Source organism: Rhinoraja longicauda, chromosome 25 (assembly GCF_053455715.1).
Source record: "Rhinoraja longicauda isolate Sanriku21f chromosome 25, sRhiLon1.1, whole genome shotgun sequence".
NCBI classification, from domain to species: domain Eukaryota; kingdom Metazoa; phylum Chordata; class Chondrichthyes; order Rajiformes; family Arhynchobatidae; genus Rhinoraja; species Rhinoraja longicauda.
This window is the reverse complement of record NC_135977.1, coordinates 30,700,586-30,822,481: the sequence shown is the minus strand read 5'-3', so window position 1 is coordinate 30,822,481 and position 121,896 is coordinate 30,700,586. Positions and strand designations below refer to the sequence as shown.

The 121,896-nt window shown below is 43.2% G+C and overlaps 2 protein-coding genes across 4 annotated transcripts; one reads left to right on the top strand and one right to left on the bottom strand.

Moving 5' to 3' along the window:
* Positions 1-11,472: 11,472 nt before the first annotated feature.
* Positions 11,473-58,618, bottom strand: rnft2 (ring finger protein, transmembrane 2). 3 transcript variants are annotated; one of them, XM_078421749.1, is made up of 11 exons: positions 58,394-58,618; positions 58,103-58,184; positions 56,723-57,014; positions 50,943-51,421; positions 45,565-45,641; positions 43,264-43,364; positions 35,282-35,435; positions 17,054-17,203; positions 16,362-16,427; positions 14,121-14,222; positions 11,473-12,445 (listed from the first exon to the last, which is right to left on the bottom strand). In XM_078421749.1, exons 4-11 carry the CDS (start codon positions 51,328-51,330, stop codon positions 12,311-12,313), a joined length of 1,173 nt encoding a protein of 390 aa, XP_078277875.1. In that variant the 5' UTR covers positions 51,331-51,421; positions 56,723-57,014; positions 58,103-58,184; positions 58,394-58,618; the 3' UTR covers positions 11,473-12,310. The 3 variants fall into 3 exon arrangements, with proteins under 3 accessions (XP_078277875.1, XP_078277874.1, XP_078277873.1); XM_078421748.1 differs by lacking the exon at positions 56,723-57,014 and having other exon boundaries at positions 58,309-58,618; XM_078421747.1 differs by lacking the exon at positions 56,723-57,014.
* Positions 58,619-59,065: 447 nt separating this feature from the next.
* spring1 (SREBF pathway regulator in golgi 1) lies at positions 59,066-83,870 on the top strand. The gene is made up of 5 exons (XM_078421750.1): positions 59,066-59,270; positions 78,556-78,712; positions 78,938-79,089; positions 80,862-80,975; positions 82,406-83,870. The coding sequence occupies exons 1-5, from the start codon at positions 59,160-59,162 to the stop codon at positions 82,487-82,489; spliced, it is 618 nt and encodes a 205-aa protein (XP_078277876.1). The 5' UTR covers positions 59,066-59,159; the 3' UTR covers positions 82,490-83,870.
* The last annotated feature ends 38,026 nt before the right edge of the window (positions 83,871-121,896 follow it).

Sequence of the window (121,896 nt, the reverse complement as noted above, 5' to 3'; positions counted from 1 at the left end):
GATATGCTTGCCTTTATAAATCAGAGCATCGAGTATAGAAGTTGGGATGTAATGTTAAAATTGTACAGGGCATTGGTGAGGCCGAATCTGGAGTATGGTGTGCAGTTCGGGTCGCCAAATTATAGGAAGGATGTCGACAAAATGGAGAGGGTACAGAGGAGATTTACTAGAATGTTGCCTGGGTTTCAGCACTTAGGCTACAGAGAGAGGTTGAACAGGTTGGATCTTTATTCTTTGGAGCGTAGAAGGTTGAGGGGGGACTTGATAGAGGTTTTTAAAATTTTGAGAGGGACGGACAGAGTTGACGTGGGTAGGCTTTTCCCTTTGAGAGTGGGGAAGATTCCAACAAGGGGACATAGCTTCAGAATTGAGGGACAAAGGTTTAGGGGTAACATGAGGGGGAACTTCTTTACTCAGAGGGTGGTGGCTGTATGGAATGGGCTTCCGGTGGAAGTGGTGGAGGCAGGCTCGATTTTATTATTTAAGAGTAAATTGGATAGGTATATGGATAGGAGGGGATTAGAGGGTTTTGGTCTGAGTGCAGGTAGATGAGACTAGGTCAGGGAGAATGGTCGGCGTGGACTGGTAGGGCCGGACAGGCCTGTTTCCATGCTGTAGTTGTTATATGGTTATATGGTTATATGGAGAGCGAAGCTTTAACCAAAACGGAAAGCATAATGGCTACTTTTCCCCCACACAGTTTGAGTAATTTGTTACCCATGACAAATGTTCTTCACTTCTGGTGAGCATACATGAATGAGGTTGCTTTAAATGAAAGTGTTTTATTATACGCCTTCGCTTGCTTTGCGGGATCACTCACAGAGTTGGCAAACATTGGGCATTCTTGGAAAGACCTCGGATGTACATGGCATCTTGTAGAGTCTCTTTCCAACCACTCATGCTGCCTGACCCGCAGAGTTACTCCAGCACGCTGTGTCTTTTTCTGCAGCAAATGCACTCCAGTTACCCATTTGCCTAAACACTTGTTAAACCACCGTCGTGTATTCCAATCTAGCATTGAACAAAAAAAATGGTTTACAGGTCGCGCGTTTTAATCAAAATTGTTACAGAAAGTGAGTTGCAATGTTGGTATTGGGAATGTATTTTCCCTCTTCATTGCAGAAGGTCTGGGTGATAATGACATTTCCATTGTAAAGATTCACGGAGTTTTGGTAGTTATGCAGATCGCTATAAGGATAGGAAACATGCAACGCTGCAAATTTTGATTTGGCGTAGTTGAGAAACGTCTTTCGCGATTCATAACTGTTGGTTGAAATGAAGCAACAACAGTCTGAAACAGGAGTCCACCGGCAAAGACATCACAGAGGAGGCACTGGAACTGCAGATGCTGGAATCTTGAGTAAAACACAAAGTGCCGGAGTAACTCAGCGGCCGGGCAGCATCTCTGGGGAGGAATGGACTGGCGAAGTTTCGGGTCGGAGCCCTTCCATTGAGTTACTCCAGCACTCTTTGTTTTACACAAGACGTTCTAACACTCCAATGCAATAACATATGCGTCAAATAGAAATAGAATATACATTTTCTGTATCATAGAGTGGAATAAAACCTTGTAGATTATCAGTGTTTAGGTGGTTTCTCGGCAGCTTCATAACATCCCAAACCCTGAATGCGTTATTGTAAATGGCATAAGTTTTAAGTTTTAAAATTTGTTAAGGTAATATCTCTGCAAGAGTTCTTGGGATACCGAGTTGTTGTCCGCTTCCCTGACTCGGTCAGGAAGATAAGGTTCAACCACATAAAGAACCTGACAAAGAGTCACTGAGGGAGGCCGAGCAGGTAGCGCCCTGTTACCTTCTCAACCCCGCGCCCACCTTGCTCCGCCTCTTCCCCCCCCACCCCCCCCCCCACCCCCTCACACCCCCCCCCCCTCACACCCCCTTCCCAATAACTCCATCTATCACCTGCACGTTCGTTAAATAGTTTAATGTTATTTGCTCTCTTGGCTGCCAATCGATAGGACTAGTTAACGTTTTGTGACGGCTTACTGTCTAAAGAGAAACATAGAAAAATAGGTGCAGCGGTTGGCCATTCGACCCTTCGAGCCAGCACCGCCATGTGTCTGCCTTCTCCCATTATCCCTTGATTCCACTAGGCCCTAGAGCTCTATCTAACTCTCTTTTATATCCATCCAGTGAATTGGCCTCCACTGTCTTCAGTAGCAGAGAATTCCACAAATTCACAACTCTTTGGGTGAAAAAGCTTCTCACCTCAGTTTTAAATGATTTTTATTCTTAGACTGTGGCCCCTGGTTCTGGACTCCCCCAACATTGGGAACATTTTTCCTGCATCTAGCTTGTCCAGTCCTTTTATAATTGTATACGTCTCTATAAGATCTCCTCACATCCTTCTAAACTCCAAGGAATACAAGCCCAGTCTTTCCAATCTTTCCTCATATGACAGTCCCATTATCCCAGGGATTATCCCTCATGAACCTACGCTGCACTGCCTCAATAGCAAGGGCGTCCTTCCTCAAATTAGGAGACCAAAACTGCACACAATACTCCAGATGTGGTCTCACCAGGGCTCTATACAACTGCAGAAGGACCTCTTTGCTCCTATACTCAAATCGTCTCATCATGAAGGCCAACATGCCATTAGCTTTCTTCACTGCCTGCTGTACCTGCACGCTTACCTTCAGACTGGTGCACAAGGACACCCAGGTCTCGCTGCACTTCCCCTTTTCCTAATCTGACACCATTGAGATAATAATCTGCCTCCTTATTTTTGCCACCAAAGTGGATAACCTCACATTTATCTACATTATACTGCATCTGCCATGCATCTGCCCATTCACTCAACCTGTCTAAGTCACCCTGCAACCTCCTAACATCCTCTTTGCAGTTCACACTGCCACCCAGCTTTGTGTCATCTGCAAACTTGCTAGTGTTACTTCTAATTCCATCATCCAAATCATTAATATATATTGTAAATAGTTGCAGCCCCAGCACTGAGCCTTGCGGCACTCCACTCACCACTGCCTGCCATTCTGAAAAGGACCTGTTTATTTCTACTCTTTGCTTCCTATCTGCCAACCATTTATCCTTTGATTCCTTTAGCCATAAGAACTAAATCTAACTCTCTCTTGAAAACATCCAGTAAATTCGCCTCCACTGCCTCCTGTGGCAGAAAATTCCACAGATCCACAACTCTCTGGGTGAAAAGGTTTTTCCTCATCTCAGTCCTAAATGGCCTACCCCTTAATCTTAAACTGTGACCCCTGGTTCTGGACTCCCTCAACATTGGGAACATTTTTCCTGCATCTAGCATGTCCAATCCTTTAAGAATTTTATATGTTTCTATAAGATCCCCTCTCATCCCTCTAAATTCCAGTGAATACAAGCCCAGTCGACCCATTCGTTCATCATATGTCAGTCCCACCATCCCTGGAATTAACCAGGTGAACCTAGGCTGCACTTCCTCAATAGCAATCATGTCCTTCCTCAAATTAAGAGACCAAAATTGTACTCGATACTCCAGGTTCGGTCTCACCAGGACCCTGTACAACTGCAGTAGGACCTCCTTGCCCCTAAACTCAAATCCTGTCGCAATGAAGGCCAGCATGCCTTTAGTTTTCTTCACCGCCTGCTGTACCTGCATGCTTACTTTCAGTGACTGATATACAAGCACACCCAGGTCTTGTTGCACCTCCCCTTTTCCTAATCTGACACCATTCAGATAATGTGTCAGAAGGAACTGCAGATGCTGGTTTAAACCGAAGATAGACACAAAAAGCTGGAGTAACTCAGCGGGACAGGCAATATCTCTGGAGAGAAGGAATGGGTGACGTTTCGGGCCGAGACCCTTCTTCAGACTGGTTAGGGATAAGGGAAATGAGAGATATAGACGGTGATGTGGAGAGATAAAGAACAATGAATGAAAGATATGCAAAAAAGTAACAATGATGAAGGAAATAGGCCATTGTAAGCTTTTTGTAGGGTGAAAATAAGAAGCTGATGTGACTTGGGTGAGGAAGGGATAGAGAGAAAGGGAATGCCAGGGCTACCTGAAGTGAGAGAAATCAATATTCATACCACTGGGCTGTAAGCTGCCCAAGCGAAATATGAGATGCTGTTCCTCCAATTTGCATTTAACCTCATTCCGACAATGGAGGAGACCGAGGGCAGAAAGGTCTGTGTAGGGATGGGAGGGAGAATGAAAGTGTCCAGCAACTGGGATAGATTCAGATAATAATCTGCCTTCCTGTTCTTGCCACCGAAGTGGATAATTTCACACATGCATCTGCCCACTCACCCAACCTATCCAAGTCACCCTGCAGCCTTATAGCATCCTCCTCGCAGCTCACACTACCACCCAGCTTTGTGTCATCCGCAAATTTGGAGATGTTACATTTAATTCCCTCATCTAAATCGTTAATATATATATTGTAAATTACTAGGGTCCCAGCACTCCACTAGACACTGCCTGCCATTCTGAAAAGGACCCATTAATTCCTACTCTTTGCTTCCTGTCGGCCAACTAGTTCTCTATCTATGTCAATACCCTACCCCCATACACTCTGATTTTGCACACTAATCTCTTGTGTGGGACCTTGTGTAAGATTTGAGAAGTTTTCCCTCATTCTGAAATCAACACAAAAACAAAGAGCTGCAGTTTGGACATTTTAAACGGGAGACTGGGGCTGATAGCGGAGAAAGGCTGCAGTCAGTTTACCAAAGGATGTCACAATCTGTGGGTCCTAAAATGGCCGCAGGACCTCGTGACCAGCCACAAAAGGTAAAAAACCTTACAACCCAGTCTCTAGGTTTCTGCAAAGCCACGGCCAGAACAAAGGATGGGTATTGGCCATGCAGAAATCTACGAAACCAGGTCGGAGTCCAGACACTGGGGCGCTGACATCAGCATACTCACAATGCCCCAAGCCGACCTAAACAGTTCATCTCAGTGAGGGGGCACAATAGCCCATAGAAAACTACCTGGTAGGTGATGGGAAACCAGTTAACACCCATCACCTCACAATGAAATCCCAATTTACACCGTCTGGCCATCCCCGGTATCCCCGAACATAAGCGCAGATCAGAAGAAAACCTCATACATATCTTTTTGAACAAAGAGATTCCAAGATCTGGCGGGAGATAGGACGGGTCAGAAACAGTATAACTGGCCACTACTTTTGGGTGAAAAAGTTAAGTCAACTCGAGAAGAAAACCTGCAGGGAACGCAAGCAGGCAAGTCAAGAAGACGGACACAGTCAAGAAGCGCAGAGAAAACCGGGTTCGAAGTCAACTGAAGTCAAGAAGAAAGTCGGAAAGAAGAACGGATGCAAGAGAGAGGAACAGGCACGCAACTCGAGAAGAAATACTGCAAAACGAACAGCCAGTAACCCCAGTAATAGCCCCATGGTGAGCATGTACTCCAAATCCTACATATCCTGGACATAGTTTAGTGGAGAGGGGAGGGTGGTTGTTAATAAACGTTGGGTGTGTATTAAAATATGTGTTGGTCAAGGTTGCGATGCGTCGTACGTTCCCCATCTTACAGTCGTGTATGTGTCTTGCAGAACTGTGTTTAAGAATTCATAAGTAAAAAGGGTATTCGTGTATATGTTTTGTGGAACTGTGTGTTTCAAGAATGTGCGTTTTGTGATTAATAAATCAAAGGTATTCATGTATTCGGTATGTGTATTATAGATATGTCTTATAGAACTGTATAAATATTCATGGACAATAGTCCCAAGTGCTGAATAAAAGCCTTTTCATTTAAACCCTGGTTTTGAAATCTGGTCTGGTTGAATTTTTTCTGCACTATAAGAGCTCCTGCATCTAAGCCCAGTGTCTAGAACCGTAAGGGGTGAGTGGGTCGAACCACTCACGGGGAACCAGTGTGCACGGCCTGGTCAAGGGATCAGAGCAAGGCACGGGGACCTTGGGTCGGGCGAAAGCTCGGCGCAGAAACCCCTTACTCTTGTCAAAGGCTTTTTGAAAGTCCAGATACACCACATCCACTGGCTCTCCCTTATCCATTCTACTTGTTACATCCTCAAAAAATTCCAGAAGATTAGTTAAGCATGATTTCCCCTTCATTAATCCATGCTGACTTTGACCGATCGTGTCACTGCTTTCTAAAACACTGCTATAACATCTTTAATAATTGACTCCAGCATCTTCCCCACTACCTATGTAAGGCTAACTGGTCCATAATTCCCCGTTTTCTCTCTCCCTCCTTTCTTAAAAAAGTGGAGTTACATTGGTTAACCTCCAGTCCACAGGAACTGATCCAGAGTCTATAGAACATTGGAAAATTATCACCAATGCATCCACGATTTCTAGGGCCACCTCCTTGAGTACTCTGGGATGCAGACCATCAGGCCCTGGGGATTTATCTGCCTTCGGTCCCAACAGTTTACCTAACACCATTTCCTGCCTAATGTGGATTCTCTTCAGCTCCTCCCTCCCACTAGATCCTTGGTCCCCTAGTATTTCTGGGACAGAACATGTTGATCATGTACTATAAGAAAATAACTGCAGATGCTGGTACAAATCGAAGATGTTTATTCACAAAATGCTGGAGTAACTCAGCAGATCAGGCAGCATCTCAGGAGAGAAGGATTGGGTGACGTTTCGGGTCGAGACCCTTCTTCAGACTGTACGATCATGTACGATAATTTCCCTTGTATAAAAATTAATGAACGCATTTCAACAATGTGTTTAGCATATTCTCGTGATGCAAAGGCACGGGATAATAGTTTGAAGAGAACTTCTGACCGAAACATCGCATTTATACTTCCTTCACAGATGCTGCCTGACCAGCTGAGTTCCTCCAGGACTTATGTTTATTTTTTTTACCAAGGATTACAGCATATGCCGTCTCTTGTGTCTGTACACGACGTATTATGCCTTATGTCTTGTGTTAATACATATAAGAATGATTATATTACATTTATTACATAAACACTAAGGGGCCACAGTTTGAGAATAAGGGGTAGGCCATTTAGAACGGAGATGAGGAAGAACTTTTTCAGTCAGAGAGTGGTGAAGGTGTGGAATTCTCTGCCTCAGAAGGCAGTGGAGGCCAGTTCGTTGGATGCTTTCAAGAGAGAGCTGGATAGAGCTCTTAAGGATAGCGGAGTGAGGGGGTATGGGGAGAAGGCAGGAACGGGGTACTGATTGATAGTGATCAGCCATGATCGCATTGAATGGCGGTGCTGGCTCGAAGGGCTGAATGGCCTACTCCTGCACCTATTGTCTATTGTCTATTGTCTTAATATACTTGTGTGATTGTGTTTTGGAGAATGTGCAACGTCATTATGTGTTGGCAAAGTAATTCTGGACTACCCTGTTTAGCAAACGCAAACTCCGTGGTTATCGACATTAGGGTTATTTGTGTAGGAAGGAACTGCAAGTGATGGTTTATACCGAAGATAGGCACAAAATGCTGGAGTAACTCAGTGGGACAGGCAGCATCTCTGGAGAGAAGGAATGGGTGACGTTTCAGGTCGAGACCCTCCTTTAGATTATTTATTATATTTAGATGTGATTGAGTTAGAGGTTTGGGGTATTTTACTGACGCCGTCGTAGTTGTGGACAGAATTTAAAACGTAAAAAAATAACGTGTTTCTTCTCGGCCCAAGCCCATCCTTCGCTTTGAACAAAAGAAGGTCTTTCCTCTCAACCATCAACAATACAAGAAATGATAGCCGGCCATAAAGATATATTTATCCTGTTGGCAGTATCTATTCGCTCTTTATACAACGTACTCCATCTAACTATGTTTCTCAAATGCGTCATGTGGGCCATTCGGTCACGTGTGTGACCAAAAAGTGAAAAATTGCGCAATCCATCTCTTCTAATTCTGAAAACATTACAGGTATATTGTTTTGTACTGTATATATGACTTATATTTGTCGACGTTTGTCAAGTGAAATGTTTATATGTTATGCTGACAATGTTTCATTAGGGTAAGAGGTCAAATATGACTGGACACGTGTGTTAAGAATAAGGGGTAGGCCATTTAGAACGGAGATGAGGAAGAACTTTTTCAGTCAGAGAGTGGTGAAGGTGTGGAATTCTCTGCCTCAGAAGGCAGTGGAGGCCAGTTCGTTGGGTGCTTTCAAGAGAGAGCTGGATAGAGCTCTTAAGGATAGCGGAGTGAGGGGGTATAGGGAGAAGGCAGGAACGGGGTACTGATTGAGAGTGATCAGCCATGATCGCATTGAATGGCGGTGCTGGCTCGAAGGGCTGAATGGCCTACTCCTGCACCTATTGTCTATTGTCTATTGTCTATTGTGACCTCACATGGTCACGCAGGTGACCAGTCACATTTGAACTCTTACCCTAAAAAAAATTCAGTCTGAAGAAGGGTCTTGACCCGAAACGTCACCCATTCCTTCTCTCCAGAGATGCTGCCTGACCCGCTGAGTTACTCCAGCACTTTGTGTCTACCATGTGCCGTTCTTCTCGCTTGCCTGTTTAAGATGTCACGTCCACATGTGTGAAGCCTTGTCCTGTGAGTATACACGTTCAAGACTGGACCTGGACTGCCCAAACCCCCAATTTCGCCTCGTTTTTACAATCAGAGAGGGAGAGAGCGAGAGAGATCATTCACCCAGAAAGAGTTTAATTCCGAGGACGAGTTTGGAAAAGGAAGACAATTCCTTTACTCCTGAGATATCTAAACTGGGGGAATGAGTACGGACAATAAAAACTGTATAAGTAATTACAAGGAGCTGCAGGCGCTGGTTTACAAAGAAGGAGACAACGTGCAGGAGTAATTCAGCGGGTCAACAAGCATATCTGGAGAACATAGTAGATAGGCGACGTTTCAGGGCCCTTCACACATAAAAAAATGTTCGCAAACGCTGCGAGATGGAACTGGGAGAAACGGGAGACAAAGAAAGCAAAGGTGGACCTATTCCCGAAACTTGGGATGAATTGATTCATTGCCGATCACCACTTCACAAAGTCGTTTTTGTAATCGATTGATCGCTATTCTAAAGTTTGTTAAGGTGGGACATGAATCCCTCAATGTAGCAATTCGTCCTTTCAATAATCCTTTAAAACACGCAAATTATTAATTGAAAAATGTGTCCAGCCAGTGATAATCGCCAATTGAACTGAAATACACTGGGCTGAAAAACGCGAGGCGAACTTAGACACATGTTCATTGGAACTGTGAGGGAACTTTCATCGTTTGATTTCACACTTGGTTAGTTTTGACAACAGGGTTCTGTAGAGAATGCGACAAATTTGCAGGTATAAATTCCTAATGCAGCTCAGGGGAAAACAATTAGCCATCTGCCCCCAACATCTTTCGGAGGATATATTTATTTCCATCCTGTAATTTAAATGTCGTGGTTCTTCAAGAAAAGAGGAAAACCTTTATTTAAAAAAATATTGGTAGGATACACATTAAACAACAATTTTAAGACTTCAAGTAGCAAATGTGCGGTAGAAAGTATTTTCTGAAACTTTTGCCATATTTCATCTGTAACTACAAATTAGTCCGGGAATCCAATTCCAAGACTACAGAATATAAAAGCAAGTGGAATATATTGAACCAAGATCATACCTTTCATTGGATGTCTGGAAACCCGGAGGAACAACTATTTTAATAATAGGTCCAGCACCTAAACAGTTAAGAATTACCTTCCAACACAAGCTGAACACGGGGGCAGAGATGATGTAAATCCCTCGGAACGCCATGTGACACTTGGAAGCAGCTTTAATTAATAATAGAGCTCCTAACGACGGACGCACTGACTTTTGAGGTTTTCGGTAGTTGCAGTCGGTTAGCAATGTGTCAGCAAGCAGGCGATATGGACAGGACGGTGTGTTTATGCGCCTCAAGCCGGCCGGACGAACGCTGCTCTGAAGTGCAGGAGGTCGCCAGAAGGTTGAGGATAATCGGGGACCATTTGCAAGAAAGGGCACAGAGGAAAGCGGCCGACAGGAACGGGACCTGTACAAACGTCAGCAACAGGCACCTTTACACCATCTGTACGCTCGTCCATGTCACAGCGCTCCTCATACTCATCAGAAATAAACACCTGTAGGAAGTTTGACACCTGGGATCTGGACTTCAACAGGTAAGAGGAGCCGACGGGGTTTTCAATCGTCCAGTGTTATGATTAAACACAATCAAACCAGGGTACTTAATCTTCTCGGTTAAATGAATTTATCACTTTTGGTCGGAGATGCTGAATCTGTATTTTAAATACTAACGTTCGTGAAATGATCTTTCCGCTTGGAATGGGACGTTTAAAACTAGAATTGAGTTCATATTTAAAAAAATGAAAAGATCTATGGCATTTCTACAGCTTTGACACCACTCTGTTTGATCCTTTTAATTGAAAGACAGATGTTTAAATCCAAAGATCTAGCTTTATTTTAAACGCCTCTTTAACCAACTTTTGCTCCACCGGACTCTGGCACCGAGTCACACTGAGGGAGGTCTTGGTGGAGGTGATCTCAGCTGGACAGTTGAGGGGATGATACAGTTGGCCTGGCCAACGCCAACTCTGAGCTGATGGTGAAAATAAGCCAGGTTTCCTTTTGATCCGGAGCCAGTCGGCGCAGCTGCACGTGTGTGTATGTGTTCCGACGATACAATGGGTCTTAGTTGGATTGTTTCCCACCGGCTACCAACTCATATTAACTGGGTCCACTTGGGGTGTACAGAGTGCCAGTGGAACACACACTAACCGGGTCCACTTGGGCTGTACAGTGTGCCAGGGGAACTCACACTAACTGGGTCCACTTGGGCTGTACAGTGTGCCAGTGGAACTCACACTAACCGGGTGCACCAGGGCTGTACAGTGTGCCAGTGGAACTCACACTAACCGGGTACACCAGGGCTGTAGTGTGCCAGTGGAACTCACACTAACTGGGTCCACTTGGACTGTAGTGTGCCACTGGGACTCACACTAACTGGGTCCACGTGCCCTGTACAGTGTACCAGTGGAACTCACACCAACTGGGTCTATTTTGCGCTGTAGTGTACCAGTGGAACTCACACTAACTGGGTCCACTTGCCCTGTAGAGTGTGCCAGTGGAACTCGCGCTGCACTTGTTGCCTCCCAAGGAGAGGAAGAGAGAATTAAGGAGAGTGGAGGCGATGGGTGAAATTGAACATTTGTGTTCTGGGATACTTACTGATTAACTCGTTTTGTTTGCGACCAACGTGTTCGGTTTAACGTTCAAGCATTCCTGCAACATGTGTCCTAGAACTCAATATATAACCAGGGTCTGCTTCTCGCTACCGTCCCCCTTCTCTCCCAAGTGGAGCGGGTCAATGGAGCAGTGGGCTTCCATCAATAACTTCAGATATTACTTGCACTTTGTGAACTTCCTTTAATTTATTTCAAGCAGCTTCCAAATATTGGGTTCGCGCGCTTCGTTGAAAGAAATGTTGCGTGATATTACCGAGGCCGCAATGGTTACAGAAAAAAAACTTCATCAATCTTGCGACAGAAACATTTATTCAATATAGTAAACAATATCGAAATGATTTCTCCCCCCCCCCCCCCTCCTATTTTGCAGGTGACAGGTGGCGTGTCTGTCATTCAATGGACGCAATAAAGGTCGGGGCTTTGCTGTGGACTGAAACGCAACCCATACCCGGACTGAACAAACCCGGAGATGCGGAGGAGTGGGACCGAAGAAGACATTTGCACCGCCGGACATTGATCAGAGCAAATTTTAAAAAAATGCATGTTTTAAAAATATGGAGTGCAACATTTGTTACCACGATTTTATACCAGTTGAATAGAGTCGTTGATTCTACTGCATGCAACTGTAAGTGTACAAGAGTTTCTAAGAAGTTGTTCTTTACTGTAAATACACGTGAACAATGTTGGTCATGTTTTTAGGCTGTTGTTTCATAGAATGGTTGAAAATGCATTTGAACCTTTAAATAAATGTTTAATAACCAGCAAAGTGCTCCAAGATCTTTTAAATGATCACAAACGTGATTTAAGTGAAAAACGGATACTTAAGTAGGATTACCTTCAACAAACTACAGCACCCAAAATGGGCACCAAAAGAACACGTTTAAAGGGATATTCAATTGTAAAGTGAAGGGTAATATTGAAATGCGCGAAGAAATATTGTCATTGGTTCTTTAGAATTATTGTTTAAACCATAAATGTAGAAAGCAGCGAATGACGAGTTTTCTATGCATCGATTTGAAGATGTTGGAAGCTGGCTGTTCGCTTAATGTTAAGCTCCATTTCAGCGATCGCGCCGGCAAATCCACGCATCTCCCCAGGGCCGCTGAAGATTTCAGTTTACTCCGCAGCGAGCAGCGAGCGCTGACCATCGATGCCACCCGGGATTCAGTACACCTGGAAGTGAGCCGAGGTGGTCCCGTCCTTCCAACAGCGCACAGTCTCAGTGACAGAGGCTCGACACAATGGACAGCTCCTCTCCCGGTCAAACCACAGGCAGGCGCACTCGTCGCAGAAGACGTGCTATGGCGTTTGGGCAGCGAGGAGGGGAAGAGAGAGAGAGAGAGAGAGAGGGAGGGAGAGAGAGAGAGAGAGAGAGAGAGAGGGAGGGAGAGGGAGGGAGAGAGCGAGAGAGCGCACAGAAAATGAGCAACATTCCCAAAAATGAAAAGCAGCCGGCGATGTACCACTAACCCAACATAAAGTCCCCTAATCGAAGGTATTTATTCACAAAATGCTGGAGTAACTCAGCAGGTCAGGCAGCATCTCGGGAGAGAAGGAATGGGTGACGTTTCGGGTCGAGACCCTTCTTCATTCTGAAGAAGGGTCTCGACCCGAAACGTCACCCATTCCTTCTCTCCCGAGATGCTGCCTGACCTGAAGGGTCTCGACCCGAAACGTCACCCATTCCTTCTCTCCCGAGATGCTGCCTGACCTGCTGAGTTACTCCAGCATTTTGTGAATAAATACCTTCGATTTGTACCAGCATCTGTAGTTATCTTCTTATATCATATAAAGTCCCCTAACCCAGACCACAAGAAGTCCTCATTGTTGGTCTCCCAACTCTCTTTGCAGCAAATACATTTGTTTTAGAGGGCCTTTGGGGTGGGTGGAGTAAGATCTCTGGTCTCTGCCCAAATTTCACCCATTGAGGTAGCAGGTGATTAATAATTCTGGTGTTCCTTCGCTCTACAATTACAACCCAGACACTACGCTTTTTAATCAGGTTGCCCTGGATACAGGTGATCACAGATCCACCTGTAACCCAGGCTTACAGTGCGTTTCTACGCTAGACCAACACACTGCACTTTTAAACCACATTTCGCCTCCTGCCGAACGGTCGCATCTTCCAAAACATCATGGTACTGGGAAAAGCAAGCCCTTTTAGGACCGAGATGAGAAAGTTTTTTTTCACACAGATTGGTGAATCTGTGGAATTCTCTGCCACAGAAGGTAGTCGAGGCCAGTTCATTGGCTATATTTAAGAGGGAGTTAGATGTGGCCCTTGTGGCTAAAGGGATCAGGGGGTATGGAGAGAAGGCAGGTACGGGATACTGAGTTGGATGATCAGCCATGATCATATTGAATGGCGGTGCAGGCTCGAAGGGCCGAATGGCCTACTCCTGCACCTATTTTCTATGTTTCTTCCCATCACCAAAATAGGCAGACGCTGGCAACATTCAACGGGCCAGCCGACGTCCATGGAGACAAAAGTAGTACCATTTTTTTTCAGGTCGATAAATCTGATGCAAGATCACGGGCCTGAGGTGTTTCTGTCCCCAGCGCGCCCCTGCCCCACCGAGTGTTGCTGACTAACCCGGGCAGTTCTACATCGCTGGAGGAAGGGCTCTATCACGATATCCCCCCCCCCCCCCCCGTCTGGCTCCACCATCTCCAAAATCACTGACTGAAAACTTTGAGAAACATGAGACGAACGCCTCAAATGTAACGCGGCGATCATTGATGGGGATCTCACTAAAAAAAAGGGGGCTATTATCCAGCGACCTCGCCCGCTTTTAATGTTCATCTGGACCGCTTACCTTGATTAACACCGTCAGGTTTTGCCGGGGAAACTGGAGATCGCCGCCAGACATGCAGATTATCAAGGGGAGGGTTGGCTGGCGTGTGTGTGTGTGAACGCAAAACACGCACAAACCCCTTTCTCTCAGAGCCTTGCTCTTATCTTACTCTCGCCTACCTGGCAAACCAGCATCACAGCTTCTCGAAATTCTGCCTGGCAGATCGGGCAGATATCCCCAGCCTCGCTGCACTGCTGGCTCGTCGCTCGCACACCGCAGCTCTGGCACGACAGAGATCATTGCAATGAGATGCACAGTTTTAACATCGCTCACCCCCCCCCCCCCACCCACCCCAATAAAGAGAAAACACATCCAGCTCGCGTCAACACCGAGCCTTTAATATGTAAAACGTTCAGATCCCAGGTCTCCCGTATAGCCTCTGGCGGCTAATGATTGACAATGTATTTGGGCGGCTGGTGACATGAACACAAAAATGTCAGCTCAATGGTTAAAGTTAGGAAATAATATATATTATAAAATCTAACGAGGTGCGCTGACATGAGGCTGATTGTGCTGCTGTGTCGCCCAGGAGAACCTTGCCTGATTTGGGAGACAGCGCTAAGTATGCAACCTGACTAGAATAGAATTCACACTCAAAACCATAACGTCGCCGCCCCTCTGGAGTTTGCAGGGAGGAACTGCAGATGTTGGTTTCAACCTCCTCTGGAGTTGCAGATGACATCAGTAGCTGTAAAACTAACGCGGCTCCTCGCCTGACATCAATTATGCTGTAAAGTCCCTTACTTATTTGCAATGAAAGATATTTTGACTTGATACATTTTTTCCCCTTGCCTTCCCACTTGAAATGTATTTTCTCCTCCTTCATTATGTCTCGACCACATGAACGAGTCCTTGTGAAGGCGGAACGGCGAGCGACTTGCTCGCGGGCATTTGGCCAATTCCATTTATCATCCCTCTGTAATCGCTCGGAGGTGTTGGAGGCAACTGCTTCACACGAGTGGCTCTCTGGGATGCTTCTGTGGGCATCAAGAGTCGATCACATAGAGACTGGGTGGTTGGTCTGCGATCAGTCCCGGTACAGATTGCATTTCGCAGCAGAGGATGGTGAGAGCAGAGAGGCGAGACCCTTCGGCCCAAAGGTTTCCCTTCGAAGATAAGACATAAAAAGCTGGAGTAACTCAGCGGGTCAGAAAACATCTCTGGAGAAAACGACGAGATGGCGTTTCGGGTGGAGACGCTTCTTCCAACTCCAGAGATGCAGTCTGACCAGCGGAGTTCCTCCAGCTTTTTGTGTTTATCGTCGCTTTAAACCAGCATCTGCAGTTCCTTCCCACACACCAGGTTTCCTTTCCTCGAGGATATTCGTCTACAGCTGGGGTTTTAACAACAATCTGTCAGCTTTCATTGCCATTGTTGCGTTGCCAGCTTCGCAAATTACCAGATTTACGGAATTCACTTTCATAATGAGATTTTAGCTCCGGAACCCTTGTGTTTCCATTTCAATCCTCAACCCACTTGTATCCACACTTGCCAGACTTGTATCCATTTGGTCCAAATGGGGAGCAGCATAATTGATCACAAAACCAGGAGGACACATTTTACAGACACAAATAGCCGGAGTAACTCAGCAGCTCAGACAGCATGTCTGGAGAAAAGGAATGGGTGATGTTTCGTGTCGAAACCCTCCATCAGGAAATATTTTATGCTGCCTTGGTTCAACTCATTTCTCTAGAGCCCTTCCCTGTGCCTAATCAGTGACCACCACAGCTCTCCCTGCACCCATTCATTGACCATCAGAGCCCTGTCTGTGCCCATTCACTTCCATCAGAGCCCTGCCTGTGCCCATTCATTGACCATCAGATCCCTGCCCGTGCCCATTCATTTCCAACAGAGCTCTTTTTGCAACCATTCATTGACCATCAGATCCCAGTCTGTGCCCATTCACTTCCATCAGATCCCTGTCTGTATCCATTCACTTCCATCAGATCCCTGCCCGTGTCCATTCACTTCCATCAGATCCCTCCCTGTGCCCATTCACTTCCATCAGATCCCTTTGTGCCCATTCACTTCCATCAGAGCTCTGCAACCATTCATTGACGAGAATCCTGCCTGCACCGTCTGTTTCCATCAAACCTCTGTAAAACACGGAATAATTCTAACAAAATATCTTCCAAAATCCTAATATAATTTAGAATGCATAAAAAATCTATTTTTCTTTATTTCATCACCTGTGGGCACTACTGGCTCTTTGGCGATGGATAGCAACAGTCGAGCGTGCTGACATGTCTGTGTTAGTCTGACCACCAGTTGTGCAGTGAAAGCACAGTGAAGTGCCCTTGCATATTCCCATCCAAACTGTAAAAAAATGCCCGTGGAAAATATTGCCAAAATAAATGTACCTGTGATTTACACAAGATCTTCAAGGCCTTTCGCAAACCACCGATTCGACCACAGACATCCAAGAGCTGCAGTATGTCATAAAGAGAGAATATGTTACAGGTCAAAGCAAGAATGTTGGATAAACTGTCGAAACAGTACACATAAAGTGATATGCTATCCAGTTTCATTATTTAAAGCAACATCACACAGGCAAATATATTTCACTGATGCTGGCTTATACCGAAGAGAGACACAAAGTGCTGGAGCAACTCAACGGGACAGGCAGCATCACTGGAGACAAAGGATGGGTGACGTTTTGGGTCTGAAGAAGGGTCCCAACCAAAAATGTCTCCCATCCTTTCTCTCCAGAAATGCTGCCCGACCCGTTGAGTTACACCAGCATTTTTTTATCCATCTTCAGCACAAAGTATGCGTTCTCGGAAAAAGCACTAAAACGTAAGTTTTGCAAATTGTACTTTTGTTCTTAAGTTTTGCGGTCACTTAGTGAAACTAGCTGTTGTCATTATTTCAGCAGAACAATTAATAGGCCCGAAACTTCAGAATACTTAAAAGCTTATAAATCAACTCTTAATTGATTCCATGTGTTATTGCCATAGTAGAACATATCCAAATCAATAAATCTTTTGTTAGCACAAGACTAAAAGGGATAACTTTTTAGTAAGCCGTCTTCAGTTTATTTTCAATTATTCACCTTGCAAAGACTATACAGAACAATGAGGGTGCCTTCCAATAAGTAACTATTAGTCGATTCTTCTTCCATGATGCACTTGTACCACAGCTGGATCGGAATCATGGACCTCAGTAACTGGCTCACTTCCTCTATCAGAAGGTACAGAGATCCCTGCAAAAACAGTTTTAAAATACAATTCTACATCAAATTAGACAAATTTACCTTTATTATTCAAGCAATGCTACACTTATATTCCACAAAGTGGAACACCTGCTGTGTATATGCACTGTTGTTTCCAGTAATTATACTTTGCTCTGTAAATTACATTCAATTTAAAATGGAAAGCAAGAACAAATAGGTGTATTACTTCTTGCCTTTCTTTTCGACATATAAACCATGAAGATGCTTTTGACCAATGATCATTTAGAAGGTCTAATGTCAATTAATCAGTCATAGTTTGGTGACCCATAGGTCTGCCCAAGATGACCCAGCACCAATTACATCACAGCAATTTCTCTAATCTAATACATTCATTTAATCTGTTCCCATCCTCCTCTTTTACTAGACACAATCTTTCACACAAAGGGTGGTGGGTGTATGGAACAAGTTGCCAGAGGGGGGAGTCGAGTCGGGGACTATCTCGACATTTAAGAAACAGTTAGACAGGTACATGGATAGGACAAGGTTTGGAGGTATATGGGCCAAATATGGGCAGGTGGGACACGTTGGCCGGTGTGGTCAAGTTGGGTGGAAGGTCCTGTTTCCACGCTGTATCACTCTATGACAATTATCTTCTTAACTCCACTGTTTGTCTAGATTACACAACATAACCAACAATACCCTGCTGAAAAAAATGTCTTCAGTATATGCCCATGCCTGGCTATTACTAATTACAGCTGAAATTGAGTCTATTAAGTCTGTTTGCCACTATATCAAGTGACTGCTGGAAAACAGGTCCAACTTTGAGTGCCTGGGGATGATAACTAGTTCAGAATTGCTGGTCCCCTTTTCCTTACTCACAATTTTTTCACCTTTATTCTTAAATGCCACAAGGGTACAGCTTCACAGTCAATCACCGGGTGGATTTGACGAGGTAGTGTGGCAGCATCCCTTCCCTCGGATGTCGCTCTGATCTCTATCACTGGCAGAGGCCAGGAGAGGACAACCCTCAGCATCATTGGTAACAGCCGGGTCCAGTTAGCTGACATCAGATTAGCCCACCTGAACCGTGTCTGCCTACTCCATATAAACCCCAGGCATTCCAGCCAGGAGGGGAGGAATGGGATTTACGAAAGACTAAGCCTCTGGGATAAACCCAAGGCCACCAGCGGAACAGCGTGGTCAAGACTGGGTTGCCGGGAACAAGCCCTGCACTGCCAGCACCTCTACTGAGGCCGGGGCAAGCCTGAGTACACACACACACACACACACACACACACGCAGAATCTGAGCCGCCAGGCTAATCCAGAGACCACCAGCCCTGCCTCTCCAAGCCCCACAGCTGAGCGGCAAGGATGAGTCTGGGACTGCCAGCACCTCCTCTCGAGGCAAGGGTGAACACCAGCAAGAAGCCTGAAATTGCCAAGCCTCCTCCTTGAGCTGCTGGGAAAAGCCCGAGATCGCCAGAGCCCCAGCAGGTGTGCCACGACGACAAGGGCCAGAGCCCCAATGTGGTCCTGGTCTTTCTTGTCTCTGTAAATAAAACATATCACGCGAGTTCACCCTACTGCCAGCATCAGTATTGTCACTGCCATCGTCCCTGACACCACAGTAGGCATCCTTTATGTGAGCCCAGAACATTGAATCATATCGCCCTTCGCTTCGTAAACACATACGCGCACTTTTCAGTTAGGATTACTAAACTGTAATCAGGACAAAAAAACCTTCAGTCGATTCCTTAACCAGTTATTGGCATCCCTGCTGTCACACAGGTTGGAGTTAATCGAGCAAGAACAACAGATCAAACCTGGCTTTTCCTCGACTGTAAATATCTTACAACACATGGTGCTTTCAATCTACGGAGGCATCTCGAAAAGTATGCTTTAATTTTTTTCTTCAAACTTCAGATAACAAAGGATCTGCATTTTTAATAGGTGTGATGTTATTTAGCATTTCAATTGCAAATTATGATTATAAATTAATCATATTTGTTTAATACCGATATTTATTTATTCTTATTGTATGCAGATCAGTCAGAAGTATTCCATCGCAATGTTTATTCTACAATAATAAAAAAAGATTGTCACCCAACATCAGAAGCATGCCCTGCACTGGATTAGTGCGACAATTTGTATTTGAAAGACCAGTCAAACTTTTCTCTGTGACATTTCCTATCTGGTACTATGCCATGGAGAACCATGCTCTCAGCTCTTAACTTCAGGAAAACCAGTTGAGTCAGGTTGGTCTGAATTCAAGTGTATCCATTCATGAAATAAAAAATCTAATTACAAGACTGTGCCGACGAGAATATTTTGTTTTACTTGGATAATATTTAAAATTATGAAAATAAAGAGCCACTTCAGGTTCGAGTCAGAGTGATACAGTGTGAAAACAGGCCCTTCAGCCCAACTCGTCCACACCAGCCAACATGTTCCAGCTACACAAGTCTCACCTGCCAGCATTTGGTCCATATCCCTCTAAACCTATCCTATCCATGCACCTGTCTATCTGTTTCTTAAATGTCTGGAATGTGAGGATCTTAAATGCCTCAACTCCCTCCTATGTCAGCTTGTTCCATACACCCACCACCCTTTGTGTGAAAAAGTTACCCCTCAGATTCCTATTAAATCTTTTTCCCTTCACCTTTAGGTTAGAAAGAAACAAAATTATTTTACAATACTGAACTATTAAACTGTTCTAGTTGTTCGACTAGTGATTAAAGTGAGGGACTACTATATTTGACAAAGGCACAAGTCATTTAACACAAGTTTAATCTGTAGTTGTCTTTAATTCTATTTCATAATTTCACAACTTTATTAACACATGCCTGTAAAAGTAAAAAGAATGAAAACAAAACTACAGTTAATTAATTATTTGAGGCCAATATGAGGAAGAGAAAAACTGCAAACACCTGGACCTGGATGAAACCTATTACAAACACAAAGCAAACTTGTTGAAGTCAGAAAAGAAACATAAATATTACCCTGACAAGGGATCCCAGATAGAAAGTTAATGTCTTGCATCGCTGGGAATCAGACACGTTGTCTCTCGACACTTGCTTGCCGTACTCTCGGCAGTACAATTGATTGCTCACTTCCTCTAATGCCTTTCCTATGATCTATCCCGAGTGAACAACAAGCCTGCATTCAGAGTGTCTTTCATGTTTACAGGACACCAGAAGTGCTTCAGCCACTGAAGTATTTTTTGACGTAGTCTCTGTTGGAATGGAAACACATTGGCCACCGTATGCAAGATCCCTCAAATCAAATATATTAAATTACCAGATTTTTTAAAAAACAATGTAGTTTAAGAAAAATGTATGGAACAAACCGTTTCATATATTAGGAGAAGACCACTGCTTTTCCCCCCAAATGTTTCTATTTTGGAGGGCCGCGGAGCATTAGCCCAAATTAGTTCAAATCTCTAGATTGGGATTTGAACCCATGACTTTGCAAATCAGATACGAGAGTGCACCATTTAGACGACTCTGACAGACTGACATCACATTCCTTTGGTTCTGTCCTTATCTGCCAGAAGACAAATGACTACGAATGTTTTGCCATTGAATGACATGCCCCAAAGGCTGCAATCTTGGTCCCATCATATTAATCACTTATATGCTACCTTTCAGTAGCGATTTTCTCAAACAAAGGAACAAATCCTTTTATATTCTGGTGACACTCGATTATGCCCGACTCGGCCAACGAACAAGGCAGGTTAGCAGGAAGTCTTGAAAGAGCTTAAGTTTTCTTTAGCTCAATGTCAGCTAAAAACAAATACACACTTGCATCCTTCCTCTGTCTCTCTGTGCCTTAAATACATTATTCTGACATCTCAAAAATTGATTTTGTGGATACATGTGCCACAAGCCTTCTCCCCCCCCCTCACCTGACAGTTCCAGATCTCTTTCCTCAAAGATCCTTTAGAACTAATATTTTTGTTATTCCATTTTTCAAAACTCTCTGAAAGCTTACTTGACTCTGTAGTTTTATTTCCCAAAAAAACTAACAACTCCTTGGCAGGTACACAGCTATGGAAGCAGCCCAAAAGAGAACAGATGTTTTTGAATTTTCAGGCACTGACGATTTGTTCTGTTGAGAGACTGGCACTTTTAAATTTTTTATCTCGCCGATTGGCAAATTGACATTCTAATTCATTTATTCTCCAAACCTGGAGATAGGGGTTAAGTTTTCCTCATCTGACTGATCGAAAGGTTGCGACTGAAATATTTTCAGGTATAAATACAAACTGCACCAAGCGCAGCTGCAACACAACAGTTGGCATGGAAACCATGGGTCCTTGCAAAGATAGCATGATGTCATTGCAACAGGAATAAAAATTCACCTGCCTGCGGTCCATAGACCACGAGTCAAATCTGACATCGCCACATTCACGTGTCATCCTTTTCCCCCTTGCCTGGTGTTGGAGGACAGACTCTATACTGTAACAGCCAATAAAACCGCACAGATATCTCATGGGACTCGGGGGATGAGATCATTTTACAAGCTGTCACTCTAATCTTTTGTGCTTTGAACAATTATAATCATTCATAGCTTTGGCATTTTGTGATCTCATATCTCTGGGGAATTGGGTGATGTCAGTTCTGCAGCAAGCAGCCAGGGCAGTTTTCATTTCTGGTCCTTGTAGCTGACAGCTTCGGACAAATATATGACCACTATTGTTTTAGATCTAATATTCTCATTAGCCAGTAGAGCCACCAGTGCTGGCAACATTTTGGACAATGAGACTTCGAAAAAGAAAGCAATTACAGAACCACTAAGCAATACCTTGCACAAAACAGGACTAAAACAATAATTACTAAAACCTTGCTGGTTACATAAGGCAAGGTTTGTTGACATGCCCCAAATGACTCATTCTATTTCCAGATGAGGTGTTTAATTCAGACATCACAAATGTGGGAAAAAACAACAGTAGCAGTTCTATTTAAAATTAATGTTGTTACAATTAGTCGTGCATCCTTAAGCTTGGATTGGAGTGAGAGGAGGGTGGTGGGGGGAGGGATGGTGGAGGGTGCAGAAACGGCCTGGTTTCCTCAGTTCTGATCACGATCCAGTGACCCCTGCTGGATAGCCTGAGCGGGTGACAGGTGCAGGAAGGATTCAGCTTGGTTGTGATGGGTCTGCCAATTTAGTTGGTTGGCACTCACCGACCAGACTCAGCCATGAAGAATGGCCGTTTGGGCAAAGGACAAGCAGCCTGCCAGCACCCCAATATAATTAACCAGCCTTGGAGGGGAGGGATAAAGCCGAGGGGAAAGTGGACAAAGAATTTAAAAATGTGATTTTCTTCAATTGGTAATTTAATGGGAATTGTAATTATTGCATTGAATTTGCAATACAGATATATTTTGGCCAAGGCTATTTTTTATGCCTGGCACAAGCCATGTCAGCATTTTCTTCCACCCTCTTTCCTTCAGTACTTATCTAGTTACCTCTTAAATACATCATGCTCTCCTAAAATTAAATTTGAAACTTTTTTTTGGTTTCATAAGTAAATTGGGCTGCAGCAATCTTTGTGCCCATTGGTGCAAAGGAACTAAAATTAACTTGGACTATACAATTAAAATTGGAGTACTCCTGATAAATGGTTAGATCTCCAAAGACAACAGCTCTTGAAAGCAAAATCCCTCAATGATGTAATCAGCACTTCCAGTTTAAATAAATATGCAGAAAAATAAAGTGAGCATTAGTTAATGGTTTTCAACAAATTTAACAATTAAAAGTGGTGACAATCCTCTCTGGATACGTTAGTAACCTTTTCACAGTCGATCAAGTGCGTGGGAGTTTCGCTCCCATTACACAATGGAAACTGTCCTCTCACGTACTGGTAAAAGCCTGTGGCCGAGTCCAAAAGGTGGACCTGGTTGCAAAAGTGGTGGGTGTTGGTTGTTTACCTTTGGTCCCAATAGGTGCTTGCTGCAGGAGTCCCCCAGTAAACCTATTTCTGGAGAAAAGTGTAGGATCCATCAGACTGTAGCACTATATTTGTTATACTGTAGGGGTTCCATCAATGTTATAATTTTTCAGAACCAGTGCTTTAAGGTTACAAGTCATTTCACTGCATGTGAAGGGAATGCTTTGCATCAATTAGTGTCCCATGCTGAATTATTTAAATGCCACATTTAAAGACTTTCTGCGGTTGTGTACAATTGAGGACAGCAAATTGGCAAACTGTTTTATATCTGTCCTAAGTTTTATTTCCATTGCAATGACAGGACAAGTATAAGCATCATGCAGTATTCAAAGATGCAAAGCTTCAACAGTTTACTTATTCATGTAACTTAATTGGGAAGAGATCGTTAATTTAAATTCATTGGCAATTGTGCATATTTTGAACATCAAAGAATAATGAACATGAATTAAGGCATGTAATAACAAAGAAATGCAGATTCTGATTCATACTCAAAAGTATTTTTTCTTCAGACTGATTGTAGGGCAAGAGAAGAGAGCTGTAAAAGCAAGATGTGAGATAGATTTGAAGAGTTGTGGATTTTAAAGCCAGCTGGAGGAAAGCACAGACTCAGCGACCGTTTTGCTGAACAGTTGCGCTTGGCCCGCCAAAGCTCACCGGTTGCTCACCATTTTAACTCCCCTTCCCATTCCCACACTGACCTTTCTGCCTCGGTCTCCTCCATTGTCAGAGTGAGGCTAAACGCAAATTGGAGGAACAGCATCTCATAGCTCACTTGGGCAGCTTACAACCCAGTGGTATGAATATTGATTTATCTCACTTCGAAAGGTAGCCCTCTCTCTCTCTCTCTATCCCTCCCCACCCAAGTCACACTAGCTTCTCATTTTCACCCAACAGACAGTTGTCTATTGTCTATTCAGAACCAGGGGCCACAGTTTAAGAATAAGGGGTAGGCCATTTAGAACGGAGATGAGGAAAAGCTTTTACTGTCAGAGAGTTGTAAATCTGTGGAATTCTCTGCCTCAGAAGGCAGTGGAGGCCAATTCTCTGAATGCTTTCAGGAGAGAGCTAGATAGAGCTCTTAAGGGAAGTGGAGTCAGGGGGTATGGGGAGAAGGCAGGAACGGGGTACTGATTGAGAATGATCTGCCATGATCACATTGAATGGTGGTGCTGGCTCGAAGGGCCGAATGGCCTACTCCTGCACCTATTGTCTATTATCAATGGCCTGTTTCCTTTATCATAGTTACTTTTTTGCATATCTTTCATTCATTGTTCTTTATCTCTCTACATCATCGTCTATATCTCTCGTTTCCCTAACTAGTCTGAAGAAAGGTCTCGACACGAAATGTTACCCATTCCTTCTCTCCAGAGATGCTGCCTGTCCCGCTGAGTTACTCCAGTGTCTTGTGTCTATCTTCGGTTTAAACCAGCATCTGCAGTTCCTTCCCCCACACTGATCTTTCTGTCCTGGGCCTTCTCCATTGCCAGAGTGAGGGCACATGTAAAACGGAGGAACAGCACCTCATATTTCGCTTGGGTACCTTACAACCAAATGGCATGCACATCGAATTCTCCAATTTTAACCCCTTGCTAACCTCTCCTCCACAACCTTCTCTTTTGCCCCTGCCCTTCCCTCCCCGTGACCCTCCTGGACTGCCATTTATTTCTCCCCTTCTTCAAACTTGTCTCACACCTTCCTTTCCTATCTGCCCATCAACCCCCCTCCTTTCCTATCTGCCCATCAACCCCCCCTCCTATGTCGACTCTCTGTTATTCCTACCTCTCCCTTTTTCCAACTTTCTTCTCCCTCCCCTACAACCAGTCTGAAGAAGGGCCTCGACCCGAAACAGCACCTATCCACGTTCTCCAGAGATGCTGCTTGACCCGCTGAGTTACTCCAACACTTCGCATCCTCTTTTGAATTAAGGCATAATAAGGCAAAAGGAAGGGGAATAAAGATGATCGCAGTGCACAGCCATTCCAAAGGTTTAAAATAAAATTAAAGTACAATGGAATTGTTGATTTCTCTTTGACGGGTGATAAAAATTGTGTGATTCTAAATTTCTACCTGACATATAAACTGTGCCTAGGCATGAGAACGATGACAGATGCAGTGTATGAATATAAACCAAAAAATAACAATCAAACCACGTATTTAATAAAACAAATTAAAAATAATAAAAGAATGCGAACTAGGCAAACTTTGAGTTTGGACAATTACAACTTCTAATGCAGCTTATTTTTCACTGTTGTTTTAAATACAGGCTCTTTCCTTTTGCACATTGATATCTACTTATCGCACGTGTTACTCTATTGCAGCTTCTGATCAGCTCAACCACTTACCCCCACTTTCTGACCCCCTCAGACCTACCAGACCAGGTTGCTCCCTCCCTCATCTACTTTCCCTTAAATTCCAGAACCTCTGACAACTAGTCATAGAGTTGAACAGCACGGAAGTTGGACATGTTCTATTGTGCTGCTGCAAGTAAGAATTTCATTGTTCTATCTGGGACATGACAACAAAACACTCTGGAACAGGCCCTTTGCCTCAGCTTGCTCATGCTGACCAAGATGCCTATCTATACTATCCACCTGCCCTCATTTGGCCCATCCTTCTAAACATTTCTTTCCCATGTACCTGTACAAATGTCTTTTAAATATTGTTATAGTACCAGCCTCTACTACCTGTTCTGGCAGCTCATCCCGTATACCCACCACCATCTGTGTGAAAAAGTTGCCCCTCAGGTTCCTATGAAATATTTCACCATTCACCACAAAGCTATATTCTTTGGTTCTTGATTTCCCCAAGGGTAAAATACTCTGATTTACCCAATCTATTGCCCTCATGATCTTATACACCTCTAAAAGATTATACCTCAGTTTCCCGTGCTCCAATGAATAAAGTCCTGGTCTGCCCAGCCTATCCCCATAGCTCAGGCCCTCAAGTCCTGGTAACAGAAGAGATCCCAATAGTCCAAAAATCTGAATCCCTGCCCCCTGCACCAATTCCTCAGCCCTATCTTCCTGTTCTAACCTTCATATTTCCTTGCACCAGCAGTAACCTGGAGTATAAGAAAATAACTGCAGATGCTGGTACAAATCGAAGGTATTTATTCACAAAATGCTGGAGTAACTCAGCAGGTCAGGCAGCATCTCAGGAGAGAAGGAATAGGTGACGTTTCAGGTCAAGACCCTTCTTCAGACTGAAGACAGGTCAGTCTGAAGAAGGGTCACCGAAACGTCACCCATTCCTTCTCTCCTGAGATGCTGCCTGACCTGCTGAGTTACTCCAGCATTTTGTGAATAAATACTTTCAAGCAGTAACCTGGAGATCAACACCCTGGAGGTCCGTTTTTTAATCTTCCGCCTAACCTCCTATATTCATTCTGCAGGACCACATCCCAGTTCGTACCCATGTCATTTGCGCCAATGTGCACAACGACTTCTGGCTACTCACCTTCTCCCTTGAGAATGTCATGTAGCCTCTCTGAGACATCCTGGACCGTGGCACCAGAGAGGCAACACACCATCCTGCAATCGTGATTGGTGCCACAGAATTTCCCGCCTGCCCCCCTGATTAACGAGTCTCCTACCACTATGGCTCTGCCTGACATTACCCTTCCCCACTGTGCCTCAGAGCCAGGCTGAGTACCACAGACCTGACTGCCAATGCCACTCACCCCTGGAGGGTCAACCCCCTCAACAGCACCCAAAAGGATTTAGATTTTTAGATTTAGAGAGAGAGATTTAGAGAGAGAGATTTAGAGAGAGAGAGATACAGCGCGGAAACAGGCCCTTCGGCCCATCGAGTCCGCGCCGCCCAGCGATCCCCGCACATTAACACTATCTTACACACACTAGGGACAATTTTTACATTTACCCAGTCAATTAACCTACATACCTGTACGTCTTTGGAGTGTGGGAGGAAACCGAAGATCTCGGAGAAAACCCAGGCAGGTCACAGGGAGAACGTACAAACTCCGTACAGACAGCACCCATAGTCGGGATCGAACCCGAGTCTCCGGCGCTGCATTCGCTGTAAGGCAGCAACTCTACCGCTGCACCAACGTGCCGCCCTTTTAACAGGACACACCTGTTTTAAAGGGGAATGGCCACAGGGATCACCTGCACTCTCTGTCTGCACCCTGTCCTCGGTTACCAACCTACTCTCTGTCATCATCATCATCGGCAGTCACACATAGCGAGTACAACTGTCCTCGATAGGACGCCTGTGCGTGACTTTGTTTAACGTGGGGAGACTGGTGCACAGACAGCCACCACACGGTCCTTGACAGATCTGGGTCAGGATCCAGTGGCATGGAGTCCAAGACGACCGGGGATCCTTTTCTGCTGCAGCCTTCATCCGTCTTCCCAGCCATTATGACGCTCCACTGAAGTCAGCCATCATCCTCCCTCCGCTTGTTCCACCGTTGAGGTCTTGGTTGGATTGCTCTTTGTCAGGGACCTCCCCCTCGACCTTACCGTCATGGGTGACCCTACCAGGAGCGTAGCTCCAGATGGCATCGCTCTCAGGATCTCACAAGCTTCTCCACCACAACAAGGTGCCAATCCATGGAGAAGCCTACTCTCCGTACCTTAAGCATGACCACTTCACTATAACTCCTATCAATGCAGCTCTCGTTCTCCCAGACATTCCACGGCTCCACCAGTCACAGCTTCAGTTCCCCAGCCTGGTCTGTAAGGAAGTGCACCTGGACACAATTCCCAGTAGTGCAGCCATCAGGGATACCAGCATTTCCCAGACTTCCCACATTCTGCAGGGATGATCATTGCATCATTCTGCCTGCCATTACTACTGCACTAGAAACAAGAGGAAAGAAAAAAGAGACCAGCCACACACAAGAAACAGCACATTACCATTACTCCCTTTTCTCCTCAGCTCAGCTTTTGCTCAGTCTTTTGGCTGAAGCCTCACACTTACCCTCCCACACAGCACATCCCCTCAACCCTGACACTTTCCATCCTCTCTCCCAACATGCCTGCTCCCAATCGGCCCCTCTTGGTTCTTGGTCCTCTGAAATATTCCAAATGGAATTTAAACTGGATGTGAACTGGAAACTGAAACTGCTACACATTGCCTTTAAAAAAAATTGGCTGCTCAATTAGCAAATTTTGATCACTCCGGCTGCTGTTTGAAATCGCTCTCTAGTGCTCTGACACAGAAACAAACTGACTCAACCAAGCCAATGGCCGCTTTTTTCAAGAACAAGTAGCGGCACGGTAGCGCAGCGGTAGAGTTGCTGCTTTACAGCGAATGCAGCGCCGGAGACTCAGGTTCGATCCTGACTACGGGTGCTGCACTGTAAGGAGTTTGTACGTTCTCCCCGTGACCTGCGTGGGTTTTCTCCGAGATCTTCGGTTTCCTCCCACACTCCAAAGACGTACAGGTATGTAGGTTAATTGGCTGGGATATAAATGTAAAAATTGTCCCTAGTGGGTGTAGGATAATGTTAATGTACGGGGATCGTTGGGCGGCACGGACTTGGTGGGCCGAAAAGGCCTGTTTCCGGCTGTATATATATGATATGATATGATAAGTTTGTTCGTTCACTAATTTATCTATTCTCCATGGCACCTGGTGACACTACATAAAGCAGCAACGGTTCTGTTCTGAACTAATAGAACTACTCACTGTTTTGTTCAGTTTAGATTTAGGTTGGTTTAGTTTATTGTCATGTGTCCCGAAGTACAGTGAAAAGCTTTTGTTGCTGCTATCCAGTCAGCAATACAAGATTACAATTGAGCCATTCACAGTGCACAGATACATGATAAGGGGATAAAGGTTTATTGCAAGATAAAGCTCGTAAACGCCAATCACCGATAGTCAGAGGGTCACCAATGAGGTAGGTAGTAGTTCAGGACTGCTCTATTGTAACGGTAGAATGGTTGAGTTGCCTGATAACAGTTGGGAAGAAACTGTCCCTGAATCTGGAGGTGTGCGTTTTCACATTGCTATACTTTTTGCCCGATGGGAGGGGGGAGGAGTGGCCAAGGTGTGACTCGTCCTTGATTATACTGCTGGCCTTGCCGACGCAGCGCGAGGTACAAATGGAGTGAATGGAAGGGAGGTTAGTTTTTGATGGTCTGGGCATTCCATGATGTGGTCGATGATGAACATAAACTTCATAGACCCCCCGGGCATCTTCTCTACTGCAAACTGTCTTCTTAAGCCCTTCAGCTCCGTCTCCTCCACTTTTAACCCCAATTACATCAAGAATTTGATGGACGTTATTAAATTGCTCACATCGTGAATGACTGCTCACGGAGGCTTTTCCCTGGTGGCATCAAGGCCATCCACCCAGCAGATGCTGCCCTGGCCTGGATGTCTACCCTTGACCTACAACTTTAGGCTGTGCACACCATACGCAAGAAGAAGCAGCTTAAATTGCTGAGACCAAGATCATCCAGCTTGTTAACCCTGACACTTTCCATCCTTCCTCCAAAATAAACAACGGCACTTCCAGCCTTACTAATTGCTATCTCATGTCCAATGCCTTTTCCTCTTCATTGTCTTTGAACACTCAGAACCCTCCAATTAAATTCCCACCCTTGCTACAATACCAAACTGGCTCTAATCAAGATCACAAATCCTACTCTGTAATACTTTGATAAAGATAACTTCCTTTTTTGTTCTAAGAAAATAACTGCAGATGCTGGTACAAATCGAAGGTATTTATTCACAAAATGCTGGGGTAACTCAGCAGGTCAGGCAGCATCTCAGGAGGGAAGGAATGGGTGACGTTTCGGGTCGAGACCCTTCTTCAGACTGATGTCAGGGGGGCGGGACAAAGGAAGGATATAGGTGGAGACAGGAAGATAGAGGGAGAACTGGGAAGGGGGAGGGGAAGAGAGGGACAGAGGAACTATCTAAAGTTGGAGAAGTTAATGTTCATACCGCTGGGCTGCAAGCTACCCAGGCGAAATATGAGGTGCTGTTCCTCCAATTTGCGGTGGGCCTCACTATGGCACTGGAGGAGGCCCATGACAGAAAGGTCAGACTGGGAGTGGGAGTTGAAGTGCTCAGCCATCGGGAGATCAGGTTGGTTAAGGCGGACTGAGCGAAGGTGTTGAACGAAAATGATCGCCAAGCCTGCGTTTGGTTTTGCCGATGTAAATAAGTTGACATCTAAAGCAGCGGATGCAATAGATGAGGTTGGAGGAGGTGCAGGTGAACCTCTGTCTCACCGGGAAAGACTGTTTGGGTCCTTGGATGGAGTTGAGGGGGGAGGTAAAGGGACAGGTGTTGCATCTCCTGCGGTTGCAGGGGAAAGTGCCCGGGGATGGGGTGGTTTGGGTAGGAAGGGATGAGTGGACCAGGGAGTTACAGAGGGAGCGGTCTCTGCGGAACGCAGAAAGGGGAGGGGATGGGAAGATGTGGCCAGTGTTCTTGTCATTGAGGATTATGGCTAGATTACACCACCCTCATCTAACACCTATCCCTTCCGGTTCAATTGAATGCAAGTACATTCACATTGTTCCATTCATATCCACCCACCATGGACCCTGAATCATCAGCAATGGCTTCTTTTTACTTTGGTTTAGAGATACAGCATGGAAACAGGCCCTTCGGCCCACCGAGTACGGCAAACTAGCAATCCTCACACACTCACATTATCCTACACACACTGGGGACAATTTACTATTATCATAAGCCAACTAGCCTAAAAAACATGTAGGTCTTTGGAGTGTGGGAGGAAACCGGAGATGCCAGAGAAAACCCACACGGTCACAGGGGAACATGTACAAACATTGACCCGTAGTCAGGATTAAACCCGGGTCTCTGTAAGGCAGCAACTCTATTGCCTTCCACACACATGCTGGTAATTCTGGAGTTCCCCAAGGATCTATCCTTTGCCTCCTCATATTTCTTATTCATAAGCTGGTTCTCAATGATGCAATCTTCCAACAAAGTAAAAGTTCTGAACTGACCGCAACTAGCTCCAGCAGATCATTAACATCCACTCCACTGTCTTTAAAGCGTCGAAGAAGTTGACATTCAATGTATTCCAATTAAATATTATTAACTGAACAATCTCCATTTCCTTGTCACTATATCCCTATATCTTGGTAATCAAGAAGTCTACTAACCACACTTTACCCTGCATCAGTTCCCATTCACTCATTGTTCCTGCTTCTGCAGATGTGTTCTGCTTAGCAACGTTCCCTCGTTAAAATTCTCAACCTTGTTTCATATCCCCCCCAGGTGTCACCCTTCATTATCCTTGTTAACACCGTCAGCCTCTTTGCCTTCGAGATATCAATGCTCCTCTAACTTTAGATAACTGGCAGAAGAGTATTGCGAAGATTGATACGAGGTGCAAAGCCAATCAGCTCAACCAGCCAGTGTGAAGATTTTTTTTTCTCACATGACAGCACATAACAATTTCTCAAATGACATCATAACAGTTGCTATCAGTATCCGACTGGAAGTTCCATTTCCAGCTTAGATCGGTGTGAATTCCCCGTTTACAATATTTACATGCTGCATATTTTTATTGATTCTTCAATAACCCAATGTGCATATGGTACAAGCCAGAGCCTGGTAGCTGTTCATTATTGTACCTTGCTCAGTAATATCACAAACATTTTATCCTCTTTTATGTCTCACTTAGGATCCTCAGGTATTTATTTCACAAAATGCTGGAATATTTCACAAAAAAGATTTTACAAAAATCTTTCTCCTGAGACGCTGCCTGACCTGCTGAGTTACTCCAGCATTTTGTGAAATAAATACCTTCGATTTGTACCAGCATCTGCAGTTATTTTCTTACACTTAGGATCCTCAAATATCCCCAATTTATTCCTCGTCAGTCGTGCCAAAGAAAGTTTGTCAGCAGGAAAACTATTGCTTTCAGGACCCACTCTCCTGATCAACTTAGATTCCAAATTTAACCAAAACTTAAGAAAGATAGGAACAAAGTGAAGGGAATGTGGAAAATGACCTTTGTTGGAAAGAGTCAATATCAAAGTTAATTAATCCCTAGAGCCCTACTTTATCCACTATCTGCAAAGTCACACTATTGATCTTTGGTAACTTAATTGCCTATATGTTTTCACTAATTCTCATCACATTCATCTGCCTTCTTTTTTCTTTAATCTTCGCTTCAAGAACATTATCTAAGTTGGTTAGCAGATAAAAAAAAGTGGATGCTGTGCCTTCCTTTAATAAAAAGGATTTGCCTTATGTTCTGCCATAAAATGCATTAACCTCTAAATAATCGGAGGTCAAATTGGTAACTTACTTAAAATATGACTATTTATGAAGGCATGAATCTGTAGCTATCACCACAAAATCTTTCAACCCAGAACACACTGAAGGAACAGGAATAACAGCATCTTATGGTAATATGACATGAAAAGATCTTTCAATCGAAATAATGACATCATACTTCACAGTCTGAAGTGCAGAAACCACCTCCACTGGCCTTCTAAGGCGATTCAGTAACTGCTCAGAAAACAAGAGTCAGTGGTGCTGGCATTGGTTTAAGTGACCCAAATTTAAGGGTGCTGTCTGAGCAAGATTTATAGCAATTTAACCACTCATTCTGACAATCTGACAAGGGCAAGATCTGCACAAGGGGAGCTCAATTTATCTTCAGCAGTGGCTAACTTGTTCATTAATCTGATGTTTTCTCCCTGCACTTTAATCTGCCTAATAACGAAAAGGTTAACAAAACTGAGGAAACCATCCAGAACTTATTCTTTGTCATGTTTACTTAATTGAACATTATCTATAGAGCCATATTGTACATAGGTTGATGTCAATCAATATTTAGACCTTACTTAATCCATTTTACATTCATACACTCTGTAATAGTACATTTGCACATAAATATGTCTTGCAAAAAAATGTTTTTTTGGGATACGTTTTTATGTTATTGATAAAAGAGTGCCTGTGGTCTTTTTGTCACCCATTTTGAGGATAGCACGAAGAAACATGCCACATCTTCTACCTTGGATCATTGCAGATCAGAGAAGCCATGGATGATGAGGGATATGGGTAGGGATGGTCAAACAGCATCACAAAGACAGCCAGAAAAAATCACAAGAAATTAAATGGCGCATGGGAACAGATGGACCCTGGAGTGCCTGTCCACAGATTTTTTTTTACGGTAGCAGAACAAGGTGGTTAACAAGGTGTACCATAAAAAGGACACTTTATTTTATTAGCTAAGGCACAGAATACAAGAGCAGGACTCAAGCTTGCACTCAAGTGTGTAGGAGAAGATGTACGAAGATGATGTGAGGTCTGAAAAAGATCGGATGAGCTAGGTTGATTCCCTTTGTAACAGGGGAAACCAATGTGAGACTTAGTTGGGGTATATAAAATTATGTGGACTAGATAATTAGGAAGGGTCCATTTCTCCTGGCAGAGGGAGGACGAAGAAGAGGGCTTAGAATGATGACACAAGGAACTCCAGATGCTGGAATCTTGCACACAACACAAAGTTTTGGAGTAACTCAACAGGTCGGACAGCATCTCTGGAGGACATGGATAAGCGACGATTTGTGTCAGGACCCCTCAGGAAGGGTCCCAACCTGAAACATCCCCTATCCATGTTCTCCAGAGATGCTGCCTGACCTGCTGAGTTACTCCAGCACTTTGTGTTCTAGGCTTAGAGTGAACACAATTGATGGAAGGATTTAGAGAGAAATCAGAGTAAGAAACCTTGATCACATTTAAACTGTACCATGGCGTTTGGGGTTACGGGAGTTGGTGCTACAAGGTTGACATAGGTTAGATTGGGTTTTTCCGATTGTTACGGAGACAATGGGTATCCTTTCATGTCATAAGTTTTCCTTGACTAACAATAAATTAGTAGGAATTTCAGGTTCATAGAACACTGAAGTACAGATTGCATTTGTCAAGCTGTAATCATTTAAAAAAGCTACACCATGCACATAATATACAGGCAAGCCACAAATATTGATTAGTGCATCAAAAGAAGACAAGCAAATAGGTCATTTCGAATTATAATCCTGATAAGTGATTGTACAATCCACTGGCACCAAACTCAAAAGAATGTGATAGTTAATCTTTCCAGTGAGTTTAAAACCAGGCATCTAAATATTGCAAAATGCCTTGAAGTGCACGGTAAAGCAGTATTGATCCAGATTTGCACAACATCACTGCACATTTGCCTGAAGCAGCTCCAGGCAACATATGTGATACAAAAGATTTTACACAACTGAATTTGGCAGAGAGTGGTGATGCTGGTGGAAATGAATTTGGGGTTGGATGGGGAGAAGATGATTGGGGGGGGGGGATGGGGAAACACCTTCTTTAAAAAGATTATGAGTTTGCAAGGGAAGAGGGGTTGGTGGTGTAGGTTATAAACAGTGAGGGCACCCACTTGGAAGGAGACCTTGACAGTGGCCAATGTACCTATGTCCCGGTAACTAACATTCGAGTAGACATCAAACCTCCCATTAAGTGAGCCATGCTCCAGAGTGACATCAAAGAAGCGATTTACACCTCTGCACATCATAACAGGGTGGAGCTGGGTCATACCGCAGCAAGTGAGCCAGTACAGCACTTGGCAAAGCATTGGACCAGGTTTAGCAATCACATTTTTAAAAATATAGAGTCATAGAGTGATACAGCGTGGAAACAGGCCCTTCGGCCGAACTTGCCCACACCGGACAACATGTCCCACCCACACTAGTCCCACCTTTGGTCCATATCCCTCCAAACCTGTCCTATCCATGTACCTGTCTAACTGTTTCTTAAATGTTGGGATAGTCCCAGCCTCAACTACCTCTTCCGGCAGCTCTTTCCATACATCTACCACCTTTTGTGTGAAAAAGTTGCCCTTGAGATTCCTATTAAATCGTTTCCCCTTCACCTTAAACCTATGTCCTCTGGTCCTTGATTCCTGTACTCTGGGCAAGGGATTCTGTGCATCTACCTGATCTATAAAGATAATATTGCAAGGTGAGCAATTATTGGCCACTATTTTGCTGAGCTCGTGAGACATTCCTCTGCCCATTTAACATAATACAAACTTTTGTTTAATTCAAACTTTGGAAATGAGAGCATTAAGAATGGGATTACATTTGTGTTAGATTAAAGCATCATTGATAAAATAAAATAAAATCCTTGCATGGGAATGAACAGGAAGTTGGAACAACATACCCTTGTCTTGAAAGCCAAGATAATTCTGGGCAGAATAAGGACCAAACACTTGAAACCAATTGTGATGTATTTCAGGACAAAGTCCGTGATTCCTGCAATCCAAAGTAAATCAAAGAAATCCATGCTTTCCACACCAGTCTTCAGAAATATCAAACTGGAAAGAAAAACAGAGCACATGGACACATATAAAATATCTGAATTATGTTCCAAAATACGATTATAAACAATCGTGCAGATAATTTAGCAATAAAAGGCATAAATCACAAGTAAACGCATAGAACTTATAAGGTACATCAATTTCGCAATTATGGTTTGAGTAAATAATGGAAATCAAGAGAGAAGTTAGGTAAAGCAGCATATTTTTAATGTAACGTAGCAACCACAATCTGCCACCCAGAAGATGTTTCAGCAGGGAAATCCCCCTGATAACTACTGTACTGTTACTGACATGATATGTATCACCGGATGAGAGCACATCCGATGATTCTGGGGATTCCCAATTCAATTTTGAATATAGAGGCACAAGAGAGTCTCTCGAGGGTCATCTCGACCCAAAACGTTGACTGTCTATTTCCCTCCACAGAAACTACCTGACCTGCTTTCACGCAGCTACTATCCTTTGTTTTGGCTACATTTTGGTTATGCAGTTTTCAAACATTTACAAATATATTATAGAGGAGGAATGATATTCTCTGTACATGAAAATAAGGCAGTAACTTAAAAAAGCACAGCGAGAAAGAATTAAAACAGAATTTCTATATTTAAAATTGATTAATGAGGTAAGATTATTCAATATTTGGTCTTCCTGACCTATGTTGGTACATACTGTATTAAATTTGAAGCCATACTCCTTTAAATTCACATTTATTCTCATGTTTCTCATTTAGAATATCAATGCTCCCTTTCTCTCCAGGCAAAGGCTTTCATTCATAATGCCAAGCTGCCTCCAACCACAATTACAGATGATATTTTCATCACTTACGATGACTCGCATCTCTTTTCTCTCCAGGCCATCTATCCTTACTTGTCTTGTCTCTACTAATTGTCTTGTCTCTACTACTCATAAAATCTCCTTTGGATTATATTCCTATCAATCCAAGAGCAACCACTGTAATTCCAGCGATGGCCTTCTTTCTATCTGTGTACCCTGGAGAAGATCAGAGATGCTCTAAGTTTTCTCCGTGATTTTCTTACCTAAATGTTGCCTCTTCGCAGAAATGACTTAAGGTTTTACAACTCCATCCACGTCATTCTAGCTCACCTCTGCAACCCTTTGTACTGCCAGGATGTCTGCCTGATATTGCCCTGGATGAACCACTGCTTCCTACAACTGAAGCCTGCAAACTTTGCCTCCTTACCACCATTCCACTACCCTCTCTAGTGACTTGGTTCAAAGTGCCTGTTTCAGTCCTGTATGACTATGTCTCACATACAAAAAATGAATCAGAATGAGTGACCTTGTTTTTGACCTTAGTTGACACCTCAAAGTCCCAAACCTACTTCCCACCAGAATATTTGTCTTTCTACTTCAACCCTTCTATTTCTTTTTAACCATAGACTGGATTAACTGCCTTTGATTACATGCTAACCTGTGACAAATCTTATTCACCAGTTATTCCTCTTCACTTAGGCTCTGTAAACCTCAACATAAATACATTTTATTTCAAAGTGGTCCTGAACTTAATACACTTGCTCTGCAACTACCCCAGAACTTAATTCCCCTCCTCTAATGCTATGAATATTGTGGTCCAGCCCATCGGAAAGAACTTGATTCTTTCTCTTCAACATTCATGTACCCCATTATCTCTTCAACATTCATGTACCCCATTATCCCTTCAAATCTGCTTACTGGCAGAACCTTCAGCTGACATGGCCTTACTCCTTAGGAAGCCCTCGTCTATAAACAGTTTCCATCCTTTACTTTTCGTTTCCCAGTACTAATGTGTTTGACCATGATTTTGGTGACTATCCTGGATTTGGCCTTTGTTCATGTCACTGTGAAATGCCGAAGGATGACAAACGGTAAAGTTCATAAACAGAATATACGAGCAAAGGAGTATTAACGGTGATAATATTTGGGCTTCAATTGTAAGATTTCTTGTCCTTGACATATCTTCCAATTTCAGAATCCTGCATTTAAAAAAAAACTTGTTTTTAAATCTCTGGTACTGGATCACAGTTATAAAAGAAATGTCGCATGCTGGGTGTTCACCAAACTGAAAGGTCTGAAGGTTGATACGTCACCTGGACCAGATGGACCTACACCCCAGGGTTTTGAAAGAGGTGCTTTAGAGATTGTGGAGGCATTAGTAGTGATCTTTCAAGAATCACTAGAGTCAGAAGTGGTCCTAGAGGACTGGGAAATTGCAAATGTTACTCCACTGACCGAGAAGGGAGCGAGGCAAAAGAGGGGAAACTATAAGCTGGTTGGCCCGGCTTCAGTGGTTGGTAACGTTTTAGGGTCCATTATTAAGGATGGGGTTTCTAAGTACTTAGAGCACATGATAAAATAGACACAAAAAGCTGGAGTAACTCTCCAGGCAGCACCCTCCAAGTCCAAGGCTTAGCTATGGGCACCCTCATGGCCCTCAGCTTTGCCTGCCTCTTTGTAGGGTACGTTGAACAATCCCTGTTCCAGGCATTCACTGGCCCTATCCCCGAACACTATCTCCGTTACATTGATGACTGCATCGGTGCTACCTCCTGCACCCATGCAGAACTCATGGACCATCAACTTCACCACCAATTCTCATCTTGCACTTAAATTTACTTGGACCATCTCAGACACCTTCCTCCCCTTTCTTGATCTCACAGTCTCCATCACAGGAGATAGACCATTGACTGACATCTATTGCAAACCCACTGACTCCCACAACTATCTAGACCACACTTCTTCCCACCCTGCTTCCTGCAAAGACACTATCCCCTACTCCCAATTCCTCCGTCTACACCGCATCTGCACCCAAGATGAGGTGTTCCATACTAGAACATCCGAGATGTCCTCATTCTTTAGGGAACGGGCGTTCCCCTCTCCCATCAGAGATGAGGCCCTCACTCGTGTCTCCTCGGTACCCTGCAGCTCCGCCCTTGCTCCCCCTCCTTCTTGACAGCATCAGAGACAGAGTCCCCCTAGTCCTCACCATCCACCCCATCAGCCGTCGCATACAACACATAATCCTCCAAAATTTCTGCCACCTCCAACGGGATCCCACCACTAGCCACATTTTCCCATCTCCACCCCTTTCCGCCTTATGCAGAGACCGTTCCCTCCGCAACTCCCTGGTTAACTCATCCCTTCCCACCCTAACCACCCCCTCCCCAGGTACCTTCCCCTGCAACCGCAGAAGATGCAACACCTGTCGCTGTACCTCCTCCCTCAACTCTGTCCAGGGACCACGACAGACCTTTCAGGTAAGGCAGAGGTTCACTTGCACCTCCTCCAACCTCATCTACTGCATCCATTGTTCAAGATGTGGACTCTTCCAACCTCATCTACTGTATCCATTGTTCAAGATGTGGACTCTTATCATCGGCAAGACCAAACGCAGACTGGGCGATCATTTCACAGAACACTTTCGCTCCACCCACGTGAACCAACCCGATTGCTGGACACTTTAATTCTCCTTCCCATTCCTACACAGACCTTTCTGTCCTCGGTCTCCTCCATTGTCAGAGTGAGGCTAAATGCAAATTGGAAGAACCGCATTTCATATTTTGCTTGGGCAGCTTACAGCCCAGTGGTATGAATACTGATTTCTCTCACTTCAGGTAGCCCCAGCATTCCCTCTCTTTCTATCCCTCTCCCGCCCAAGTCACACTAGCTTCTCATTTTCACCCTACAAACAGCCTACAATGGCCTGTTTCCTTTATCATGGTTACTTTTTTGCATGTCTTTCATTCATTGCTCTTTATCTCTCCTCATCACCGTCTATATCTCTCATTTCCCTTATCCCTAACCAGTCTGAAGAAGGGTCTTGACCAGAAACGTCACCCATTCCTTCTCTCCAGAGATGCTGCCTGTCCCGCTGAGTTACTCCAGCTTTTTGTGTCTATCTTCGGTTTAAACCAGCATCTGCAGTTCCTTCTTACACATGATAAATAGGCTGGTCAGCATGGTTTTGTGAAGGGGTGATCTTGCCTGATAAAGCTGTTGGAATTCTTTCAGTAAATAGCAGGATAGACAAAGGAGAGTTGGTGGATGTTGGTTACTTGGATTTTCAGTAGGCCTTTGATAAGATGTTGCACAAGAGGCTGTTAAACATAATGAGAGCTCATGGTATTAGAGGGAGGATACTCGCATGTATAGGAGATTGGCTGAATGGTGAAAGGCAAACGGTAGGAATAAAAAGAGCTTTTTCTGTTTGGCTGCCATTGCCTAGCGGTGTTCCGCAGGGATCAGTGATGGGTCCGCTACTTTTCATGTTATATATCAATGAGTGGGATGAGGGAATTGATGGCTTTGTGGCCATGTTTGCAGATGATACAAAGATAGATGAAGGGGCAGGCAGTGTAAAGAAAGCAGGGAGTCTGCAGAAGGACTTGGACAGGTTGGGAGAGCGGACAAAGAAGTGGCAGATGGAATGCATGGTCATGCACTATGGCAATAGGAATAAAGGCGTAGACTATTCTCTAAATGGGGAGAGGATTTAGAATTTAGAGATGTCAGGACTTGGGAATGCTGGTGCAGGATTCCCAAAAGGTTAATTTGCAGGTTAAATCGGTAGGAAGGAAGGGAAATGCAATGTTGGCATTCATTTGGACTAGAATATAAAAGCAGGGATGTCATGTTTAGACTTTATAGGGCACTGGCCAGACTGCATTTGAAGTATTATGAGTAGTTTTGAACCCTATATCTGAAGATGTGCTGGCCTTGGATAGAGTCCTTAGGAGGTTTATGAGAATGGTCAGAGGAATAATTGGGTTAATGTAAGATGTCCATTTGATGGCTCTGGGCCTATATTCGGTGGAGTTTTGAAGGATGAGGGAAGATCTCCTTGAAACTTACCGAATAATGAAAGGCCTGGATAGAGTGAATGTGGAGAGTTTCGTTCCACTAGTGGGAGAGTCTAGGACCAGAGGGAACACTCAGAATAAAAGAACATACCTTCAGAAAGGAGATCAGGAAGAATTTATTTAGCCAGACAGTGGTGAATCTGTGGAATTCACTGCCACAGACAGCAGTGGGGAAAAAATCTTTGGGTATTTTTAAAGCAGATTGCTAGGTTCTTGATTAGTAAGGGTGTCAAAGATTATGGGGAGAAGGCAAGAGAATGGGGTTGAGAGAGGAAAGACAGATCTGCCATGAATGGCGGAATAGACACGATGGACCGAAAGCCCTAATGCTGCTCCTATTAATTATTTTAAAATGTGAAATGTTTTCTTGACAGTCAGTAAGGCTATTCAAAAATCGTAATATAAATTGGGTCTGTATTTAGCTATTACATAGAGTTGTTAAAAAAGAGTGATGAATCAAATAATAAACAAAATCAAATACTCACATTGCATGAGAGATTCAGTTTAACACAACACTTGGCTCAACTAATGTTCAAAAATCTTACTGTACAAATGAAACCTATAAAGAAACCAACGTTAACACAAAATGACAACTTGTAAGCCATGCAGGGGTGAAATAAAGACCAAAATAATTCCATGACAACATAATTAAAAGGAATTAACAAAAGTTTGTACTGTAATTAATACACATCATTGACATAGAGGAATGTAATATTCACATAATTAAGCAGCTTTCACATTATATTTTTTATACCCTAAATATTTGTACGGGTATTGTCATTATTAAAAGCCAAGGGATATACATTATAGGAAATTAGTTTTCCCACATGCATATAGTACTCATACCTAAGATAGACACAAAATGCTGGAGTAACTCAGCGGGACAGGCAGCATCTCTGGAGAGTAGGAATGGGTGACGTTTCGGGTCGAGACCCTTCTTCAGAAGGGTCTCGACTCGAAAAGTCACCCATTCCTTCTCTCCCGAGATATTGCCTGTCCCGCTGAGTTACTCCAGCATTTTGTGTCTATCTTCGGTGTAAACCAGCATCTGCAGTTCCTTCCTACACATTTCGTGGCGCTCATGCCTAGCTTTCTTGGGCAGACATGTTCATAGTCATGCTGAGAAAACTCTAGCAAATCTGTAAACATGGAAAAATAGACTCTCTAAATAGTACCATTTCTCATACCAGGTATCCTCTAACTATAAATTCCAAATCTTGGTGATTTTTTTTGCACCGGTCTCGTCTCAGCTCCGACCACTGATCTACATTCACTTCAAGCTCCTGGTTTGGAGCTACATTCACTTCAAGCTACGTTCACTTCAAGCTCAAGCTACGTTCACTTCAAGCTCCTACACAACAACCAGTTGTACTTCATAGTTGCTTGCCACAATTTTGTGCAAATAAAATTTCCAATCGTGTTAAACAAAAAATGTGCGATTCTCTTCTCGCCACACCTGGACAAAAGATGGCTCCTAAAACAAAGGAAAGTGATGGAAAATTGCTCAGTATTTTTGCCTGCAATTGTAGAACAAAGGCAGCCATTTAATTAATTGCTGTAGAACTAGCTCTGAAACAGCTGTCTAATTTCACAGAACCACGGAATGAGTACAGCACAGAAGGAGGCCATTTGGCCCTTTGTGTTTGCATCAGCTCTCTGTGAGAACAACCTATGATCCCCACCTTCCTACCCTTTCTCCACGCCTTGCAAAATTTTCCTCTCTATACAATTCCCCCTGGAAGACTACAATTGAACCTGTTTGCCTGCACTCGGATTACAGTCTGAAGGGTCTCGACCCCAAACGTCACCCATTCCTTCTCTCCGGAGATGCTGCCTGTCCCACTGAATTACTCCAGCACTTTGTGTCAACCTTCAGATTACAACTATACATTGTGTAATATTTTTCTTCATGTCACTCTTAATTCTCCACCCCTTGACTTTATATCAGTCATGTCTCGTCCTCCGCTGGCCCATCAAAGGAAATAATGCTCCTGTTATCTGCTAAAATTACATGCTGTATACTGTGCAATTAATCCAAGTCATTAATTGATGGTAAATAGAACAGTGGCCCCAACTTAAATACTGGCAACAATACTGGTACGTAGGTCTCTCCACTACAAAATCAACCATTCATCGCTGTTGCCGGCTTTCTATGGCTTAGCCCATTTCACACCACCTAATCCCGCAGGGTTTTATTTTATGACAAATCTATCTAATATCAGTGGTTTGTCTATATTAATGATACTTTTTCAAGTACCAATTCAATTTACCTGGATTAAATATTAAGTTTCCCCCCACAGTTATTATGCCAAGGTATGCCAACCGGTTAAAGTCGCCAGGTTTATCCCGCTCCTTAATATTAAACAATAATGCAGTATTTCCAATCCTCTAGTACTCTTTCGTGCAAGGAGATTTGGGAGTATTTCCACTGTTGCTCCTTTAGTAATGCATTGCAACTTGATGGGATAACTTTTCTACATCCATCATTGTTCTACATTTTAGAACTGCTGCTTTATCTATCTTTTCTATCCAATGAATTAGGCGTTTGATAAGTGGATAAAGAATGACTGAATGCCGATCAATGCTCTCCTGTCTCTGTTTGCAGTGAAGCAGAATGCAAAATGCACACAAAGCATTGACACCTCAGTTAGCATTAAGCTTAGTAACAGATTACTTTGGGAAAATGTACCCACCATTCATATATTAACCGGTGTCTACATGACTGAACATGGCCTTGTATGTTATGAAGCTCTATCAAGTATAATTGAATAATAATAAGCAAAGTTCATCCTTTCAAAGGATCAAATCATGGACAATAAATACCAAGTCGACAAATACACTGCAACTTTTTGAAAATTAATTTTGAAAAAAGAAAACCTCTCAATAACAAATAGGATTCCAGTGAGTTTCAAAATTACACATTTAAATAAATATCATTTAAAGGAAAATATTATGCTTAAACATCTTACCTCTTATAGAGTTCTTGGGTGCTGAAAGTATAATACAAAAACACCGTGTTCCCTATAAGGAACACTAATATCCACAGGGCTGTAAGAACTGATCTTTTTTCCTGTTGGAATAAAAAACACGAACATTAAAAACATTGATGTATAAGAAAACAACTGCAGATGCTGGTACAAATCGAAGGTATTTATTCACAAAATGCTGGAGTAACTCAGCAGGTCAGGCAGCAACTCAGGAGAGAAGGAATGGGTGACGTTTCGGGTCGAGACCCTTCTTCAGACTTCTTCAGTCTTTACACTGCGATTTTAAACAGAATCATCATCAAAAATGATATGCTATTAAGCAGAGGTGGCTTTGTCAAGGATGTAGGATGAATTTAATGCTAGAGCAGGGAGTACAAAACAGGGTTTAGACAGGAAAGATAAGACACGAGGACTAGGTGACTGCAGTTATATTTACCAAATATTTGAGTCAAGGAAGTAAGGACAGGAGAGGCCCAAGAGGGAGGAGTGATGAGTCGGAAGGTGCGGAGGAAATTTAGGATTAGAGGAGATTGACAAAATAGGCTGAATAATGTAACAAAGGAATTTAGATACTAGACGAGACAATAAACTTATTCATTCATTCATTCATCTCTGGGGCAGATGCAGGTGGCAATGGCTTAAGTGTGTGAAAATAAAACACGATTTATAGAATATTCAAAGAACAACTGAATACAATTTTGTTTTAAATGCCTCATAAGTGGAGTAACAGTCAATTGTTCCTTTTAACATAATTAGTCAGGTCTCTAGATTAATTGGAAAGTGCAATACCAGACGAGTGTAACATGGCAAATGCATTGAAGGACATTCAATTTTATATACGCAAAATTACTTGAGCAGAATTAAAATACAGTGACCTCACTCAGGCCTCAAATGTGAGAAAAAAATCAGAATTGATTTATGATTTATGAAAAATCAGAATTGATTTCAACGTGGAAAGCAAGATTGCTTCACTGTAAAATGTGCCGTAATCTTTATTTTAATACATCAACACAAAGCAATGTTATCGTGTTTCACCCCTTTTTCTAAAATCAGAATGACAAAGGAAAACTGTATTTTCTTGAATGTTTCATGTGATTTGTTTGTGATACTGTCAATTGTTAAAGGATTCATCACTCGGTTAAAATAACGAGAAAGGTTCTCAATTAATAAATCAGTGAGGAATTAACGGAAAACAACACTGTGAAATGATCAATCTTCTTCCTCTGCAAAATGTTAGAAGTAGGAACTCTAAACAGAATGTGAACTGTAATAACCTGTGTGATGAGATACAGAGCCTGCCTGTGCCAAATTAGTCGATCTCATGCAGCGTGGCTCTGGGGAGCTACAAATGAGAGGCAAAATAGGCAAGGTTCCCACTCTTGATAGCTATCCAGTGGTCCTGCTGAAAACTGCTTGTGTGGATGTGATTGAGGACAGAGTGGACTCAATTGTTGCGCTTTCCAAAAGATGAACAGCTTGTCAAGACTTGCTTTCTTGGCTCAGATGAGGAGTGCAGCGTGGGTAAGCTGCTAAAAGGAAGCCGTCCTAAACACGATCTTACCCCAGGCAAAATAAAGTGTCAAAACCTAGCTGCAGTCAAGTAATGAATAAACATAGAAAATAGGTGCAGGAGGAGGCCATTTGGCCCTTCAAGCCACACTGTGGCAATCTGATAATACAATGGCAGTCTGTTAATAAATCATTAAAAAGTTAAAAGTTGAACCTAATCTATTTTTTTCAAACATGCTCAGTGGTAAGTTGATTCATTTGCAGCATATCTCACTGTACTCTATTTATATAATGTCACACAATTAAGGAATTTGTCTGAGGAACCCTAAAGTTCAGAACAGCAGGGCAGATATTTATAACTTTACAACCACTTCCTCAACATCACTGATTCAAAAGGTCCAAAGAATGAATGGAGAACAAGTCAAGTTATGTTGTTCTACAACAGCAGAACAACACCGCAGAAAAGGCAAATAGTGAAAAAATAAAAGGAATTGGAAAGTGCTTTTCGGGAGGTGGGGGGGGGGGGGGGGGGGGTGGGGTGGGGTGGGAGGGGGGGATGGGGTGGGAGGGGGGGATGGGGTGGGAGGGGGGGGGATGGGGTGGGGGGGGGATGGGGTGGGAGGGGGGGATGGGGTGGGAGGGGGGGGATGGGGTGGGAGGGGGGGATGGGGTGGGAGGGGGGGATGGGGTGGGAGGGGGGGAGGAATTTTAAAACTAAATCTGTCCTATTGAAGGGTGTAAAAATAAAAATACTATTAAGGATGAAATACTTACTCTCAAAGAAACTTGGTGCTTCACTGTTAAATTTGCATAAGCAAAAGTACTAGCCATTCCAATGCATACAGCAATCCCTGTATTAAATGCAAACAAAAACAGTTGTATGTGGTTTCAAAAGATAATATGTTTCAGGATATTATTTCTCCCCAGTTTTCCAACTTTTCACAATTACCCAAAGACGTACAGGTATGTAGGTTAATTGGCTGGGTAAATGTAAAAATTGTCCCTAGTGGGTGTAGGATAGTGTTAATATACGGGGATCGCTGGGCGGCACGGACTTGGAGGGCCGAAAAGGCCTGTTTCCGGCTGTATCTGAAATATGAAATAAATAAATATGAAAATACCCGAATTGACTTATAAAACCCAGCTCCATTGTCATCATCCCAAGTCTCATACAAATTAGAATCAGTTACTTATCCACTGAATTCAGATATTCTGAGCAATGGTCGAGCCTCAGGTGTACCCTTGGCAATATATTTTCAATAGCAAAATGAATACGCCTTTTAATCAGGATAGTTGTCGATTACCTATAAGTGGTATCACAGGGGACATTCCCAAACATAGCTGCAAGGAGATGATGATATTGAACTGCCAGAACCAGTTTCTGATGTGATAGTTGCTCAATTGATTATTGAATAATACACAACATGACAAATATTGACAGATCCCTGATGTTTAAATTACATATTTTTGCATATCTGTGCAGCTTCTAATTAAAAGTGAATAAAGCTAGTTTGAAAGGCAGTTTCATTTCAATAATCATAAACAAAGCAGCCCTGATGTAAAGAATGGAAATATTCAATGGGTCACACAATAACCACCGAACAAATAAAGTTAACTCTTCAAGTCAATAATTTTCCATCACAATTGGTCAATATAGTATTTTAAATGCTATTTTAAAAGCATGCTGAAACTTATTGGAAACTTGTTGAAATGGTAAACTCAGGTAATATAAATGTCACACATTCATCGTGAAGAAGTGTTTATTCCTTGGTTCCATTTTGTCAATTGCTAAGTGGGACCAGATATTATGTGAACTTTGTAGACATTTGGTAAGATTACAGCTAGAATACTGTGTACAGTTCTGGTCATTATACTATGGAGAGGAGAGGGTATGGAGGAGATTCACCAGACAGAAATTGAGTTTTTTTACTAACAAGAGACTGGATGGGCTGGGTTTGTTTCCTTGGAGTGGAGGAGGCAGAGGGATGACATTATAGAGGGACGCAAAATTATGAGGGGCATGAATATGACAGACAGTAGGAAACATGACCCCTTAATAGATATATCAGGAACTGGACTGCATAGTTTTAGGATAAAAGGTTTAGAGAGGATGCAAGGAAGATCTTAATTACATAGACCTTGGTTGGAATCTAGAGCCAGGTACTCTCACTAGATGTCCAGACAAGCACTTGATACACCAAGGAACAGAAGACTATGAGCCAAGAGCTGGGAAATATATGAAGGCATGCATGAACACGGTGTGTTGAAGAGACCAGTTTAATTTAGTTTAGTTTAGAGATACAGTGCGGAAACAGGCCTTTCGGTCCACCAAGTCCGCACCAACCAGCCATCCCATCACACTAACACTATCCTACACACACCAAGGAAAATTTACACTTATACCGAGCCAATTAACCTACAAACCTGTACGTCTTTGGAGTGTGGGAGGAAACTGAAGATCTCGGAGAAAATCCACGCAGGTCACAGGAGAACATACAAACCGCGTACAGACAGCATCCATAGTCAGGCTCGAACCTGGGTCTATGGCGCTGCAAGCGCTGTAGGGAAGCAACTCTACCGCTGCGCCACCTTGCTGCCCTGCATTATAGACAATAGGTGCAGGAGGAGGCCATTCGGCCCTTTGAGCCAGCACCACCATTCAATGTGATCATGGCTGATCATTCTCAATCAGTACCCCGTTCCTGCCTTCTCCCCATACCCTCTGACTCCGCTATCCACTATAAAAGGCCTGTAATTATCAGAGTGTCACCCACTGTAAACCTCAGGCCATTGAAGCAGAACTAATCAAAAGGGTGAGATTTGAGATATAAAAGGACCATGTTTTGATTTGTAGGAATATTGTGATGTATTCTACTCATCTGCAGCTCATAGTTCCATGGCGACCTGCTAGCTCTACAGTAGTATAAGAAAATAACTGCAGATGCTGGTACAAATCGAAGGTATTTATTCACAAAATGCTGGAGTAACCCAGCAGGTCAGGCAGCATCTCGGGAGAGAAGGAATGGGTGACCCTTCTTCAGACTGATGTCAGGGGAGCGGGACAAAGGAAGGATATAGGTGGAGACAGGAAGATAGATGGAGATCTGGGAAGGAGGAGGGGACGAGAGGGACAGAGGAACTATCTAAAGTTGGAGAAGTCGATGTTCATACCACTGGGCTGCAAGCTGCCCAGGCGAAATATGAGGTGCTGTTCCTCCAATTTCCGGTGGGCCTCACTATGGTACTGGAGGAGGCCCATGACAGAAAGGTCAGACTGGGAATGGGGGGGGAGTTGAAGTGCTCGGCCACCGGGAGATCAGTTTGGTCAATGCGGACTGAGAGCAGGTGTTGAGCGAAGCGATCGCCAAGCCTGCGCTTGGTTTCGCCGATGTAAATAAGTTGACATCTAGAGCAGCGGATGCAATAGATGAGGTTGGAGGAGGTGGAGGTGAACCTTTGTCTCACCTGGAAAGACTGTTTGGGTCCTTGGATGGAGTTGAGGGGGGAGGTAAAGGGACGATGGAGTTGAGGGGGGAGGTAAAGGGCCTTCTCACCTTCCACCCCACCAGCCCAAGGACGGAATCCCCCTCGTTCTCACCTTCCAACCCACCAGCCAGCGGATCCAACAAATCATCCGCCAACATTTCCGTCACCTATAACGGGACCCCCCCACTGGCCATATCTTCCCATCCCCTCCCCTCTCTGCGTTCCGCAGAGACCGTTCCCTCCGTAACTCCCTGGTCCACTCGTCCCTTCCTACCCAAACCACCCCAACCCCGGGCACTTTCCCCTGCAACCGCACGAGATGCAACACCTGTCCCTTTACCTCCCCCCTCAACTCCATCCAAGGACCCAAACAGTCTTTCCAGGTGAGACAAAGGTTCACCTGCACCTCCTCCAACCTCATCTATTGCACCCGCTGCTCTAGATGTCAACTTGTTTGCATCGGCAAAACCAAGCGCAGTCTCGGCGATCGCTTCGCTCAACATCTGCGCTTGACCAAACTGATCTCCCGGTGGCCGAGCACTTCAACTCCCCCCCCCCATTCCCAGTCTGACCTTTCTGTCATGGGCCTCCTCCAGTGCCTTAGTGAGGCCCACCGGAAATTGGAGGAACAAAACCTCATATTTCGCCTGGGCACCTTGCAGCCCAGTGGTATGAACATCGACTTCTCCAACTTTAGATAGTTCCTCTGTCCCTCTCTTCCCCTCCCCCTTCCCAGTTCTCCCTCTATCTTCCTGTCTCCACCTATATCCTTCCTTTGTCCCACCCCCCTGACATCAGTCTGAAGAAGGGTCTCGACCCGAAACGTCACGCATTCCTTCTCTCCCGAGATGCTGCCTGACCTGCTGAGTTACTCCAGCATTTTGTGAATAAATGTTAGCTCTACAGTGGTGAATTTGATTCTCATTTCTGAATTTTGCAATGGAAATGCAGAAGCCAGAGATATGCCCAGTGGCATAGTATCAATGTTCTGAGTCACAGGACTGGATGTACTTTGCATCGGTGTCCTTAATGTTATCCCAGCTGTAGCTGACCCAAGTTGCATAACCCCGTTGAAATTAAAGGCACCTTTGCCCATAAGAAAATATTACATTAATCTTGTTATATTTAATCTTAATTCATTTTCAGGACTATAAGTGATTCATAAAATTACATTTATTCGCATTTAAATCTAGTTGAATTGTTTCAAAATGTTTATGAATATCAGACATTTAAAAATAGTTATTGGTTTTTGGCAGCAGAGGGTTGTCAAAAGGGGAAGAGATAGTGGACATGGTAGAAGACCTTTCCCTTGGTGGACTGCCTAAAACAAAAGGGCACAGATAACGTGAGAGGTAGGATCCTTAGAGGGGATCCGAGGGGGAATTTTTTCCACACAAAGAGTGGTAGTAATCTGGAAAGTGCTCTCAAAGGACACAATGGAAGTGTTCTCACGTCATTTAAGATGACAAACACTTGAATCATCAAGGCATTGAAGTCTATGGACCAAGAGCAGGCAAAATGGCCTATAATAGATACGTAGAATGGTTAGCGTGGGTCAGGTGGTCTAAAGGGTCTGTTTCTATGCTGCATGACTAAAAAAAAAGCCTTTAAGGTAACATTTCAGGAAAAAATGACAGTGGCTCCCTTCCTATCTGCTTCACTTTGCTTTCATGATCAGAGGATTAATTAGTTTATCCCCTGTTCTTAGACCAGCTCAATTCAAGTAGGTGGGCACCATGATGAGGTCAGAGGGTTAGAGGCGCTGTGGAGAAATCCAATAACAACCGGAAAACATGATCAAACAGATAACTGGACAGGTGTAGGACAGCACAGTGGTGAAGCGGGTAGAATTGCTGCCTCACAGCTCCAATGATCTCAGTTCAATCCTAACCTCTACTTTTGTGAAGAGTTCCTCCTGTGTTCTCCCTGTGACTGTCTTTTCTCCAGATGCTCTGGTTTCCTCCCACATCTCAAAGACTTGTGGGTTGATAAGCCACTGTAAATTGCCTCTAGTGTTACTGTGGTAGAATCTGGGGGAGAGGTGATGAGAATGTGGGGAGAATGAAACTGGATTAACATTGGATAAGCATAAGTGGGAACGATGGTTGTATCCATGAAATGGGACGAGAGGGTTGTTTAATGTAATTCGATTCTGTCTAGATATCTTCCTTCAGAAGGTTTAATATCATCCCGGTTTTCTCCTGAATCTCTGGTTTCCTCCCACACTCCAAAGACGTACAGGTTTGAAGGTTAATTGGCTTGGTATAAATGCAAAAATTGTGCAGGACAGTGTTAATGTGCAAGGATCGCTGGTCAGTGCGGACTCGGTGGGTCGAAGGGCCTGTTTCCACGCTGTATCTCTAAACTAAACTAAAACAGACTGTTAAAATAAAAGTGTTTGATGCGCTTTGTAGAACTTAAGCAAATCAATGTTCTGCTGCTGGTCTACTAGCTGGAATAACAGGGTTGCAAATGGAATCAGAGCAGATATATCATAGACCCGATTGCTTGATGTAAACACAGAAGCTTCGAAGTACTCATTCTGGCAATCCGAAGACTAACTGCAAAAATTGCCATGGTGTAATTAATAATCAGTAAAATCACAGAATTTGTAGCTCAGCAAACTGTTCTGAACGGAAGTTTGAAAAACATTAAAATACCCATACCAAGCTTATGCTGAAAGCAAACTTTTGCCAGTAATATCAAGATAAAAGGAAGCCCCTTCTGAAGCCATGCAATGGCAGATTTGAGCTCAGACAGTGCTGGGGCCGGCGTTCCAGGCTCATCACTGCCATCTTCCACATTGCCATGGCGATCGCCAGAAACATGTAACAGGGAGGACCGGTGGTGGCTGTGGTGATAATGGTGATGCCTGTGGCGGTGATGGTACTGCATGTTCTCTGTGCGAATGGCTCCTTCCTCCTGCGGGGTCATCTGAATAAACACGTCTCCAGCTCCAACTGAGGCACCGAGTGAAGACCCCAACACTAGACCAGATTGGAATGTAGCTGCACTTATTGGCCCTGCCTGAAGACCAGTCAAACCAGAAAACATCTGCTGAGGTGATGGGCTTTCAGGTGCGAGCCCTTCAAAAACACCATTCTCATCCACGCTGGTCTCTGAACCAACTGTCTGACTCCTTAATCTGCAAAAGAGAAAATAAAACAAGTTCAGAAAATACTCTGGAGTTTAAAAACTGGACCATACAAGCATAACATTGTTGGATATATCATCTGCCAAAGTTAATTTACTTTTGCAATTCACATTGATTAAAAATTTAACAGTAGAATTACCAACATAAGTGTAGCCTTTGGCAGTCTACATGCAATTATGTAGGAGGGCAGAGGCATCAGTCAATGAACAAAAATGAACGTCTACAAAGCCATTTTGCTGTCTGTTCTGAAGTGTGCATGTGAAACCAGCCTAGAAATCGGACCCAGTTCATATCATATCATATCATATACATACAGCCGGAAACAGGCCTTTTTTCGGCCCTCCAAGTCCGTGCCGCCCAGTGATCCCCGTACATTAACACTATCCTACACCCACTAGGGACAATTTTTTTACATTTACCCAGCCAATTAACCTACATACCTGTACGTCTTTGGAGTGTGGGAGGAAACCGAAGATCTCGGAGTAAACCCACGCAGGTCACGGGGAGAACGTACAAACTCCTTACAGTGCAGCACCCGTAGTCAGGATCGAACCTGAGTCTCCGGCGCTGCATTCGCTGTAAAGCAGCAACTCTACCGCTGCGCTACCGTACCGTTACTCACTTTCTTTTTAAATGAGCAAATTACACATACAGATTTACCCAGGGTAGATTGAGTTAGCTTTTATAGAAAGTCAGTCAGAGGCCTTGCTTGGTGATTCAACTTAACACATCGGAAATTTTCCAGAGATTTATCCGATGATGTTACCAAATGCCACTGTTGCCTGCATAGATGCCAGAAATTCGAGGTTTTGGGGAAACCTACAACCTTCATTGATGAACCACCTGGAGCACGTTCAGTATGTCCGCTCCCATCATATGCCAGCTTGTTTCTCATGGTCAGCATTATGGAAATTATTCACTGGAGCTCTCTTCAGTAAATGTAGCCTCAATGCGCAAATCAGTTCTGAGCTGCACGGTATCATCACTAACCCTTGATAAGGTCACAAGGTCATAAGGAATAGGAGCGGAATTAGGCCATTCGGCCCATTAAGTCTACTCCACCATTCAATCATGGCTGATCTATCTCTCCCTCCTAACCCCATTCGCCTGCCTTCTACCCATAACCTCTGACACCTGTACTAATCAAGAATCTATCTATCTCTGCTTTAAAAATATCCACTGACTTGGCCTCTAGAGCCTTCTGTGGCCAAGAATGCCTCTGACTAAAGAAATTTCTCCTCATCTCCTTCCTAAAAGAATGTCCTTTAATTCTGAGGCGATGACCTCTCATTTTTGACTCTCTCACTAATAGAAACATTCTCTCCATATCCACTCTATCCAAGCCTTTCGCTATTCTGTATGTTTCAATGAGCTTCCCCCCTCATTCTTCTAAACTCCAGCGAGTACAGGCCCAGTGCCGACAAACACTCATCATAGGTTGACCTACTCATTCCTGGGATCATTCTTGTAAACCTCCTCTGGACCCGGTCCAGAGCCAGCACATCCTTCCTCAAATATGGTGCCCAAAATTGCTCACAATATTCCAAATGCGACCTTACCAGTGCCTTATACATTACATTCCTGTTTTTGTCGACAAGTCCTCTTGAAATAAATACTAACATTGAGTTTGCTTTCTTTACTTCCGATTCGACTTGCAGATTAACATTTTGGGAATCCTGTACCAGCACCCCCAAGTCCCTTTGCACCTCTGATTTCTGGATTCTCACTCCATTTAGAAAATAGTCTATGCCTTTATTCCTACTAACAAATTGCATGACTCCACACTTTGCTGCACTATATTTCATTTGCCACTTTTCTGCCCACTCTCCCAACCTGTCCAAGTCCTTCTGCAGAGTCCCTGCTTTCTCTACACTACCTGCCCCTCCACCTATTTTTGTACCATCGTTATATAACTGAAGAAACTCTTATATTATTGGCTAGCTTACTTTCATATTTCATCTTTTCTCCCCGTATTTTCTTTTTAGTTACCCTCTGTTGTTCTTTAAAAGCTTCCCAATCCTCTGGCTTCCCACTAATCTGCTATGTTATACGCCTTCTCTTTTAGCTTTATACTGTCCGTGACTTCCCTTATCAGCCACGGTCACCTTTTTCTCCCCCTAGAATCTTCTTCCTCTTTGAAAAAATCCTACATCTTCCAGATCATTCCCAGAAATTCCTGCCATTGCAGTTCCACCGTCATCCCTGCTAGGGTCCCTTTCCCATCAATTTTGGCCAGCTCCTCCCTCATGAGGAATGAGTAGGTACTGACATGGATAGAAAATTGGTTGACAGACAGAAAGCAAAGAGTGGGGATAAATGGGTCCCTTTCAGAATGGCAGGCAGTGACTAGTGGGGTACCGCAAGGCTCGGTGCTGGGACCCCAGCTATTTACAATATACATTAATGACTTGGATGAAGGGATTAAAAGTACCATTAGCAAATTTGCAGATGATACAAAGCTGGGTGGTAGTGTGAACTGTGAGGAAGATGCTATGAGGTTGCAGGCTGACTTGGACAGGTTGTGTGAGTGGACGGATGCATGGCAGATGCAGTTTAATGTGGATAAGTGTGAGGTTATCCACTTTGGTGGTAAGAATAGGAAGTCAGAGTATTATCTGAATGGTGTCAAGTTAGGAACAGGGGACGTACAACGAGATCTGGGTGTCCTAGTGCATCAGTCACTGAAAGGAAGCATGCAGGTACAGCAGGCAGTGAAGAAAGCCAATGGAATGTTGGCCTTCATAACAAGAGGAGTTAAGTATAGGAGCAAAGAGATCCTTCTGCAGTTGTACAGGGCCCTAGTGAGACCGCAGCTGGAGTACTGTGTGCAGTTTTGGTCTCCAAATTTGAGGAAGGATATTCTTGCTATTGAGGGCGTGCAGCGTAGGTTTACTCGGTTAATTCCCGGAATGTCGGGACTATCATATGTTGAAAGACTGGAGCGACTAGGCTTGTATACACTGGAATTTAGAAGGATGAGAGGAGATCTTATCGAAACGTATAAGATTATTAAGGGGTTGGACACGTTAGAGGCATAAAACATGTTCCCAATGTTGGGGGAGTCCAGAACTAGGGGCCACAGTTTAAGAATAAGGGGTAGGCCATTTAGAACTGAGATGAGGAAAAACTTTTTCAGTCACAGAGTTGTGAATCTGTGGAATTCTCAGCCTCAGAAGGCAGTGGAGGCCAATTCTCTGAATGCATTCAAGAGAGAGCTAGGTAGAACTCTTAAGGATAGCGGAGTCAGGGGGTATGGGGAGAAGGCAGGAACGGGGTACTGATTGGGAATGATCAGCCATGATCACATTGAATGGCGGTGCTGGCTCGAAGGGCCGAATGGCCTCCTCCTGCACCTATTGTCATGCCTCTGTAGTCCCCTCTGCTCAGCTGCAATACTGACACATCCAATTTCACCTCCTCCCTCTCAAATTGCAGATTAAAACTTATCATGTTGTGCTCGCTACATCCTAACGGTTCCTTTACCTTGAGTTCCCTTATCAAATCCGGTTCATTACATAATACTAAATACAAAATTGCCTTTTCCCTGATGGGCTCCACTATAAGCTGCTCTAAGAATCCATCTCGGAGGCACTCTACAAAATCCCTTTCTTGGGGTCCAATACCAACCTGATTTTCCCAGTCTACCTATATATTGAAATCTCCTATGACCACCCTTTTTGCCTTTTTTACATGCCAATTTTATCTCCTGATGCAACTTGTACCCTATATCCTGGCTATTGTTTGGGGGTCTGTAAATAACTCCCATTACGATCTTTTTACCCTTATAATTTCTCAGCTCTATCCCCAATGACTCTACACCTTCTGATCCTATGACACCCCTCACTAAGGACTAAATTTCATTCCTAACCAGAGCTATCCCACCCCCTCTGCTCACCTTCCTGTCATTCCGATATGACATATATCCTGGAACACAAGCTGGAATATTTAACTCCCAGCTCCGTTCCTCTTGCAGCCACATCTTTAATTCCCACATCATACCTATCAATCTCTCACTGTGCTACAAGCTCATCCACTTTGTTTGGTATACTATGCACATTCAAATACAACACCTTTAATTCAGTATTCACCTCCCTTCTCACACCGGTCATGCTTTTACCCGACCTTATCCCTTATCCCTTCTTGAACTGACCGTCCCATTAATTTGGGAGACTTCTGTAACATTTCCTGCACTCTCTTTCCCTTTAACTCCACCCTTATACTTCCAATTTGCTGACCCCCCACACTATTTAGTTTAAAGCTCTATCTACAGTCCTCGTTATAAGGTTTGCCAGGACTCTGGTTCCAGTCAGGCGGAGTCCGACCCGTCTGAACAGTTCCCTTCTTCCCGAATACTGTTGCCAATGTCCCACAAATTCAAACACTTCTTTCACACCAGTCTTATAAACCAGGAAACAACTTGCCATGGCTTTGTGTTATCCATGACAGAGAAAGTGATCAAGCCATGATGGTTGGTCAGATGCACAGGAGCATGCCATACCTACTCCCCCTTCATTTTTCTCCTTCACCATGCAGTCTTCCCAGCCATTTTGCTGTGTGTGGCACAGGGAGAGTTCTTTAACAGTGGATTTCTTCCTGGCGAACTGTACACAATGTTGATGAGATTGTTGCAAGCTCTTCATGCTGTGCTCAATGGGAACCAGGCACAGCTCCTTTCAATATGTGACTGTACAAAATTCCAGGGAGCTGCTTCAAAAATATTCCAGCTGAATTTCCCTTTGTTTTCACACCTTAGCTTTCTATATCTCTGTGTTTCCCACTGAGCCCTGACTCTCATTCTGAAGGGCTTCGACCCGAAACGTCACCCATTCCTTCTTTCCGGAGATGTTGTCTGTCCCACTAAGTTACTCCAGCATTTTGTGTCTATCTTCGGTGTAAACCAGCATCTGCAGTTCCTTCCAACTACATCCTTCACTAAATTTATTTTAGGAAATCAGAATGGGTGTTAGCACTTTACACAGCCCATGCTTCGCACACCAAAGGAGGGTGACATCCAATTTCTTGGCAACCATGTAGGAAAGCTGAACCAGTTTCACATAGGCTGTCAGAGGAAGCTGATAAGTAAGCGATGGCGTGCGAAAGTCCTTAATACTTATGCTAAAACACAGGTAGGTTTAAATACTGATCAGATGGGTGACTGACAAAGGAGATCTTCAAAGACAGGTCATAAAGAACAGTAAGCCTTCCCGCCGATGGCAAAATAAACATTTCAAGGGTTTATTTGGTTAGCCTTGAAGCATTTCAATACATGCCAGAGAACTGGGAGAATCTTACTCTTGATCTTTCCACCTGTCGATGTGAATGTAGAGCTTATGAACCAAGGTAGAACAGAAGCGAAAGCAATGATAATCTCACAACTGCAGCCCGTCCTTCGATAATCATGCAACTCAAAGCAGAATCTCCTTTGCAATGCGCCGCGTGCAGTTCAAAGCACAAATTGTCCTGAGCAGCCTTCCACGTGGTCACAGAATCCAAACCAACCTGTGATACCATGGTCACCTTTGAGCTCAACAGACGAAGGATCGCATAAATAATGCATATGTACAAATATGGCAGTATTCAGAAACTATAGGATAATTGGTGGAGGAAATAAACAAATGCAAACCATTACAAATCTTAAATCTCTGAAGTTGTATCTTAGACACAAAATGTTCATGTAAAATACAGGGAATTAATTTTTTTAAAGGCTCATCATTAAAGAGAGAAAATAGATTTTTTTTTGGATAAAACACTTGTGGATCTGCTGTGATCTTTCTCAACGATTAAAATGACACAGAAATCCCAAATTAATCAAATGACAACAGCTAATAAACAGGTAGGTTACTGAAGAATCAATTTTTCCCCATTGTAAAATAATTAAAGCTAACTACTCACATTTGCAATATATAAATGTATTAAATTCATTAAATATTTTTAAAGATGTGATTGACAAGTATGATACTTGGAGGTACCACAAAATGCTGGAGCAACTCAGTTGGTCAGGCAGCATCTCAGTAGAGAAGGAATGGGTGACGTTTTGGGTTGAGACCCTTCAGACTGATGTCAGGGGGGCGGGACAAAGAAAGGATATAGGTGGAGACAGGAAGGCAATGGGAGAACTGGGAAGGGGGAGGGGAAGAGAAGCTATCTAAAGTTAGAGAAGTCAATGTTCATACCGCTGGGCTATAAGCTGCCCAAGCGAAATATGAGGTGCTGTTCCTCCAATTTGCAGTGGGCCTCACTAAGACACTGGAGGAGGCCCATGATAGAAAGGTCAGACTGGGAGTGGGAGGCAGAGTTGAAGTGCTCAGCCACCGGGAGATCAGGTTGGTTAAGGCGGACTGAGCGAAGGTGTTGAGCCAAACGATCGCCAAGCCTGCGTTTGGTCTCGATGTAGAGAAGTTGGCATCTGGAACAGCAGATACAATAGATGAGGCTGGAGGAGGTGCAGGTGAATCTCTGCCTCACCTGGAAAGACTGTTTGGGTCCTTGGATGGAGTTGATGGGGGAGGTAAAGGGACAGGTGTTACATCTCCTGAGGTTGCAGGGGAAAGTGCCTGGGGAAGGGGTGGTTTGGGTAGGAAGGGACGAGTGGACCAGGGAGTTACGGAGGGAATGGTCTTGGCCTACCCCACCACTTCTTTCTAATCAAATAACTGTAGAGATTTGCCTTACCTCTCTGGTGGAACATTATCTGTATTACTACTATGCCTTCTTTGCATCTTCTTCCAGTCCGTCGTAAATTGGAACAACAAATCTAGATGCAACGAAAATTTGTAACACAGATGTTAAAGCAACATGTTATAGTCAAATCAACATTTTGTATAAAACGAGCAGTACATTGAACAGCTCTGGAAATTACACTTCACAAATAGCATTACATTGAATCTTTTCTCATCTGTCTGAGATCATGTATCATGTTGGAATAAAGCATCAATTTGGAGACAGTAATATTCTGATTATTACGTTTTTTCAGCATGAGTGGAAACGCCCAGTTCAACTGTTAATATTCAGTGGCGATGGGTTTGGGGTTATTGTACTATAAAGAGGGTGTTGCATTTGCACGGTTTGTCACAGAGTTTAAAGTTGAGTAGCCCCTGGTCCAGGGAGCATCTCTGCCCCCATGACATGCATCCCCTGCAGCAGCAGCAGCTGGCTGACTGACAGCCTTTGTTGTCTGCCCTTTGACCGTTCCCATGCCCGGCGTGTGACGTCAACGCGCCTGACGTGTGGGCGGGCGGTCGGGATCGGCAGCTGGTTCCATCAATCAGCGCAGGGGATGTGCAGCGGCGTGGGGGAGGTTTGGCCAATCGCAGAGAGGCGCTGGGGGAGGGGCGGGACTTCCTGCGGCGTGCGAACGGTTGGTTTTGCTGCCAGAGTCGGGGGCGCGCAGTGAGCGGGAGAGTCGGGGGCGCGCGGTGAGCGGGAGAGTCGGGGGCGCGCAGTGAGCGGAGTCGGGGGCGCGCATTGGGCGGGCGGAGTCGGGGGCGCGCCGTAAGCGGGAGGCCAGGGTGAGTCGGGGGCGCGCATTGGGCGGGCGGAGACGGGGGCGCGCAGTGAGGGGCGGAGTCGGGGGCGCGCAGTGAGGGGCGGAGTCGGGGGCGCGCAGTGAGGGGCGGAGTCGGGGGCGCGCAGTGAGGGGGTCGGCCGACTATCGTGCATCGTTGACCGGGCACGGGACGGGATGTGTTGGGGCCGGTAGCAGCGCTTTGTCTCGGGCATTGGCTGCCTGATGGTGCACTGCATCTCTATGGTGTGGCGCAAGGTGCTGAGGAAACGCTGGGTCCTCGCCCTGGTCTTCGGTCTCTCGCTCGTCTATTTCTTGCGGAGCACTTTGAGACAGGTGAGGCCAGTGCACCCGACACCCCCCAATACACCCAGTGACTGGCGAGGCCACTGTACCTCCCTCCCCAATGTGTCTAGAACAGCTGAGGCCATTATACTTTCCTTCCTTCCCCACCCACCCAGAGTCAGGTGAAGCTGCTGTACCTCTCCCATCTATACAGAGACAGCTGAGGCCACTATAACTCCCCAATGTGTCCAGAGACATGTGAGGCCACTGCACCTTACACCTCATGTGACAAGTGGCAGGTGAGACCACTGAACCTCCCTCCCCATCCACACAGTGACAGGTGATCCCCCCCCCCCCCCCATCATATATCCAGAGAGGTGAGGCTACTGTTCCTCCCTTACACATATATCTAGAGAGAAGTGAGGCCACTGTACCTTCCCTACCTGGTTTAACCAGCCCGTCATCTTTCACCCCATCTGAGCTGCAAGTGGTCACAAGTTTCCAACTTTCCCCACCTCCATCCTTTTGGGTTGTTCCTCCCAGATACTGATCATTAAACCTTGTTAGTTTCCTTTGGACCTAATTTTTTTAAATTTAGGGCTTCAGTTTATGGAAGATAAGAATCAACTGGTACTGAAATATTTTTCGAAGTAGTACTAATGATGACATGAAAATATAACTTTTTGTTGATCTGGCTTACAACTGCTATCTGGGATGTACACTTGGAATCTCAGCATGATTCCTTTATCTATTCCAGGAAGCTGAGATGTTGAAGGTCCTAGACAAACTAACAGGGCTAAAGGCTGCTAAGTCCCTTCATGGTCTGCATCTTAGGATCTCAAAGGAAGTGGCTGTGAACCACCTGGAGTCTGGAGAGGTTGCATAGGAGGGAGAGAAAACAGCAGTTAGTTCGCTTAACAACTATCTGGGAAATTGCGAAAATCCATTATCGAGGAGGTAAAAACAGGGCATTTTAAAGTATAAGCCAATCAAGGAGTTTTATCAGAGGGAAATTGTGTTTGACAATTTGCTAGCGGTCTTTGTAATTTGTTAAAAACAAATTGTGGGTGAATTGTGGTTGAAGGATGAGAGCATAGGATTGATGACATGCATGAGGGAATGACCAACAGAAAACAGTCATAAGGTCATAAGTAAGAGGAGTAGAATTAGGCCCTTTGGCACATCAAGTCTACTCTGTTGAATTCTCCAGGAATCTTCCAGGATTCTCCAGGAAGGTTTAGTGAGCATGAAGTTGGCAGATGGAATATAATGTGGAAAATCTGAGACTATATACTTTGGGAGGAAGAATCAAAAAACAAATTATTAATTAAATGGTGTGAGACAACAAAATATTGTGTTGCACAGGGATCTGGGTGTGCTTGTACATGAAACACAAAAAGCAGGCAAGTTTAGCAATAAAGGGGAGACACAGAATCTGCAGATACTGGAAACCTGAGCAAAAAAACAAGCTGGTGGAACTCAGTGGCTCAGGCAATATCCTTGGAGGGAATGGATAAACAATGTTTTCGGTTGGACACTTCAGACTATTGGTATGACGGGGCGGGGGGGGGGGGGGGGGGGGGTGAGAGAGAAAGCTTGAAGAGAAAGGTGGGGGTGGGGAAAAGCCTGGCAAATAATAGCATCAACATCACTGGCCAGGCTTTTCTCTACAGTCTTCCTCGCCTCTCCCTTACCCCCTCCCAGCTCCATCATCCGAAACGTCGCTTGGCCTTTCTTTCCATGGATGATGCCTGACACTGCTGAGTATCACCAGCCTTTTTGTTTTATTAGGTACAGCGAGTAATTTGGACGCCTAACAGAATGGTGGCGTCATTGCACAGATATTAGAATTCAAAAGTCATATTGTTGTCATGCACCTTTTCCGCATGCTGCTGAGACCATTTTTGGAGTAAAGTCCACCTCCAATTTTCCGGCATCCTTGGTTTCAGAGCCTTGCAGGACTCTCTGTTTTAGTGGACCAACAGAGGAAACGGCTTCAGAGAGGAGTCCAACAGAACTGGAACGGTTCGCCTAGGCAACTGTGGAGCTGGGATATCGGTCCATAAAGTTATCCTCGGTGGTTGGCTATGGGAACAGATTTGCCAGCTCTGGCCGGGCCAGAGTTCTAGACCCTCGGCCGCTGGAATAAATCCGATTCATTGATCGGTGGGGAAGTCCCAATGAAGTCGAGATTGTCCGCCTCAGCCGGCCCAGCTGCCACATTTTAGGAGGGACTTCCACTGGGGGGGATCTCTGAGAAAGTTCTGTAGGTTGATTTGAGGGATGAATGAGTTGCTGTCTGAAGTAAGGTTTTGATCAGCTTGGGCCTATAACTCATTTGTGTATTGAAGAATTAAAGGTCGTCTTATTGACACACAGTGTAATGGGATCGAGAGGATTGGTCCTCGGGGAATGATATTCCCATCCTGGGGTATTTAGAACTAGTGAGCATGATTTCAGAAGATGAGATTACCCATTTCAGCTAGAGGTGAGTAGGAGACTTCTCTGAGGATTGTGAATCTTTGGAATTCTTTACACCAAGAGGCAGTTTATGAGAGAGTCTTGGGGTGTGAGAGAAGGAAGAGCGGTGCTGTGACCAACTTGGATCTGCCCTGCCCTGAATACAGAGCGTGCTCGATCTGCTGTAAAAGGCTTACTGCTGCACGTGTTTGTTATGTTCTTATGCAATTTTTCATTGACAACTGGTTTTCCTATCTCCCAGAGCTTATTATAAAATGATGGTTTTCACATTCACATGAAATGCTGCCTGCAAATGTCATGAATGTTTCTTGTGGTTTTCATGATACAGTTGAGTGCTATCTTCTAAATTGTTGGAGGCCAATCTTGTCTTGTACAGCATAGCTTTCATATAAATTTTAAGGATTAATAACATTGCTGATAACTTGAATTCAGTGAATCCTATCTCATCATAGATTCCAACAATCTCAGGTGCAGTGGAGTAGAATGGGTTTCGAGTACTCCCGGTGGCGTGAGAGGGAGCACAGAGGCCTGAAGATAAAAGTTTAGCCATTTAGAACTGAGACAGTAAGACTTTCTTCACTCAGACAATTGTGGACCATTGAACTTCTATGGCTATTGAAAACTGTGAATGGTTATTTTTTAAAATGTATTTTAGAGTCAGATATTTTGGAAGATATTGGATTTGAGGGATAAATGAGAAAACATGAAGTGTGCGAGGATTAACCTTGATCTTAATGAGGCTGCCGTCTTGAAAGGCTGAATGGCCCACTACTATTCCTGCTGTGCTTGACAAAATACATTCACGATACCGTGGACACATTGTGCAAAAAGGGAGAGAAAGAGAGTTGGAGTGTGTGCAATATCTTGGAGTCCAGGTTCATGGCTCACTAAAGTTCAAGTAGATTGGATGGTAAAGAAGGCATGGTATGCTTCACTTACTTGCTAGTGGCATTGAATATAAGAGTCGGGAAATCGTGATGCAGCTCAATAGGGTTTTGGTTAGGTCACATTTGGAGTGTTGCATGCATTTCTGGCCGCCGCAATACAGGAAAGATGTGGAAGCTTTGGAGAGGGTGCAGAGAAGCTTTAACAGAATGCTGCCTGGATTAGAAGGTTTCAGCTACAGGGAGACGTTGGATAGACTTGGATTGTTTTCTCTGGAACGTTGGAGGTTGAGGGGAGACTTGATAGAAGTATGTAAAATTGTGAGTGGCATAATTGTTAGTGTAGGCAGTCAAAACCTTTCTCCCAGGATGGAACTGTCCAGCATTAGAGGGCATAGCAATAAGGTGAGAGGGGGTAAGTTTTGCGGGGCTAGTCTTTTACACAGTGAAGGGGGCCAGGAGCACAATGCCAAGGGTGGTGGAAGAGGCAGATACGATAGTGGCATTTAAGAAGCTTTTAGATGGGCGTATGGAAGTGCAAGTAATAGAGGGATATGGATCATGTATAGACAAATGAGATCAGTTTAGCTAGGTATCACGTTTGGTACAGAAGGCAGCGGAGGCCAATTCACTGGATGTTTTCAAGAGAGAGATTTAGCTCTTGGGGCTAAAAGTAGTGGAGGCCAATTCACTGGATGTTTACAAGAGAGAGTTAGATTTAGCTCTTGGGACTAAAGCAATCGAGGGAGATGGGGAAAAGGCAGGAACGGGGTACTGATTTTAGATGATCAGCCATTATCCTATTGTTGGCTTGAAGGGCTGAATGGCCTACTCCTGCACCTATTTTTCTATGTTTCTAACTTTGTGGGCCCAAAGGCCCCATCCTGTGCTGTACTGGTGTAAGATTCCCCCAACACAATCAGAAAGGAACATTTTTAGATTTGTGTAGCTTGGGGAGCGTAATACAGTGATTTGGTTTTGGGATAAGATGGACGGAAAAGGTGATGGGTGGTTTTACTTGTGGTGTTCTGTTTAAATAGCATGACCAGTCAGTCACAGGTGATTGACAAAGTCAGCTTTCAAGATAAGTATGTTTCATTTTCATCATTCTTAATACTTTATCAACATTGACAGCTCTAGAATTTTGAACTAGACAAGTAGTTTATTGAGAAGACTCAGACCAAACATGATTCTAATTTAGTTTAGAGATATAGTGTGCACGCTAACCATCAATCCGTACAATAATTCTATGTTATCCCAGTTTTGCATCCTACACACTAGGGACAATTTACAGAAGCCAATTAACCTAGAAACCTGCTCGTCTTTGGAATGTAAGAGGAAACTAGAGCACCCGGAGAAAACCCATGTGGTCACAAGGTGAGAATATAAACATGCTGGAAATACTTAGGTCAGCCAGTGCCTTTGAAGGAAGAAAAGTTGCTTCCCTTGCATCAGAACTGGGAATATTTAGAGATATAAAGCTCTAAGATGCAGAGAGGGAGCTTAAGGAGAGATTGGCTGACAAACTTGTTGAATGGACGTTTTTAACATTACACTTATGGGAACAATAAGTGACTCTTTCTTGAGGACATGTGACCATAGGTTGGTGGACTGAATGCTGGAAATCAGAAAAATAAATACTGGCAATGCAGATTGTCGAGCTTGAGGTTGAATCCAGATGGCTGCAATGTGCCCTGTTGGTAAATGCACTGTTCCTTGAACTTGTGTTGAACTTTGCTGGAATAGTATAGGAGGCAAAGACTGAGAGTTAAGTATGGGAGTGAGATGGAGAATTAAAGTAACAGACAACTGGAGGATTCAGATCATGCTGGACAACCAGAGTTGCTTTGCAAAACAGTCACTCAATCTGCATTTAGTCACCCCATTGTTCAGAATGCTAAACTGAAATAAATACGGTAAACCATTTTAACAGACCCCTTTATAACAGATTTTAAATATAGCGGATGGACCCGTCGATCCCACCCCTGGCTCACACCGTCTCCCTGGCTCCCTCCATTAGAACCCCGGCTTCCGACCCCACCCCCGACTCGCAAGGTTCACCAGTGAGTCCTTATTCACCCACCGCACAATCTGGTGACGCTGCTGTTGTGGCTCACGGTGTAACCCCTTTCTTCAGGGCGCTGCCACCAACAGGATGCGCTCGGTCACCATGTGACTTCCCCCACTCCCACTTGCTCTGTCCACACTCGGCCGCCTCTCCCCCCACTTCCTCTTCCCTAGAGTCATCGACACATTCCACCTTGGAAGCGGCAGCAGCTGAGAGGGGAGAGAGCCCCATGGTAACGAGCGTGTCCTGTCCTTGGCAGCGGCCTGAAGAAAGGCTATCCCCAAGCGCTATAATGGGAGCCTCAACAACATCTGCATGAACCAGTGAAGGGGTTGCTGGTGCAGACTTGCGGTGTCAGTACCTAGTTTAAAGATGAAACAACACAGTGCTGAAGCAATTCAGCAGACCGATTCAGTTGGAAGAAAGATCGCGATGTCACCTATCCATGTCCTCCTGCAATGCTGCCTGATGTGCTGAGTTACTCCAGCACTTTGTGTTCTTTTGTACTTTCACCATCATCTGCAGTTCTTTGTTTCAACTCCATTACTCGGTTATAATGGACAATCGGCAATAACGGACACCATTCCTCCCCCTATGGTCTGCTATAATGAGGGTTTACTGTTCAAGTCATTCGTTGCCTCACTTGGAAAGAGTGTTTAAGGCCCTGATTGTAATGGAGGAAGAAGATAATATCCCTTGTGATTGCACGGGGAATGGAACTGTAATGGTGGAGGAGGAAGAACGAATCAGAGCTTTCAAGAATGCACAACTGAAAATGTGCAAATTGAAATCTTGAAAGGTGAGGAGAAGCAAAGATGTTGCTGTTCATGGAGATGTTTGAACTTGTGGAGGATATCTTTTGAGTATAAAGGATGGGGAAGTGGAATATGAGGACGAGGAATCTTGTCCTGGTTTTGGGGTGAAAAAAGTAGTGTATGAAGAGGGACTGAGTTAACGGGGGAAGTTCCGCAGGGATCTGTGCTAGGATGTGCTGTTTGTGATATATGACCTAGATGAGTTGGTGAGTTTGTTTGCTGACGACACCAACATTGGAGGAGTTGCAGACAGTGAGGAATGCTGTCAGATGATACAGCGGAATATAGACCAGCTGCAGAGATGGGCCGCGAAGTAGCGGATGGAGTTTAACCCGAGCAAGTGTGCGGTGATGCAGTTTGGGATGGTAAAGGTGTTGGCAAAAATTAAAAGATTATTGCATTAACAAATTGAGCGGCACAGTGGTGCAATGGTAGAGTTGGTGTCACACAGCGTCAGAGACCCGTGTTCGATCCTGACTGCGGGTGCAGTTTTCTCCAGGTGATCCTCCCACACTTCAAGGATGTACATATTTGTAGGTCAATTGATATCGGTAAATTGTAAAAATTGTCCGTAGTGTGTGTAGGTTAGTGTAAAATATGATCACTGGTCAGAGCCGGCTCAATAGGCCGAAGTGCCTGTTTCCACACTGTATCTCTAAAGTCTAAAAGCTCTTCAACCCTTCGAATGTCAAAAAATGTGTAGCTCATGTTCTAATCCAGGATTTGGAACAAAATCTAGTTTGACAATTCAATACAAAATGAAAGGAATACTGCACCTTTGAATTGTTTGTTAAACTTCTGTCCTTACAATTTATTCTGGTGATCAACTGCATTTTATTCTGGTGATCAAGGCCTGATATGAACCAGAGCTAGTTTATGTGGTGTTTTGTCTGTTTTTCTCTGAACCAACCCTGATGATATCATCCTGTTTAGCATGAGTCTGCTGAAGGGACTCGATCCGAAACGTCACCTATTCCTTTTCTCCAGAGATGTTGCCTGACCCGCTGAATTACTCCAGCATTTTGCGTCTCTCCTGTTTACAAACATGCTCCTGTGTTCAGTATTTAACTGAATGAATATCAAAAATAGTGCAGATGCTGGGAATCTGAAATAAAAACGTAAAAAACTCCAAAAAAGAGGCAGATAACATGTTCCCAATGTTGGGGGAGTCCAGAACAAGGGGCCACAGTTTGAGAATAAGGGGTAGGCCATTTAGAACGGAGATGAGGAAGAACTTTTTCAGTCAGAGGGTGGTGAAGGTGTGGAATTCTCTGCCTCAGAAGGCAGTGGAGGCCAGTTCGTTGGATGCTTTCAAGAGAGAGCTGGATAGAGCTCTTAAGGATAGCGGAGTGAGGGGGTATGGGGAGAAGGCAGGAACGGGGTACTGATTGATAGTGATCAGCCATGATCGCATTGAATGGCGGTGCTGGCTCGAAGGGCTGAATGGCCTACTCCTGCACCTATTGTCTATTGTCTAAAAATGTTTCTCTTTCCACAGATGCTGCAGTATTTCCATAGTGTTTCTAGCATGCCAGGGTTTTATTTATACTATGTAACAGTAGCAATTGCACTTCAAAGTCACTTAAAATTAAAATTTAAATCATAGCAGTCTGAAATGAAAGACACAAATGCTGAAATTACACAGAGGTAGGTGTATCTATGGAAAGAGAAATAGTGATTTCAGGTCAAAGACTTCCCATCAGTATGTGAAAGTTTGACATTGATATGTTTCAAGTTGCAGACAAAATAGAGGGTCGACCACATGACACTACATTAGTGGGAAGGTGGGGAGAGTGGTAAATACCTTTCAATCAGCGGTGATTAACAAGCCTTTATCAACCCCTCTCAGTCAGTACCACCACTTTTTGTGTTATTCATTCCAACTTTGTCTCTCTTCTCACATGTACATTTCCTATGTTCTATCCAGCTGTCCCCAATGCTTACCACCGCCTTCTTTGCAACTTAAAACATTGATTTGTAACTATTCATAGTCCTGATGAAAAGCCATTAATTCTCTCTCTTCTTAGGTGATGTCTGACTTGCTTGATATTTACATTTTGTTGTTATTGCAACTCCTTGGTGTTCGTCGTATACAACGGTCTTTCTTTGTGCAGCCCCTACGTACTGTCTTTTCCCCATTATTATGTAGCCTTATTTTCTGGTGTCCAGATCATCCAGCTTGGAATTCCTAACCATAAACTTATTCCATTCATTTAAGAATAAGATCTACATCACAACCTCTTTTATTTCCACATCTATCTTAATGCAGGTTGATTTTGTTATTTCAGAGCAATGTGACAAAAACAATGTGTTAAGATTCAGTTTTATTGCCTAATAATCCTGCCAAATTCCAGTTACAGCATTTCTCAAGCAACAGCAGAATGACAGAATAATTTATTTACCTTCTCCTTAAATATATTAAGTGACATGGCCTCATCACCCCTCTGTGTTAGAAAATGCTACAGGTTCACAACTCAGAGTGAAGAAATTTCTCTTCATCTCAATCGTCTAGCCCTGTAATCTGAGGCTGTGGCACCTCATTCTGGGCCAGGGAAAACATCCTCGAGCCTCTCGAGCCCGATCAGTATTTTGTGAAATTCAATTGAATCTTCTCAACTTTAGTTAAACCAGGGTTCAGGAATCCGTCTGGTTATCACAGCCAAAGTACTGTAGTCATGATTCTAATAGAGAAAATGTGGGTGTCAATCTACATTCAGCAATTTTCCAAAAACTAAAATTATATTCCTCAGATAAAGAGTAGGGTTTTAATATCAGGGAAAATCATTCTCTCTCAAGTAAAACAAAGCTGCGAAGCAAAATAATTCATTAATGTCTCAAGCTCCCGTAAGGCAGAAGGTATGAAAGCTTGAAAGTGCGAACGATCAGACACAGGAACAGCACCATCCCCTGTGTTATTAGGCTTCTGAATGGTCCTTCCATAAACTGGGGTACTGTCTGATTCACCGGTTCCCCATTGTGGACATTGGACTTGATCTATAGAACTAATGCCCAAAATAGACACAAAATGCTGGATTAACTCAGCGGGTCAGGCAGCATCTCTGGAAGAAAGGAATAGGTGATATTTTGGGTCAAAATGCTAAGAACTGTATTCTGCATCTTCCCTTTTGTTCTATCTATTGTAATTGAGTTTGACTTGATTGTATATATGTATAGTATATCTGATCTGTTTGGATGGCATGCAAAGCAAAGCTTTTCACTGTACCTCGGTACAGGCCTTGTTTAAAAAAAAAAAATTAAGAAACAAGGATGGAAATTTTCTGTTGAGCAGAACTATATTTAAGAATAGTAAAAATTATTTCTGGCATTGCAAAGAGAAATGATATATGAATCAATAAACTCTGCCAGTGAGCATGGTATGTTCATGGAGGATATTGTTTAAAGCATGATCTGGTTATCCATTGAATTCAGTGCGATTCAATAAGGTCATAAGTGATGGTAAAATTAGGTCATTCGGTCCATCAAGTCTTCTCCGCCATTCAATCATGGCTGATTTATCTTTCCCTCCTAACCCCATTCTCCTGCCTTCTCCCCATAACAACTGACACCGATACTAATCAAAATTCTATCTATATCTGCCTTAAAAATATCGAAAGAGTTTGGATGTGAACATATTTTTAATTAAGAAAAAGTGAGTCTGGAGCCATGATTCAGATCTTTGGGAATTTGTGGAAGCAAAATATGGACGGAGAAATTGAGAACATTGGTTCCATGTTCCTGAAGCAATATCGGAGAAAGGCTGCCTGTAATCGCACCTACTGTTGCTACAAGCCCGGACTTCAGTCTGAAGAAGGGTCTCGACCCGAAACGTCACCCATTCCTTTTCTCCCGAGATGCTGCCTGACCTGCTGAGTTACTCTAGCATTTTGTGAATAAAAACCTTCGATTTGTACCAGCATCTGCAGTTATCTTCTTATAATACTTATCTTACCAAAGCTGTACTATACACACTGCAGCTTGTTCTGCATGGTTGAGCCAGCATTCAGAGAGATTTAAAAATGATTAACTTGACATAAATAAAGGAAATCATTATTAAACACAGTAAATTATAAATTCAGAACACCTCAAAATAATTCAAATATGAATAAAAGCTTTTTTTTAAAAAAGCGATGCCTTCCCATGAGCTTCACATATTGTGCCCGAAAAGCCCTTTGCTATCAGTGGAGATAAAGTTCCTATCCTTTAATGCTGGGGAATTGTAGCAAGGCAGAGCTGTGCTACGGGGAGGCAAAATCTGTCGCCAAGTCCCAGAACACTGGATTTTACCATACAATAGACAATAGGTGCAGGAGTAGGCCATTCGGCCCTTCGAGCCAGCATCACCATTCAATGTGATCATGGCTGATCATTCACAATCAGTACCCTATTCCTGCCTTCTCCCCATACCCCCTGACTCCGCTATCCTTAAGAGCCCTATCTAACTCTTGAATGCATTTGGAGAATTGGCCTCCAATGCCCTCTGAGGCAGAGAATTCCACAGATTCACAACTCTCTGACTGAACAAGTTTTTCCTCATCTCTGTTCTCAATGGCCTACCCCTTATTCTTAAACTGTGGCCCCTGGTTTTGGACTCTCCCAACATTGTGAACATGTTTCCTGCCTCTAACGTGTCCAACCCCTTAATAATCTTATATGTTTCGATAAGATCCCCTCTCATCCTTCTAAATTCCAGTGTATACAAGCCTAGTCGCTCCAGTCTTTCAACATACGACAGTCCCGCCACTCCGGGAATTAACCTAGTAAACCTACGCTGCACGCCCTCAATAGCAAGAATATCCTTCCTCAAATTTGGAGACCAAAACTGCACACAGTACTCCAGGTGCGCTCATACGTTTGCATAAGGCTGGAGATAGACACAAAATGCTGGAGTAACTCAGCGGGACAGGCAGCATCTCTGGAGAGAAGGAATGGCTGACGTTTTGGTTCGAGACTTCTTCAGACGGCTGAGGGTTCACAAGGCCGGGGCGGAATTCGGCCGGATTGACTGGAACTGCCGATGACAGCCAGCATGATCCAGCCCAGCATGTCTTAAGTATTGGAAATGCAGGATAGTGCGTTACTGATGGCAGTCGATGCTGCAGCAGGAACTGAGCAATTATGTTTATGATCAACTTTGAATGGTATAGGGTTAAATATGCACCAAGATGATCTAATTCCTACATTATTTCCTTTGCTGCAGGGAAAGGGAACAATTTGCCTGTGGATGGCAGCAGTTAGGTTTGAGTAATGTGGTGGAAAGAACTGCAGATGCTGGTTTAAATCGAAGGTCGACACAAAATGCTGGAGTAAATCAGCGGGATAGGCAGCATCTCTGGAGAGGAGTTCTGGGTTGGATCTGAACTGGGATGTCTGGAACCGGAGCTGGAATCCACGAGGTAAAAGATGGAGGCGCAGGCAAGTCCCGAGATGGGTCTCGACCCGAAACGCCACCCATTCCTTCTCCCCAGAGATGCTGCCTGTCCCGCTTAGTTACTCCAGCATTTTGTGTCTAACTGTGAGTAACGTGGTACTCGTGGGTTTGAGCTATATTTCTGCAGGACCTTGCGCTAAAGAATAAATAGTTTGGTTTCAGGCAACAGGAGAGTGATTTATACCTGCTTGAAGAAATCTACTCAGATGGTTCATCTGGGTTTGGGCTGTTTTCCCAGAGGTAAAATAAGAAAAATATTGAGAAAAGTCAGCATCTAATCAAGAAGTCTGAATCTACTTTTTATTTACTGTTTATTATTAAATGCATTGGTAAATATCACAAACAAAAGAAAGAAGAGGTGATGTTTGCATTGTACAAAGTCCATTCACTATGCGAGTTTCAGACATGTGCCTGGGGGATGCAGTGCTGGAGACGAGTGTTAGCTTCTCACTCTGACAAATGTGTTGGGAAATTTAAATAATCGCTGGTATTTATGAGCAGCTTTTTGCATTAATGAATAGTTGATTCAGCACGTCACCTGTATTGGAACATAGAACAGTATAGCACGGAACACACACTTCAGACCACAATGTTCGTGTCAATCATGAAACCAATTTAAACTAATCTTATCGGCCTGCACATGGTATAGAACCCTCTATCCGAGATGTCCTTATTCTTCAGGGAACGGGGGTTCCCCTCTTCCATCATAGATGAGGCTCTCACATGTGTCTCCTCGGTATCCCGCAGCTCCACCCTTTCTCCGCCTCCCCAGAGTTGCAACAGGGACAGAGTCCCCCGAGTCCTTACCTTTCACCCCATCAGCCATCGCATACAACACAATCCTCTGACATTTTAGCCACCTCCAAAGGGATCCCACCACTAGTCACAGCTTCCCTCTCCGCCCCTTTCTGCCTTCTGCAGAGATCGTTCAATCCGCAACTCCCTGGTTAACTCATCCCTTCCCACCCAAACCACCCCCTCCCCAGGTACCTTCGCCTGCAGCCACATGAGATGTAACAACTATCCCTATATCTCTTCCCTCGACTCTGTCCAGGGACCCCGACAGTCCTTTCCGGTTAGGCAGAGGTTCACTTGCACATCTTCCAACCTCATCTACTGTATCTGTTGTTCAAGGTGTTGACTCTTATACATCGGCGAGACCAAATGTAGGCTGGGCGATCATTTCTCTCAACACCTTTGCTTAGTCCGCCTGGACCTACTTGATGTCCCGGTTGCCAAACACTTTAATTCCCATTCCCATTCAGACCTTTCTGTCCTGGGCCTCCTCCATTGTCAGAGTGAGGCCAGATGCAAATTGGAGGAACAGCATCTCATATTTTGTTTGGGCAGCTTACAACCCAGTGGTATGAATATTAATTTCTCTAACTTCAAATAACCCCTACATTCCCTCTCTCCATCCCTCCTCATCCAAGTCACACCAGCTTCTCGTTCTCACCAATCAAACAGCTAATAATGGCCTGTTTCCTTTACCATCGTTAGTTTTTTGCATATCTTTCATTCTTTTGTTCTATATCTCTCTGTTTATATCTCTCGTTTCCCTTTCCCCTGACCCCCAGTCTGAAGAAGGGTTTCGACCCGAAACGTCACCCATTTCTTCTATCCAGAGATGTTGCCTGTCCCGCTGAATTCCTCCAGCGTTTTGTGTCTATCTTCCCTCTATTCTTTGCCTGTTTCTGTACCTGTCTAAAAGCATCTTAAATATTGCTATTGTTTCTACTTCCATCACTTCTCCAGGCAGCACATTCCATGTACCTACAATTCTCTACAAAAAAGAACTTGTCTCGTAAATCTCCTTTAAATGTTCCCCCTCTCATCTAGTATTTAACATTTCCACCCTGGATATTGTTCTGAAAGGACCCGGAGCAAAAACATGGGGATGGTGGTGATTGAGAGAGCTGCTAGTGGACCTATGAAAATTTACCAACACCTGATTTGAGAACTGTAGCCTCGTATCTGGTTTGCCGTTGCAAGCAGAAGATAAAGCTGTTCGATTAACTTTTTCTAACTTTGTCGGCAGCAGATATGGGCGATTCTTGTGTACTGTTCTTGTGTAAGGTCGGCTGTATGATTTTACTGGGTTTTATGCAAAACAAAGCATTTCACTGTACTTAGGAACATGTGACATTAAAGTATCAGTTTACCGTTAAAAAGTATTGCTGTTGTGGGAGATGAAGGAAGCTAAACCTTTCTTAAGGCTGTGGGATGGGAATTTGTCCCATTCATCTTTGATAGGCTCATGACAGAATAGTCCAGGACAATGATGTTTCCCTCTCTAGCTGTGCTATGGTATACCTTCCACCCCACTTCACTCAATCTGAAATGCTTGAATAAATCTTTTTGCATACTCGATGGTCCTGCCAAGTATTTATTTGAAGGAACTGAACAAACTGTGATGATTGAGCTTTTCAACAGAACGGACAAAGACAACCTTAAATACTCTCCTAAGATGTTATCCAAACTTTCATTTTGTTGGTAAATCTCCTGAGTCCCATTAAAAAATTAAATGATCAAATCTCTACCTTCTTGCTGTGGTCCAAACACCGCTCATGTGCAGTGCAGAGCCAGGTTGTGCTCCTCCAGCTTTAATAAACTGCTGTGTGGAGGAAGAAACTGCAGATGCTGGTTCCTTCCTACTTTGCTTTATTTCGCTTGGGCAGTTTACACCCCAGCGGTATGAATATTGACTTCTCTAACTTCAAGTATTCCTTGTTTTCCATCTCTCCATTCCTCCACCTTTGTAGTTCTCCGACCAGTCTGACTGTTCCCCTAATTAAATTTTATCTTGGTATGCTTCGTTATCATCTTCTCCTAGCTAACAATGATCTATGTCCCCATTGATGTCTTGGTTTCACACTTTACACTTCTTTATCTCTGTGTCTCCCTCTCCCCTAACACTCAATCTGAAGAAGGGTTTCCACCTGAAGCGTCACCCATTCCTTCTATCCAGGGATGCTGTCTGTTCCGCTGAGTTACTCCAGGATTTTGTGTCTATCTTTAGTAAACTGCTGCCTAGATTTTGCATACTTGGAACTTCGTGGCTGAAGCTGTCTGGCTTTTTACTTCATGGTCATCTTTATAAAAAAAAATTAATCCATCGTTCAGCCAATCTTCCATAACTTCCAAATCAGGGCTAGATATTTTGTTCACTAAGCTTGTACTTGAACTGAGATTTTAAGCACCTTTTCTTCTTTGTCCCTCTTGTCTTCTTCAGCCCCTTTGTAATATAATGTCAGACCCTTTCGGTATTGTAAGTACTATTCATATGCAAGGCATTTTGAGTATGGGTGTGGAGAGATCATGGGAACAACTCTAACAGAAAAGCCCCACAGTTAAATCGTTGACCCTCAATTATTTCTAAAGGTTGTTCTTTAGAAATAGCCAGCGAGAAGAGGTAATAGAGTTTCACAAAATGGAGCAGTATTTTACAAAGCTGAATACTCTCTTTTAAAAGTTGTGTTCTGTAAATGTGAGATTAATAAATACAGCAATTTAGTTGATAGAAATAATTTAAAAAGTGGTCAACCACCCTCGTGCCACCAGATTTTGTGAATCTATGCCCTAAATATGATTCTATATAATTTAAATGTGTTTTTTTAAAAACTAGTTGCTATTGGAAATGAGCCATAGTAAATCTATCTATCTATCACTCACATTAACACACTGTGGCCGTAGCAATAACAAGTAATTTAGGTGGCAATTGGCAGATGGTTAACAATTTCATTCTTGATGCCATGTTTTCCTAATCTTGATCTTGGGCTATTTTTCAAATTGCAATCGTTAAATAATGTTTTCAAGTCATTAACCCCTTCCCTCACAGACGCTGCAGCAACAATGCACAGCAGCAACAAATGCATCGTTCTGTGTTTATAGCAATTTTTTTAATTGACTGTTCAATTCAGTCACTCAGGGACGATGCAATTGGAATAATCGAATAGGATTTTTTTAATAATCTCCACCTGTCAATCAGATGTTTATTTTTAAATCTTCCACTGCCAGTATTGCTTATATCACACGTTGTTGCGTTACCTGGACATGTAAGATAAATAACAGCAAGATCAGTTTGTTCCAACATCTGTTGATTGATAAAATTTAGATGAGCATGGCACAAAATTACCTCTAAATTATTTAGTAGCTAAGATTAGCATTAGATGAAGCAATTTTATACATTAAGACATAAAGCAGATTAGACTATTTAGTCATTAAGGTTACATTCAATTTTTAATATATATATATAAATATATATATTAATGCCGTGGGGTTATGAATGGTTTTAAGGCCTGTGTGCAGAGAAATAAACATTGTTTAAAGTCAAAATACATCGTTCGAATGTTTGAAATTGTGATATATTCTTTGAAATCTGTCATATACTAATATTATTTTTTTCATTTCAATATTTGTTTCAATGACAAGCCGCCATTATGAAGAACTAAACAACAAAAAAAAGAATAAATTACCTGGCTTATTGTTGATATTCCTTACTTAGTTATTATTATGTACTTAGCCTCTTTGGGAACTGCTCTTTAAAGATATTAATACAGTATTAAGTGTGAGTAACGTAGAGACTATTAGACTCCACACCTGGAGTATTGTGTACAGTTTTGGTCTCCTAGTTTGAGGAAGGACACTCTTGCTATTGAGGGAGTGCAGCGTAGGTTCACCAGGTTAATTCCCGGGATGGCAGGACTGACATGAAAGAATGGGTCGACTGGACTTGTATTCACTGGAAAATGTTCCCGATCTTGGGAGGAGTCCAAAACCAGGGGTCACAGTTTAAGAATAAGGGTAGGCCATTTAGGACTGAAATGAGGAAAAATGTTTTCACCCAGAGAGTTGTGAATCTGTGACGTTCTCTGCCACAGAAGGCAGCGGAGGCCAATTCACTGGATGTATTCAAGAAAGAGTTAGATATAACTCTTAGGGCTAATATAATCAAGGGATATGGGGAGAAAGCAGGAACGGGGAACTGTTTTTGGATGATCAGCCATGATCATATTGAATCCAAGGGCCGAACGGCCTCCCCCTGCACCTATTTTCTATGATTGCATGTGCATGTGTACTGTCGGTCAGGTAAAGTAGTGAAGTCACTAACCACTGCAGGATCCATGTTAAGGAAAGGACTTGAATTTTTCTAGCGTCGTATGAGACCTCAAGACATAGTACTTTGCAGTTAATGATCTGCTTTTGTACTGCAGCCAATTTATGTGCACATTTCACATAGCACCAAGGGTTATTGGCATGTTATTTCTTTTTAATGTTGCTTGAGATAAATATTTGTTAGGATAGCAGGAGAAATTCATTAATTAGAACAATTCGTTTTTAAAAAATCCTCCTGAGTTTGCATCCAAGGTATAACATCTTGTATAAAGAGTAACCTCTAATGTTGCAGCACACCTGCAAAACAACACTGAAGTATGTGGGGAGGAACTGCTGGTTTAAACCGAAGATAGACACAAAGCGCTGGAGTAACTCAGCGGGTCAGGCAGCGGGTCTGGAGAAAAGGAATAGGTGATGTTTTGGGTCATGTCTGAAGAAGGGTCTCGACCCAAAACGCCACCTATTCCTTTTCTCCAGAGATGCTGTCCGACCTGCTAAACTACATTGGTCAGATTGAATTATGTAGGATTGGGTCTAGAACAAAAATAACTTTGCTGCGAAATGGGCAGATAGACGTTTAACTTATTTGATTATATTAGTGTACAAATGTTCTAAAAATAGTGAAACACTGAGATTTGGCTTAGCAATTCCTTCTCCAAATAGAATACATAATTTATGGAGTAGATCTTTCCAAATGGCCCTAGATAGTTATCATTTGAATCTTGTTACAGTGAACCTAACTCTTGCAAGGGAACTCATTAAAGGTTTGTTTTATATGAAACGAGACATGAAGTTTGTGTGGTGAGTCATTGTCTGAAGAACAAATCCATTCACTTTGAACTTTAATTAGCGATTTCAGACAAATTGGCAGCAATGGATTTACAGAAAGAGAAATAATTTTGGAATTATTCTGAATGAGAGAGTCAGCAGGGAGAAAATACCCAAAGCAAAATATGAGTTTTTAAAAAAGCAGGCAAACTAACCTATCCAGTCAAAGTTGGAAATGGTTTTATAGATGTTGTTAATGAGACTCTTGCATCTGTTATTGTGCCACATCTGCTTGTGAAAAGGGACAGGCTGCAGGTGGGTGGGAGGATAATGCAGCCAAATAGTTTTCTCCTCAAGCTCATGTATTATTTCCAGTTAACTGCCATGAGAGTGGTTGGAAGCATCAGCTGGAATTATGACATTGACGATCTTGGTCTGTGGATGTTTTAAGATTAAGCCATTGGAGTCAGTAAAATTAATTAGAAGTCAGGTTTTAGTTATTTTAGGTTCATGCAGCAACAACTTGAAGACCAGCTTTTTAATGCGATTCTGTTACAAAATTTTGATTGGATTTATTGCCCCTTTTTATTTGAATGCAACATCATCAAAAGTAGACAAGCTTCTCCTTTATGAAATGAATGATCTAGTAGATAATGTACACTTAAAATGTAGGTCATAATATTTAAATGAAGTGTTTATAGCGAAAATAACTGAATCACGAGAGTAAAGATTCTGGCAGAAATGTGAATATCTGCTCACTGAATTTTATTTTCATTGAGATTACTTGTGAAAATTAATGTATCTCGTGCTCTAACATTTGTAAAACATGAATAATAGTAATAGCCAAAGCTGTTGAGTCTTTCAATCATCTATTTAAGAAAGATTTTTAATTAAAATTGTCATTTACTCATAATGGCATTTTTTATAATCTGTTGTACAAGCAACAGATGTTAAAAATTCTACATCCTGTCCAGGTAATTAATTGAGTTGTTAACACATTGGTGGTGTGTGAAACAACCATTCAAGAGCCATGTACATTTTTTTTGCATTTTTGAGCAGTTCATTTCATTGTGTAAAGCAAGTAGAACTAAATTGACCAAAATAATGATGGTAGCTTAATTTGTAATATATTACAAAAATTCCGATTTGCGAAATTAAATCCTGCCACCCCCAAAAAAAAAAGATTCACAGAATTGGTTAAAAAAAAAATCATAGGGTTATTATTGATGGGTACAATAGTTCAAATCAATGCATAAACTTTAGCTGAAAATTTAGTCTATAACTGCGCTGATGTGATGGCAGTGGGTGTAACTTATGGATTTGGTTCTCTTTTATTGATTTAAAGGAAATGATAGCTGCTCTTGTATTAGACCATGGATTCAAGCTCCACTTCAGGACATGCTCATTATTTCCATGGTAGCATGAAGTGAGCGCGAAACTGTTTTATCAGATAAAATATTAAACTGAAGTTCTATTTGGCCCTTTCATATGGTTGCAATAGAACCCTTGCTACTATTGGAAAAGAGTAGAGGGTTTCCCCCAGTGTGTTGTCTAACGCTTGTGCCTCAAACTGTTCATCTCATCAAAGAGATTGATGTGCGCAAATTGGCTCTTGCATTCCCATTATTATACTGATCATAACACTTCAAAAATAGTTCAATTCATTATGATGCAATGATTTGAGTCACTTCAAGAGAAAAAACATCATACTTTTTCCAATGTGACTGATGTTTAGTGTCATGATATTTTTGTATCTTCTCTTTTAATGCCCCTTCAGGAGGAAAGAACGGTACTCGACCGAAATTTGTTGCAGCTTCGAGGCCCTGAACGGCGAATTGTATGGAAAGTGCGTTTTAACCTGGGTAACAGCAGCAGACAAAATGCACAATGTCGAAATTCTGTCCAGGGTAAACTGCTAATTACAGATGAACAAGGTGAGACAACACATCAGGACCTGGTTTCCAAGGGCTGGTCGCGTCCACCTCCTCATTTTCGTAAATACACCAGAATGTGCATGAATTATTATGATTTTTTAAAACACTGATCTTCTGAATAATGTATATTCATTAACATATTAACAGCTTTTTTTCTAGCTGTGCATTACCAAAAATGTGTTAAGAGATTTAACATTATTTACTTTTTATCCTTATTTTTTGTAGGTTATGTATGTGAGAGGAAGAACTTGCTTGTAAATGGCTGCTGCAGTATAAATGTACCAAGCACAAAACTGCATGCATGTGACACCTGTTTGCCTAATGACTGCTGCAGTGTGTATGAGTACTGTGTTTCTTGTTGCCTACAGCCAAATAAGGTGAGTAAGTGTTTTATTTCAGGATATAGATATCTGTTAGATTGTGAATACCGAATGCTGATGTATATAATTAAAATCGTAACTCAATACAATTAGTTTGGTTTAGAGATCCAGTGCGGAAACAGGCCCTTCGACCCACAGAGTCCTTGCCAACCAGCGATTCCTACATTCCAACACTATCCTACACACACTAAGGACAATTTATATTTATACCAAGCCAATTAACATACAAACCTGTTTGACTTTGGAGTGTGGGAGGAAACTGAAGATCTCGGAGAAAACCCACACGGGGAGAACGTACGACTCCATACAGACAGGTACCCGTAGTCAGGATCGAGCCCGGGTCTCTGAAAGGCAGAGTAGCTTTCCCGCTAAGCCACCGTGCCACCCTAATTATGAGTTAACCACTGAATGTTTCAACATTTAAAAATCAGTTATGAAGTAAAGTTTACCTTTTGTGGTGATATGAAAAAAGGTTGCTGAAGAAGCCTTGCTTTGTAGTTATACAGCACAGAATCAGGGCCTTTAGCCCAACTTATCTCTGCTGACCAAGGTGCGTACTTAAGCTGTTCTGCGTTTGGTCCATATCCGTCTACATCCTTCCTATTGACGTATCTGTCCCAATGTCTTTAAACGTTATAATTATCATATGATCATAAGTGAAAGGAGTAGAATTAGGCCATTTGGCCCATCACGTCTACTCTACCATTCAATCATGGCTCATCTATCTCTCCCTCCTAACCCCATTCTTCTGCCTTCCACCCATAACTGACACCCATACCAATCAAGAATCTATCTATCTCTGCCTTAAATATGTCCACTAACATTATCTCCACAGCCTTCTGTGGCAAAGAATTCCACAGTTTCATCACCCTCTGACTGAAGAAAGTCCTTCTCATCTCCTTCCTAAAAGAACATCCTTTAATTCTGAGGCTATGAACTCTAGCAGTTTGTTCCAGATTCCCACCTTGCTCTGTGTGAATATGTTGCCCCTCAAGTCGCCATCAAATATCTTCCTCCTCTCATCCAGAGCCTATATCATCTAGTTTTATGTGTAGGAAGGAACTGCAGATACTTGTTTAAACCAAAGATAGACACAAATTACTGGAGTAACTCAGCGGGTTATGAAGGAAGTAGAGATTGTGGTTTAAACCAAAAATAGACATAAGGTTATAAACACAGGCTCTGAAGAAGGGTCTCGACCCAAAACATCACCCATTCCTTCTCTCCAGAGATGCTGCCTATCCTGCTGAGTTACTCCAGCATTTTGTGTCTATTTTATGTTACCCATGGATTGCTCTGTACACTACACTGGAAGCCTCTCAAATATGAGGACTCTGCTCTTCAGGCTCAGGTAAGTGCAGAGAGGCAGAGAAACGGGCAGCAAGTCCATGCATTAGAGCAGTTTCCATGTGATTTGTTCCAATGACGCTTGCTGAATAGTTAGCGTTTATTTTGTAAACAGTATCGTTTTGTAAATGCCACAGTTGAAAAATACTTGGATTTTCAACTTAATCATAATTGCATTTCAAAACTTTTGCAGTAGACAGTGGAAATATTTCATTCATTTAAATAGTTCATCCATTAAGTGAATTTACATGAACAACTCTTTCCTTCAGTACTAATTTGATGAGCTTTATTGGAAAGTTCTGTCATGTGTAAAATTTCTTCTTGAATTAGTCATACAAATATAAAGCTGTTTTATTTCTGGATAGTTTTTGAAATATTTTTTGCTAATTGTATTTGCAATCTGGTTGTTTCCTCATTTTCAGCAACCTGTATTAGAGCGTTTCCTAAACAGGGCTGCAGAAGCTTTCCAAAACCTGTTTACAGCAATTGAGGACCACTTTGAGCTCTGCCTGGCAAAGTGCAGAACATCTTCTCAGGTATGTAGTCAATTGATTTCTGGTGACCGCACTTATCAGAAAAATACATTTTACAGATGCATACTATGTTAATTATGATTACCATTATATATTTTAAGATAATTATAAATTGTCAAATTCAATTTATCGTTATTCTGTAAGTAAAATCTTTATTTGGCATATTATCCTCACGTTACAAAGGGCTAACTTTCAAAAGGGCTGCATTTAGTTTTGAAACATAATGTTGTCTGTATACACTGAATAGTTTAATTTTATTATATCAACACGTGAAATATTTTGAAGAAATAATCTGAAAGTGTAGCAAGGACTGTTGAAAACAGTGTAATATTTCTGATGAAACCTAATAGAATTCTCCCACTGCCACAATTTCTGGGAAGACAAATAATTGAGGTAGAAAATTTTAAAGATTCCTATTCTCCGAGAGAAATGATTTCCTCCTCTCTATAGTGTAGGAAAATAACTGCAGATGCTGGTACAAATCGAAGGTATTTATTCACAAAATGCTGAAGAAGGGTCTGGACCCGAAACGTCACCCATTCCTTCTCTCCTGAGATGCTGCCTGACCTGCTGAGTTACTCCTCCTCTCTATATGTGCTATTACCCAATTGAGTGCCTTTTGAGTTGTTCATGAGCAAACCGAGGATAATATTACCATTCAGCGACATTGCAACAAAAAATATTGAAAAACAATAAGAGATCTCTTGACCACAAGGCCCCTTCAGCTTAGAAAAACATGCTTCTGTTATGAGCCTATGTGAGACAGAGTATGGTTGAGGGAGATAGAGAAAAGTGAAACTGCAGATGGAAGAGGAGGGGAACAGAAGGAGTGAGAAAAGGAGGGATTAGAAGGGAGGAGAAAATGGAAGTAGAGATGGATTAAGGAGGAGGAGCAGTCTCAATTTTGAGCAAGATTGCAAGTGTCTGTGTCGGAATGTGTGTGCAGGTGTTATGCATCTCAGGGTGAATCTATGTATGCATCTGATGAGTCCATGTAACAGAGCCTGGTCATCAGTGATCTTGCATCTCATCACCAATGTACCAAGACTTTGTTCCATCAGGCCCGTGGTTAGTTTCCCAGGCTATCCCTTACTAAAGAAAATCACGCACAAATTTCATGCACATCTCAAAATGTTGGAGTGCAAGTTGGTCATTCTCAAGCCCAAGCAACGGCCAAAGAAGTCATGTGAATAGTTTCCAAAAGTTTCTGATCAGAAGTTGACTAATTCATTGGCTGAATATTAATATGGCCTGTGAGAATAAACAATTTCACTTATTTTACTTTCAATGTTAATTCTTGCAACCTGCTTACATTTTCACTAATTGGAGGCATGGACTGCACTGCTTCAAAAGTCTTCAATAATTATAGTTTGATGACAATGTCTTGAAGCTTTCCCTTTTCAGTATAACTAACGTATTTTTTCTCCTTATAGAGCGTTCAGCATGAAAATAACTACCGAGATCCTGCTGCAAAGTATTGTTATGGTGAAGATCTGCCAGAACTACTTCCGCTGTAATCTATAAAATGGGAGTTATAATTAAGGCATATTTTGTTTGGGCAAACTTTCACTGTGGAAGGAATACAGATTTTCTTAAAATAAGAAATGACAATAACTTTCTTTTCTATATCAGTATTTAATATTTATTTTGTTGTAGCTTTTGAACTGCCTTGATTGCAGCAATCAAGGCAACCAAATGCCAAACAGTATCAATCCAAATCTGTAATTAGTGTTGTGCTGAACATTGCAGCCTGAGCAGACTACTGCCAGTAAATAAAGAATCATCTGCTACACTAATTACAGTTTATTTGCATATTTGGAAATTAATCTGTGCAAGATATGTAAATATATGCATATGTTTATCAAAATTAAGATGTACACAACACTTGATTTATGAACAGTTCAGGCGTCTTGCTTGCTTTGTCACTAAGTCTTGCCAAATTATGAAGGACACTAGCATAGTGGAGGTGAGTGAGCTGTGACATTTGAAGCAGCAAAGTTGAAATGTTTTAGTGATGTACAGAATGCAAACTATGGAGAGTGCTGGCATTGTTAATATTAGGATACCACCAATTAATATAATCAATATATTGCTTGTTGTGCAATATTGTATGTTGACAGTATACCATCTATATTATCATGGGGTTAGAGATTTGTGTTTGTTAGTATTGGTAGCTTGTACTGTGGTAATGAAAGCGCATTGAATTCTGTGTCTGATACTCAATTTATTTGAAGTCAATATAACAGAATTTCAGTAGCTGAGTTCTTTGTGCATGATTACAACATTTAGTGCTTGCAACATGGGATAAGTTTCCATTCTGTGATATTGTACTTCATTTTGCACAAACTAAAGATCATTTGTAATATTTCCATGCTATTGATATTGTCAGCACTCCCAAGGTGACAACCCATTAATCAATGAAATACTAAGCAAAAGTCTAGAGGGACATTTTCTACAATATAGATAAAAACAAAATCTATTGGGGGGAAAAAGCCTGTTCGAGTTTCCTGACAATCTTTGGAATAAAGTAAATCTTTGGAATTGTAGACAAAAACAAGCCCTTTGGTTGTACTAATCTCAATTTTAAAATGATGAATTTTCATTGATTGTTTGAGGTTGAAAGGCGTTATTTTTTATTTGAAAGAGTCTCTATGCAGACGTGCTGGTTATAAAGGATTAGTAAAAAGGAAACACTAAAATGGAACAATTGTTATTCTATATGTTTATGTATGAAAGATGTCTGAGGTAGAGAATATCAATCTGAGGGCTAGAATAAATCATGTGCTTCTATTTTATATTTCCTATTTGAGGTTTCTATTAATTTATGTAATCTAATTTAAGTTGTGCATGCGATTAAATGGAAATGTAACTACAAGATGTATAACCATATTTTTTATGTCAATGGAATAATGTCCAATTAAATGACAATTATACGAATTTACATCAGTAACTTGCAACCGTACTCATTATTTTGTGTCTTGGCTTCCTACTGACTACAGGCATTCCCCCCCCTCACTTGAGACAGGTAGCTTCCATTCAGATCTCAGGCAGGCGGCATAATCTGAAAGGATTATATAATCCACCAGTCACACATCCTTGGTTAGATTGCGACCTATGTTGGCCAGGACAGAACTCCGAAATAGGGCTTTCTTCCAAAAGTGAGTAAAAGTTTGCTCGCTCAACATTCAAACGAAGGTCAATTGTGTTTTTATTTTAAAATCCCCTGAATGTCCAGCAGTTAAAACCAAATAATGTATGAATGATGCTCGCTGCCTCTGATTTGCAAGTAGAATACTTAGAAGTGGAAGATTACCGCTTCCATTGTGTCTTATTTTGCTCCACAGAGTCAGCAAAGTGAAAATTACCAAACCAATGTGAAATCTGCAATGGAGAAGCATCCCCCATGGCACAGTGTCCGGGTATGTATTTCATTTTCCCAGGCTTTAGTAAATCGAAGTCATTTTCCTCCAGTGTTTGGGGTTATTTATTCAAACATATATCCAAACAATGTACAAACAATGTGGCAGAGGTGAAATTTGTTCCTTTAAGTAATTTTACTGTGAGGAAATATTTAGGAGGAGGATGAAATATTTAGGAGGAGGAGAATATTATGAGGAGGGAGAAGTTGCAGGGTTTAATTGACATGAGATAAATCACCATTCATACCGCTGGGTTGTAAGCTGTCCAAGCGAAATCTGAGGTGCTGTTCGTCCAATTTACACGGAAGTACAGGGCAGTTTTGATTGTTTTTTTGCACCAGAAATGCACTACCCAATAATTTCAATTAACAAAGTTAGAATATGAGCACATTTCAGTTCAGTTCAGTTTAGTTTATTGTCACATGTACCGAGGTACAGTGAAAAGCTTTTGTCGCATGCTATCCAGTCAGCTGAAATACAATACATGATTACAATCGAGCCATTTACAGTATATAGAACATGATAAGGGAATAACGTTTAGTGCAAGGTAAAGCCAGCAAAATTCGATCAAGGATAGTCCAAGGATCACCAATAAGGTAGATAGTAGTTCAGGACTGCTTTCTGGTTGTGGTAGGATAATTCAGTTGCCTGATCACAGCTGGGAAGAAACTGTCCCTGAATTTGGAGGGTGCATTTTCACACTTCTATATCTTTTGCCTGATGGGAGGGTGGAGGCCAGGCTGCGACTTGTCCTTGATTAATTATGTTGCTTGCCTTGCCGAGGCAGCGTGAGGTTTTAATGAGTCAATAGAAGGGAGGATGGTTTGTGTGATGGTCTGGGCCGCGTCCACTATTCGCTGCAATTTCTTGCAGTCCTGGATGGAGCTATTCCCAAACTGCTGTGATGCATCCTGATCAAATGCTTTCTATTTGAATCATTGTCTTCTTTGAATTAAATGGCATAAGTAATAAATTCCAAACAAACTCCAGGACCAACAACTCAACACCACCTATTGCAGGACAGGGAGCATCTCTGGAGAGAAGGAATGGGTGACGCTTCGGGTTGAGACCCGAGTCTGAAGAAGGGTCTTGACCCGAAACATCACCCATTCCTTCTCTCCAATGCTGCCTGTCCTGCTGAGTTACTCCAGCATTTTGTGTCTATCTTTGGTTTAAACCAGCATCTGCAGTTCCTTCCTACACACCTCCTCTTGCATCTGGATCCTTGGCTTCCTGACCCATAGTCTTCAATCAGTTAGGATAGGTGACAAAACATCCTCCACGATAATCAGGGAGATCTGGGAAGGAGGAGGGGAAGAGAGGGACAGAGGAACTATCTAAAGTTGGAGAAGTCGATGTTCATACCACTGGGCTGCAAGCTGCCCAGGCGAAATATGAGGTGCTGTTCCTCCAATTTCCGGTGGGCCTCACTATGGCACTGGAGGAGGGCCAGGACATGGAGCAATGGAACATTGAGGATGACCTCTTGTACTACTTTGGACTTGTTTTCTAATTGTGTAATTTTACATGAATGTCTTTTTTTTTTTTGCACTCTTTTTTTCACCATCTTTATAATTTTGTTTTGCGTCTGAGTCTATGCCTGTGATGCAGCTGCAAGCAAGATTTTAATAGTACCTGTACCTCGCCTGTACTTGTGCACATGACGATAAATGTGACATGGTGTCAATAAAATAATCTCTCTCAATGTCAGCAAAACGAAGGAGCTGGTCATTGACTTGAGGAAGTGGGGTGAAATGTGGCCCAATAATAAACCAATATCAACAATTGAAAGACACTGTCAATAGATTTTTGAGTACTCTGGTGTCAGAATTTGATGATCAGGTGGTAAAGCGGGAAAGGCATAATCTTATTGAATACGGGATCAGAGGCATACTTCTACTCGTGTTCTCACATTAAGCCTAAATTTGAATTGAAATGATCTTTCTGAATTCAGTTCAGATCTTTGGGTGTCAATTGAGAAATGTCATTTCACAGAAGGAGGAAGAGAAAGAGAATGCTAATTTGTTAAAGCTTTCAGAATTTTTGCCATTTGGCCAAGCAAGGATTTTTGCTCAATTTGTATGATATTTCTGGGTGGCTAAACTTATGCATGAATTTTTTTCTGAGATAAATGCAAGTTATATGAAGGGTTTACATTTGCTGTTGAAATGCTGACTGAGCCAGCTATTAACATCATAAACAGCTTGCCTCTGCATAATTCATTAACCGTGAGACAATGGGAAGTGAGTGAGTACATCACAGTCATTTGCATGCTGATGCTGACATGGGTTTTCATCACACCTGGCAGAGGGCTTTTTTGTGTTACTATTGCCTTGTTATTCTGTTCATTCATGTATTTACTACAGACCTATGAAATTCACAATTTTTGCACCTACCCTAATCGTGACTTGTGGGTTAGTTTAGTTTAGAGATACAGCGCGGAAACAGGCCCTTCGGCCCACCGAGTCTGCACCGACCAGCGATCCCCGCACATTAACACTATCCTACACACACTAAGGACAGTTTACACTTATACCAAGCCAATTAACCTACAAACCTGTGCGTCTTTGGAGTGTGGGAGGAAGCTGAAGTTCTCTGAGAAAACCCACGCAGGTCACGAGGAGAACGTACAAACTCTGTATAGCCAAGCTTCCGTAGTCGGGGCCGAAGCCAGGTCTCTGGCGTTGCAAGTGCTATAAGGCAGCAACTATACCGCTGCACCACCACGCTGCCCTTAGAGGGGGAAATTATGAAATAGGTAGTTCAGTGAAACGTCTGGCTCATAAAAATATCTTTTGGCAGTGGCATCGTGTCAGTTGGACTCCCATCTGTAGTATTTACCTGTGTATACAGTACCTTGACTAGAACTAGAGAGCAATTGGCATTGAAAATGAGCATTTGCAACTGGCCCATTTTCACTTTGAAGATGGATGTCTGCAATTGAAGATATCTGATTTGTACATCTGAAGCAACTTCATGTAGCAAACTTTCATGGTCATACACCTGCCATGTCCGAAACAGGCAGGAGTCCATTTAATTATGGAAACCAGTTGGAAAAAACTGATTAGAATTTGCAAAGGGAGTTACTTTGAATGTAAGCAAGTGTGTGTGAATAACTGGGTTTGAAATTGATTGCTCATCCAGTACCACCAGTTTTACAACTGCAGAATTTGGAAGTCATCTCCAACAGGATGTGTATAAAGGATGCATGGTGGAACCTGGTTGTTGAGAGATCTAATTGGCAGTCCTTAAATGGAAAGCAACAGAATGCTTCCAAAATGTATTGTTTTCTAAGGATAAGTGTTTTTTTTCTCTCCCCCCCAAGCTTTTCAAATTTGACACATTAGTGGCCTATTCTGACCAGCTGCAGACCCATTTCTCTCCCCTGCCACCTGGCAGCCTCCCCCTTTCTGAAAGATCTTGCCTGCCAACTGACTCCATGCAATTGTTTCTGAATGGCTGGGCAAGGTATGGCTGGTCACCCATTTGATATCTGCAGCCCACTGCAGGTCCAAAACAGAAAGCTATTTAGCTTCCCAAACGCTGCTTTGAATCCATGGCCAACAACACGCTTGTTGCACACACACACCCACATTTTCCCTGTAATGAGTTCCTGCATTTTTTTTCTCCTCATTCGCCGGAACTCTTCCCAGCTGGTCTCTTCATTGCCTGCAGACCTACTAATTGCATTTCTTTCTTTCCACCGACAACCGAACAATCCCACTGGAATTTACAAGACTGCAACGTCAAATGTAGAATGTTTAGAGTTAATAGACAATAGTTCAGTAAATGTTATCTTGAGTTCAGGGCATTGGTATTTCCAGGTAGATAAAAAAAGCTGGAGTAACTGGGTATGTAGGTTAATTTGACTGGGTAAATGTAAAAAAAATTGTCCCTAGTGTGTGTAGGATAGTGTTAATGTGCGTGGATCGCTGGGCGGCGCGGACTTGGTGGGCCGAAAAGGCCTGTTTCCACGCTGTAAAAATATGATATGATATGATATGATATGATATGATATGATAACTCAGCGGGTCAGACAGCATCTCTGGAGAAAAAGAATAGGAGCGTCACTTATTCCTTCCCTCCAGAGACGCTGTCTTGACACGCTGAGTTACTCCAGCTTTTTTGTGGCTATCTTCGGTTCAAACCAACATCTGCAGTTCCTTCCTACACAGTCTTTTACTCCACAACCCCATGATCTGGAAAACACGATAGCATAAACCATGGATACCTATGTTCTGAGCCTGAATCTGTGATTGAACTTGAGATATCCAGTGCACCATCTGCAATGCTTTTATTTGTTTTTTCCTACTCTGAAGGTCAATTTTGGACTTCCTTCTCCAATTTCCTCTATCTGTAATCTCTCATTTGGAATAAAATATTCAAATGTTCCACTCCCCCCTTGGAGTATCTTTAACTTGGACTCCAGCTCAATGAATCTGACCCTGAGCTTATCCAGTCAGTTACTTGTTGCAAATCTGGGACATTTGCACGATCCATAAATGTCCACTTTCTGCAGTCCTGCAATACCTACATTTTTTTAAATAATAAATTCATTGATATACTGTTTATCATCTATTATGCTCATTGAACCATCTTTAATAACATGTTATATACTTACATTGTTCAAACTAATACATTTAACCTACTGCATCTGTTTACTTATTTAATGTTGATACTTTAGCTTTTGCTCTTTCTGTTGGCTCATTTGTTTTGGAGTATCTATTGTGCAGTTAAATAATTGAACACTTTGCTTTTATGCCTCGGGCTCTGCCTCGCCTCCCTCCATTTGACTGTGGCATCACATTTTCAAATGATTCTGATAATGCTGTTGGTTCATATAAATCAGTAACAACTTACCTTCTGGGTCTTCTTTGGCAGTGACTTCAGATAGACCTGCATGAGCCAAGCACAGTTTATCTCCCAATGGCAACAGTGTGCCTATGCACCAAAATCAGAGTTATGAGAACTGACCGTTTGACACAAGTAGCTGATTTGACTGCCCAATAATGGCCACTGTGGAGAAGACAGTGGCTGGAATATTGCTGTTAATTTGTAGGTAAGCGAAATTTGGGTTGCTATTCTCCTGATTGTGCCAGATGACCTCTGGTTAAAATTTAACCTCTGTCTTGTCAAGTGCATAAGATGGATAAATTAACTATCATAGTTAATCTTAAAAGAACAATTGTATAATTCACTTTGTCACCCGGTGTTCTATCCCATTAACACGAGTAATATTAATGATCATGAATAACATGGCATTTGTCAGGGAGTGCATATATTTTTAGTATCTTACTAACACAGTTTGAGATGGCATAAATTGCTTGTGAATGAAATATGACTATCATATTTAATAAAGCCATAGGGAATAGTCTATATAATATTAATAAACCTGTATTTTTTAAACTCCTAATTATTTCCATAATCTATTACTTTAAGTTCGGTCATGAACCAAATTTAATATCTAACATTGATCACATGCACCAAATAAAATTACAGTGCGAATGCAAAGACAACATCTCAGTTAGACACAAATGCTGGAGTAACTCAGCGGGACAGGCAGCATCTCCGAAGAGATAGAATGGATGACGTTTTGGGTCGAGACCCTTCTTCAATCTGAAGAAGGGTCACGACCCGAAACGTCACTCATTCCTTCTATCCAGAGATGCTGCCTGTCCCGCTGAGTTACTCCTGCATTTTGTGTCTATCTTCGGTTTAAACCAGCATCTGCAGTTCCTTCTTACATACAACATCTCAGTTATTTGTTAATAGGGTCCTATCCATGAAATCTGGTCAGAATTCTGTGTGAAGATTTATTCATAATAGGATCAAACCACTCGTATGAAGTCGAGAGAGAAATACCTGAATTCGTTTTGAAAGCTGATCAGTGTCAGAAACATTAAAAATGGTATAGACCCCATGATCTTAGCAGTACTTAACTCCAATAAAGATACCACTTTATTTTGAATTTATTGCTTGCTATTGTTTACAGTTCTGCTAGGGATGCATATGATTGCTGCTTCAAATTGTAAATTATTCATTATAAAGATAAACGTTCCTCGGATGAAGGTATAATCTGATGGCTACCTGCTTTACAATACCACTTGTGCGGCTTGAAAAGATGATTTTGTTTAGTTTAGAGATACATTGTGGAAACAGACCCTTCGGCCCATCGACTCCACACCGACCAGCGATCCCCGCACATTAACACTACCCTAGACACACTCGGGATAATTTTACATTTATACCAAGCCAAATAACCTACAAACTACGTGTTTGGAGTGTGGGAGGAAACCAAAGATCTTGGAGAAATCCCAAGATAGACACAAAAAGCTGGAGTAACTCAGCATCTCTGGAGAGAAGGAATGGGTGACGTTTTGGGTCGAGAAGAAGGGTCTCGACCCAAAACGTCGCCTATTCCTTCTCTCCAGAGATGCTGCCTGTCCCGCTGAGTTACTCCAGCTTTTTGTGTCTATCTTGGGTTTAAACCAGCATCTGCAGCTCCTTCCTACACATTTGAAGAAAACCCATGCAGCTCACGGGGAGAACGTACAAATTCCATATGGACAAGCACCTGCAGTCAGGATCAAACACGGATCTGCAGCGCTGCAAGGCAGTAGCTCTACCGCCGCGCACATTTTATTTGCAATAATTCTTCAGAATATTCTTCAGAATGATTTTTCACTATTCACATGCGACCTAGCACGTGATGGACATTTAATTAGAATGAGAGGTTAAGAGGCAATAATATGCTAGACATTTGCAAAATAGAGTTATAGAATTGTACAGCAGCTGACTGTGATGCCTATCTATGTGAATCCCATTTGCCTTAATTCGGCCCGTATCCCTTCTAGCCTTTTCTAATCAAGTACCTGTCCAAATGCCTTTTAAACATATTTGTATCTCCCTCCTCCACCTATTCCGGCAACTTGTCCTTTATTCTCCCATCAGTGTGTGGAAAACTTGTCCATCAGATCTCTACTAAATTTCTCCCCTTTCATCTTTAACCTGTGGTCCCCAAACTCTCCTACCCTGAGAAAAAAGATTCTGACCACCTATCCCAACCTGCCTCTCAGAAATTTAGGAACCATCTGCAATCTCCTATGTGTAAGAAGGAACTGCAGATGCTGGTTTAAACCCAAGTTAGACACAAAAAGCTGGAGTAGCTCTACGGGACAGGCAGCATCTCTGGAGAGAAGGAAAGGGTGAAGTTTCATTTTGAGACCCTTCTTCAGACTGGTTAGGGATAAGGGAAACGAGAGAATAAATCCAGTTGATTTAATCTCTATAACTGCAATCTCAGATGAAGACAAAATCGATTGCAGATGCTGGAATCTACAACAGAGACCTGGAAGAACTCTGTGTCAAGCAGCATCTATGGAGGCATGTCCACATTCCAGATCAAGACCCTGTATTAGGACGAAGTGAACAGGAAAGATTGCTGGTATATACCAGGACGTGATGGGTTGAGACAGAGGCTTGTAGGTGATGGGTAGAACTAGGTCGGGAGGGGATGATGAGTTGATAAAACCTGGTGGGAACAGGTGAGTGGGATGGACGCTGATAGGTGATGGGGAGAAACAGGTAAAGAGGGGATGCTGAGCAGGTGGAACCAGGTTGGCAGAGGATATGGGAGTGAAAACCGTCTAGCTGACTTTGTAGGAAGGAACTGCAGATGCTGATTTAAACCGAAGATAGACGCTAAAAGCTGGAGTAACTCAGTGGGTCAGATAGCATCTCTGGAGAAAATAAATAGGTGACATTTCTGGTTGAGACCTTTCTTCAGACATAGTCTCGACCCGAAACATCACCTATTCCTTTTCTCCAGTGATGGGAGGAGTTGGCTGCGCCTAACGGCTGCGGCTCTCTGGCAGTCTTGTTTTTTTTTCGTTTTTTTTGTTTGTGTCGGTGTTGGGATGGTTTTTGTTTCTGTTTTTGGCTGTGTATGTGTGGTGGGGGGGGGGGGGTGGGGTAGGGGTGGGGGGGGTGGGGGGAAACCTTTCTTTTATTAGGTCTCTTCCCCGGGGCGCAGCTCGCCCGCGGGGCCTTCCATCGCCCGGCGCGGCTCGGCTGCGGGACTTAACATCGCCGGCGCGGCTCGGCCGCGGGACGTTTCAGTGCCCGGTGCGGCTCGGCCACTGGACTTAACATCGCCCGGTGCGGCCGCGGGACGTTTCAGTGCCCGGCGCGGCTTGGCCGCTGGACTTAACATCGCCAGCGCGGCTCGGCCGCGGGACGTTTCAGTGCCCGGTGCGGCTCGGCCGCGGGACGTTTCAGTGCCCGGTGCGGCTCAGCCGCTGGACTTAACATCGCCCGGTGCGGCCACGGGACGTTTCAGTGCCCGGTGCGGCTCGGCCGCGGGACGTTTCAGTGCCCGGCGCGGCTTGGCCGCTGGACTTAACATCGCCAGCGCGGCTTGGCCGCCGGACGTTTCGGTGCCCAGTGCGGCTCGGCCGCGGGACGTTTCAGTGCCCGGTGCGGCTCGGCCGCTGGACTTAACATCGCCCGGTGCGGCCGCGGGACGTTTCGGTGCCCGGGGCGGCTCGGCCGCGGGGCCCTCCATCCCCTTGCGGGGGCTGTGCGTGTCGTTTGCCTCGGTAGGGGTCGAGCTGCCTGTCCGTGGGTGCGGGGGGAAGAGAGGGGAAGTTTTGTTGCCTCCATCACAGTGAGGGGGTGTTTGGAGTCACTGTGATGGATGTTTGTGTTGGGGTCGGGTGTCCTGTGTTCTTTTCTTTTTTGCTGTGTTTTGTGTGACTGCTGAAATTTCGTTCGGTGTAAAAAGCCGAGTGACAATAAAAAGTGTTGTTATGTTATGTTATATGTTGTCTGACCCGCTGAGTTACTCCAGCTTTTTGCATCTATCTTAGCTTTCTTCTCTTTTTTTTTATTCCTTCCATTCCCAACACCCACCTGGTTCCACCTAACCACCATACCCTCCCATCTAGTTCCTCCACAGATGCTGCTTGACCTGCTGAGTTTTTCGAATGTTCTGGGTTTTTTTCTAACATCCCGATAAATCTGTTCTGCACTCTCTTCCAGTCGTGTGACGACTAGGATTATGCACATTACTCTATGCAGTGTAACCAATGTTTTGTACAGATGCAACATGAAGTCCCACCTCATACTCAATGCTTCGGCCTATGAAGAAATGCATACCAAATCCTTTTTCACTACACTCTCCACCTGTGTTGTCATTTCTAGCGAGCTGTGGAGTTGCACCCTATGTTCTCTCTGTACATTGATGCTCCTAAGATCCCTGACATCGATATACTAAAACTCTCATTTGTTTGTTTGTTCCTGAACTACAGCCAAAACGGTACACGATTACATGACAATTTTAAGCCCACCTTACTCACCGTTGTCCCTTTGGTGCTAATGGAAGAAATTTCATTGAAATCGGTTATATTTTTGTTATTCACATTTTAAAGTTTAAATCTATCTCCTCGGGAGGGAGGGGGGAGGGAGGGAGGGAGGGGGGAGGATAAGGGAGGGTTGAGGGGGATGGAGTGGGGGGAGGGATGGGGTGGGTAGAGGAGGGGAGGGAGAGGGAGGGGTGGAGAGGAGAGAGGGGGAGGGGAGGGGGAGTGGGGGAGGAGGAGGAGAGGGTGCTGCACCAATGCAGGAGAGGTTTGGGCCCAACGGGTCCACTTGGTCTAGTTTATTCTATATGTGCTTCCTGAATTTGACTTCTCAAAGTCTCTCACTTGCCTGGATTAAATTTTGTATTCCCAACATACAATACAATACAATACAATACAATATATCTTTATTGTCATTGTACCCAGGGGTACAACGAGATTGGGAATGCGCCTCCCATACGATGCAATAATTTAAGTAATTAACAGCAACCCAACGAAACGAAACAATTGTAACAGTTTTTAGACAGGGTAAAGTGCAAGTTGATCTATGCGTTGTGGCCATCCGGCTCAGCAGGACCGGTTCATAGCAGCTATGGCCCTGGGGATGAAGCTGTTCCTGAGTCTGGAGGTGCGGGCGTAGAAGGCCTTGCATCGTCTGCCCGATGGAAGGAGTTCGAACAGACTGTTGCAGGGGTGTGAAGAGTCTTTGTGGATGCTGGTGGCTTTTCTGAGGCATCGTGTGTTGTAGACCCTAACCCATCCCAGCTGATTTAACTCCCTCTGTATCGTGAGGCAACCTCCACTATCTCCGACTCTAGTAAGAATGATTCTTTCTTTAAGCACTTTAAAGGAGTATCTGGAATAGCACAGTCAGACTGCACATGACAATGTATTTGGATAGCTTCACTGGCCAGGTCATAGAGTTACACAACTCAGAAACCGGCCCTTTGACCCACTATAGCATTTGCCCAAGGAAGCATCTTCTTCCTACATTATTAAAACACCTATTTTTTTCGGTTCTCACATTATTTCCTCAACTATTCTGGGGAAATTCCTTGTCAATCAAACCTCTTCAACCTCCCCACAAAATTGAAGCTCTCGTTCCTTGGTATTGCCACACTAAACCTTCTTGAAACTCTCCAGACATCCCTCTTATAAAAGAAACATAGAAAACAGGTGCAGTAGGAGGCCATTTGGCCCTTCGAACCAGCACTGCCTTTCATTTGGATCATGGCTGATCATCCACAATCAGTAACCCATGCCTGCCTTCTCCCCATATCCTTTGATTCCGCTCACCCCAAGAGCTCTATCTAACTCTCTTTTAAATTCATCCAGTGAATTGGCCTCTTCTGCCTTCTGTGCATGAGAATTCCACAAATTCACAACTCTCTGTGGGTAAAAGTTTTTTCTCATCTCAGTTTTAAATGGCCTCCCCTTTATTCTTAGACTGTGGCCCCTGGTTCTGGACTTCCCCCAACATTGGGAACATTTTTCCTGCATCTACCATGTCCAGTCCTTTTATAATTTTACATGGCTCTATAAGAATGTGCTAACTTGAGTTATGCACTATATTCTTAGTGAGGTTATTGAGATTTTTTTGCAACAGAATGAGACTTCCTTGTTTTCCCATCAGCACTCTCTGCTACTTAATTTGAGAAATCAATAGTTGAATGATTTGTCTTTAATACATCGATGCTGGTTTGGTCCGCAGCTATTGATCCCTGGTACTTTTCTGGCTATGGTTTGTAAGTTTAGCTATCTCCCATCTGCACGGTGGCGCAGCGGTAGAGTTGCCGCCTTACAGCGCTCGCAGCGCTGGAGACCCGGGTTCGATCCTGACTACGGTTGCTGGTCTGTGTGGACTTTGTACGCTCGCCCCATGGCCGCATGGGATTTCTCCGAGATCTGCGGTCTTCTCCCACACTCCAAGGACGTGCAAGTTTGTAGGTTAATTGACTTGGTATACGTGCAAATTGTCCCGAGTATGTGTAGGGTGGTGTTAATGTGTGGGGATCGCTGGTCGGTGCAGACTCGGTGGGCCAAAGGGCCTGTTTCCGTGCTGTATCTCTAAACTAAACTTCTCAACAGAAGTGTACCATTGCAGCCATTCAGTCCTCTGGTACAACTAATGTATAAGAATTAATGGAAAGACTGTGGTTGTAGTTTCTGCTGTTTACAATCTGGCTTCCTTCAGCTACCTATAATACACCCTTTTGGACAAAAAGACAATAACTTTGAGTGAGGCCAATCCATAAAGCACTTCCATGTTATCTATTTTACCCTATCTAATATTTGTATTCTCTCTGTTGCACGTGACACTAACACTGCATTGCCTTTGGTGAAGATGATGTGGTTAACATGATAGAGTCTGCAGCTAGTAGAGCCACAGTCTTGCTACAGCTGGGTTCAAACCTGACCCCAGGTGCTCTCTGTGTTCCTGTCTGTATTGAATTTACATATTCTACCTGTGACTGTGTGGGTTTTTTTCTGGATGCTCCAGTTTCCTCCACACTTGAGTCAGTCGGTTAATTATCCACTGTAATTTACTCCTAGTACATAGGTGAACGGTAGAATCTGAAGGGGTTAGTTAGAATGTGATCTGAATAAACCGTTCTACATTTCCTTGATCATCGTCTGCTTTGATCTGTCCTTTTCACATCTTACATTCTCTTTGTACCCGTCCATATCTCTAGTTTCCCTCTTCCCTGACTTTCAGCCTGAAGAAGGGTCTCGACCCGAAACGTCACCCATTCCTTCTCACCACAAGATGCTGCCTGTCCCGCTGAGTTACTCCAGCATTTTGTCTATTTTAGGATTAGGATACATAGGTTGTTGGTGGCCTAGGGTTTGAAAAGTCTGTTTCCGCACGCTATCACACCGACTCTACGATTGTGTACAAATATTTACCTTCCATAATTCAAGTCCTAATTCTCATGAATCTTTCACAGTGACTGTGATTTTCAATGATTCAAACAACATGAATTCAGCTAAAAGGTTAATAGGATTGTGTTTTTTTTTAATGTTTCTTCGGTCTTTTAACTAGGTTTTGAAGAAATTCAAAACATGTGCTTTTTTGCCTAATCTTCAAAAATTGATCATCTAGTTCAGGGGTCGGCAGCCAAATCCGGCCCACCGCCTGTTTACGGGAGTTAATAATGATTTTTGCAATTTTTAAATGTTGAAAAAACAATCAAAAGGAGAATAATATATCAGGAGACATTAAAATGATATGAAATTCAAATTTCAGTGTCAATTAATAGTTTTATTGGAACACCACCATGCTCATTCGTTTATGTATTGTCTACGTATCGTTCACGTATTGTACGTGTTCCCAACGCTTCGCACTGCTGCTCGACACACGACATAACCGAAGACGCTCAGTGACCAAATATAACGAGAGTGTTTGGAGTGCAGCATTCTATTTATAAAAATTATTTTACCAGTTTATACCCATCATATCAATAAAAGAAGAGAAGAGAAAAGTAGGCTTGGAATGTCGTGCTTTTAAGGAACAGTGGAGTGTGGATTATTTTGTTACTGAATTAGATGGCAAAGCATTGTGTTTATTTTGCAGTGGCACTACAGATGTGCTAAAAGAATACAATACACATCGAGAATACAATATACGGCTCCCACTAGGGTCTCTTCTACATCCCGCAGCTCCGCTCTTGCTCCCCCTCCCCCCATTCGTAACAAGGACAGAATCCCCCTCGTTCTCACCTTCCACCCCACCAGCCAGCGTATCCAACAAATCATCTGCCAACATTTCTGCCACCTACAACGGGACCCCACCGCTGGCCACATCTTCCCATCCCCTCCCCTCTCTGCGTTCCGCAGAGACCGCTCCCTCTGTAATCCCTGGTCCACTCGTCCCTTCCTACCCAAACCACCCCATCCCCGGGCACTTTCCCCTGCAACCGCAGGAGATGCAACACCTGTCCCTTTACCTCCCCCCTCAACTCCATCCAAGGACCCAAATAGTCTTTCAGGTGAGACAGAGGTTCATCTGCACCTCCTCCAACCTCATCTATTGCATCCGCTGCTCTAGATGTCAACTTATTTACATCCGCGAAACCAAACGCAGGCTCGGCGATCGTTTTGCTCAACATCTTCGCTCAGTCCGCCTTAACCAACCTGATCTCCCGGTGGCTGAGCACTTCAACTCCCCCTCCCACGCCCAGTCTGACCTTTCTGTCATGGGCCTCCTCCAGTGCCATAGTGAGGCTCACCGTAAATTGGAGGAACAGCACCTCATATTTCGCCTGGGCCGCTTGCAGTCCAGCGATATGAACATTGACTTCTCCAACTTTAGATAGTTCCTCTGTCCCTCTCTTCCCCTCCCCCTTCCCAGATCTCCCACTGTCTTCCTGTATCCACCTATATCCTTCCTTTGTCCCGCCCCCCTGACATCAGTCTGAAGAAGGGTCTTGACCCGAAACGTCACCCATTCCTTCTCTCCTGAGATGCTGCCTGACCTGCTGAGTTACTCCAGCATTTTGTGAATAAATACCTTTGATTTGTACCAGCATCTGCAGTTATTTTCTTACAATATACGTCGACATTACCAGACTAAGCATTCATCCTGGGATGGCAGGACTTTCATATGAAGAAAGACTGGATAGACTCGGCTTGTACTCGCTGGAATTTAGAAGATTGAGGGGGGATCTTATAGAAACTTACAAAATTCTTAAGGGGTTGGACAGGCTAGATGCAGGAAGATTGTTCCCGATGTTGGCGAAGTCCAGAACAAGAGGTCACAGTTTAAGGATAAGGGGGAAGTCTTTTAGGATCGAGATGAGAACGTTTTTTTTCACACAGAGAGTGGTGAATCTGGAATTCTCTGCCACAGAAGGTAGTTGAGGCCAGTTCATTGGCTATATTTAAGAGGGAGTTAGATGTGGCCCTTGTGGCTAAAGGGATCAGGGGGTATGGAGAGAAGGCAGGTACAGGATACTGAGTTGGATGATCAGCCATGATCATATTGAATGGCGGTGCAGGCTCGAAGGGCCGAATGGCCTACTCCTGCACCTATTTTATATGTTTCTATGTTTTTATCACAAATGTTTACATTCTAATGTTTCCTTGTATTCTGACAAATTAGAAAGATTTTTAATAGAAATAAATTTTGAATTAAATATGTTTTTAATCACATATGGTGAACCTTGGTTAAGGACAAATTGTTTCATAAGTTTTAGCCTTTCATTTTTTGAATGCAAAATATAATAAGTTGTGTTTTAATAAAATAAGTATATTTTTGCTTTTATATGTAAACTAACCAGCTCGTTGCTTGTTCATTAATTCATGATCCGGCCCGCAGTAACAAAAAGGTTGCCCACCCCGATCTAGTTTTTGACACAAAAGATTAATTTGCCTCATAACAAATGAATTTGATTTGAATCAATGCTATTAAACAGACTACAAGTGGCAAATTACAATTCAACATGCATTCTTTAGTTATATGTAATCTTTTTCAATAGTATTTTCTGGGTATATGGACAAAAATGCTACAAAACCGGCAGGTTTTTGCTTTTAAAAAGAATACAATGATAGTTTGGGGGAAGATACATAACCTGAAAGTTTTCTTTTCTGTTAATGGGACAAAGAAATGATCAGTGATCAGGCTTGCAGAAGGATCTGAATACATGTAGGCATCTATCATACTAGTTTGTCGAAACAAATTGGATACGGATCTAGCAGGAGAGGCGCAGAATCTACATAAGGAAGCGGGCACTTGGGACAAATTTTAATCCCCATTAATTTGACAGATTTGTTTTTGCATCAGGCAAACAATTTGCCCATTGTGATTTACTGCCTGTAAGAAGGAATTTAAGGGAAAGGTGCAAATTATCTTTCTTTCAGCTTCTAGCCAAACAGCGTTGATTAATGTAGAGATATGTTTATCGAGGCGAGTAGGGACTGCAGCTGACACACTAATTAATAATTTTGATGAGCTGGGAGCACCAGGCCCAGACCAGCTTGTCTGGTTGAGGTCATTTGAGTCTTAAAGTTAGCTTTCTGCATACATGCTGATTGCCTAAAATAAACACAAGCTTCAAAGGCCAAATGCAAAAATGAGCAAACGGGATTCAAATCAATATCTATTTGAGAATTGTGATGTTTGATGGACTGTGTGAGGTGTGAGGACCCGTTGCTCCTCCCGTGCAGCAGGTGGCGCTGCACAGGACAAAGGGAGATGTTTTGTACATAGTTATCTTGGCTGTACACAGTGTGGAGTGTGCAGTCCGATTGTGGGGTTGCAGCCATTTTAGTTGTCTTGCTGCCAGCATTGAGTTACTGTAATAAAGACCTCTGTTGTACCTTGAAGACTTGCAAAGTTTAATACAGACATAGAACAAGAACACAAAAAGAATATTCCGTTTATTTTAATGCTAATCGACAGGGATGATGTAAGTGATAGGGAATAAAATACCGTTGGCATCTGCTTTCATCATCAAACACTACAGTAAAAAAAAAGGCAAAATTCTTTCATTGCACCTTAAGATTGAATTTTGAAAATTGATTAGTGCGGGTGTCAGGGGTTGTGGGGAGAAGGCAGGAGAATGGGGTAAGGAGGGAGAGATAGATCAGCCATGCTTGAATGGCGGAGCAGACTTGATGGGTCGAATGGCCTAATTCTGCTGCTATCACTTATGACCTTTAAATGTAGCATTGTGGTCTTTCCATTTTCCTCATTTAGGGTCGTCTTAAGTGAGGCCAGAAATCTGTGTCACACTGGAAATTTTTGTTGAGTCATGTCACCAGAGACAGGATAAATTTGCTATTGATAGATTTGTTGCAGGGTGATTTCCAATTGGATTATTTGTGATATGCATAACATGTCTAAGTAAGAGAAGAGTAAAACTTGCACTGGTTTGGAATGTTTCACAACTTCAGGAGATTCGATTGAAGATGATAATTTCTGAAGTGTCGGCCACTGAGGTAATGCAGGAAATGCCACAGCCAATTTACACATAGCAAGCTCCCGTAAACAGTAATGACCAGCCGATTTGTTGTAATGATAATATTGAGATAAATATTAGCCAGCAAACCACAGAGAGTGTGCTAATTCTTATTTGAATGATGTCATGGGATCACTTTGATGATTTCAACTTACATGTCTCAATTTAACAGTATTCAGGTGGGACTCGAGAAGTGCAATATTCTCAGAAGTTAATTATGTGTTCACATCTCTGGTGAAGGAATGAAATATACAAACTTCAAATGAATTCATTCATAAATGAGCAACCAGGGAGTCAAGACTGATGCTAAGTCCAAAGATGTACAGGTATGTAGGTTAATTGGCTTGGTGCGTGTGTAAACATTGTCCCGAGTGTGTGTAGGGTAGTGTTAAAGTGCGGGGATAGTTGGTCGGTGCGGACTCGGTGGGCCGAAGGGCCTGTTTCCGCACTGTATCTCTAAACTAAACTAAAACTAAACTATGAAGACTGATTGAGATGATGGTCAGACCAGCTTCCTTTCTACAGGACTCAATAGTCTACGGTGCTCTATTTGTCACATATGCAACTGCACAGTGAAATTCATTTTGCATCCATTACACATGTGGGCACCACCATTTTTGGCAACATTATACAAAGTTCAAAGTCTGGTCGGCCCGCGCGCTTGATGTACAGGAGCAGTTCCCATGAGCCGACGGCCCTCTCCTCTCTTCTCCTCTCCTCTATATCACCCTGTGTCCTGGGGGTGCCTCCTGCAGCCTACCAGAAGATGCTGGAGCTATTATCCCGGTTCACCCTCCTACCGCGTCCGATGTCTCCAGCTCCCTCCCGGTTACACCGCACGCCGAGCCATCGGGCGGGTTCCCCATCCCGCCGACCGTCAAGCCTTTGAGCGAGGTCCCACTGACCACGGGCCTGCGGATGGACTCCGTCAAGCCTTCGGGCAGGTTCCGACAAGGCTTCAGGCGGGTCCCGGTCCCGCTGACCAGCAAGCCTCCGAGAAGGCATCGTTGTCGCGGCTGCAGCAGCTCGGGAAGGCCTCCGTCTCATGGCACCTCTGTGGGACTATGATTAGGGTTGCCAATTGTCCCATATTAGCCGGGACATCCCGTATCTTGGGCTAAATTGGTTTGTCCCGTATGGGACCGCCCTTGTCCCGTATTAGGCCCAGGGGGCGCTGTAGGCCCGGACGCTGTAGGCACGGTTGCTGTAGGCCCGGACAGTGTAGGTCCGGATAGTGTAGGTCTGGACAGTGTAGGCCCAGGCGGAGCCTAACAGAGGTTGTGTAGCAACCTGCCTCCCGGCCCAGGCGGCCGCCATTGGTGGAGTGGGAGCACATGGCTGCTGGCTGGGTGAGGTCACGTGGGGTGCTGGGCGGTGATGTCACCTTGTCCCTTATTTGGGAGTTAGATAATTGGCAACCCTATCTATGATCCTAATACAAATAGAACGCAAAATCGAAACTCTTGAGAGTAATCTCTACTACAAAATTCCATTTAAAATGTATTATGAAAATTGGGTCATATCTGTTGGGGAATATCAGTAGCTCTGCACTGAACTGCTGATGTTCTCTGTGCAAATGTCACATAGTCTTGGTGGTTCTCACACTTTTGCAGGCCATTTCTCTATTGCACTCTAATATTGAACTCTCATGGAGCCCAATGGTGAAGCACAAAGCCACAGTCACCAACTGGGAACTCTCGAGAGGAAAGGTCACTCCATTCTTTTGAATGGCGAGAAACAGCTGTGTGGACTCAAGGTAATATATGCCTCTGAATAACGTGAGTTTAGCTTAATATTTTTCATTATTTAGAAGTATTGTTAATTATTTTATGTATTGGTTTACACTTTTTTTAGGAACATAAGAAGTAAGATAAGTTCCTCCATCAGCTTATGTTTTAAAGCTCTTTGTGTTATCATTCAGTCAGGTCAGGCTTGACTTGACCTATATAGCCTTGACTCTACTTTCATAACCATTAACCATTTAAAATTATTTTTGACATGAATTGATTTTTAATAGTTTTTAAAAGCTTATGAATGTTCCTGAAAGTCATGTTTCAGCAGGTTTGATGACAAAGCTTAGTCAAAGACATAGTGGGCCATTAAAACAGTAGACGCAAGAGACTTCAGATGCTGGAATAGCGTTATAGAGTCATATAGTTATATAGAGTGGAAACAGGCCCTTTGGCTCAACTTGCCCATACTGGCCACCATGTCCCAGCTACACTAGTCCCACCTGCCTGTGTTTGGCCCACATCCCTCCAAACCTGTCGTATCCATGTACCTGTCTAACTGTTTCTTAAACGTTGGGATAGTGCCAGCCTCAACTACCCCCTACATAGAAACATAGAAAATAGGTGCAGGAGTAGGCCATTCAGCCCTTCGAGCCAGTACCGCCATTCAATATGATCATGGCTGATCATCCAAAATCTGTACCCCGTTCTGGCTTTTTCCCCATATCCCTTGATTCCCTTATCCCTAAGAGCTAAATCTAACTCTCTCTTGAAAACTCTGGCTGCTTGTCCCTTACACCCATCAGCCTTTATGTGAAAAAGTTACCCCTCAGATTCCTATTAAATCTTTTTGCCTTCACCCTAAGCCTATGTCTTCTGGTCCTCGATTCTACTCTGGGCAAGAGATTGTGCATCTACCCAATCTATTCCTCTCGTGAAGTTATACACCTCCATAAGATCAGAATCTTAAGCAAGACATCAGCAGTTGGAGGAACTCAGTGGGCCAGGCATCATCTCCAGAGGGAAATGGCCAGTTGATGTTTTGGGTGGGGTCTCAGTGCCAGTCTCAACTTGAAACATCGACTGTCCATCTCGCTCCACAGATGCCGCCTGACACGATGAGTTCCTCGAGCAGATTGTTTTTAACCTAAAGCCGTTACCCTGTTTCTCTCTCCACATATGCTGGCTGAATCACTGAGTAGTTCCAGAACTGTTTCTCTTTTGAGTCTTTTTAAAGCTCGAAAGCTATTTAAACACCTGTTGAATCATTATGATGAAAGGCAGATCTAATTCCATTTGTTACTTTTGCAATTACAGTGGTGCGGCTGGTAGAGCTGCTGCCTCACAGCGCCAGAAACCTGGGTTCGATCCTGACCTCGGGTGCTGTCTGTGTGGAGTTTGCACGTTCTCCCTGTGACTGCGAAGGTTTCCTCCAAATGGCCCCGTTTCCTCCCACATCCCAAAGACGTGCGGGTTTGAAGGTTAATTGGCCTCTGTACGTTGCCCCGAGTGTGTACAGAACGCAAGAGAAAGTGGGATAATGTAGAACTCGTGTGAACGGGTGATCGATTGTCATCGTGGACTCGGTGGGATGAAGGGCCTGGTTCCATATTGTATGTGGTGATACTCAGAGAGCTGAGTTGTTCCTTTGTTGGCGTTCAATCTGTTTGTTTGTTTGGAACAACGACGTGTAACTGCGCAATATGTTTAATGTTAAAAAAATCTCCAAGGCGCCACAATGTGGCTTAATCCAAACGAAATGAACTTAACACAATAAAAAGCAATGAATAAGGAGAACGGAAAAAGATGCTCTTTGACAGAACTGTCAGTGAGGATGCAATGTGTATTCATCTGGAGGCAATTATAGTTCATCAGGATTAGGTGTCATTTTGACAATGCAAAGACTGCAGTAAGCTCAGGAGGAACTGCAGAGAGATAAAAGTGAAATATGGGTGGGTTTTGTGGGATGTCAGAAGGTTAAAGTTGCAAATCAATCCACTTTGCTACCATTTTATGACTCACTGCTAAATGTTGAGATATGTTCAGCCACTCTCGATCTAAGCCACATTTCTTCCCATTCAGTCTGATGAAGAAACGGCCAAATTAATGCCCAGGACATGGGCAGAGGATCACTTTTAGTTCTTTATAATTTTACAACAACTTAAACAATGAATATTAGCAAATATGTAGAGGAAGGGACTGCGGATGCTGGTTCACACCAAGGATAGATACGAAATGTTGGAGTAACTCAGCGGGACAGGCAGCATCTCTGGATAGAAGGAATAGGTAAAATTTCCACCATCCATTCCTTCTCTCCAGAAATGCTGCCTGTCCCGCTGAGTTACTCCAGTATTTTCTGTCTATCTTTAGCAAATGTGGCCTGTGCCACAGCCTGCACTGCCCTGCCCTAGCAGCTGTGGCTTGCCTGCAGTCCGTTTGTCTTTTGTGTTTTTTGTTGTTTAGATATGATGTAGTGTTTTTTGTGGTTGTGTACTATGTGTGGGGGGGGCCTATTTCAGGTCGTGCTGGACAGTGAAAGGTGCGTGGCGGGCCAACCCAAGCCCCGCGATTCGGAGCGGGCGAAGACGCTGCCGGAGCTCCCTAGGTCGGCCCCCACCCAGGGCAGGGCCTGCGAGCTTCTGATGAAGCCTCCAAAGGCGAGTCGCAGCCGCTCCCGAAGGCAGCCAGCTCCGCAGATGGTAAGTCCGGTCCGCGGGCTCTGCGAGCCAGAGCCCCAGGTGGTCCCAGCTGGAGGCCGCCAGCTCCAGGTGTTTGGCCGATGGAGACAATTTTACAGTAAAATTGTCTCTTCCGAACGGAGACCCGACAGTTGCTTTCTGGGCCGTGTCTCCGTTCCCGCTGCGGCCTACCATCGGCCAAACACCTGGAGCTGGCGGCCTCCAGCTGGTCACCCCCCCCCCCCACATAGTACACAACCACAAAAAACACTACATCACATCTAAACAATGAAGACAAAAAACAACAAAAAACACAAAAGACAAACGGACTGCAAGCAAGCAGCACATCCCGCGGTCAGGCTGTTGAAGTTGCCATGTCGGGGCGGTCGGGGCTCCTGACATTGAAGCCCCCGCCGGGCAGAGAAAAATCCCGCGGCCTATTTCAGGCCACGCCGGACGCCGACCGCCTCGATGTGGCAACCGACAGCCTGACCACAGGAGAAGTTGGCTGGGGAAGAGAAAAGACATTCTGGCCTTCCATCACAATGAGAGGGTGATTGGAGGAGACTCACTGTGATGTTTCTTTTTGTTTGGTGTTGGTTTGTGATTGTGTGTGTTATTGCTTATTTTTATTGCTCTTATTGTTGGACTGTGGGTAATCTTTCATTTCACTGCACATTTATGTGTATATGACAAATAAAATTGACTATTGATGTGTACCTTTTTGCAGTCTGTGGGTTATTTTTAAAGCAAAATGTTTAGGCTTCATTACAAGTTATTATTTGAGACCTGGAGCTTTACAATAATTCAGAGGTTGGCCTCTGGGTCTCTGAACATGTTTAATTCCACCTCATTTCATTATTGGAGTGAATTATTTCATTCAGTGTAGGAAAATCTGGGGAGTCCAGAACCAGGGGTCACAGCTTAAGGATAAGGGGGAAGTGTTTTAGGACCGAGATGAGAAAACATTTCTTCACACTGAGAGTGGTGAGTCTGTGGAATTCTCTGCCACAGAAGGTAGTTGAGGCCAGTTCATTGGCTATATTTAAGAGGGAGTTAGATGTGGCCCTTTTTGCTAAAGGGATCAGGGGGTATGGAGAGAAGGCAGGTACAGGCTACTGAGCTGGATGATCAGCCATGATCATATTGAATGGCGGTGCAGGCTCGAAGGGCCGAATGGCCTACTCCTGCACCTATTTTCTATGTTTCTATGTTTCTAAAATAACTGCAGATGCTGGTACAAATCGAAGGTATTTATTCACAAAATGCTGGAGTAACTCAGCAGGTCGGGCAGCATCTCAGGAGAGAAGGAATGGGTGACCTTTCGGGTCGAGACCCTTCTTCGAGACCCTTCCCCCTGATCCCTTTAGCAAAAAGGGCCACATCTAACTCCCTCTTAAATATAGCCAATGAACTGGCCTCAACTACCTTCTGTGGCAGAGAATTCCACAGACTCACCACTCTCAGTGTGAAGAAATGTTTTCTCATCTCGGTCCTAAAAGACTTCCCCCTTATCCTTAAGCTGTGACCCCTGGTTCTGGATTCCCCCAGATTTTCGGGTCGAGACCCTTCTTCAGACTGAAGAAGGGTCTCGACCCGAAAGGTCACCCATTCCTTCTCACCTGAGATGCTGCCTGACCTGCTGAGTTACTCCAGCATTTTGTGAATATTTCATCCAGGAGTTAATCGAATAGATCGATGGCACCCTGTTGCCTCTATTTTCTAAATGTAACTTGTATTCAAAAGCGTGTGGAAAGGAAACATTTTGTAGGACTAAGGGGAAGCAGCAGGGGAGTGGAAGGAATGATTGTCTCTTTTGAAGAACCAGCTCAGATGATAAAGGTGAAATGGCTTCTCACTGTATTGCAGTAATATGGTTTGGCAAGGTGTTTCAAAAGATAAGCTCATGAAACAGGGACACAGGGACACAGCTTACTGTTTCCTCTTCTAGTTTTAACTGAAGCATGATGAAGGATCTGTCGGGTCTGAGTCAGTTGTAAAGGAAAGTGCATACATTCACTTGCATGCTGACTTGGCTTAACAGGCCTTGGGAATCCTTGCTGCTAAAAAGAGGCAAGAGTCTTGCATCGCTGTTGTCTAGGTTTGGACAGCCCAATCGTAGAAAACAGACTGGCTCTCTACCCAATCTACCCTGTACCCTATATTACTTTATGTAGTTCAATCTCATCACATCTAAGGCTGCTTTGTAGGAAGGAACTGCAGATGTTGGTTTATGCCGAAGATAGATACAAAATGCTGGAGTAACTTAGCGGGACAGGCAGCATCTGTGGCTAGAAGGAATGGGTGACGTTTCAGGTCGAGACCCTTCTTCAGATTCTAAGGCTGCTTCACTATAGACCAAGTTTATCTCATCTCTCCTGATAACTCAAACCTTCGAATCCAGGCATCATCCTTGTGGATGTTTTCTGTCAATCCCAACTCTTGTACTCAATTCCTTGGTCGAAGAAGGCAAGTGTGTCATATGACTTCCTTACCACCCTGTCTATCCGTGTTCCAATTTTCAGGGAACTATGTACCTGTACCTTTGTACCACTGTTTGTGGGCCAGAAGGATGGGAAAATCCACTGGGCAGTAAATTCATCCAACATGCTTCCATTACAACCCCAGTCCGAGAGAAGGATCTTGACCCGAAACGTCACCTATTCCTTTTCTCCAGAGACGCCGAGTTATTCCCGCTTTTTGTGTCTATCCAAGATTTAGCAGTAGTGTGAAATTGATCCATTTATGGAGGAGAGTACAAAATTACGGTTACAGTCAATATTAAATTACATGGTTATAAAATGAAGTGCAAATTAATTTTTTTATTTAAAAAAAAAAATGCCTGTAATTGACATTTTGTAAATACAACGTATTAAATGCATAAATCGAACGCCTGTACCAGTGCTGGAGAATACTTTAACCTTCTTACATAGGCAGTGAAATCCAAAATAAATATCAACATAAGCAGGCGAAACAAAGAACTGCAGATGCTCATTTACATAAAAAGATGCTGAAGTCATTAAGTAGGTCACTGGAGCAGCATCTCTGGAGAACATGGATAGGTGGCTTTTCAGGGCAGGACCCTTCTTCAGACTGATTGTGCTGGGGGTAAGGGGTGGAGGGACAGGATAAAGCCTGGCGAATGAAAAGTGGATACGTGTGAATTTTGATAAGCAGATGGTTGGGACAAAGGCCAGAGATGAGAATACAAACTGTGAGGTTAGAAGTGTGAATTGTGGAGCTAGAGGAAGCAAGGTAGGTTGAAGAAGGGGGGTGGAGGGGGGGGGGGGGGGGGGGGAGAAACGTGTGCATGGTCTGGTGGGACACAGGGAGGAGAGAGGAGAGGAAGGTTGGGGAATGAAATGGGGGTAGGGTTTGTAGGTTAGTCACCATAATTGGAGAATTCAATGTTTGTATCATTCAGTTGCAAGGCACCCAAGCGGAAAATGAGGTGCTATTTCTCCAGTTTGTGTGTAGCCTCACTGGATTTTAAAATGGTTAGCAACTGGGGGAATCCAATAGATGGTGGACCGAGCGCAGGTTTCAGTGAAATGGTCGTCAAGTCAATGTTTGGTGTCGCAGATGTAAAGGAGGCCACATCGGGGACACCAGCCTGACGTGATCATGGCCTAGGGAAAAAACTACAGATGCTGGTTAAAATCGAAGGTAGACACAAAATGCTGCAGTAACTCAGCGGGACAGGCAGCATCTCGGTAGAGAAGGAATGGGTGACGTTTCGGGTCGAGACCCTTCTTCAGACTGATGTCAGGGGAGAGGGCGGGACGAAGATAGAATGTAGTTGGAGACAGGAAGACTAGTGGGAGAACTGGGAAGGGGGAAGGGGATAGAGAGGGAAAGCAGGGACTACCTGAAGCTAGAGAATGAAGAACTGAAGAAGGGTCTCGACCCGAAACGTCACCCATTCCTTCTCTCCAGAGATGCCGCCTGACCCGTTGAGTTACTCCAGCATTTTGTGTCTATCTTTGATTTAAACCAGCATCTGCACACATCTAATTACTCTCTCACTTGAGTGGGAAGGAAGAAGAAGGGTCTCGACCCAAAACGTCACCCATTCCTGCTGCCTATCCCGCTGAGTTACTCCAGCTTTATTTGTTTTCTCTCTCACTTGACCTGTTCATACCCCCTTGCAGACACTCGGTGACCATTAAAGGGTTCTCTCTCACCCACCTTTGAATTATCAATGAATCCTCTGCCCATTCAACTACCTCATATTATAAATAGATTGTAAATTATGAAGGTTCAGCACTGATCCTTGCGGAAAGCAGTGTTAATATTTCAGGTCATGGTCCTGCATTAAATGGTCACTAACCTGAAACTTAATTGCTTCTCTCTCTGAAGATGCTACCTGATGTGCTGAATATCCCCAGCATTTTCTACTTTTAATTATATAAATATTCCTTTCCAGTTCTGACAACAACCTTGCAAAGCTCTTTTGTACCCTAGCCATTACAACAACGTCCTTCCTGTAATGTGGTAACTAAAAATGTACACACGACTCTTACAGCAAGACAGTACAGATGCTGGACATGTGAAATATGGCAGCGTATGCTGGAAATATTCAGCAGGTCCAAGCAGCATCTGTGGATGGAGAAACTAGAAAACTCTGGCTCTGCCTTAACAAGTAATGTATACACTTCCAACACGATCTCCCTGTACCTTAGTGATAAAAGTCAAATGGCCATATGTCTTCCAAACCACTTTACCTAGCTGCCCCATTACTTTGAGCAACGCACTGCAAGATTTTGAACATGCCTCAGTATCTTCCCATCAATCATGTATTTGTTTACCTTGTTCACTTTTCCCGGATACATTACCTTGGACTGAATTCCAATTTCTGCTTTTACACCCACTTCCCAGAGTCACAGAATTGTACAGCATGGAAACAGGCTCTTTGGCCCTTCACTTCCATCTCAACCATTTTGCTCATTTACACGAATCCCATTTACCTGCCATATCTTTCTATGCCAGGTGACTGTCTAAATTTCTCATAAACATGGTTTAATATCTGATTCTGTGTGGGGACAAAAAAACTATCCCTCAGATCATCTTCAAAGCTCATACCTTTCACCTTAAATGTATGCTCTCTTGTAAAGGGCATGTCCCACTTAGGCGATTTTTTAAGCGACTGCCAGCGACTGTCATAGTCGTAGCAGGTCGCCAAAAACACGGTGACTGGACCCCCCCCGTGACAATGTCTACGACAACCTACGACAACCTACGACCACACAGGTGACAACCTACAACAACCGAAGTCAACCTATGTCTACCTGCGACAAGCTACGACCCTGTTGGCGACAACTGAAGACATTTCACTTTATTTTGGCCTCCGGTTTTGACGCCGGTACCTGTCGCCGGTTGACGTAGGGAGTCGCCAATGGAATTCACCGAAGTCGGCACCGGCGACAACCTATGTCACCTGGCGACAATCTACTATAGCACCTAAATCAGGAGACGTCAAGCTACGATCGTTGGCATCAAAATAACAGTCACCGACAATTTCTAAACATCTCAAAATCCAGCGGTGACCAGAAAAACGCTACGACTCTTTGGTGGCGACTCACGACCGTACAGCGACACCCCAGTGACAGTGTGGCCACAGCCTAGTCGCCTGTAGTCGCCTAAACAATCGCCTAAACAATCGCCTAAGTGGGACAGGCCCTCATTATTGATACCCCTACCATGGGGAAAAAAGATTTTGAGTGTTTACTCTATCAACGCCTCTCATAATTGTACAAACTTTCGTCAGGTCACTCCTCAGCCTTCTTTGCTTTAGACACGCACACGCACACATCTCTCTCTCCCCTCATAACCAATCCAACTAAAGACTGTGTCGAACGTGTGCGTGCACAAAAAATACATTCTCCCTCCGATCCACTTCCTTTCCATGAACCCTTTCCTTTCACCTGAAACCCATGTCCTCACGTTTTTGGTACCAACGCAAAAGGAAAATGATTCTGACTATCTATCCTGTCTTTATCTCTTATGATTTTATGATCTCAATCAGTATCTTCCTGAAGCCCAGAACGTACAACTCACTATCAACTTTGCTGCCTTTTTTTTTAATGTCACCTGCAAACTCTAATTGTATGGTCCATGATTAAAGCATTACTATATATCACACACAGTGAGGAAACTGCTCCTGAACCCATAGCACACAGTCCTTCACTTATTCGAACACAAGTTGACCATTCTTCTCGGCTTTCTTCCAATCAAACAGTTTTCCATCCAATTGTTATTTTTTCCTTGGATCTCTTGGGCTTTTATCTTCATGATGAATCTGCCATGTTAACCTCAATCTCGTAAGAAATGTGTTTTGCTCTCCCTACTCGGGACCCGGTGAAGTCATGAAATTCTTATTGGTAGACATGAATCTGAGTGAAATCCTGCATGAGTGCCCACCAGCATTACAAACGTTGCCACAGGGCTGTATCTGAGGAAGAAAGCCCTTCACACGCTCCAAAGGCATGGACAATCAAAGTCAGCCCTGTCAGCAATGGCCACATTGTAAGGGTGATCTTGTTTTAAAAGGCAGACACAAAATGCTGGAGTAACTCAGCAGAACAGGCAGCATCTCTGGAGAGAAGGAATGGGTGACGTTTCGGGTCGGGACCCTTCTTCTGTGGCGTCTATCTCTTCTGTTGTGTCTATCTTTGAATAAGCCAGCATCTGCAGTTCTTTATACACACTTGTTTGAAAAGGTTCTGTGTTTGATCGCTCTCGATAAGTTACTGTGCCAGGAACGGCGTTGCCAGTGTTTCCAGAGGGAGGGAAACCGATCATTCAGGTTCCGCACTTTAATGCTGTACAGTGACCTCTGCTGGAAAGTCCACGGGTGTTCAAGTCGGTGAGTCTAGGATCAAGTCCACTGATGATATCACTCATCTCGGAAATGCCTGCCAATGCTCAATGACGCATAGAGAATGGATGTGGGGCCGAAAGATCATTCACATTTGTGCAGCCACATTGCGGCCCGGGTCAATGCATTTTGAAAAAGGGGGATAAATTGGGAAATACAAAATTCCTACAGTACTGATAGAAGTGAGAGGGTATTTGCACATATAAATTTACAAAAAGCAGACTTTGCTACAATCTCGAGGCTGTTATCTGTATACTAAGCCTCTCATTTGTTTGTTACCTTGTGTGTTCCTGAACTACAGCCAAAACGGTAAACGATAGCGCGACAATTTTAGGCCCACCTTACTCACTGTCGTTCCTTTGGTGCTAATGGAAGAAGTTTCATTGAAATCGGTGTTATATTATTAGTTATTCACATTTTAAAGTTTAAATCTATCTCCTAGGGGGGAGGGAGGGAGGGAGGGGGGAGGGGAGGGGGATGAAGTGGGGTGGAGGGGCGAGGGGGGGAGGGGGGGAGAGGGTGCTGCACCAATGCAGGAGAGGTTTGGGCCCAACGGGTCCACTTGGTCTAGTTAATTGATAAAAGTGGGGAAAATGAGGCCGCAGCACATTGCACACCCCTTCTCATTTATGTTTCCATTGAACTCAATGAAGTTAATGTCAGTCAGAATGTGCATTAAAAGTATCTGAAAGTTTATAGACAATAGACAATAGGTGCAGGAGTAGGCCATTCAGCCCTTCGAGCCAGCACCGCCATTCAATGCGATCATGGCTGATCACTCTCAATCAGTACCCCGTTCCTGCCTTCTCCCCATACCCCCTCACTCCGCTATCCTTAAGAGCTCTATCCAGCTCTCTCTTGAAAGCATCCAACAAACTGGCCTCCACTGCCTTCTGAGGCAGAGAATTCCACACCTTCACCACTCTCTGACTGAAAAAGTTCTTCCTCATCTCCGTTCTAAATGGCCTACCCCTTATTCTTAAACTGTGGCCCCTTGTTCTGGACTCCCCCAACATTGGGAACATGTTTCCTGCCTCTAATGTGTCCAATCCCCTAATTATCTTATATGTTTCAATAAGATGTAGCTCATAATGTTTGCATTGCTTTTAAAATGCCCACACACTGTAGCTGATTTATTAGTTCTTCCTTCTGATTTGCAGTTGAAAGCTCTGTAATTATCGTAAAGCTCAGTGTTACTGATTACTTAAACCCTGAGCTGAACAAGAAATTGATATTAACAAGAACACTTCTAATTTTGGTACAATATTTTGTATTTTAAAATCCATGGCATCTTTATGAAGTTTCTGTCAGAAGAGATTAAATGGTTGGTTGGCCTTGGTTAATTGAATCTTTCTGTGATACTGTTGATTAATCTGTTCAGCAGCATGTTTTTGTTTGTCTTGTCCGCGTTTCTCAAAATGAAGCACATTATCATTTCAAATGTAATTTTCTCCGAATTAACAGATGATATTTTACTGAACTTTGAAATTCATAACTCTAACTTCTTTAATTGGTAAGGGAAGATGAAGCTATTATTAGAGCTCAGGCTCTGTGAAGATGGCACGGCGGAGAGATTGGATCAGTATTTTCAAACTAGGGCATCCATCACCGTGACAGCAATGGCATTGCATTAAAGAGGACCCATGTGACATTGGTCTTTGCCTGAGCCTGTCATCTGGCACATTCACAGGCACAAACATATTGATCAGGCATCCATGTGTAGCTGGACTAACTCAATTGTAGCAAATTAAGAGGATCTGTATCCATTTGGACCTGTGAATTTATAAATTAGCACTGGTTTTTGTCTGATTTGATTTCACATCTGTAAAGGACAGCGCATAGCAGCTTCTGCCTTCGGAATGTCATATTTCTTCTGCTTGAAAGGAGTGGGATTAACCAAGTGATTCAAATTAAAACAGAATTTTGTCAGCACAAAATGAGCAGAGCATAATCATGTGGTGGGTCCAATGCCCTTTGCAATGCGTTTGCCATTTTGCCACAATAAACTGACATCGTTGTGTTGTTCGTAGGGACTTCACAATAATTCATTTAAATGCATACAACCAATGGCCGTAGAAAGGACAAATCAATTTATTCACAAAATGCTGGAGTAACTCAACAGGTCAGGCAGCATCTCGGGAGAGAAGGAATGGGTGACGTTTTGGGTCGAGACCCTTCTTCAGACTGATGTCGGGGGTGGGACAAAGGAAGGATATAGGTGGAGACAGGAAGATAGAGGGAGATCTGGGAAGGAGGAGGGGGGGAAGGGAGGGACAGAGGAGCTATCTGAAGTTGGAGAAGTCGACGTTCATACCACCGGGCCGCAAGCTGCCCAGGCAAAATATGAGGTGTTGCTCCTCCAATTTCCGGCGGGCCTCACTATGGCACTGGAGGAGGCCCATGACAGAGAGGTCAGACTGGGAATGGGAGGGGGAGTTAAAGTGCTGGGCCACCGGGAGATCAGTTGCGTTAATGCGGACCGAGCGCAGGTGTTCAGCGAAGTGATCGCCGAGCCTGCGCTTGGTTTCGCCGATATAAATAAGTTGACATCTAGAGCAACGGATGCAATAGATGAGGTTGGAGGAGGTGCAGGTGAACCTCTGTCTCACCTGGAAAGACTGTTTGGGTCCTTTGATGGAGTTGAGGGGGGAGGTAAAGGGACAGGTGTTGCATCTCGTGCGGTTGCAAGGGAAAGTGCCAGGGGTTAGGGTGGTTTGGGTAGGAAGGGACGAGTGGACCAGGGAGTTGCGGAGGGAACGGTCTCTGCGGAACGCAGAGAGGGGAGGGGATGGGAAGATATGGCCAGTGGTGGGGTCCTGTTGTAGGTGACGGAAATGTTGGTGGATGATATGTTGGATCCGCTGGCTGGTGGGGTGGAAGGTGAGAACGAAGGGGATCCTGTCCTTGTTGCGAGTGGGGGGAGGGGGAGCAAGAGCGGAGCTGCGGGATGTAGAAGAGACCCTAGTGAGAGCCTCATCTATAATGGAGGAGGGGAAGCCCCGTTTTCTGAAAAACGAGGACATCTCGGAAGCCCTAGTGTGAAACACCTCATCCCGGGCGCAGATGCGGCGTAGACGGAGGAATTGGGAGTAGGGGATAGACTTTTTGCAGGGGACCGGGTGGGAAGAAGTGTAGTCCAGATAGCTGTGCGAGTCGGTGGGCTTGTAGTAAATGTCCGTCACTAGTTTTTCTCCTGTGATAGATGGACAATCAATGCTCACTGGGTTGTTGACAATACTTGCGTCAAACACTTTTTAGTCAATGGGACAATTCCTCCCTCTTGAAGGGGCACAAACAAGGCTACATTTTCTCCCCTGGCCTTTAATTCCTCTGAAGGCAATAGAATAAAAAAACACAGAGATGTAAAATGGAACTGCAAACTCACTATCATCTGTCATACAGAATCACTCAAAGTTAAAATCGACATTAATCATTCTAATCTGTGTTCCTGTACTACACCAGCCAATATTTTATTTTACATTGGTGTTCCCTATGTATGGGATTCACTGAAAATTTAATTTACCTTCAGATTGATTGGTTGGTGATCAATTTATCTACATACAAACTTGTGCAAACAAATTATTAGTTATTGTACAAAGCTGTGCAAAGTTCATGTCAGTTGACATACATCAATATTCATGATGGAAGATCATATCACACTTTTGTGCCCATTGACTTTGGTGCAGTGATCAGGCAATCCTCTATTTTAGGGCACAGCTTTTATAAGATGTTGATAAGATATTTGATACGATGTTTGATAAGATACTTGGATAATTGGAGGAACAGCATCTCATATTTTGCTTGGGCAGCTTACAACCCAGCGATATGAGAACTGATTTCTCTAACTTCAAGTAACCCTTGCTTTCCCCCTCTCTCCATCCATCCCCCATCCTCGTTCTTCGACCAGTCTGACTGTCCTCCTGATTAAACTTGCCGTGTTGTCACCTTCCCCTAGCTAACAATGATCTATTCTACATTTTCCTTGAACCTCATCCCCTTTGATCTCTCGTTTTCACACGTTACCCATCACTGGATGAATTTAAACATAGAGTTAGATAGAGCTCTAGGGGCTAGTGGAATCGAGGGATATGGGGAGAAGGCCGGCACAGGTTACTGATTGTGGATGATCAGCCATGATCACACTGAATGGTGGTGCTGGCTCATAGGGCCAAATGGCCTCCTACTGCACCTATTTTCTGTTTATATGTTTCTCTATCTATGTCTCCCTTTCCCCTGATACTCAATCTGAAGAAGGGTCTCAACTCGAAACGTCACCAATTCCTTCTCTCTAGAGATGCTGCCTGTCCCACTGAGTTATTCTAGCATTTTGTATCTACTTCCTCTAAAATGTATAAACTTTGTAACTTTGTGACCAGCATGCAGAGTGTAAGTATCAGCATTTCCGTGGCTCTGTTGCTGATTGTTACACTGAGATGCTAGTGCAGATATATTTAACAAATTTGAAGTGATTTTATGAAGTTTATTCATTTTCAGTTGTATTATTAATACAACGTCTGAATGAATAAAATAAAATCATTAGTATTCAACTATTCAGCAAATAGTTGATATTCAGCCTTTGGAATTATCGAAATAAATGGTCAATTCTGGCACATGTAATTTAAATAAAATGTCAATTACAAAGACACTTTTAGTTAATGATAGTCTGGTTTAGTTTCAATGTGATAAGAAACCTCATCAGTGAAACCTAGATAATAAACCTTGCCTAATTAACAATCCAATATGGAAAGTGATGCAAGAATTGTGCTTTACAGAACCATCGTATCAATTACTAAAATATACATATTGATACATAGCTGATATTTCGGAGTACATTCCACATGAAAGGTAGACACAAAAAGCTGGAGTAATTCAGCTGGTCAGACAGTATCTCTGGAAAAAAGGAACAGGTGATGTTTAATGTCAAGACCCTTCTTCAGACTCATGTTTTTTAAAATGTGGGAAACTCAGATGGGGTTCATAGATTTTATTACATCCACGGAATTAAAAAAAACCAGATGCATTGAAAAATATTAGTTGGAAAGCTACCATCTAATTAGAAAACAGTTAAATTTTATTTTCAATAAACGTTAATGTTTCAGTAACTTCTTAATAGGAAAAAATCCAAATGAATGGCTGATTGTAATTACATTAGTGACATAAATTGCTCACGTCTCTCTTACATCGAAACACTACTGCTTACCATCTTTCCGTTTATTATTTATATTAAATCAGAAAATGGTTAGATTAGACTTAACAATTGCTGTCATAATTACTTTCACAAGGTGATAGTGCAAGTAATAAACATCTTATGTGCCTTGCTACACCCAGCCCAGAGGAAGGGTCTTGACCAGAAATATTGTCTGTCCATTTCCCACCACAGATGAGACAGCATCTGTGGAAGGAGAAACAAAGTTAATGGTTCAGATCAATCACTTTTTTTTAGAACTCAGTCTGAAGAAGGGTCTCGCCTCGAAACGTCGCCCATTCCTTCTCTCCAGAGATGCTGCCTGTCCCGCTGAGTTACCCCAGCTTTTTGTGTCTATCTACTGTCTCGAAGTGGGGATGTCATGCTACAACTGTACAAGACATTGGTGTTTCTGCATTTGGAGTATTGTGTTCGGGTTTGCTCACTCTGCCCGGAAGGATGTCATTAAGCTGGAAAGAGTGCAGAGAAGATTTATGAAGGTGTCAGGGTAAAAGGGCCTGAGCTATTTATAAAGGTTGGGCAGTCTAGGACTTTATTCCCCAGAGTGCAAGAGGCTGAGGGGTGATATATATATATATATATATATATATATAAAATGAGGAAGGAAATAAACAGGGGGAATGCATAGAGTATTTTACCCATGGCAGGGGAATCAAGAATCAGAGGACATATGTGAGAGGAGAAAGTTTAATAGGAACCTGAGGAGCAACTTTTTCACTCAGAGAGCGATGGGTATATGGAACGTGTTCCCAGAATATCACAATGCTGAGTCAATGAACCATTGGTGCAGTCAATGCTGCCATGTATTTGGAGAATTGTATGTAACTACCTAAACTGGGCTCCATTGATGAAAATGCTGCTGTTGAAACTGTAGACACAAGGATCTGCAGAAGCTGGTTTATAAAAAAAGACACGCAATGCTGGAGTAACTCAGCGGGTCAATCAGCTTCAAACTCGTCCTGTTGAGTCTCATTGTCTGTGTAGAAGAAAAATTAAAATCTCCAGATACTTAATGATGGTTGGAATTAAGTAAGGTAACAAAAAGGGTGTGCGGATGTGGCAATTGGCATCTCTTGTCGACCAGCTGCAGAGAAGACCAGGAGAATCTTGCAAAGCATGTTACCTCCTAGAATTGACCTGGCACGTGTGTTCATTGTCTGGGAGCTTAGCCTTTCTCAGGCCATTCTATGGGAATGCAGAACGTTGGTGAACAATACACAACAGCAATAGTTGGGCAGAACACCCCTGCCCCCTGCTGCTAGTAGCGCACAAACGTTGCAGACAAGTGGGGCAATGGCTTTGATACCAACCTCAAACTGCTTCTTTACACAAGAAGGCTTCAAAAGTACCCACTTCTGTATAAAATTACAGGTATAAAATTATAAAAGGACTGGATAAACTAGATGCAGGAAAAATGTTCCCAATGTTGGGGGAGTCCGGGGCCAGGGGCTACAAAGTCTAAGAATAAAGGGGAGGCCATTTAAAACCTAGGTGAGAAAAAACTTTTTCACCCAGAGAGTTGTGAATCTGTGGAATTCTCTGCCATAGAAGGCAGTGGAGGCCAATTCACTGGATGAATTTAAAAGAGAGTTAGATAGAGCTCTTGGGGCTAGCGGAATCAAGGGATATGGGGAGAAGGCAGGCACGGGTTACTGGTTGTGGATGATCAGCCACGATCACAATGAATGGCGGTGCTGGCTCGATGGGCCAAATGGCCTCCTCCTGCACCTATTTTCTATGTTTCAATGTTTCCAAATAAAGTTTCAGAGATTGAGCAAAACTATAGTAATGCTCAATGAATGTTGATACAACAATTACAGCATTAATACAATATATATTTGCGAATTAGATCTAAGCTACAGAGTAAAATAAACCCCCAGAGGTCCAGAATGGATAAATACATTTTTCCATTAGATTCTAAATTAAATAGTCTGGTGTATTTTTTCATTAGAGGTATGATTGTGCCTGTAATGGAATATTCAGGAATCACAGGAAATCAACATATTTTAACAGCTTAACAATTTTATTGCACTTCTGGTGGTCAAAGACATTTCAATGGTTATGAATAATTCATAATGTAAATTTACATTGCAGTTAAGGCCTGTTTATGAACACAGCCAACATGAAATAATGAATATTCTAAACAAAAATCATTAGTGTGAAAAAGAAGCAGAAAAATTAATAACAACAACTCTAAAGGAATATTTAACGTTTTCATTTGGAGAAAAAGCTCCACAAAATGTCTGATTCAAATTCAGATCAGTTTCTAGTCGTATGCACCAGAGTGCAATGAAATTCCTTGTTCACATAAAGCTCCCAGAGTAAATAGCCCACAGGACACTTTTAGTCATGACCAATACAAGAATAACTACAACTGCCAGTGCAACGCAGCAGAATGATGCAAGATCAGTTCAGTTCAGTTTAGTTTCTTGTCACATGTACCGAGCGAGGTACAGTGAAGAGCTTTTGTTGCGTGCTATCCAGTCAGCAGAATGACAAGACATGATTACAGTCGAGCCATTTACAGGGTATAGATACACGATAAGGGAATAAGGTTTAGTGCAAGGTAAAGCCAGCAAAAGCCAGTCACCAGATTGCAATCTGAAGTAGAGCAAAAAAATACTGAAATACAATATCGGAATAACGGAATGAACCTCGTTCAATATGCTCTCAACCCTCTGTGTTAAAACGTTGTCCTTCAGATTTCAATTAAACCTTTCTCCTCTCACCTTAAACATATGACTTCAAGTTCTTGTACTTCTGCATTTACCCTATCTATGCCCCTCAGACCTCGTCTCCCATCCGTTGGGCAGACATTTCTCCTTCCCCTAGAATTTTTTAGGGTAATTTCTCCATTCAGCATTTGCTTTTGCATTCCCCCATTGGTAGAAACGTACTTTCCACAGCTCCTCGGCCTTGTGCAGGTACAATTGACGATGCAATTGAGGGAGGTAGAGGAGCCATGCACAGCAATGAACCATCGCTCGCAGAGCAGAAACCAGCGATTGGCACTGAACGTCCTGACAACGAATAAAGGCAAACATTAGAAACACAACTTTAGTCATTTTTATCTGATTTAGAAGAGGGCAGTTTGTAAAACATTGGTGTCACGTTCTTTAGATCATAATTAGTTTTATTTTTAACAATTCATTTTACATGCAACATCTGCTACAGGGCAACACAGGGCAATATCTGATGGCACTAATGCTGTGAAGTAGGTCAGATTGCTGCACTAATCCTACCTACACCAGCATCACGATCCACTGTGCACAATGAACAGGAAGAATGCATATTAAGTGTAAAACCGAAATATGTTTCTTTTTGATTAAAATAAATATACTGACGCTGCATCCTGGACACTTTCTTGGTTCGCAATGGGAATTGTGTCTTTTGCAACCAAAACAGCAATTGAGCGAAGTGTGAAGAAAAATGTTTTTTAAAGCTGCACTTAAAGGCCTCATTGCATATTATCGTAAAGTTTCAATAACAAACTGAAATTAAAATAATCTGCAACACTTATCGCTTCCATGAAACTAAAGTGTACTGGAGAAGCAGTAATTAAATAATTACTGCTATTAACTACCATTTGTACTATAGATTTAGTTTAGTTTATAGGTACAGCGTGGAAACAGATCCTTCGGCCCATCGAGTCCGCACCGACCAGCGATCCCCACACATTAACACTATCCTACACACACTAGGGACAATTTTACATTTTACATCCAGCCAATTAACCTACAAATCTGTACATCTATGAAACCGAAGATCCCGGAGAAAACCCACGCAGGTCACGGGGAGAATGTACAAACTGCTTACAGCCAAGCACCTGTAGTCAGGATCAAACCCATGTCTATGGCGCTGTAAGGCAGTAGCTCTACTGCTATGCCACTGTGCCACCCCTAGATAGTAGATTTCCTTTGAAATACATACATAAAGTTAATAAATAATCTTTGCACTTGAAAACAATACAAAGATTTACATTTAAAAAAATGAATTCATTCCATATTCATCAAATGATAATCATCATCTGTCTGAAGAAGGGTCTCAACCCGAAACGTCACCCATTTCTTCTCTCCTGAGATGCTGACTAAAGGGCCTGTCCCACTTAGGCGATTTTTTAGGCGACTGCCGGCGACTGTCAAAGTCGTAGCTGATCGCCGAAATTTTCTTTTACCCAACGACAATGACCACGACAATGCCGAGTCAGGTGGAGATTACAGCGTCTTCGGAAACATCGCGAAATTCCCACGCTGTCAATGCTTCTCCGGCGTCCTAATTTTCGATGAAATCTAACATCTTGCCCGGGTTACTTGAAAACCAAGCTTCACGGTAACAAGGCATAAACTGGATTGACTTCCAGTTTACTAATAGCAGTATTAAGAAATTTAATTTAAAAAGTGGTTAAATGGATTTTTGTGCGGAGTGTGGGCATTCTCTGAAAATATACGGGAGATGCATATCTGGTTTCTGGGTTGCATATCTGGGTTGGGAGCCTACTTTAAATGTAATCGATGATGGCCATAAACATCACGAAAATTCCCACGCTTACCTGACCGTCAAACTGTTGCCTCCAATCTACTTGCCAAATGTCCTGACGGTAAATAAATTGGTTAAGCACAAGTATTTTATGGTATCTTCAAATGACTTTACTTAATTTAATATTATGTGCTTCTAAATGCATCTAAGAGAACCTAGC

Coding starts and splice junctions, on each gene's coding strand:
- spring1 (XM_078421750.1), top strand. CDS start 59,160: ATGGTGCACTGCATCTCTATGGTGTGGCGCAAGGTGCTGAGGAAACGC. Junction 79,090..80,861: donor GTTGCCTACAGCCAAATAAG/GTGAGTAAGTGT, acceptor CCTCATTTTCAG/CAACCTGTATTAGAGCGTTT. Junction 80,976..82,405: donor AGTGCAGAACATCTTCTCAG/GTATGTAGTCAA, acceptor TTCTCCTTATAG/AGCGTTCAGCATGAAAATAA.
- rnft2 (XM_078421747.1), bottom strand. Junction 16,428..17,053: donor TTCTGTATAGTCTTTGCAAG/GTGAATAATTGA, acceptor GACATACTGCAG/CTCTTGGATGTCTGTGGTCG. Junction 14,223..16,361: donor AGATCTTGTGTAAATCACAG/GTACATTTATTT, acceptor CTGTCGTGCCAG/AGCTGCGGTGTGCGAGCGAC.